Below are 134,251 nucleotides of genomic sequence, written 5' to 3'. Positions count from 1 at the left end.
GTCTGACAGACTTCTTAATTCTGTCCAAATCATCCAAATATCCTGTCATTTGAGTCTCCATTGTTTGAACATGAAACTTATCAGCACCAAGTAGGATTTATAGAAAGAATTTCTTCTCACGCCTCCATCAGGCAAGTGTTTTAAATGAAGCAATTGACAAAATCAATTTTTCTTTCATGGTCTGGTTGGTATGGACTGCAAATTACTCAACTGTATTTTGTCACCCAGGACAGAAGAATCTGGCTATATTAGTTCCTGAAAACCATAGATCTAGTAATACAATTATCACTACAGGGCACTGGTGGTGATGTGCTGAGTAGGATACTTAAGAGAGACCTCATTGGGCCTGCTCCTAGGTAAGGAATGGTAGATTGCTAAGATATGGTTTGTGAGGTCAGCTGGATCCAGCAATAATTTCCTGAGTACCACAGAGACTGTTTTGTTTTCCAGATTATCATAATTTCTAATGGTTGAGGATGTATGGTTTTAAGCATTACTAGTGTTCTTTTCTTCATCACTCAGATGTACTGATGGCATCAGATATACAATTAAAGGAGTCATGGGGAAGAACCTGGCAATTCTCTTAAGATCTCCGGAGGAAAGATAGGAAGTAGAAAGCCTGTTAATTGGGACTAAATTTGGTTTGTTTCTACTGTTGTCAAAAATAGTTTTGTTGAGGAGGATTTATATAAAGCTAGACTTATAATGCCAACTCATGAGAACATTACTGTGTGATTGGTAGGGGGAACACTTGTTGCAAGGACCATCCTATCGTAAATCATCATTGAGGTGGGAGCTCAAGCTGTGACAAGCATCTTTTGAGACTAATTCTTTTGCCACTAGAAATTCATAAGAAAGCCAAGAATATTGACAGATACCCACACATTTCCACTGAATCACTGGAGAGAGAGTTCATCTGTTTTGTCCCTCAAAATGTGCTTCACTGTACTTTAATCAGAAAAAACTGAGAGTTAATCCAATAAGAAGCCAGCCAACTAAGGAAAGCAAAGAAAACCCTGGGAACTGATGAAATCAGACATCCTACAGTTCTGTGTCTTTCACACCAAATGGAAGGCGTAGTGTTATTAAGGTATTTACAAGGTCTCTGATTCTCTCTTCCATAGTTTCTTTGTGTCTTAACTATGCAGAAAATGATTCACTTTGTTTTAAGCAGAAGCGTGTGATAGCACTCATTGCCTCTGCACTCAGATGACTGTTCCCATGAAGCTCATGGGATCTGAATTATTTTGAAGTCATTCACCTTTCTCTCACATCTTAGTGAAAACTGCCAGTGAGTAAAATACAACAAAAATTCTTTGTGGGAGAGGCACAGGCATCTCACCTTTCCTTATGAAGTCATAAGAGTTATTTCAAGGAAATGAAGAAGATTGAGATATTTGGATAATATATTTGCTATTGATTTTGTACTGCTTTGACTGCATCAGACTTCGCACTTTCATGATATTTCTTCATTACACATTGCAATACTGAAATAATTGTCTAAAATGAACAATTGTCTTTTTTTTTTTTTCCTACCACCTTGGAATGAATTTGAGCTCCATGTTCTGTCTCCCCAGCCTTTTGGCTCATTAAGAAGCACTACACAAAGTTTACTCCTATGTGGTTTTGATCTTTTGTCCTCACTAATGGATAGAATTGATACTACTTCTGAAATTAGCAGCTCAACAACAGCTAGCTCTTTTAAGATGCAAAGTGACTCCTTTAGAGTCAGGCATGGAGTGTATACTGCATCTCCCACTGTGAAGCTGAAGGAGATTTTGGCCTGTAGAGCCTGGGCTGTGAACAAGCCTAGCTCGATAGTTTACTCAGGCTGCACTATAACATTAAAGAGAATATAGGCTTCAGAAGGAGGTGAAGAGTTATAGGGATGAAGAAACAAAATGAGATACTGTGCCATTCAGAAATCGGGATGTCTCCCTCTGTTATATTCCCTACCTGCTTTCATATTCTCCTCCTGACCTCTTCTCTCTGTAACTGATAGTAAGTCATGTGGCAGAGCTCTGCTGTCTGTAGGTTTGACTTCAAGGATTTAGAAAACCTGATCACTGAATTCGCCTTCCTGAACGTTTTGCTGTTGTTCTTCATAGAGAGGCACTGAAGGTAAAGTGAATAGATGCTTCCTCAGAGCTTCTGAAGGAACATTTATTTCCCTGTAATTCCCAGTATTGCCCTTGAATCAGAAAGCATCCCACATTTGGGGAACGCCTAAGACCTTTTCCACACTCAAGTTCTGAATATCCTTTACTCAGAAGTACCTTCCTTCAAACACAGTCTCATAAAAAGAAGCAAATATGGAAATACCAATGCATTTTTTATAAGCATCTCAGAGACAAGAGACAACCATTTGTCAGGAGTTTTCTCCTGCTGCTGTGAAAAGGCTGAAATGCATAATAGAGTGCATGGTATCAGATTAAAGAGAGCTTTTGGAAGGAATGCTACATTCAAGAGATGTCACTTATCTCAAATTCTGTCACTTAGAATATATTGCATTGAAAATTAACACTACTTTCTATCAGCATTTTATTCTTAAAGTATAAAAGCTACCTCAGCCTAATAATGCACATAGGAAATACATGTGTTTGTTCTGCTACATTTTCATCCCACATTGGCTACAAGAGCTCAGTTAACAGTGTGAGTGCATAAAGATGCTAATGGAGCCAGTCAGTGTAAAGAAGCCAAGATTTCCTCCCCCATATGTGTAGGTATCTCTTCTTGCTGTAGTTCAGAGGAAGGTGCCACCTGATATCAGAGGAGACTCTTGCACTTAAGCAAGTGCTCACAGCTCACAAAGATGAGCACCTCTGCAGAAGGTTTGAGTACAACAAAAAAAAGTAATTAAGCATTTCACTACCTGAAGTATAAATGCAGAAGAGGAGCTGTAACCTCAGGAATGCAGTACTCACAGGCCAAAAAACATAGACAAGCAAGAGTTACACCAAGAAAATATTTAGATCTTCAGCAGTCTAATGGATGTAATTCACACTAATTACAACATATAGGGAGTGTAGATAGAGATGTGTACCTGTATATTAAAGGGACATTGCTATCTGAAGTTTGCTCCCATTGAAGGGCATTAAATACAATAAATCACATAAATATTTTAATACCTGTTTTGTAATTCTGATATATATAAAGAAAAAAAAAACAACACTTACTTTTCACTGTTGAAAACATTCTGAATAGCTGAGATTCTAGGCACTGGTTATGTTTGCAGCTTTAATACGACAAAATAGATTGCATTTATCGTAGCCCACTGAAAACACCTTTCCATCAGTATGCCAAAAGTACCTTCCTAGCAATAAATTCATGTGCCAAGTGGGTGGTTTCTCTTTGTATGAGATTTCAGTTCAAAACCACTCACTTGAATGTTCCTAGTTCTGGATAGACAGGCTTTTCAGGAGCCAAATAAAGGCATAAGCTCTTAGGACAAACTCTGTTCACTGTAAGTGAAAATTCTGTGGAGAAAAAAAAAAGTGGAGATGTGGCTAGAAAAATAACTTGTCGTATCTTAACTTGAATTTCCTATTGCTATTTCATTCAAACTACCTGCATTTTAACTGGCGTTAAAGAGGGTGCTAACCTATAGATAAAGAGATTCACTAAGGTCTTTGTCATTTGTATTTCCATGTAAGGTCCAAATGATGATGTATTTCCCCGTCATTTCTTCTCAAAGACAACAAATCCTCTTTCATTCTGCTGCTGACTCATTGGCTGTCATCAGGAAAAAGGCAGTGTGGCCTGCATGCACCTACAGATGCAACTGACCTGGACAAATCACTGCTTGCACCCTGCTGGCCAGTTGTGGGTTGCAATGAGAGTTCATGCACTGCCACAAGTCCATGGGACCAGATGGGATCCACCCAAGGGTGCTGAGGGAGCTGGCAGAGGTGATTGCCGAGCCACTTTCTGCCATCTATCAGCATTCCTGGTTATCTGGAGAGGTCCCACAAGATTGGAGGCTTGCTGATGTGACTCCCATCTACAAGAAAGGCCGTAAGGAAGACCCAGGGAACTACAGGCCTGTCAGCCTGACCTCGGTATCAGGGACAGTTATGGAGCAGATGATCTTGAGGGAAATCACACGACACGTGCATGGCAACCAGGGGATCAGACCCAACCAGCACGGGTTCACAAAAGGTAGGTCATGCTTGTCCAACCTCATCTCCTTCTATGACTGGGTGACCAGACAGGTAGATGAGGGAAAGGCTGTTGATGTAGTCTACCTGGACTTCAGCAAGGCCTTCGACACGGTCTCCCACAGTATTCTCCTGAGGAAACTGGCAGCCCGTGGTGTGGACAGGTTCACTCTTCTCTGGGTGGAGAACTGGCTGGAGGGCCGTGCCCAGAGGGTAGTGGTTAATGGAGTTAAGTCCAGCTGGCGTCCTGTTACGAGTGGTGTCCCCCAAGGGTCAGTTTTGGGGCCCATCTTGTTTAATATCTTTATTGATGACCTAGATGAGGGAATTGAGCGTACAGTCAGTAAGTTTGCAGATGACACCAAGTTGGGAGGATGTGTCAAACTGCCTGAGGGTAGGGAGGCCCTTCAGAGGGATCTGGATAGGCTGAACAGCTGGGCTGAGCTCAATGGGATGAGGTTCAATAAGGCCAAGTGCCGGGTCCTGCACTTTGGCCACAATAACCCCATGCAATGCTATAGGCTTGGGGCAGAATGGCTTGAAGAATGTAGAGAGGAAAAGGAGCTGGGGGTGTTGGTTGATGCTCGGCTTAACATGAGCCAGCAGTGTGCCCAGGTAGCCAAGAAGGCCAACAGCATCCTGGCCTGTATTAGAAATAGTGTAGCCAGCAGGAGCAGGGAGGTGATCATCCCCCTGTACTCAGCTCTGGTGCGGCCGCACCTCGAGTACTGTGTTCAGTTTTGGGCCCCTCACTACAAGAAGGACATTGAGGCCCTGGAGCGTGTTCAGAGAAGGGCAACAAAACTGGTGAGGGGCCTGGAGCACAAGTCTTATGAGGAGCGGCTGAGGGAGCTGGGATTGTTTAGTCTGGAGAAGAGGAGGCTCAGAGGAGACCTTATTGCACTCTACCACTTCCTGAAGGGGGGTTGTGGTGAGGAGGGGGTGGACCTCTTCTCCCTGATAAATAATGACAGGACGAGAGGGAATGGCCACAAGTTGCGCTGGGGAAGATTTAGATTAGACCTGAGGAAGCATTTTTTCTCTGAAAGAGTGGTCAGGCACTGGAATGGCCTGCCTAAGGAGGTGGTTGAGGCACCATCCCTAGTGCTGTTCAAGAAGCGTTTAGATGAGGTGCTAAGGGATTTGATTTAGTAGTTCAGTGGGTAGGGATGGTGACAGGAGGATGGTTGGACTAGATGATCTTGTAGGTCCTTTCCAACCTTATGAACCTATGAACCTATTAACCTATGTTGGTGATAGCAGATGGGTGTTGTCACTCAGGGTCATTCTCCTGGTGTGTAGCACCTCCCCCATCTACTTCTGAGAAATACAGTTGGGTCAAATGGCATGCATTTAAGGAAATAGTGATCAGTGGAGGAAGAAATCAACAACTGCAGAGGAAAGCTGAGGAAATTCAGCATACATGGCTCCAGTTGAGAAGCCACTTATTGCATGACTCACCAAGACAAGCAGGTTCATCATCTAAGCCAACCCCTTTTGTACTGACTAGTGAGGAAGATTTGCTTTCCTTAGTGGCAATCTGAAGAAGCACAGAATTTTGTGCAGAGACTGCTCTTTATCAGCCGATGTAGTCAGTGCTCTCTATCCATTTCCCGTTGCTGCCCTTATTCTGTGACACTCAGCCCAGAGGATGCTGCTTTGGTGGCAAGGTTGCCAGCAGGGATTTTGGCTGGTGAGGAGAACAGCTGCCGTAACGCTTAGCTAAGTATAAATTTGGAACAAGAACACACTGACTCCCTGTTTATTCTGTGTGCTTTGGCTGCACATTGCTCTCCCCTGCATTAGGGGTTTTATTATTGTCTCCTTGACAGCAGGGATGATTGCCTGTAAGTGTCCTCAAACACACCTGCTTCTGGACACAATGATACTGATGTAATTTAAAGAAAATGAGGGCTTTGGCAGCCATGTGGTGCCATTTATTAATCCAGATTAAACTGCTTGTGTGCGCTGAGGTCATGACCTTTTGCTGTGATCCACCTGCCCCTCTTGGTGCTTCTCAGGAGCAGTACCTCTCAGGGACATCAGTGTGCCAAGCACTTCCTGATGCAGTTTGTGGTAGAACTGGTGGTTAGCAGATATCCTTTTTTGCCCCTTGCTGGAGTCAACTTCTTACAAGTCCCATGTCTTGAATTCTGTGACTTCAGCTGCTTCAGCCAAGCTACAGTTGATGCATCATTATGCCAACATGTTTTTTTTTCTACTTCCCTTCTGTAAGCCAGGACTGATGAATTCACCAAGGCAGGTTAAACAGTGAGTGCAAGTAAATTAGTGTCACCTTCCACCTGGTACCCAGACTTTGACACAAATCCACTATGAAATGAATGAGGACACGAATAGAGCAGTACTAATGCCAGTTTTTTCTTTTCCTTTCATGATACCAGGTGATGATTGCAGAGCTAACCCTCACCTCTGTAGTTTAATCTGCTAACTGGTTCCAAGGACAGCTAAAAGTAGTGTGAATTGTGAAGTCAGGTGAGCAAACTGGCCTTGTCTGGAGGACAGCAGTGCCTGCAGTGCACCTGGAGGAGTATTGTGTTGGCATCAATCCGCTACTCTGCTCTTTTCTGTAAGCAAAACTACACTTCTTTGGGTCTGATAGATTACAAAAGCACAGGTGGCCTGAGGTACCAATTAAGCTAAAAAGTCTGAAACTCTGATGTTTAAATAAAACAAACCTTCAACCTGTGAATCTGAGTTGCACTAAAGCTGCTTCATGCCCATTTGTCCAGGGCTGTGGATTTGGTTCTAGGTGAGGGTCCTTTCCACTATCTGAGTCTTAAACAAGACCTAAGTCCCTCATGCTCTGGGCATTGCCTGCCTTTAGTCATGGAGTACCCTTTTATGACAGCCTTTATTTCAGTGTGGGGAGTGGAGATGGCAGAAGTGTGGAGAGCCTAAAGCAGCAACAATGGGGCTGAAGATGGAAGGTTTGGCTCCACTGTGTTTGTTCTTGCCTTTCCCAGGACAACAACCTATCACATTTAAATAGACTTTTTTTTTTCCTTCTTTCTTTTTCTTCTTTTCTCCAGTGAACTAATGAGTTTACTGACACTTCTGATAGAGCTACAAATGCTCAACCATTTAGCAGGTTACCCTGCATGGATACAAGTTTTTCAATACCAAAAATAATTATTCTGAAGAGTCTTGCATGTTGTGAGGTCTGTAACTCAAGCTCATCACAGCTAGTTTTGGCTGGCAGTGTTTCCTTATTACAAAGTCTCATGCTACAATCCCTGAGACAAGAAAATGCAGGCACCAAATTAGTGTGAGTTGTTTATCGCTATAGGAGCAAAATCCACCCTTAAATATGGCATGATATCAGGGCAAGTAGATGGTAAATAATGTCACATGTAGGTAAAGATATTCATAGGGAGTTAGAAAATTCTTGAGCAATTTTCCTTTTCCTGCAGCCTAGTTAATAACCAAGAATATGAAATAAGCATGTGATGTTTGTGTTTATTGCTGTCACCAAACCAATGACCGTACTGTCATTTTGCCATACAATTAAAGCAGTCTGCAGGGAGACAGGAAGGAAGACAGTCTAACAAGAGTAATTCTAGAAATAAATTGTAACTGATAACTTTCTTATCAGTTTTTCTCATACTTCCTCTCCCTGCCCACCCACCCTGTTCTCTGCTCTGTTCCTGGAATGCTGCATCAAACTTCATGTTCAGTGCCTGTTGTTCCTGGCAATACACCTCAGACTGCAAGCCAGGCCTCCTCCAAGGCTTGGACCCAGCTCCACTGCAGGCACTCACTCATTACAGAGGAACAAGCATGTCCCATTCTGTACATCTATCATAGCTGTCTGGGTGAAGCTGTAGTAGAGGTCTTGTATTTGCCCACATTTACATGCATCACTGCCAGTGGACAGGTGAAATGTGGCTGCAGGTACCCCGGAGCTCTAAGGGTAACTCTGGCTCATTCAAAGACAAGTTTCAGTCTATTAATGCTTCACTTAGGGCCGTGTAGCTGGGAGCTTCACTGCTTGTAACCATTAGTGTGCAGGAAGAAGTTGGGTTTGCATTTGAGGCTTCAGAGAGCATTAATGTACATTTAAAGCCTAATCATTGGCACCTAAAGGCCCCCAAAAAACCCTTGCCCACAAAAAGTGAATGTCATACAAAATATTGATATGGAAATCTGCATGAATAGGAGACGGTATGATTCAAACACCCTGTAGAGTGCTAATCTGTACCTCTGTATTCTGTACAGTGTTGGGCACAAATATTTCTCTGAAAGAGATGCTGACAGAAATGGAATTCCCTGTTTTAAAGAGAATCTCTGAAGCCTTCCCAAAGAAGGGATCAAACACACAGTTTCAACAGCACACATCACTTTTCCCCTTGTCAGTGACTCCTCTAAACAGAAGTCCTTTGTCAATGAAACAGCAATAGTGAATGAGCAGAGGTTTGTTTTTACCAGGCGTACTGGATGAGGCAGTGAAGTACTTGCCTGCAGAAGAGGAAACATAAAGTGAAGAAACTTCACATCATTCTCCTGGGGAAGACTGGGGATGTTTTTCTCCCTCCTCTACACCGTCAAAGCCTGCTGTGGTAATGGAGGATTTCAAACCCTCCTCCTCCTTTCAGGAGCAGTGACAGCTGAGGGAGGGATCAGATGCTAGCACTGTTTGAACATACTTCAGCTTTGATTTTTGTAGGATATTTTTCCCTTTTTTTTCTTTTTCTTTTTTTTTTCCCCATTTGGTAGGCATGAATATCTCAGGACACCACTCTCAGCACATAATGTACTTGTAGGTTTCTTGTGTTTTTCCAATATAATTTTGTGAAGTTTTGGTTAAAGATGAATTAAATAACTCTATGAGCCCTGGAACTTTAAGGTTTGCATAATACTTCATTAAAAATGTCTTGATTCATTGTGAAGGAAGACCTCCTGGGCTACCATGGGGCAGCGAGTAATAAGGTCTCTTTGATCAAATAAAATTGCAGTGTCCTGTATAACTTGTGATGTCCTCTTTGCTGGAAAATACACTTGGTTATGGGAAATTTTTAACATCACTCATTTTCTTTTGCTGCTATCTATTGAAGAAGGTTCTTCTGTTTAAAAACATCATTCATAAAGCCTCAGACTGAAAAAAAAAAAAAAAGCCAAATATCCTAGATTGCAAGCAGTAAACAACAAGGTGCAAAACTAAAGAGCTCCCTTTAAGAGAACCTGCAAGTGAATGTGTCAGTGAAGAAATGTAGAGAAACTCAGCCCAGATGAGGCTACAGGACAACAGGTGAGCTTCAGGAAGATGTTGTCTGGTAGATTCACCATGGGTTGTTAGTGAAAAATCCTCATATAACTAAATTTTAAGCTCATTCACACACAAATATTCTGCTTGCTTCGTGTATGCACAGCAGTTAGGACAGTGACATGGCAAGAGGCACTGACTGATGCTTTAACACTTAAATTAAGACTAGCCATGCAGATTCTTGTTCAGCAAGCAGTTAAAAGACTGTTTTCACAGACATGCTGAGAACAAGAAAATTAAGACAGAAAATACTGAGCGAAGTGACAGACTGTCAAGCTTTTTTACTATTATTTATTGTTTTTATTGTTATTCACACTTAGACAACTTAGTTACATAAAGTGATTCAGATGTAGAGCTGTATCAATATCATAAGGTTCACATATTTATGTGGAAAAGTGTACACAACACAGTGAAACATTCTGTAGATACAATGAAGTAGGACCTTTGATAGAAGGGATTATTTCCGAGAGCCTATATACAAGTAAATAGAACTTTCATACTATGTACAAACTTATAGACACAGAGAATACAATGATTCAGAGATAAGAGAATTTCATATAGTGAGTAATGATCCATATACATAAATGCAAGAGAAAAACTGGAATTTTCTGGGGCTTGCTTGGACCAGCTTCCATGATAACAGATTTCTTTAATGTTTGAAATGGTTAAGATGGGGGACACCAGTTTTTTATCACAATGAGTTGAAAATGAGAGACGGAAAAGTATGAGAACTACAAAGTGAAACAATCAAGCTAAAAAATCTGTATTACAAAAATAGCATCTGTTTGTCAGTTATAGCATGCTATGGTTACCTTCACATGACAACACAGAGGCCTGATCTTGCCATCTTTAATGACAGAAATAATTCCCATTCATGGGAATCAATTCCCCAGAGTCAGGACTGCAAAATTAGGACTGTGTAACAGAAATCTTAGTAATGGAAATGAACACAAAACCAAACAAATTCCCTCTGGCATTACCTCATTTTGACAGGGGATTAAAAGAAGTGTTTGATTTGTGCTGGATAGCCTGACCATAAAATACTTACCTTTTTTAACAGAAAAGAATTGACAGGAATACCCTGGATTTTATACACTTCCTTGATTATGAGGGCCTTCCTTTACTGTGGTGGGACAGAGTGTTGGAGTAACAAGAGGATTTAATTGCGTCCTTGGGCCTGACTCTGCGAGCATTGTATTCCTTCTTCTGGGGTGAGCAAGGATGGCAGGACTGAGCTTCTGCTGCAAAGGCAGTGTGCAGCATTGTGTACAGTCTCACAGGGAATCTCAAGAGTATGAGCAAACTCCCTCTGACTTACTCACAGCTCCACTAAGGCAAAACCAGATCCTGCTTTACTGTACATTTGTTTGATGGTATTTTACATCATACCTTAAACAAAGACGTGAAATGGATTCTTCACTTTAAAATTAATTATCCCCTTATTTAGAAACCCAAAGCTAGTTTTCTGGGCTTTTATGGCTTCTCTTTGCATTAAGACAACTATGTGACATAAAATAAAAGTAAAAAAAGTAGTAAAGTGCAAGATATTTAAAAACACATAACAATTTCATTGTTTAGATTGGTTTTGTGTTTGACGAGGGGTGAATTTGCAATTAATCTACATGAATGTAAAGTTCACTTACCATTTTCTACTTACATCACTTCTTACTCAGTCTTGTCCTTTGCCACTTATGGCTCATTTGGGAATGAGTGCCCGGCTGTGCATCTCTTCTACACGTGGTCTATGTGGTTACGTGGCTTCTAGGCGGGGGCTGACTTGCATCTAACTGACCAGGAGCAAGGGCTCAGGTGACTACATGGCTTCTAGAGAAGAGATGGCTTATGTCCAGCCAGGCTGGCTCACAGGCAAGAATAAAGTGAGAGCAGCCTGCACACATCCAGGTGGACAAGTCCTGAGATACCATACACTGACAAACAGCAACACACAGCAGGTCCACATGTCTGGACTATGGGACTGTGATCCACATATGACTTCTGTATCTGATGGTGCAGTAACTTCAGGCTGGAAGTTAATCTACCCAGACTGAAAATAAATGACTAATATCTCAATAATGATATTCCCACGAATAGCAAGAGACCCAAGAAGAAACAATCTTAACATCATCCAGGAGTGAAGCCCACATCTGCTGGATTCTGCTCAATGCCACTTAGTGCAAACTATCCCATTTGCAAATCTGGAAATCACCTTCTGCTGATGTATTTTCAGCTACAATTTGATATAAGAACTGCATCAAACTTTTCAAGAAATTAAGAATCACCTGCTTAAAGGAACTAACCATGCTTCTTCCTTGGTTAGTCGTGTCATTGTTACTTAGAAGAGGTAAAATAGTTTCTATGAATACAGTGGAATGCCTTTTTTCTCCTTGAATACAGCTCCCAAACAACTTAGTTTGTTGCAGGAGTGCATTTATTAAATACAGGATCCTAGGATAAAAACCTGTCTCCTGTCCAATTGGCAGAAATCTTCTGGATTTAATTGGGCTGACTGTTGGAGAAGGGATTATTTCTTTGCTATAAGTTAAATAAACCCATTTGATGCAGACTCAGATTTGATTCAGAACATAAGTTATATGGATTCAAGATGATGAGAATCATTTAAAAAAAAAAAAAACAAACTTGTATTTCTGCTATCTCTCAAAATATATAGAGAAATAAAAGACAACCAGAGAAATAATCCCTTAAAAAACGCCCAAATGGTACAAATATTTCTAAGTGTCTATTTTTTAAAGTACTTAGATTAACCACATATTTAATCTACCTTTTTATGGACCTTCATATCCACACAATGGTACCATGAATGACAGTTACCATAAACTACTTCAGAGTAGCATATATGGAAATTATACGGCAGGTTCATTGCCAGTACAAACATCAAATGACAGTTAGATAAATTTCTTCATCACTCACTGTGCTTCATGTTTCATGAGGATTACCCAGACACCAACATCTATTGAATAAATAGGCCTAGAGGCACAGAGAGCCTGTCTGCACTACACAAAAGCACTACCTCTCGGTAAAATAGACAAATAAAAATGCCCAGGCATTTGCTGAAAGATTTTTCCATGCCTATATGTACCTCTTGAAGAGACCACCTTCAGATCATACTTCTTATTACACTTCTACAGCATCTACCCTGCTGGATCTACAACAGTATGTTCTGCAAATGGAAGCTGGCTTTTTTTTCATTTTTTTAAATTTCTTTTCTTTCTTTCTTTCATTAATTTTGTGTGTGTGTGTGTGTGTGTGTGTGTGTGTGTGTGTGTGTAAAATGACAAATTCTCACAGGTACATCAATGGTATTTTGCATTCTCTTCTTTAATTCCAATGGTCAGAGCTAAAAATGCTCACAACAGGTTATAACCTGATTTACAATCTTACTTGAATGTGACTGGAAATCCCTTGCAAAAATAAAGCCCCACACCAGCTCTCCTCAGGTGTAGTGATGCCATGGAGAGTCAGCTACTCAATCTGAAGCCTTACTGTGTACTCTTACCTTACTGTGCTGCCAACCTGGGCTTGGCCAGAAAGCACTGATCAATAACAAGATTTTCTTTGTAATGTTAATTTTGCTATTAATTATTCTTCTATACCTTGAGAGATTATGCAGACATCAACCGAATAAATAAGCTCAGGCATACAAATGCATGACCATCAGACTTCCATGCAGAGTAACGCAATGCAGGATTCAGGCAGTCTGAGGACCAGTTCCCTAATGAAGTAATTCAGACAATTTTCTGATTGAAAATAGCAATTTGACTTCTAGGTGTACAATGCTGAGAAATGTTCACACATCCAAGAGTGAAATGGTTATGGACAGTGGGAAACACCTGCTGGGAAAAGAGCGATTTCTGAGAGAAAATGGTGAAGTTACACTATGACCCTGGTAAGACCCAGGTATGTCTGCTCTCACTATGAAACAGGGGTGTCCTAGCAACTGGTGTTATCTGGGCATCCAGTAACTGCTGCAGCAGCTCTCAGTTTTCTGTTCAGCTTCCTACTTCACAGCTTTCAAATTCCTCCTGTATGGGAAGAGGGGTCTCCATTCTCCCTCTCTTTACACTACCAGAACAGCTACTGCCTTGTAACCAAAGAGCACACAGTTGTCCTGCAAGTTTGTCCCAGCAATTACACAAGTGGCTTTCAGAGCCAGCCTCTCCTGGAAGCACGGTGGACCTGAAATCCACCCTATCTCTGGAGCTGAGCTGCTGCAGCAGCAGTTATCCTGCTGCTTGAATAGCAGCCCACCCAGCAGATGCAAGGTAGTGGGAGCTGTGAGCTGTCTACTTCCCAAGGGATAAAAAAAAATACTTCTAGTACCTTCCAGATAAATGTGTCAACAGGGGCTAGCAAAGACAGCATCCTCCAGGAAAGAAATGAGTCAGATATTTTAACGGTGCATGAATGCCATTACAGAGCAGCAGCCTTAGCCCTACACACACAGTTATACCTCCAATCATGCCATCTTTGGAATGATATGCTCGCAGTGCACAGGGCTTTCAACCCTTACTCCTTAGTTTCTTCCTGCCCTCAGTGTGGCAACACTTCACTGTTGCTGCCTGAGCTTTGCAGAGCACTCTAATGTGCTCTTACAGCTCCCAGTAGGGGTTTCTCCTTTTTGCTGCAGGGATTACACTGCAATGGCCATGTATGCACAGGAGAAAATAAAGCAAATAAACAACAACAAAACAAACAAATGCACAAACAAAACAAAAAGAAACGAACAACAACAACAAAAAAAACCCCAACAGAGTAATACTCTCAACAGAGATCAACTTGTCATTCCTTGGTTTCTTGGTCTGAAATGTAGACCAGTGAGTCCAAGCATTTTTTGTATGGTAAGTGGCCTTATACACTGCACAGATCCATCTCAATCCTGCTCATGCACTTGTAGGTCACACTGCCTCACTCAGCTCACCTGGGAAAGCATCACTTGGGTCACACCAAAAGCTGCCTTGAGCACTGTCATCAGAAACAGAAAGCATTTGGTGACTCTCCTGGGACAGGCTATACTGCAGAGTCAGCTTTGTTTTTTGGGACACCGGCTCCATTTGAGCTCAGAATTTAGGTCAAGATTTTATTTTGCAGAACTGCTGTTCTTTTCAGCAGAGGGCACTGTAGGTATGTCTGTACCTATCTTCCCCTTGTGTGCACACATAGAAACAAATGTTAAGAGGTCCGTAGCACTACAGTTATTGCAGGTGAGGATTCTGGAACAACAAAGGATCTTAAACACAACTACATTTTTTTTGCTTCCAATGACAGAAGCTTGCACCAAAGTCCGCGAAGGATCAAGAGATGTTGCTAGTGTATGCTTAAGTTCCAGTGCTGATTCTGAATGTAATTCTTTAACTAGGACTTAATATCTTAGAATAAGACATGAGGAGTAGTAACTCCTAGTTTTCTTACTTTTGCTCAGTATTTCACTTTTTCTTCATAATATCTCACAATACCAGTATTTCAGTAGTTTTTAATATGCATTTCTTACTGTTTTCTATACCATTGTTTTCTCTCAAGTTCTTATTCTTTAGCCAGCTACTGTTATATACAAACACACGTAATGGGAATACAGTAATGACAAAAGAATGAGTGAAAAGCAAACAGCAAGGAACACAGGCAGGAAAGCATGATGAAAGCATCAGAATAACAGACGAGACAAAATGTGCTGAGCCTTCTGTTACACAGCCGTGAGCATTACAATGTCATTGTGAACACAATACAAATACAGAACAATGCTGAAACAGGTCACAGATATATACTGAAATTTCATGAACTCTAACTGCAAGGAAAGACTTGAAGAAACAAACACTGATTATCTGAAATAATTTCTTAACACCTGTTCCAGTTCTCCCATTTTTTAATCATCCAGGAAATGTGAACACTGCATTGGTTTCTCTGTCCTTATTGTTATTATATTTTTTGTTCTAGCTTTGGACCTCCCCCTCCACCTCTCAGGATTTCAGTAAAAGCATATTGCATTTTCACTCCTTCCCAGGCTTCTTTGGACATTCACACTTCCAGCAGTAAAGAAGAATTTTCATGCAGGTTTCCTGCAGTTCCACTAAATTTAAACTATATTTTCATACCTAGTAAAAAGATTTATATGAGCAAAATGAACTGCCTCAGCTCTGTACACCAGCTGAGTATTTCTTCCAATAACAACTATCTGTATCTGTGAAAGTCTTTACACTTCAAATAGTGCAGAAAGATAGCTTGTAAAGTATATGTCCACTTCAGCAATTAGGCTGCCATTTTACAACTATCTCTATTTTCTGTACGAAATACTATGCATAAGCAAATTAGCCTTTTACTTCTGGCATCAAAAGGCAAACTCATCATGGTAACAGCATCTGAAAGCCATTGGTACTGTTGGTAGTATTGCTGCGTTAGAAAAAAATGCTGTGTTCACATATCAGTTGTATGATCTCTTTGCATGCTGCACTGGTATTAGAGAAAACAGCAAATCCCCAGACAGAAATCCCCAGACAGGCCTTGCCTGTGAATAGAGTGAAAATCTGCATCATTCACACAATGGCCAGCCGACACAGTCCCTTCAGTGCTGGTGCTGGGGCTTCAGCAGTCTGAAGAGCTTTGCAAGATGTAATAAATCATCACTGACATCCTGCTGATGGCCTTTGTTAGCTCTGTGATGCAGAGGACCAAACCACCTGTAGCTCCCTGGCTCTGCTGAAATCACAACATGTGAGTCCACCTCAACAAAGAGATGTGCATGATCTTCCCTCCCTGTGACTCATGCACTCAGTGAATGTTTTCCACTCAGCAGCATCAGTAGATCATCAGATAAATCTCATACCATGGTGTGTGGGAGGTGGTGCCTCCCCAAAGTCAGTATTAGCATTCCCCTTTAGAAGATTATAGCTTCAATAAATGAGTACTCTGTATGTCTGTGTACTATGACAGAGAAAAAGAAGTCTGTGGGTGTGTACCATAGGCATTGGAGAAAGAGTAGCTTTCACTCCGTGCGTGTGCAGCATCCCCAGTGCTGAGTGGCAAAGTTGCTTTGCAGCCAGAGAAGAACACCTCAGCACAGCTGGCCTCAGCTCCACGTGTGATTACACTGCTCTTTAGTAATCAGTCTTCACTCCAAGTTCCTCTCTTTGTATCATCTTATTTCTTTCTCTCTTTTAAAACTGAAGAGTATGAAATGTATGATTTTTTTCCATAACAGCATTTTTTTTCTTTTTTTCTGTTTTTTTTTTTTTTTTGCCATTTCATTTTGAGATATACATACTGAATAAATAAACATCTATAATTCTTTTTCTCAAGAATAAGCACTTTCCACTAGATGGAGACAGGACACTGGATCACTTTGTCCTCCAGGAGGACACTGACAATCAGGAACACGAAATAAAGCCCAAACATGAGAAAGCCCAGAAATTTGTTCATCCTCCACTTGCAGAAAGCGATGGAAAGGATGACGAAGAGCAGCATGATGAAGAGGAGGACAATTGCGCAGAACAAACCATTGCTGCTGACGGTCACTGGAGAGAAGCTGTTAATCACAGCATACAGGAGCCATGGGAGAGGAAGGCTGTTAAAAGCAAAAAATAATAATAAAAAAAAAATAGAGAAATTGGAAACACAACAGAGATCCAGAAAAGGGAAACAGAAAGTTTCTGGAGGCACTTCAAAGTACAACCAGAAGCTTCATGTATAAAATGAGGCACAAAAATCTTCTAATAAATCTGATTTATCAATGTGCTTGTGGTAGTATGGGATTCAGGCTCCCCACTCCCTTTCCACCATGACATTGGTGGATGGTATTCCCTCCAGCTGGTGTCACTGGATGTCCATCTGTGAGCAAGGAGACTCTTCTGTTTGTTTATGGATTTCACACTACCTGCACAAGAACCTACCTCCAGTGCCTTCCCAAGAGCCCACCAGCAGAAGGCTGGCTCATCTTATGTGTCCTCCCCATAAAGAACCAGCACTCCACAAGGCACTACCCCAAAAGCTCAGCCCTTCAAAGTTATGATCCACATTTGCTACATAAACCTGTGCAGAAATGTGAACTTCAGCTGAACCTTAGCTTAATTTCTATTCCTGTTTACTGTCATTACATTTCTCATCTCTGATGCCACAGAATGAGGCAACATCCCTCAGGAAGATGTCAAGCTGAAATAAATATTTAAGCCCCCAATCGGAGCTTAGTAGGCTTAGAATGCATGAAGAGAGCTGTCAGAAGCTCACAACATTCAAGCTTTGAATAAGCAGCTCAAGAGAGAATAATTCACTATAGTCTCAATACTAAAGCAAACTGCAGCTACAGTGTGCCATTTCAGTTGCTCAGGTGCTAATTCTAGCAGACTGTGCAACTGGACAATGTATCTGCTGTCAGGAAGACTAAAAATATATTACAGAAATAATGTATTGTAAAAGAGAAAAGTTCTGTCATGCATCTTACACACTATACATCGAAAAACTGTGGAATGAATAAGGTTTTCAAAAGTCTTGCAGGTCTGTTGCTAAAAGAATTTACTGCGAGCACTTCATGTTTCTGGATTAATAGAAAAAAGATGGCTCATCTTTTATGCAGTGCTCAAAGGCACTGCATTAGCTAAGAGACAGAGTAAAAAAGGTGTTTACTTAAACTCTGGGATCCCATTTTGTACCAGTGAATCTGCTGGTATATTTTCAGCAGCTCACACTATGACCTGTTCTACAGCTCTGCTGTTCTTCTGCCTGGTCTCTGACTACAAAGAGGCCTGCTCTTCTGCAAGGAACAACCAAAGACAGAAAAACATTTCACAGACATGATTCTCGGTGCCTGTACCTATGCTGAAGATTGGAAGGAATCAAGACAGTTCTGTTTTTACATCTCATGCACAATTTCAAAATGCAACATGGGATAGACCAGGTCTAACTTGACCTCAATGGGTCAAGTAGGAACTTGAATTCCAACTACATGCCTCACATACTTTCCCTAGGCTGGTGTGAAGCAGTAAAGTGTAAACACAGAGCATTTCCACACAACTGTACATTGCTTCACATTGTTACTGCTATACAACAGCAGTTTTATGTTAAAGAGAATTGGTTGGTAATTTGGAATTTGTCAGGTATATAAAAAATCATGTCAACAACAGCTTATGAGATCTACACGAGACACTGACATCTATTTGTTTTTCACAATAAACACACTGAATACTGCAGAGGCAATGAATTATTCATTGATCGGTGGTTATAAAGAAAGCCCTAGTACAAGTTCAGTGGATAGTATTTCAAGAGAATGACCTGACAAAAGCATAAAAAGCTTCAAAAACTCCTTCTTGGAACTAAGCCTTTGGATTTTTTAAAGTGCAATTTACTTGCCTGGGCAGTTCTGCAATGCATGAAAGAGTCAATCAGGCAACAAGTTTGTAATAACTCTATCCTTCAAATGTCCATAAATTTCTGAACACTTAAAGTTGTAACATCCATTGCCTATTTTCATTACTTTCTTTTTAAACGTCAATAGCAGAAAACTGCTGTAGGTAATGCCTTCACAAATCTATGGCAATGATGCTAAGAACTAAAATAAAAATTTTAAATGCAGTTTTCTTGCTATAGGACTTACCCCACTGTGATGTCAAATATGTTGCTTCCAACAGAACTGGATACAGCCATGTCCCCCAGACCCTTGCGTGCTACAATAACACTGGTAATAAGGTCAGGAATGGATGTGCCAGCAGCTAAAATAGTCAATCCCATGATTTCTTCACTAATACCAATGGTTTCTCCAACCTAAAAAGGTTTGAGCAAAATCAGAAAAAAATGTGAGTTGCAGTCCTGTGATGGATAAATGCTTTCTGCTGTAAAGTTTCTTAATAGGGAATACTATCCTGGAGCTTCCTGACTATCTTGGAGAATGCAGTCAGGACTAGAGAATTACTGTTTTCAAAGAAAATCAGTAGGCATTGACAAGCAGCTGCTGAAGGCTCAGATGTTACAAGAGTGATCAAATCCTGTGGTCAGAACAACCACAGTTCTCTCAACTACTTTCCATTTACTGAGTAGTGATTTACTCTGTCCACTGCCGCAGCTTCTGAAATAGAGGGGTACCCAGCATGAGACACATGATGGACTCTGATTCTAAGCGGTTTCTCACAGTGCAGAACACAATGTAGGGCTTGTATTTTGTACCTGCATCACCCTCTTACCTGATGTGCCCACCAGACCATCAAGTAAGAAAAAAATGCAATCCAACTGATTGAGCCAAAAAACGTGATAGGAAAAAATTTTCTTGACCTCTGAAAAAAAAAAGGAAACAACAAAGACAAACAGTGAACACCTATGTTGAAGGCTGCTTTGCTGAATTCTTATTTATTCTCTAAGTGACCTCTGATTTTTTCTGGTGACCTGTTCTGACTATATATTCTGATCATCATCAGATCATCAAGATAAAAAACAAGAATGTTAGGAAACTCATTTTCTTCGCTGTGTGTAAACGTTTACCTGTGCCTCATTCTCGTATTGGCTTCTGTTGTAAAGTAGTCTATGACAAGATTCACCTCCAAACAACAGCTTTCATAACGAATGGTAAGTTTTCTGTTGTCTATCTCCATCACATGCTGTTACACTACAGTTTGCTAGTGTTGAGTTGAACGGAGGTTTAGGATCTAAATTTATTGGTGACTTCATCCCTACTGAAAAAGAATGTTTTCAAATTTGTAAGTAGGTTTATGTTTCATTCACACATTAATAACTTTCTGCAATATCACTCACAGTCACTATAACAAATGTTGTCATATGGTAGAGTTAGAAAAGTACATATCCAAAATTTATTAGGGTATTAAGATTTCTTGGAAAGACAAACCACTTTTTAAATTAGAGCAGAAGATACATTAAGGATACATTTGAAGCCCTTTCTCTGTAGAGAATTTTGTTGTAAAAATTTATAAAATGCTCCCCTTGAAGTCCCTCACTGAATTCCAAAATTTGTATCACACCAGAGAAACCTTATTTTCATTTTCCGTGTTTCCTTTACTAATATCAAGCTTTGAATAAATTGTATAAATGCAGCCAATTAATAGGTTATATTCAGATGAATCATTTATTTTATTTTTTGTTCTTTCAAGTCTTTTGCATCTTCCACTTTCCACTGGCTTGCTAGATCTATGTAACAAAATGTGGTAACTACTAAAAGAAGGAATCATGGCTGCAGTTAAGCAGCAGATTATCATTGTCTGAATCTAATTACTGTTTAAAATGAAATCTATACTCTGAACAAATGCTACCAATCTCAAATGAAACCAGTTCTTAATGGGCATTCACCAGCTGAAGAAAGATGTTCACTGCAGAAGACTTCTGATGTGCCATTAGCAGAATCCTACACATTTTTCTCAATAACTAGTGGGACTGCCAGATGAGGTCAGTTATATCAACCTGAGTACCTGCTTGAGCTGCTTCTAGAACCTATGCTACCTCTTCTTGTTAAGACCTTGTTCCACTTCTTGCTGCGCATATAGGTCTCCATGGAAGTACACCTTGTGTGCAATCCCTCTGCATTACATCCATGGATGTGCCCCTGAGGCACCACCAGACTCTGCTGGGTTCTCTGGGCTCCTCTTGGGTATTTCTGGAACAGACAGGACTAAATAACTTTCCATCAACACAACTTATAGGGGGGAAACGCTTTGTGAATCTTTGGCTCAACTCACTCAAACTGTGACAAAGCAAAGGAAATAATACACACCCACCTACAGGAAGCAATAACTAAGATATCTGCATCAGCTTAGCAGCAGGTATACGTATCGTTTGCACTGTAGAACACTTCCACACTCCCTGTAGTACTGCTCAAAAAGCTAAAAGTCCTCCTGAGAAGTGGTTTGCAAACATTGACTGGGATGTCCAACACAATCCCATAACTGAATAACTGGATTTCTAATCCAAACAGATTTGGTTGATCAGTAATCTTAATTCTTTATGGAGAAAACAGTGATTTTTTTTTTGAAACAGAATTCTGAACTTTATTAATTTAGAAAATCCAGCAATGAATTAACTTCCAGTGTTTAAACTTATTCAGAAATCATATTCACCTTTGATTTTAAAATTAAAATTTTAAATGTACTGGCAGGAAAAGGACATTAGCCTGAGAAAGAACACATACTTAAAAGAACAAGAGGATGGCTGATAAGCAGTAATCTGACACAAGAGAGAGCAGAAGCAAGTCCAGAAGAAATAAATGAATCTAAACAGCACTCTCCTTTTTCAAACATAAGGACTAGCAGTTCATTTTCAGCACTGATAGCAGTCAAGTCTTTCAACATACGACCTTTTTTTTATCTTCCATGTAAGAAATGGGGATTTTTTGCAGTATATGTGGTGAATGTATTGGTAACCTTCTTGCAGCTGGTCACAAAATCTGAACAAGAGCATGTCATAGCAGGGGAAATTCAATGATCAATATACAGCACTCCAGAAATAGGCACACATTGGCTTACGCAAATCCAATACCGTAATAGCTGTACTGGCCAGTAATAGCTGTCGGCCTAATGAGAATATGGGATTATACATACCAAGCTCTTGCAAAATAACAGGGCACTGCATGAATCACATAACTGCATACCGTGGAAAACTGGATGGCTGAAGATTATCAGCCACTAATTTTGCAGCTTCCCCCAGTAAAACTAACTGACAGTCGGCGTTTCAAGATTACGAATATTTTGATAGATTTAACAGTTTCATTACCCACTTTAAGGAGGGACATTTAAACTCAAAAAGGGCAAAATCTGAAACTTGTACATAGTGTAAGTAATGAAATCAAGAATGAATTCCATAAATGCTGCTACATAATTTGCATATAGATGAAATTTTTAAAAAGAAGCAATAAGAGTGCTAGTTGTTTTTTTAATGATGGATTTTTCTTCCAGAGTGAAGTAACAGTCACGCCTGTTTTATAACTAGTGACAGTATTCTTTTGAGATATACCTCTTTGTAGCTCCCTACCTCTTGGTAATATACAGAACTTCTAATTCCAAGTATTTTCCTAAAAGAATTAGTCAAAGGAAACAGAGAGGAACACCTCTCCACTTTTTTTCTGTCAGTTGCTGTGATGGTTGCATTACAAAGAGAGAGTCCTGTTTATTACCAGTTGGTTTTATAGTGGTCATGGTAACAGACAAAGGAGAAAAGCCATGGTTGATTCAGTTTGTATGCTGTATTCTTTTAACAAAAGAGAAAGAACTTCATAGCTTTGCTGTAAATTCATTGGTCTTGTACTTTTTCTGTCTATTAGTAACCCAAAGGACATTTTTTCTTGTTACATTTCTGTACTGAATCCACTAGTCTGAAGAACAGGTCCTGAAGACAAGTAGCAAGAATGATGAAAGTATGCTAAAAAATGAAGATTTTTCTTCTAAGAGTTCAATCCTGAAAGACAGTGAGTCCCTGGTAACTTGCAAAGTATCTGTCTTAGTTTTAGACAGCATTATTAGCAATATCTTTACTTTAACCTGAACGAACGATGTGTTTGTCTAATCCATAAATGTATCTGCATTGCAAGCTTTGATTTTCCTTCCATACTTGAGAGTGCTTAAATCTGATTACTCAGAACCTGTTTCTGTAACTGGATCTGTGAAGGAACATCTTGTTCTTGTCCCCTTGGTAACAGTACATGGCAACAAGAGTTCATGTAAGTTCTTGGCTGGTGATGGGAATTTGCAGAGATACAACGAACCATACGGGTCAAGTGACAAGTCAGCTAGACTACTGATAGCCATATTTCTGACCTCTAACAGAATCATAGAATGGCTTGGGTTGGAAGGGGCCCCAAGAATCATAAAGTTCCAACTTTATCATAAAGTCACATTCCACAAGCAAGGTCACCAACCTCCAGATCTCCAGTAGGATCCCCTACTAAATAAGGGGGGGTGTTCTGGCAACGGGGGATAGTGTAATAGTAATAGGGGTAAGCGAAGAGGGTCTGGGAAATGAAAGGCTCCCCTCTGGTGAGGGAGGAGATGGTCCAAGAGCATCTAGGCAACATCAGTGTAAATCCATGGGCCCCAATGGGATGCATCCACATGTGCTGAGGGAATTGGCAGAGGTGACTGCTGAACTTCTCTCTATCATTTTTGAGAGGTCCTGGAGAATGGGAGAGGCGCCTGAAGACTGGGGGATAGTCAATGTCAATCCAGTCTTCAAAAAGGGCAAGAAGGAGGATCTGGGTAACTACAGGCCAGTCAGCCTCACCTCCATCCCTAGAAAGGTGATAGAACAGTTTGCTCTGGATGCCATCTCCAGGCAGTTGAAAGAAAAGAGAGTTATCATGAGTAGTCAGCATGGGTTAACCAGGGAGAGGTCATGCTCGACCAACCTACCAATCTGATGGCCTACTATGATGTCATTACTGGCTGGATGGATGAGGGGAGAGCAGTGGATGTAGTCTACCTTGATTTCAGCAATGTATTTGACACTGTCTCCCACAGGATCCTTATAACAAAGCTGAGGAAGTGTGGAATAGATGTGTAGACGGTAATGTGGGTTAAGAACTGGCTGACTGGCAAAGTTCAGAGGGTGGTGATCGGTGGTGCAGAGTCCAGCTGTAGGCCTGTACTTAGCGGTGTTCCTCAGGGGTTGGTGTTGGGTCTGGTCCTGTTCAACATCTTCACCAATCTAAACCTTCCTTCATTGAACTTAAAACTATTCCCCCTTGTCCTATCACTAAATACTCAAGTAAGAAGTTGATTCCCCTCCTTTTTATTATCTCCTTTTAAATACTGAAAGGCCGCAATGAGGTTCCCTCGCATTCTTCTCCAAGGTGAACAAGCCCAGCTCTCTCAGCCTGTAATCTGCACATCTGCATGACAGAGCGCTAACAAGGCAGCGAGGGTTTTGCAGACTTCGTAACCAGAGTTATTGTAGACGAAACAATTCTGCTAGAGCTTCTGGTCTCAAGGGAAAAGTACAGCTTGGTCTAATACTAGTAAATGCAATCAACCCTTCACCTCTGAGTGGGGATTAACATATTTTAGAAAAGAACTCTAGGAGGAAAGAACTTATTTTTGAAAAGTGGACACCCACAGAGGATGTCAAAGGCTCCATATGGCCTCTCAAAGCAGCGTTTAGCAGACTAGTGCTCATTTTGTACAACCACATGCTAATCTGAGCATCCTGATGCAGAATTTGGATTTCTGACTAAAATTACCTCTCTTGCAAATTGAGCCCCTGACAGTAGGCCTACCTACTAAATCTATTTAAATACTGTTTTATAGTGTTTTAACTTTTGCCTCACAGGTTTCACGGTAACTTGTTTTCTGATGCTCATGCTGAGCTGTGAAATTGTGGTTTTTTGTTTGTTGGGAAGGGAAGAAAGGGGATGGCACACAAGCATATGTGAGAATATTTTAGAGACAAACACTCTAATGAAATGTCTTTCAAAAGTTAGACAGCTGGGCAGAGAGTTTATGCAACCATCTGGTTAATTCTTTGACAGTAATGTTCAAAGAAAGCTTGTCTTACTGATATGGCTTGTTACCTCTTTTGCTATTGTAACATGTAATTATAAGCTGCATTTGTCTTGCTTCTGTGTAAAAGCCTGCACCTTTCACTGAATTAATCTTTAAAATATTTTTGCTCATTGACATGGCTGACATATAAACTGTACTTAGTTTTTATGTTACAGGAAGTTATTTTTGTTGCAGAATGCCATCTTGTCCACTCTGTTGTGAGCAGTATGAGTGTAAATGTTGACATACATTACACACAAGTTGTACACAAGCTTGTAAGAGATTCATTTTCCAAAGCCATTATTGTAGTAACTATTCTCATTCGTACTGTATAGAATAATGGATAGTCTTCATGTCCAAAGGAAATAAACAAAATTCATATAAAAGTTGGACATAAGTAAAGACACAAAAAATCTAGAAATTCACAAAGCATGTTTTTCTGTGTTACCAAACAAAAAGACTTTACCAGAGTTGTTTGAAAACTCGAAGAAAACAAAGGTGGAAGATTGAAAGGGAAAATGTCAGTTTGCATTCTTTAAGAAACCTTTATCTAGAAACCAATCAGAGGTTCTCTTTTAGCTTTTTTCCTCTACTGAAGTCTTCGAATGTGTGGAATGGGAAATATGATAAGTAAAGATTTCAATTAAAAAAAAACAAACACCTCACAACAGGCTCTTTCTGGAGACATCCAGTCATTTATCTAGAGAACCTCCAGCTGTGCAGAAGACCCCAACCTGTTATGGCAGGTACTCACAGGATTTCTGACATCCGGGAGGGAAACCCACAAAGGGAAAACAATAGGCAGCACAAGAAGGTAGGTGAGCTGCTTGCGTGGGGTGTCAGGCCAGGCCAGGCTGAGTGGCTGGTCCTCGTCCTCTTCATTCTGTAAAAAAAAAAAAAAGAAAAAAATTCAGAGTGCAGAGTACGGAAGTGGGTAAATGAGGCTAGGGATTGTTTAAATTGAGTCCTTAGGACTGCACTGTATTTCACTGAGAACTCATGAGGGCTGAAAACATAAAATGAACACTACATTTAACATTAGGTAGGACACAGTAAAATGTTTTTGGTCAGACAATGTGGTACCATCCTGAATAAGCTGCCAATGGATGATGGACTGTGGCTGTGCTGACAGTGATGCAGACCCCTTAGGATGCATGGAGCAGTATTGCACCTTCTCTCTGGAAGGGAATTTCACACTTTCTTTGCTTCTGAAACACCTCTGTGTTCCCAAAGGATCCCCCATGAGATGTGGGCTTGTCTACTCAGAGATTAAAACTGGTCTGCAGTGCCCCAAGCCTGGCTACATACATTAATATACATATAAATACATGTGTGATGGCATACAAACATAGATATAAAAGTTTATGCAAAGATATATGCATGCAAACTAACTATATATATGTGCATATATGTATGTATGCATATATGTAGCTTTTAAGCTCTTGTGAGCTCTCTTTCCCTAGAGTGCTTCTGCCAACAGAGTGGATTCCTTTAGACAGCCACAGAAATAAAACAATGAAAGAATGATTAATCTTTTTGGGTTTATGCATAAAAATAATCTTTCATCTTTTATCTCAGGTTGGCAACATCTAAAGAACTGCATATGGATCTATATTATACTGCAGAACAAGGAAAGGAGAATGAAATGGCCTAAATGGTTATTTCAGACAGCTGTGTGTAACACAGATCCTATTAAGGCTGTGGAAAGATTTTCTGAGAGTGTTCCATGAAGGATGACGAAGTCTGAAAATCAATAGCTTGAGGAATGACCAAGAAGTTGGAGCCATAGTGGGATGGCTTCCATGACTGGATTGTTGTAAATTATTCAACTATTAATTGTTGAATACTTTTCAACTCCTCAGTTGATCTTCTGTCATGGAGCGGTATGAATCTGCGACAGACTTGACACCAACAGAGTGAGGTAAGCTCCTGCTTTTCTCTTGACACATCAACAGTCTGCAGCTACTCTGCAGACAACATGTTGAAGTCAACAGAAGATTGTTTTATTAACCCCTCCATTTTGTGAAACTCGTCTAATGTGATTGTAAAATGACAGTAAAAAGACTAGGTCACAACTGTTCTTGTCATTAAAAGATTTTAAAAAACATATGCAGACAAGATTTGTAACACTCCACACAACACTTCAGAGGCTAGTGAGCAACTCAAGAGGCTACAGCCTAGTCTTCTGCTTTTAGCTTTCTGCCAAACCTCACAGGTGACTTTTACCTCACAGCCATAATCTGTTGAATTCTGACCTTTGGGGGAATGTATTAGTGAAAGTGTTTATGAAATTATGTCTCCATAAATTAATCCATTCCTTTTCCATTACAGTAGATGTGGTTGAAGTAGGAAAATCACAGAGCTAGATGCTCAGCTAAGAAGTTTGACTACTGAGGTAAAATTTCAGCAGAGAAGGACCAAAAAGGGTTGCTTAGGTAACTTCTCCCAAGTGGCATGTATACAGTTAAATGAGCTGACTCAGCAGGAATAAAACTCCATAACCAATTGCTTCATAAGTAGTACTGAATGACAAAGAACTTTCTGAATTGTTTTATTTAGAAATTACCCATGATTAATAACCACATTTAATCATAGCAATATCCTTACATTAGACTGAGTTTGCACACAAATCTGCACCGTGTTCATGCAATGGTACTTCAGCACTGGTCCTCATTCTGGTCTCACACCTGTGTGCACTGGGGTAGCATGAGCACAATGGTAATATGAATGACAATAGCAAAGCAGCACAAATAATTATGTCTGGAGGTCTACCAGATGTGTCTTGGGAAACTGGCAAACCTTGCTCCACCTGTTTAAGACCTTCCACTTTCAGGTTATCCTGCCTCATCCACCCAGGACAACAACACTCAAAATCTAAGTCCAAATTCAAACTCAGAGTGAATTAGGGCAAAACCATTTTCCCTCCTACTGTAATTCCAAGATACATTACAGGTGCTAGAGACTGCATCTCTACTTTATATTTCATAAATCAGAATCAACATTTTGTTTTCAAATGCTGACTTCCCAAAATCAGTGGAAGTAAGCATGTTAAACATAGTCATAAATATTGCTTGTGTGGACTTCAAAACAGTGCTGGGCCATCCACTGGGGCTGAAGAAATGAAAGAGAAATAATTTTCACAGCTATGAAGCTGTGCAAATGTGAATGTTATGCTGTGGACTATGCAGTGATACAAAATGACTTAGCATGGATTTATGGTGGAGATCGCTTGCACTATCTGTGGTTTCAGCCTATCTGCAATATACATACTGAATATGCATAGTCACAATTTGTAGGATCTAATGCTGAAGTGACATTTTTATTACTTTTAGATGGTATGAGAAAAACTCAGCGCTTAGAATATCATGTATAATTCACTTATTCAATGCTAAGAAGACAAACATAATGATAATATGATGTTCGTGGTGGAATTCAGCTATCTACAAATGGATATGCTGCTATCATTTTGGATGCCTCCTAGCATTCCACTTGATCTCCACATGTTCAATCAGAAGCTTAGAATATTCTTCTGATTTACAACATGCCCGCTACCAGTTTGCAATAATCTCTGTTTCTCCAGGCCAGCTCAGGTGGTGGTAGCCATTTCTATATAGGCAAATAAACACTACCCTAAAACTCACTCACTTCGTATTAACACTGCAGCTAAATAGGTTTAAAGATACTGCAGTGACTAAATGGGAAAGGTGCATTAGTTGACATTATGAACTCTGCAATTACTTATCTAGGTACACAAAGTTTCATTTGAATCTAAATTTAACTGCTGTGACAAAAAAAAAAAAAAAAGAAAAAAGAAAAAAACCCACAGATCATATTATAGACAAGTAAAACCTGAAGATGTATGAACAATTATGGCTCTCCTACAGTACATTTTAATTTTCATTTTTACAGTACTCCAAGTTCCTCTTATCTGTAAGGCTGGTCTGGAGCATGCAAATGAACATGCAGTTTTACCCTTACATTGAATACATAAGTTTATTTATATCACAAATTGCAGGAAATTTAAGTGTTCTAGATAGTCATTGAACACAATAATTCTTGCAGAAACAACTGGCAATAGTTCAATTTCCTCTTAACCAGTATGATCACTTCAACAGCTTTTCCCAAGCCGCATTTAAAGGTTGATCTCTGGTAGACAGTAAGTGCTTTTGAGGAAGCAGGAGAAGATAAAATATTGCAAAATTGCTGTTTTTTGATGATACAGTAATAACGACTGCGCTAGGAGGATAGAAATAGCCAAGGTCCTGTTGTGGCAGTACTTTGCTTCTGGTAATTGCCACAAATGGGCACTCAAGGAAGAAGTACTGGATGGTGTGGTATGTTTTCATCTTCCACAGATTAAAAGCCTAGCCAAAAGCTGCATCTGATCTTCATTTATAATAGTTATTAGTGCACTTCCATTAAACTCTCATTAGCTGTCATAATTCTTTCCAGTCTTTGTTTACTGTATCCTAATTTTTTCCTGCTTGTGCTTGGGACTTATTGTTATGTACACACTTCAGTGCTTAATATTATATGCATACTCATGCCTAGATGGGATGGATACAGTACCCTAGTAAAAATTAATCAATAACTGCCAAATTTATTCTCTAATGGGTCAACACTCCCCTTGCATATCCTACTATGATTAGTAGAACACATCTGTAAATAACAAAAAAAATAGCTCTGATTCCCCATTTTGAAGAAATGAAGCAAGAAGTGTCATTCAGTTATATGTTGTCTACCTATAACAAATATTCTTTCAACATTTGTTTCTAAATGAACAGAGACATATTCTTAATCTTATTCTTGCTACTTCAGTTTTTTCTTCTGACTCACAATAAATAGTGAAAAGGGTACCAAATCTCCTAAGCTTCCATGCTTTTTTTCAACTAAGAACATAATCTAAAACTTGTCAGTAATCTCACATATGAAATCTCTTACTGGTTTGCTCAGGATTGATCTGCCCTCTTCTGCCAATTCCCCAAAAAAATCTTTCCATAGACAGGAAGATACAATGTGTTTCATTTCATACAAACAACACAAACATATGGAGGAGACCTTTCACCAATAGCTATTTGCTTGTAAACACCTTTTAGCAAACTCCATCTACTCCATCGTCTCAGTGTAAGACACTGCTTCTTGCAAACATCAGGAAGATTTTTCCTTGGATGCTCACACTCAAAATTTACCATACCTCTAAAAACAGTTGTCAAACTGCACTTCCATATATATTTTCAGCTGGTTGTAGTAAAACACGGAATGTAAGTAAAACGAGCCGCCTCAAACTTATCTGAAATCCAGAATCTACCGCTACATACCAACTAGTCCATATCTTACAAAAGGCAGAGCACTTGAATTATTAATATTATATTCTAGGGATTAGTTTGTTAAACCAACTCAGCTGATGAGCTTAGCTCTAAATTTTCTTGATCATACATTTACTGCACAATTTGACTTCTGATATCATTAATCAGTGAACAATTAGCAACAGGACTTCAACAGAAAGGAAAAAGACAGAGACTATTTACAACTCCAATTTCCTCATTCAAGTATAGATACTGTACCACCTGAAGAAATGCAATTTATTTCTTTGCCTGATAGCGATGTAAAGGACTGCTGAACCATATTCCTTCTTGAGAGTGGGGAGTTCTGTATGAACTCCTCACAATGTGCGAATCAATAAAAACTATGTAGTCTCAAAATGTTATCTGTCTCAGATGCAGTAATGATTTTCAGTACTGAAGCGGATTTTTTTTTCTTCTCTATTATAAAAATTCTCACATTCATTTATTTCACCAGAAAGGCAGAGGACAAAGGCTACCAGAGCCCTACTGTGAATTCTGCAACAATCTCAAGTCTCTGCTTCAAGCTTTCTGTGTTTTATTAGGATTGAGCATTTATTTTCTGTTACATCTTGTCTGGAAAAACATGTGAAGGAAAGTGAGATACTAAGTTAGTATGGCAACATGCAATTTCTAATGAGTAGGTAAGTCAAAAAACAATGGCTTTCTTCTCACATTCTTGAGGAAAATTCAAGAAGGGAGTAAAATCATATCCCTGAGCTTTTAAAATATATTCAGTATATATGGACTGACATCTTAGTGCTGTCAGTTTTTACTAATCATCTCTAAATTTGAACTCACTGAAAATAACTACACTTCAAGTGAAGCCTGTGGGAATGAGCAAGGCACAAGTATGTATTTGCTCCAGATTCTGTATTGCAGCCTTTGCCCTCAGAGGCTCTGGTGGAGATAGCTTAAAGCACAGTTCCCAGAGCTTCTATGCAGTTTTCTATGCCCATGTGACTACTGCACCTCTTTAGGAAGGTGGAAAAGAAACTGTTAGACTGTAACAGACAAAAGCCAGTCCACTAGCTGAACTAACAGCTACAGCTACAGTGCTATAGAGATGCAGTTGAAGAATAAACCTTTGTGTCACTACGTTTTCCTCTGCTCTAGTTTACAGGTAAGTCAAAATGGCATACAGCAGAGAAAGAACGTGGAATATGCATCTAAGAAGCCTTAGCAAATTAAAAAACAATCCATTTTGATGTCAGTGTGATGCAGTGCTACAGAGAGTTCTAGTGGCAAACAAGACATTGGCATTTATTTTAGGCTAAATGTGGCAACTGAAAAGGGTTTTTTACATTAGAAAAACATATCTTTAATGATGATACAAATGCCAGGCATGCTAGAATATATCGCTGTCTTCCAACAAAGGCTGCTCCCATCTTCTCTATCATCTCTCAACTAAATGAAAATGCTTTATATAGTCCAAGAATTATAGCACATGACAGAGAAGGCAACACCACTTGGATTCAAATCATCTTAATTTGATGCAAAGCAAATAAGGACTACATGGTAGGAGAGAGCTGCCTCCCTCAGACACTTTATCCTGAAATGCACTACACTGTGCTGCTACTCCTTGATGGGGAAAGCAAAATACACCTTACCACCCAGTATCTCAGGTGAGTGTCATGGTTGACACGTAAACATTTTCCAGTGGAGTTACCATGGAAACAGGTAAAAATGTGTGCATGTGTGTGCATATGTGTGTGTGTGTATGTGCGTGGATGGGAGTAAGAGGTGTTATCTTCAGCCTGAGAGCTATTTTTAGGAAAGCCACTGGCTAAAACAACTATGATTGAGCACACTTAATCAAATGCTTGTTAAGAAGGTGACAATGGGTAGAGGGAAGGCAACTGGACTTTTCAAAAGGATCATTTCTCTCAAGGGCACCCAGTAAAACATTTAATGAGATACTGCCAGTGGCCTTTTAGTCATCTTTCATTTCGTCACACACACTCAGTATTCCAAGCTCTATGAAGTCTCATATAACAGTTTTCTCTTTTGTAGCAACCTGTTAAAAGGTTAAAAGAAAGAATGCAGCAAATAGAACAAAATCCCCAAGGAAGATGGAATATCTAGAAGGAGGGAAGGCAATTTCTGTCAGCAAATGAAGCAGGAATGTCTTGCAGACTGTATGATGGAAGGATGTTATGCTCTCTTACAGGCTGGGAAAGAGACCACAGATGTCTGTCCTCCTTTTCCCAGAGGATGATCCTGGTTTTATTAAAGGATAGGAGTTCGGCTGCTGCTTTCAATGGGAGTGGTATTTTATGAGTATTGCTGTCTGGGACAAATGACTGAATTTCTGGGGACATTTTCTGAAAAGCCATTCTAAATTCCTGAAAGCAGCAGAAAATAGAGTTCACCTTGTTAAGCAAAAGCTTGGGCCAGCAAGAGGAGAAATGAGGTTTCTGAATATCAGTGGATATCAGTGGGGCTGTCCTTGTTTACAAGAGAGAAAAGGATGACCACAACAGAGATTGACAGTGGGGGATAAATTATTAGATCCCTATATACATCTTATGGATCCACAGGGCAAACATGTTTTAGGAATACTTGATAACATGCTGTGTGGAAACACCCATATCCTAGCCCACAGTTTTCAGGACAATATTTTTTCCACAAATGCATATTTGCGACAGCATATCTAATCTCTTTAGTTCTATATGAACATCTCTGGGACATGGAGTTACTAATGTTCTCAGTGATTTAGAAGACTGTCTAAACAAACTTATGAACCATGTATTTGAACATACATAAATGGCAGATTGCAGAGAAGTAGATTTTATTTTTCACTTCCAAATTCTGAAACCACATCTTTTGCTTCAAAAAATTCACTCAATTGGAATTAATTCTACTCCCAAACCAGAAGAACATTACATTCTCAGGGTAAAATGATGAATGCTTGTACTCAAAACAATTAAAATTCAAGAATATTTGTTAGTCAGGACTGAGTTGTCACTAGCTAGATCCTGTGGAAGAACAGGAAGAAACTATTGTCAGGGTCTAGCTGGCATATTATCTGGTGCCTTCAGCATTACTTCCCTGATCAAAGCTCCTCTTAGCACTGACTCCATTGTCTTTGAAGATTGCCATTTCCTAGGGTTACATAATGTCTGCATAAAGCTTGGAAAAAGTAGAAAAAAGTCCAAGCACAGCAATGACCCATTTCCCCTCCTCTAATTCTAACCTTCATCAAATAACAAGGTCTTGTGAATGCTGTTTTGTGTAATTCTGTTGTTGTCTACAGCTCTATAACCAGTAGTAATCCTGTTGATTTCTATTAGGTCAATACACTAAACAGAAAGAAAGGGAAGAGTATTGAGTTTGTCCCTCTCTTTTTTTCTCCTTCCTGCTTCCTGAGGAGATGAACAGCTATAAAGCAGCAAGAGGATCAAATGTATTAGGATCATGCACACTTCACCTTTCACCAAGCTTTGGTTGAATGTTTTCTCTCTACAGGAAGCAGCACACTTTCCTCAGATGTCAGTGGGAGTAGATGAAGATCTTGTTTTTCTTTGCTTTTGTGTCTCTTGACCTTTACTCTTCTTATTGTCTGAAACCTTTTTTTTTTTTTTTTTCTCTCTTGTTTTCTGCTCTTAAAACTGCTTGCTTAAGATCCCCTGTATTTTGTTAACTTAAGTAACTCAGCAAGGCCAGGGTTAGCTTCAGGGTGATGCCGCAGCCTGGGAAGCTGTACCAGGAAGCTATGCATAAAAGCTAGGCAATGAATTGGGGAAAGCTCCCAGAAAAGGAAGGAAGAGGCAGGGAGCCTCATAGAGAAGTAGGGTCCTAAGTATCACATAGATAGACCTATTTGTTTATTTCATACATAGCATGAATGAGTAGACTATTTTTATTATGAATTTTTCAAAATCCCAATATATATTTTTGTACTAGAAAATAAGTTCCAACATATCAATTACTGAAGCAGATAGAAGCAACTGTCAGGTTATCACTGGAAGAAGACAGAATTGGAAAGGCCACTGGGGAGGGAGCCAATATGAGCCATCTCAGAATGTTATCAGGAGACTGCTATTTTCTTCTATGACAGCAGACACTTAAAATCATTTCTTTCAGATTGATGGAGCTAAAAATGCAGAATCACTTCTCCATCAGTTACAAGCTTCGCCACTTGATTCATTTTGTCATTTTGACAATGATAAACAATGTAGCCCACCTCTGGTAAAGCACAGTACATTTTCAGAGCAACCTAATACTTGCTGAAATTAACAACAAAAAAAAAAATTCCAAAGCCTCCCTCATCCGAAGTTTACATTATCTAAATGGAGATGGGAGAAAAAGGAAGAAAGCACTGCTGAGTAATGCACTCCAACAATAATTTTCCCTCCTTATCCTGAAGTTGTTTGAGACTGAAAAATTTGTGTTGAAGGATGAGCCTGCTTGACCTTGATGATTTCTGAACAACCTCAGAAACAACTTCATTACAATGCAAAATGATAGCATATGGACATTGCTGTGATATATGATTGCTCAAGATTACTCTTCCTTCTTTGCTTTCACTGAGCAGTTTCAGAACAAAAAAATGTGGCAGAGCAGATCAATTTCCTTGTTAAGCTACTGAGTGCTCTTAGAGTCTATTAAAGTTATCATACATCCCACAGACTACTTTACCAAACTGGTTACAGGCTATGCTATCCTTTTCTGAACTTTGGAAACAGAAGTTGGAAAACCACACTGCTTTGGACTTTATTACTTATTTTACTGAAGTTAAAGGACCTAGATTACTCTAAAATGATGAGTATATGTGGAATGTAAGTGGAGTGCTGAGATTCTTTATGCTGTGGATTTTACTCAACTCTTTTACTTAAGAATAATGTTCTGTCAGGATAATAAGGATCTTTGAAGTGGTATGTCAATCTAACAGCTTTTATCAACAACAAAAAAAAGTAATTTAATGTTCTACTAAGCTCTCCTATCCATGGCAGACTCATTATCATTACTCGATTACTCAGGGGATCCAAAACTACCTATCTCTATGAACAGATCTTGATCCTCCATTTCTCTTTTCAAAAAACAAAATTATCTTCAAACAGTGAATAATTAAAAAGCCTTCTCCCCTCATGCAGTGCATTAACCCTTCTTGTTGGCCATAACCACCATGAAACACTCTACCTATACCTCTGTAAAGAAAACACTTTTCCCAAAGATTCATTCTAGGTTTTTTTTCTCAGTCTTGCAGACAGAGGCATAAAATTGGATAACATAACCCAGATGCATTTATGTTGCAGTTAAATTATACTGTTTGTAAAGGATAACACTGTTTAGAAAGCAGAAAACAAACAATGTTACTTGTACATAATGTTTCTTTTCCGCTTTTCCTCTTTTCTTTTCTTTTTTCTTTTTTTTCTTTTTTCTTTTCTTTTCTTTTTTCTTTTTTTTCTTTTTTCTTTTCTTTTCTTTTCTTTTCTTTTCTTTTCTTTTCTTTTCTTTTCTTTTCTTTTCTTTTCTTTTCTTTTCTTTTCTTTCTTCTCTTCTCTTCTCTTCTCTTCTCTTCTCTTCTCTTCTCTTCTCTTCTCTTCTCTTCTCTTCTCTTCTCTTCTCTTCTCTTCTCTTCTTTTTTCTTCCCTTTTCTTCCCTTTTCTTCCCTTTTCTTCCCTTTTCTTCCCTTTTCTTCCCTTTTCTTCCCTTTTCTTCCCTTTTCTTCCCTTTTCTTTTCTTCCCTTCCCTTCCCTTCCCTTCCCTTCCCTTCCCTTCCCTTCCCTTCCCTTCCCTTCCCTTCCCTTCCCTTCCCTTCCCTTCCCTTCCCTTCCCTTCCCTTCCCTTCCCTTCCCTTCCCTTCCCTTCCCTTCCCTTCCCTTCCCTTCCCTTCCCTTCCCTTCCCTTCCCTTCCCTTCCCTTCCCTTCCCTTCCCTTCCCTTCCCTCCCCTCCCCTCCCCTCCCCTCCCCTCCCCTCCCCTCCCCTCCCCTCCCCTCCCCTCCCCTCCCCTCCCCTCCCCTCCCCTCCCCTCCCCTCCCCTCCCCTTCCCTCCTTCCTTCCTTCCTTCCTTTCCTTTCCTTCCCTTTGTTTTATAATTTTATCTAGTGATATTCCAGCCATGAACAAGGCAAGATGATCTCTAACATGGACTACAAATTTTTTTAAACAAAAAGCAAGTGAAATTAGCTAAAATATTGAAACCTAAGCTTTGTACAATTCAAAACAGAATGCAGGCATTGCATTTTTTTTTTTTTTGCATGATTTTTCTATATGTAAAGTCAAGACAGTTTATGTCATTTTTAGTATGGGGAAGCTCATATTATGTTTCTTTTCAGCCACCTCTAGAAGCAACTTTCTTGTGTCAGTAAATACAAACAAAATCATTATAAAAAATTCCATGTCATGGACTATTTTTAACAGGACTTTCTTCCTCTGTGTAGGTTTTGCTGCTTCAGCCTAAAAGCAGTGCACAAGTTTAGCAAAATCAATTCATCACTTTTTTCCACTCGTTTGTCTACTTGGATTGTAGGTCAGATTAATAATATTTTTAAAAATTAAGTCATTGTAAAAGAGCATGGGAATGCCTAATCTGTCAGTCAGCTGCGCCTGAAAATTACAGCTCGCTTCAGAGAGAAACTAGCTAATTAATACAGCTATTTCATTCCTGGTGTGAGTTACACAAAGTTACAACGTTACTGGAAAATTTACAAGATACAATAATTCAATTTAAGTGCTTCAATTCTCCTTTTGTAGACTTTAACCATATACAAGGAGAGTCATAGTAACACTACTATACTATATTAAAACTTATTTTTTTATGCCTCAAGATAACAGAAGGCAGAGTGGAAAAGTTTGCACACAGCTCCTCCTTTGTACCTTCTTTTAACTATTCCACGAAGCACAGCATGACAAGCTGCTTTCTTGAGAGAACAGTTTTGGTGCAATACCACAATAATCAGACAAGCAGTTTCCACTAGCTGTACTCAGAGATGTGAACACACTGATGAGCAAAAATGTATTTCCTAAAAGAATACATTCTAGACTACTATCTTATCTCGCATTGAAGGCTATTGGGAACAAGAGGTATATGTGCAAATAGAACTGAGTTTTTAAATACAGCAAACCATATTATAATATACGGTGTTCAGCAATAAACAAATATTATATTTATTGTAGACTTTATATTCCCAACTTTTTGCTTTTAGGAAGCATACTTCTAGTGAAAAGTAGAATCAAGCATGCAATATATTTAGTCACGTAAAAATAAAAATCAGAATTAAAAAAAAACACTAACCTCTTCATCAACATTATGGGCAATTCCATTTTGCACCGGCCCTGAATCACTTGGTGGTGTTACTGCAACTTCCACTTTTGCACCTTTCTCTGTGGTATTATCCATAAATAAAAGCAAGAAAACAACATGGTATTAAAAGCAAATCTATTAGTGAAACTTTAGTCATGTATTCAGTCTGTTTAAATCATCAAATACCGATGGTGAACAAACCTTAAAAAGAGAAAGATCAAAATTCTGGCTTTCATTTGACCACATTTTGAATAAAATTCTTACGAGTGGCAAACTTGTGTTTGAAGAAACTGTTGTACTGGCAGTCACTGGCAGTCACAAAAAAGTACATCCTTTGCAATACTGCATCCCCCCTAAGCTAAACTGAGCATTTCAGTCATATATATCAATAATCAATTCAATCATCATATACAATGTTCTACACAGATACTGAAGGATGCAAGTGAGGGGTTACTTTGAAGAAGAAATAATTTCTGTAGCACACTAACTTCTGCAATTTGTAAAATTACTCTCAAACTGTAATAATGTTCCTTCTTATGCAAAAATATGGCAAAAGAATAAACAGACAATCTTTAAAGCAGAATCCTATTGCCCTTTTGCAAAATTATTGAAGGGATTAAAAGAATAAAATTGGGCCTTCAGTTTCAGACACTACAATTATTCAAATCTATTCTTACTTTGTCTATCTTGGAATTCTCTAAACAGCAATCACCTCTTTCAGTATGTACTAGATGAAAATGTCAATGGCCAAAAATCCCTTGGACAGTTTGAAGTTATGGGGAATAGCAATGAGAAATGTCTTACAAAAGTTCAGCATGCATTATGGTATGCTCTTGTGAATGTAAGTAAATACAGCTGTCAAGTTACATTACTGTCATCCTGAGATTCTTCTAAATTAAAAATCTGAGATCACAGCTAAAGCTGAGTGCCAGACCGTCTTTAATTATTCACTGCATGTGTATTGTCTCTTAACCTCACACAGCATTATGGTTCATTAACAGTGTCCCATTCAATTGCTTGACTGGGGAAGTGAATTTTGTCTAAACATAGAACAAGGTCAGAAAACGTATCATCTGAGAAAACCATTCAGCTTGTATCAGACACAGCTGAAAGTATTTTTTAATGCAGAGAACATGGTAGACAAAGGATAATATGGATTTATTTTTGGTATAGGAACTTTTGAACTAAAGACAAACTCTTGCCCAACATCTAGTAGATTCACAAATCAAATCTTCAGTATGAAGGCTGTTTCATTCTGTGGCAAGAGTTGTACTATGCAGAACACATATAATCCTAGAGCAGTGGTTCTTGATTTAGAGACTACATCCATCCCCCATAACATAGAAGCTACTTGCGTGAAATTTCTGAGGGGTTTCACTTACCCTCTAGGAAAGTCATAGGGCTCCATGAAATGAGAACTGGTGAATACTGTTTCCTTTGGATAAGTAAAACATGCATGTATCTTTGGGTTCAGTACATAGAAGGGCAAAACACTACCAGGAAACAAGTTGGTAATGGTATAAATCAGCTGAGACTACCTCAGCTATCCATTTGGATTGTGGGGATGGTGTTTACTTTGAAGAACTGATTAACAAAACATTTCCATTAACAACACTGCACTGGGGCTAAGCTAACTGCAGTTGTGTTGCTGTGCTCTACTTGTACAAGTAGTTCAGTAACACAGACATGGAGAAAACACAGATCTTAGTCATACTGGTCAGTGCTCTCTTTAAACCTATGGGTTGAACAGGTAGATCACGGGGAAGAACGACTGCAGTCTGCCCCTGCATCAACCTTTGGCAACTCAACAAACTCACTGAATTTTGATAGGGAAGCTGCAAGTTTTGTGTCTTTATTTTATCTGGTTCCTCACCTTTCCAAAATCAGCACGACATTTATCTCTTGAGCCCTCCCAGGCAGTTTTCTAGCCCCTAATCTGACCTCCTCATCTTACATTTAACTCCTGTCCTGACTTTGGATTTCATCTCCTTTTCTAAACGGAATCAGAATATGTTTAGCAAGACTAAAAATGAAGCAGAAGGAGAAATTCACCTCTAAGGATTTACAAGCAAAATTAAACACTGAAAGAGAGCTTCAAGAATATCCAATAGGTCTGTACATCTGCACTCACCATGATTAGCAGTTCCATTCTGTCTTTCACTGTCTTCTACCTGGCACTTCTTTTTGGCGATCTTATGCAGAATTGAGGCTCTCTCCTTGAATTTTCCTAAAAAGAAGCATTATTATTATTCAGATGCAATTATTTTGAGAGGCAAAGTTTCTTTGCCATAGCTTGGGATCCAAAACTCATTGCTAATAATACATTTTCATCCCTTTCCAAACAGCAAACATTATTAAACACTACCTGATGTTCTTACTAATGCTTTTTAATTTTTTTTTTCTGTTTTGTGAACTCTGCAAGAAGTAGAACAAGATATATAAACCAACTTTTCTTCCGAAGCAGTCAGTAAAGTTCCACCTAAAAAAGTACTGGTGTAGTATCTGAGACTAAAGAGAATGAATACAGATATTACAACCAAATGCACGCAGTTTAAGATCTCAATTAGTAGCACAGTAACACAGAATTTAAGATGAACCCATATATCGCATCATGGTGGGTGTGGTCAACCTTGTCACTTTGTACCCAGCTGTGTCCCCATAAATCCTACTAATAATTCATATGGGAAAGAAGAAATCTTCAGAACTAATGATTTCCATGCCAGCTTCCCAAAAGAAAATTTCCTTCTCACCATGCCAAGTGGCTTTTTTCTCCCTTGAGGTTAACTATACAGCTCGTCATGTAGACTGCTTTCAGGACAACTCATCTCCTGAGAGAAAGCCACAAGTCCTGTCACTCTTCCTTGATCACTGTTTCCAAATGACACATACAAACTAGCAATCTCTAAGTTGGCAAACTTAAGCAAAACAAATACACTCCTTGCTCTACTTTAGTTGATCTCTCCATGTAAGAGCTCTTTGGATAGCTTATGATAGTATATGTGTTGTACATGGATGCTGTATATGCCCTTCAATATTGCGTCCTCACTGATTTTGCTTTTTAGCATTTTTTTCCCCTTTTTCAAAGTATAAGTTGTTGTCTACATTATATACCATTATTAGACAGTGTTCTTGCATGTTTTAGCTATTCATCTCCAGTTTAAAATTCTACTGAAATCAGTTTAAACAACGAAGATCAACACTGAAATAAAAAAGAGAGCAGGCTTAAGGTCAAAATATATTTCAGTGGAATCACATAATTGACTAGTAGTGGAAAATACTGGACCACAAAGTCACTGTTTCCAGGCTAAAATAACAGATATACAAGAAACGAATGTTGATTAAGAATGAAATACTCCCTTCCCTTCTCACAAATAGAAGATTATCAGAAACTACACCATCACAAGAAATTGGTTCAAATCCATATATTAAAACTTTTGTATGTGCAGAAACATATGCACAGTACATAAGGACTAGCAGTTACCATTCACTTGGACTTGGAATTCACATGTCAACAGTAACGAAAATATCACAAAGATTTAATAGGTATTACAGTCCTTTCAGCAGTCCCAGTCATCTCACTAGCACACTGCGCTCAGTGTAGGTAACCAGACAGCAGGAGGAAATGATTAGAAGATGTAAAATCAACTAACAAAAGCATGAGACTGAAGTTTCATTGCTGGAAAACAGTAACACTAATCTATCTGAAGACAGTGAGAAGTAAAAGAATGCAGACCTATGACTCCTCTTTCCCTTTGCCTTCCTTTTTTGTCTCTCACTTTCAAACAAACCAAATCAGAACTTGTTCAGCAAAGGGGAAGGACAGACACATGCAGAAAAAAGAACCACTCCAGGAAATTTCAGAAAGCCCCAAAGATTTCAGATTAGGCACAGACCTCGCATGCCTTTTTCCTCTCAAGTTTTGGTGGCATTACTAAAATAACCCACAGGAATTCTATGTTACATATTTTTGTTTCTAGGAGAAGCTAGAAGTGTGCATCCTATGTGCTGTGAGGTTGTCTACCCAAGTACAGCTTTTACAGCAACTACTGCCAAAAGAGTTTATATCGATGAAAATATTTGACTCCTCAGACCCAAAATAGGATATCTGTTCCAGAAAATAATTAATCTAGATTTGCTGAACTCTGGCAGATGCTTCAGTTCATTTTAGTTTAAAAAGATCAGAAGGAACAAGAGATCAAGGCCAGATGATTAGCGAAGAAGGTAGCTTAAAACTAAATTGGTTATATTTGAATATATGAGAACAAATCAGTATTGTATAGTACATACAGCTTGATCTGCAAGAGTAACTTCAGCAGGCATCAGCAGGAAGAGTGATCATGAATATGCAAAAAAAAAATGCAATCCTTTTACTACAATCTAAATTATAGACTATAGATTCCTCAGGTCAGAAGCATCAGATTTTACAGAAAAGTAATTTACCCTCAGCAATTTAGTTGTTTAAAAAATTTAGGACTTTACAATTTGTCTACTTGCCAGCCTCAGATCAAACACAATTTACTGTATCATCAGCAGTAGCACTACAGCCAAGCTTTCATGTGTCAGAAGACATCGGATCTGTGGCTGCTGAGCCATCAGAACTGTGTATTCCAGTCCTGCTGGTGCCCAGTTGTGGAACACAGCTGGGGGTGGCAACTGATTGATTGTGGAAATTCACCTCATGTGATTTACATTAAAATAAATGTCACAGTATAGACTGTTGGTTGAGGTTCTTTGACAGCACAGGACTACTGCAAGGATTTTTTTTTCCCATCTGGTATGGTCTATGCCTTCTTTGAGTTGGCGACTGATTAATCAGCAATTAATATAAAGTCAGTTTCTGACCAAACAGAAGCAAATAAAGCAAAGATCAGTTTCAATGATACAGAGACCATAGGGCCTCTGGCTGTATCTACTATTGTTACCTGTCACTCTTGTCTCTGCTTATGTTGATGCATAAGCAAAAATGGATGTGCCTGTGCTTCTCAACCAGAAAACAAAAGTTCCGCTGCCTATCTCCACTCAGGGCTTGAAGGCCTGGGGGTAAGGTTGAACAATGTTAGAAAAACCTAGAGATCTTTAACTGTTTTTACAAGTTTCTGTGGCTAACTAACTGCAGAGATGTATTAAAAATCCAATTCAAGGAAAAAAGATTATGGAAAATATTTATTTTCATAACAACTTCCACTCTTTTCTTATTTTCTTTTTTTTTCTTTATTTTCTTTGTGATAGGGATTATACTTCTGAATATTCAAATACAGAGTTGAAAATAAAGTGCACTTTGACCTAACTAGAGCTTCTGAGGTATTCTGTTCATTATCTCTTTATGAAAGATGTGAAAATGATGATGACAGTTGTATTTAAGAAGCTGAATTGTATCATAGGCCCTTGTCAGTGTTAATACTACTTCAGACAAAGAGCTTCCTTCCTTCTTTCTGTTATAGGAAGAATTTTGCTACTGGATTTTAGATACTGCAACAGTGTGGTCTTTGATTGTTTATTCATGAGGAGGGCTTTCTGAGGTGACATTGAATATTAATAGCATTATTTCAGTGTAGGCACAGAAATAATAAGTACACATATTATACATAGCGTACTTGCAAGGATATTTTTCCACAAGTAGCTATATTTAACTACCATAATAGGATTTATAAAATTCTGAAGACTACTTATGCAGAAATTGTTTTTGAGATGGTAGATTTAATACTATAGAAGAAAAAAAAAGAACTTTAACACATCCAACTCAGAGGCTAGAACAAGAAATGACATTCACAGCAGTATTTGAAAGAACACTGAGACGAGACATACTGCAAAAGCTTTATTTCTGGTAGCGTTATCTTAATTGCTTCAGTTGACTACTACTTTCAGGTGATCCAGGTCCTTCAGAAGTGTATTTAAACAACACAGAGACAGGTTTGCCCTGTGAATCAGACAGTGAATCTGTGCAATTAAGGGTGGTGCTCCTGGGCTGACCTAAAAATTGATAGTCATGCTTGTTTCAGAAAAAACCTGCATCTGCTGGTGCTGGAAGGAACCATCTTCTGTAGATGGCCCCAGAATAGTATGGGTTTGTTTAAGTAACAACAGCACATAAAGAAAATGAGAAACAGTCAAAAGTTACCAGTCTTGGCCAAGAGTAAGTCATGTAATGAAGGTTTTCTTTAAGCCTTTTTAACATCAAGATCAGATGTTAAAACAGAAAACAGAAAGTAATCTAAACTTGAATATGACTGTTTATAAATACAGAGAAAATCACTTCTTTACTTCTACTTTCTATTGAAAATAAGTAGGAATAGGTTGTTAACCTTTCAACAGGACTCAACCTCATCTCTCTCCTCACACAGGCCACTAGCTACCTAGCTGAGCACTGAGAACCACTGCTCTGTGACAGAACACCACTCTGTCTGGCGTCATAGGTTCACAGGTTCATAGGTTCATAAGGTTGGAAAGGACCTACAAGATCATCTAGTCCAACCATCCTCCTATCACTATCCCTACCCAACTACTAAATCAAATCCCTTAGCACCTCATCTAAATGCTTCTTGAACAGCGCTAGGGATGGTGCCTCAACCACCTCCCTAGGCAGGCCATTCCAGTGCCTGACCACTCTTTCAGAGAAAAAATGTTTCCTCAGGTCTAATCTAAATCTTCCCCGGTGCAACTTGTGGCCATTCCCTCTCGTCCTGTCATTATTTATCAGGGAGAAGAGACAAAGAGCATTTGTCATAGACAAAGAGCTGGCCACTGGCCTTGATCTTATACTCTCAGGTCTGGAAATTTCTGAAAAAGAGAAATGTGGATGCACTCAGACTGAAAGTATGGGGGAAACTAAGGAACTACACTCCTGAATCAATATAGTAAACTACAGTGCTTATTAATTAGCAGAAAAATTCCCCAGTATTTCAATGAGCCCTGATTTAGGCCCTGATTACTTCCTTCTTGTACTACTAGAATCAGGATTTTAAGTAGAATACTTTTTGCATTGCAATTAAGCATACAATTAATTTTCCATAAATAGTCACGCATAGCTTTAGATTTCATTCATTACTTCTGAATAATACAGTAAACTGGTCACAATTTTTCTCAAGCTAAGAAATTTAGCCAAGTGATTTCAACATCCATAAATTAACTTCTTGAATGCATTATAAAATACAACAAAATGAGCATTTACAATTCATACTGTACTGCACTATGTAACATCAGTGTGTTTCCGCATGTACATTCTTCTTTAACTGTATTTCCTTATCTGAAAGTAGCAAAACTGAAATGTTGACAAAAAAAAAAAAAAAAACATGAAAAAAAGAACCATAGTTGATCGCACTGTCAACGAGGTCATGCAAAAAAGAGTCACGTGAAAATGGAGAAATTGAAAACAGGACAAAGAAAAAATGAAAGAAAAAGTAAACACAGAAAAGGCTTTGCAAAAAGCTGATACAAACAATTCTAAAGTATTTCTTACCTTCTTCAGTCATTGTGTCATAATATTTTAGGTTTCCATATGATCCAAGCTCTACAACATCACAGTAAAAGACACAAAGATAAGGAACCAGCAGACATTCAAGAAATGTACATGTTTTTGCACGTGCTTCATAAACTTCAACAGTGATTAATGTGAAAAATTCTGCAGGACAGTGACACATAGATTACAGAAATGGAATTGCTTTTTCATCCCCCCTGAAATTTCACAAGTCACTGATTTAAGAGGGTAACTTGCTAAAGTGTGTGGTAGGAGAAGCACAGAAATCTAGAATTCAACCTTGTCAAGGTGATAAGCAATTTGGTGTCCCCATATTTGGGAATACATAATAAACCTTGAACAGGAATTATCAGCAGGACCTTTGGAAACTGAACTAGTTAACAAGTCTGAGGTGATGCATCCAAATACTTACATGCCCAAAACACAAAAAACATAATGTCAGGAATTGTATGTAATACTATCTCAAATACACTGCCCTGACTTGATGACTTGTTGTAGAGGGGTCACTTAACTTGACCACTCCTGTCATTTGTGAACTCAGACAGAATGTATTTACTCACTTTACTGGAGGTTATGAAATCCACCATTAACTGAATCTTAATATAATGAATGATTATAGTTTATCAGGGCAGAGAAAAGAACACAGTGCAGAGATCTCCAGATCTTTAGGCTATGTTCATTTTTCTGTGTGATATAATTTTACTCTAGATTTTGCTTTACACCTCATTTCTGTTTGAAAATGTTATTTTTTCTTAAAGTTTTGCATACATACAAATTCAATAGTTAGACTGGTCTCAACATTCAGCAAAGATGACAGGAAAAATAAGCACAATGAAGAATTTTTAAGCAATCTTTTGAAGAATTTGTGGATGATCTCAGCTGCTAATTTCATGTAAAATTTTACAATTGAGATTCTGAACATCCAACCTTTTGATATAGTGTAATCATACAAAATGGATACCAAACAGCTTGATAGTGATGTTTTTCTTTGGAAATACACTTTCTTCATGTTTATGAGACTGCTTAAGAAATTAACTACGAAATGCTGGCCAATTATTTTGCTTTTAGCTGATGCATCTCATGATCTTCCAGTATTTTTCCACATAAGTGAATTCAGTAGAGGTCTGGCCATTAGTTCTTATTTGTAAAATACCATGGTGATACACTAGGCTGATGCTTTGAAAGACTCTAATTCCTAACCTATCCTTGGATATCTAAATTTTCCAAAAGAATATTTAATTCAATGAAAAGACAAAAGCTGTGTAACTGGATAATACAGTGTTACATTTTTAAATGAATTATGATTGATTGTAAAGATTGCTTCATGGACATACTTTAATAAAACCAATTACAAATACTGGCATAGTCCTGCTTGTACAATGCTGTCTGTTATCAGCACTGAAGTATTATCACTGAATTTAATTTAAGTCTCCATTAAGGCAAAAAAAAACAACCCAGGCATTAAATAAATAATTTAAGCATTTTTATAATGTTTTATAATACATATATTGTTTTGTGGGACCATTCTTAATCCTGAAACATAATCTTTGTAACTATATTTACATAAAGGAATCAACTCTCCACTAATCCTGATTTTAGCCCTAACGATTTGAGTTCCTTACCCTGGGAGAGCTCTCGTCTTCAACACTCACCTCCCCGCATGGAGCATTTTGGGACCATGTGTGCTGTTTAATTGAGGCTCTGTGTCCCCGGAGGACGACAGAGAAAGCACTTTTATTTAAACTTGTTCTCACTGATCTCTTCCCTGTCATGTCTGTGGTCAGGCTTGATAGGACGTGGGGCAAGGTGTCCATCCACTGGGGGAGAATGAGAGTGGAAGAAAACTGCCAAAGGGAGCCCAAGAGTAATCAGAGAAATGTGAGTACATGCAGGAGACAACACTACAAGGAGAGGGACTGCAGAAAATCATGGAGAAATGAAGAGTAAGAATGCAGGTGAGGAAAGACAAAGTCGAGGAGAAGGTTGTACCATGGCAACAAACTGAATAATGAACAGAATTAGAGTGTGAAGCTTCTGATTTCATGGCTGAAGCAGAAGAGGTTTCAGAGGATGGTGGCAATAATCATGAATTATGCTACACTTTCAGAAGGAACAAAAGTAGCAGCACTAGGGCAGGGCACCTGACATACTGGCAATCTGGTTTAGATCTGTTTGCTTCCCAACTGAAGGGAGAAATACAAGACAAATAGGAAGGTAAAACAGAGACTCTGATGTTACAAAAATGGAGAAAAGAAACAGAGAGGCATAAGTGCATGATGTTGACTATAATCACATTCCAGGCAACACTCAACACAACAAAAGATTGAACTGTGCTAATTCTTGCAGTTAAGAAAACTGGCTCCTGGAAAAATTGATTAATCTTGATGGTGAGACTCTTTGGAGCTTTTTAGAACTATGGCCAGAGAAGAACATTTTATAGGATCAACAGCCCACTGGTTGCAGAGCACACAGTAATGATGCTCCAAACTGTCAGCTGCATATTTGCATGAATTATTTTGTGGATTTCAAGATTACTTGGGTCAGTGCTGCTCAACAACACCAGACATCCACCTTTACAAGTCAGCCTCTCACATACCAGCTTCTGCTATAAAACAAATTTTGCTGCTATAATAAGATTCTGTTCAATATGTCTGTAAGTAAGCTCAAACTCAATTGAAGTACTTTAAAAACCAAACAAAAAAACCCAAACATGTTGAATTTGGGAGAGTTCTCTGCTTTTAAAGTAAATGTTCTCGAAAATCTGGAATACTGGGATAAAAAGTGCTTGAAATGTTATATAAAAAAATCCAACATTATTAAAACTGGAGAAGTCTAGGCTCATGAACAAGCTATGTGGTTCCCACAGGGAGGACACAGCAGACAGACTGGCTGCCAGCCAGTATCAGCATCCCCGCTGGCTGCATAAAACAAAAAGGATGCAGGGATGCAGATTAACAGCTGATCCTTGACAGCAACAGAGTCAATGAATTAATTTGTTCCTTTCTGCATATTTTTACACTGGGAGAGAACAGAGAGTTCCTGGTAATCCTGTCTGACATTCCTGAAGAATTATGACAACACTTGCCTTATTACCTACTGTTGCCTACTGCATACAGTACAACTACTGCAGTGGTTCCACTGTAGTTGTCACACAATATCAAAGAAAATAGAAGAATATGGTTACTGAATGGTACCACACTGATAGCAGCTCATGCAATATACCTAATTATGTTATTTTCAATGCTCATAAGGACCATCTGTGGTGAAATACTTATTTCTGCTGTCATAGTGCAGTGCTGCAGGCTCCCATGGAAGGAAAGCCAGTATATCCAAAGCTCTTTGATCTCCTGCCACAGAGATCTCAAATGCTGCAGGTGTCTCTGGTTACGTCCGAAATTAATCCAGCCTAGAGATTCTCAGAATAGTCAGAAGACACACAGCTACTCTAAACATAGCAACCTAGAGGTGTGTAACCCTTCGTGAAAAACATGAATTCAGATTCTCGGAACAAAGTGATGCATTATGAGCTTCTTAACCAAGCATAAGACTTTCACTTCCCATAAAAATACACATTTGCATAAAAATCCATTTCACGCTTCTTCAAGGTAATTACAGTGATTCAAAACTGACATTTCTTTTATTCTGAACAGAAGTGCTAAAGAGAAAGCACTGATGGTAATCCCTTCAATGTTTAGTGCAGGTTTATTATTGTGTCCGACTTTCAAATCATAAAGGTATCAAGGCATAATACTTATTCAACATCAGTGGCAACTTGGTTTAAAAGGAATTGTTAGGCTTCTGGAACAAACACATGAGAAGCACAGATTTTTCCAGCAGTTTCAAATGCAAACTCACAAATTTAATAGGCTGAATACAGTAGACAGAGGGAGAAGTGAAATGAGAGAGTAAGGGCTCAAAGCTGATAATGATATCAAGAATGAACTTGTGGTCAAGGACTGCAACTTAAAAGCAAGAAAATGATCATTAAAAATGTGAACATGAAGCCTATCCAAGTACTGGAGACAGAAGTAAATTTTTGTGCAAGAATGCATATTTGGTTCTGAAGGTGAGTCAGAAAGTTCCTGAGAGTCCATTTGAGGATTCAGCAAGAATTTTAGTTTGGTCATCCATTCTCTTTCTTCTGTGTTCCACTGTGTATAAGTAGGCACATGGAAAGGCAAATAATATATGAAATCAATATGCCACTAGTTGGAACAGGCCAGATTTTTTTCTTACATACTCAATATCTCATTAGGATAAAAAAGTTATGCCTGCTCAAAATAATAAATAAATAAAAATAAAAAACAAATCAATTTTTGCTCATCTAGGCCACTGAGACTTAAACCTCACATGGGATTGTCTTCCCTTTCTAACAGACAGGATGAACAAGGAAGAAAACCACAGAACTGGGGTCCCAGTAAAAAAGACCACAGAGGATCCACGACTAGTGATTAATGCTCTATACATGCTTCAGCAGAACCGCGTGTTCTGAACACTCCTGACCAATGGGCTTCATGGACTACATGAAGATGGTTTTTATTTTAATTTCATGTTTATAAGCAATTTTAAGGATTTTTTTTTTTTTTCACTATTGCTTTTATTAAGACTTTGGCATTTATCATAATGATTTTTTTCCTTAGTTACATTCTGGTGAACAACCATCTCAGGAACTTCCTTTTGAAAGCATATTTTTCTCCTTTAGACTCCTCTGATAAAGCTTCCGATTTGTGCTTACTATTGTCACATTTTACAGCATCTTCTTCTTTTATACACTTTTTTTTTTTTAAGAAAGCTGAGGAGTTAGGCCAGAGGACTTAGAGAAATTCATGCATGATGTCACAAAGAATGCTGTCTTTTCCTGACCTTTTCTGTTGCTTCTTCTAGCTGTCATTGTCTTGCAAATCAGCCTAGAAAATTCAGTGAGATAACAAGAGAGCCAGTCTTAAAAATAAAAAAGTGACTTCTAAGATCTTGCTAAACAAATTGCAGTGGCTATGCAAACTAAATTTAAATCAACGTTTAATTTTTTTCATCAGTGATGCTGGACTAGTGTATGGGAACTGCTGAATCACAGCCTGAACCACTAATTGTTCACCTGAGATGAGCACCAAGTCAGCCATGGGGGCACAGGTGAAGGTGATATACCTGTGTGAGTGGAAGGGGTGGAGCCTGGCTCCACCTCTCCCAAACCCCATTTAAGGGCTGACCACCACCAGGGAAGGATCTCTTCTTGGAGATCCTTCCCATGTGGAGTCCCCCTGTGAGCCTTGACATCCTGAAGGTGAGCCATCTTCTCTTTTGTATTATTTGTATCCTATCTATATAGAACTACTCAAAATATACTATCATCTATACTATTTCTTTGTTAAGTACCATCCTTGGGAGTTATTTACCCCACAACCAGGAACAAAGAACTCGTGATACTAGAACCATGTGAAGGATCTATTGAGATTAATGTTACAGGTGTATAAGGACAGTCTTTTATACACAGACAATTTGAGGTAAAATACAAAAATCCCACTAATTATGTGATATCACACATTGTGATTTTTTTAAAAGCATGATTTCCTTAAAAGTACTTTCACTGAATCTGAATTTAAATTTGACTCCCATCTTCTTTGTATTACATAAGCCTCTTAACTTTCTTAAAGACTACTCACATCCTATGTAGGACAGACTGGAACTGCTGTAGGAGTTAGAATATACTGTCACTGCAGTATGCAGAATAGAGAAAGCAGATGTTATAAAAGGTAAAAATCTTTTTTTAATACTACCTCCAGATGATCTAAACTATGTCATCTATAATTCAGTGTTGTAGCCTACATCTTTACTTGTGGACTTTCAAGCTGGAAGGTCCTGTAAAAATGGAGGCCTTGTGATTGAGATGGTGTAGTGTTAAATACAAGTAGATCTGTTCTGGATTTGAGTAATACAGAAAATAATAATAATTGCACACACTTCAGAATTATATCTATTGGTTGCTTTATTAACACTCCTAAGCAAATAAATATTATAAATGAAAATTATAAGGCAAGACCTTATGCTGATACTTCTAACTGATGTTCAGTTTCTTAAGCTGTAGGCAGCACATTGGGTAATAACTAAATTATGCAATACTGGCTCCGGGCTCCATAAAGAAATGCGATCAACTTTCATTTTGTCTGTTGATTACGAGCCTCTATTCCAGTTTTTTCTCCTTCCATGTCCTCACCTTGTTTTTTTATTTTAGGTGCTATTACCCTGAAAATTATCTTATTAAAGATGTCTGTTTTTATTACAATTAGTTTACCACAACTGATGTAATTGCAGTGTGAAAATGTAAAATAGTAAATGTAAAAAGTAGACATGAAGACCTGATCCTAGTGATGATGTTGGGAGCTTTACCACTAATTCTGAAGGTGCTAGGGTTTTAACTCTTGCCTTTGAGACCTGGCATTGTGGCACATCTGACTCCAGCTGCAATTGTTTGTCTGGTTTTCAGAATTTCTGAGGAGAATAATGAAAGGGCAGTGCATGCTCCTCCCTCATTAAAAAATCCAGGGTTTTTTTTGTTTGGTGGTTGTTGTTTGTTTGAGGATGCAGTAATCTGCTGTAAGCAAACTGTACTAAAGGAAAACCTCCACCCTCCCCCTCAAGAGAAACTCCTTTTTAGCTACTACTATCCTGATCTATGTAGGCTTATAAATTATCTATGTTCTTTGTTGTTAATATTTTCAGCAAGGAAAATCAGAGTTAGGAAGAAACTAAAAATGAAGCTAATGCTATCAAGCATGGAATTGCATAGACAGGACAGCTGTACCCTGCACTGGGATAATGCCTGCACTTAAATATTCATTCCTTCTTTTCACGCTCTGTAGGGACATCCATGAAGAATATGCTTTTTGAAGAAGAGAGCCTCACTGGAAAATACCATGTGATGTGAGACAAGAATTTTGCCTGCAGCAAACAGCTTGAGTAGATTCTATTTAAAAGAATAAAACATGACATACAGAAATAAATTGTTGAGAAAACAAACATTTGCTACAAATACAAAGAATACATTTCAAATTTTCAAAAATAAATTATAAAAAGGCACCAGAGAACTTCCATTATTCAGAATTTGCTACCTACACAGAAGGATATGGATTTTATATGTGACCTATGCTACTTATTTCAGAAATTCTCAATGTTTATATGATTAGAGCCCTTATCAGGGTGGAAATAGTGACAGTAAAACTAGGGAAATCAGAGCTATCAGAAAGGATGTGTTCATCTAATGTAAAATCTTGCTGTTTCCCAAAGGAAATCACTACTTCTCTCTCAATATTCTGACAATTAACAAGGTGTTAACTAGGCTATCTAAAATACTATATATAACATCTCTGTTTATTCACATCAATCTTCCCTTAGTTATCCATAATTCATGACTGCATCTTTACCTGTGTGGTTACTTGCACTGTCAGCGTAGGGCATTCTGCCCACAACTTATGAAATCAGTTTGATGTTGGAAATACCTGTAAAAATATTAATCTCATCTACAATTACCATGTAACTTCATCACATTAGGAACATAATTTCTGTGGTCCCTGTCACAGCTGAAAAATAGAGAAAGTGGAAAGAAGGCCTCACTAGAGAGAGCTGTTTCTCACCTCTAATGACCATGCTGAGAACTATACCATGGAAAGCTGAGCAAGCAATATGTGCTTGCAGCAAAGAAGACTTATTATGGGCTGTATTGGTACAAGCACCACAGCGGGCTGAGGGATGTAACCTTCCTCCTCTACTCAGCACTGGTGAGGCACATCTGCATGCTGGGTTCCAACCTGGGCTCCCCAGTGCAGGAGGGTCACTAGAGCAAGTTGAGCACTTGTCTACAAAGGTGATGAAGTACTCTGCTGCTTAGCCTGGAGAGACAAGGCTCAGAGATCTTATCTACATACCTAAGTACCAGGTGTGAGGGAAAGAAAGGAGAAGGAATCAGAATCTTCTTGGAAGAACCTACTGATAGGGAAAGAGACAAGTGGCATAAATCAAAAATGAGAAAATTCCATTTGAACACAAGATTTGATGCTGGTCAAACACTGCTGTGCAAAACCCAGATGAATGTAGCATATTGATTTGTCAAAACAGACCTGGACTGGAGTCAGTCCTGGGCAACCTGCTCTGGCCAATCGTATCTGTGCAGAGTTCTGGTCCAGGTGAATTCAAGAGCTTCCCCCCAATCAAAATGAAATAAAAAGATTTTGTGAAAGGTAGCTGCGTGAGTATCTGCCTTTGTAAGACATAAAACTCTGCTGTGAAGGTAAGCCTCATTGCCCTATATATTGTTTTCCTTTTTTCAAATCAGTCTGAGGTTCCACAAGATGGAGATAAACTAGATTATAACTAAGAGCTATTAATTCATATGTGAGCCTGGCTGGGAGCCCCCATCTTCTTTGGCAGAAATCCCTTGCAATTTCTTCAGCCTTCAATAGAAGAGAAAGCCAGAAAGTTTGTGTTTTCCTGCTCAGAGGGCTGTTCTTCTACAGCATGCCAGAATAGAATGCAAGAACTTTTCCTAGGCTGGGTGAAAACAAGCATGCAAGAAAGATACTGAGCTCCTTTTGAAGCCCACAGCTATGAATACAGGACACTCAAGAATGATAAAGGATCTAAAGCAGAGAGTCATACACAGTAATTTTTGTTAATTTTCTCCATATATATAATGTTAGATAAAATACTGTTCTGGTTAGAAGCCACAAGAAATTTAATCGTTTCATTGGCACAGTGCTAAGAAGCACACTGCAGTCCTGTCCAGTCACAGGAAGTGAGGAGACTAGAAGAACACTTCAAGAAGAGCCCCCAAGCAGGTGGAAGATGTGCTGCCTGGCCTTTTTCTTCTGAAGACATAACAAACAAACAGCTTTAGCTATAAAAAACTGGTACCCAGTTGGGTAGTTGGGTACCTAGACCAATGGAAGAACTATAGCACCCGTTTTTTGCAAAAGGAAGACAAAACTGGAATTCTGCTAGGTGACTAGTCAAATGATAAGCTACCCAATCTTTGACAGTTGTCTTTGGGGTAATCTGACATTTCTCATCATGTCTCAGAAAAAAAACAAGGGTAACAGCAGCAAATTAAGCAAATAGCTTGAGGTGAATGAAAATGCTGAGAAATTATTAAGATTACTTTTGAGGAACACAACAGGATATAGAAAGTAACTAGTAATAATTCACTACTGCATCAAAAATTTTAAGAATAATTCTCTTTATTTTCAAGTATGAATGCTGCTTTTTCTTTGTCACAGTAGACAGTGACAGTAGTGTTTTTCTGCATTCATTGAAGGAAGTGACAAGAAATGTCAGATTTACCTAACAGAAGGTTACTTCTCTCACAAGTATCATGCATCATGCTTTTGTTTTAAAAAAGTAAAGTATATAAGATAAACAAGAAATTTCTGCAGGAGTATATCCTGTAGTTTTCCATTTTGGAACTATGGCTAGAGAAGGGAATAGGAGAGAATTGCCAAAGATATATATCTATGACTGGGGACTGAGCTGTGACAGAGATTTATATCATAGTCATTTTCATGCAGAGAATGCCATTTGTATATAAGTTATATCCTTGTCATACAATAGCAAGGGAGTCAACATCCAGCTAAATCCTCCCTTGCCAAGGACGACATTTTGTTGGCCTGTGGCAGTCCTTCAGAAGACAGAAAAGTGGATTGGTAAGCTTGTTGCTTGCTAAAGCTGTGCAAGAAAAGCATCATAGCCTCAAGTTGCACTAGTGCTCTGAATCCCCGCTTCACCATCTATATCTTCCATTTTTAACAGACCAGCTATAGCGGTTTCCATGATCCTGAAGGTACAGGTCTTCAAAGTAACAGCAACAAGAACCAGCAGTTCCACAAACGCAGACAGATCCCAGTATCCCCCAGATCTCTCTGTGCTGAGCAAGCTCTGTAAGCTACAGGCTGTAGGGAGATGTAGGTAGATGGTAGGTTTTCTATTAATAGTAGAATAACGTGGCAGACACTTTCGTAGAAAAATCATAGATAGAATCATAGAATAGTTTGGGTTGGAAGGTACCATAAAGACCTTCCAGTCTCAATCCCACTGCTGTGGGCAGGACTGCCACCCATCAGATCAGGCTGCCCATGGACCCATCCAAATTCTCCTTGAACATCACCAGGGATGAGACACCTACAACTTCTCTGTGAGGCTGTGTCAGTGCCTCACCACTCTCTGAATAACAAAGATTCTATCCTACTATCCAACCTAAATCTCCCCTCTTTTAGTTTAATCTGCAAGAACCCCCAAGTCTTTCTCCATAGGGCTGCTTTCAGTGAGTTCTTCACTGACTGCACACGTCCAAGATTTCCCTGTCTAAGTGCAGCATCTTGCATTTGACCCTGTTGAACCTCATTAGGTTCATGTGGGTCCACAACTCGAGTTCGTCCAGGCTCCTTTAGGTAGCATCCCTTTCTCCTGTCATTCCAATCACACTACTTAGCTTGGTATCATCTGCAAACTTGCTGAATATGCACTCAATCTCACTATCCAAGTCACTGATAAAGACATTGAGGATCACTAGCCCCAGGATGGATCTCTTGAGTCACTGCTTTGCACCTTGACATAGAGTCATCAACCACAAAATACTTCCCAGGATTTTTCTTCATGAAAAACAAAAGCCCTCTTCTACTAAAAAAAAAAAAAACACACACACACAAAAAAAATTAGGGACAGACATTGTAGTAAATCCTACCTGTTCATAACCCAAGAACATTCATTTCAATACCAAGACTCAGATAGAGGTACCTCAGGTGAAGGACTCAGAAGAAAATATCCACAAATGATAAAAGACTGTTGTGGTTTATGTCTGAGTTGCTTGGATTTTGGATTGGGGTCTGACCAACACAGCAGGTCTGATGATGCAGTCCTTACACATGTGTGTAATGCTGTTACGAACAGTACAGGTTGATACTGGATGAAAAAAGGACTGCCAGACCAGTACTTAAGTAGAAGCAAATTTGGCACAGGATTTCCTGGGGATTATTGACTGACTGGGAGTAGATGACAGCCTGATGCAGAGGCAATCATTAATCTTAATCTCCAGGAAATGATCTCTACCAAGGTCATTATATCTGTAACAAGACAAAAGCAAACAAAAATGAGTGTCATATGGATATTTATATTTGTAATGAACAATGAGGTTTCAACTGTAACGTTCATATACAACCAATGAATAACCTACCATTCGCCTGTTAAAGCAGTTGTCTTCTTAGAAGCTTTAAACTTTTGTCTTCTTAGAAGCTTTAAACTGAGACCAAAATTTCAAGAGAAGCCTTTCTTGTCTCAGACTGATAAATCTGCAGCAAGTCTGCACATCTGCCTGAATGTAGTGTTCCAAAGATCCAGTGACTCCCACTGATCTCAGATCTTAATCACCTGTTATAGGTGGGCTGAACAATTTGAAACATGCTGCTCTCCAAGTTTTAATATGCTGTCTTCAACAAGATATGCACAAGTCATAGTAAAAGCACACTTGATGGGAACAGAGTGAAGAACAAGTTCACAAGTGTGGAATTTTATATCTTGATTACTGTTCAACTGTATCTTCAAGAAAGCGAAAACTTCTTAAAGTCATTTCTATATCGTATCATATCATACCATATTCACCAACTTATAATCTAATTCATTTTCCAGAGGTTCTCAGTTAAAGCAGAGGTTGGTTGTGAAAACACAAATGAATTATTCAGGAGTAAATAACATGAATTGGTTTTCTATAACACATTGCATGCTAATGTAAAAATAACATTGTTATTTTTATAATGTGTAGGCCAAGCTGACGTTAAATAATCATGTCATCTGTTTATACATCCTGTAACACTTATGCTACTACTAAGAGGGCTAAGGTGGTACTTCTGCTGCTCCAGCCTCACAAACCCATATAAATCAAAATGACAAAGTATTATGTAAAAATTATGAAAAACAGTAGTTAACTTTATTAATGGCTGAAAGAAAAGCTGGGTATTCCAGCAGCATGGTGACAACAAGTTTTAGCTTTGATGACAACACTTGACTTGGAAGTTGTGAAGGGTCAAGCACATTGGTGACGGACTTCATGAGAGCTCTTCTGGAGATTAAACATCTGGTTTACTTGGCTGGACCTGCTGATGGGCTGCTGGTGTCCACTTATGAAGTGCTTTGAAGGAAACAGCAGGAAAGAAGGAATGCAATTGCTGCAAAAAATTGATGCAAAAGCCATCCTAATGGAAGAGGGTGAAAGGAAGCAGGTGCAGATGAGAGAAAACAGTATGAGGAAAAAAAGGTGGAAAAAACAAAGGAAGCAAATGGTAACAAAATGGAGAAAGAGAAAGCAAGGAAGAAGAAGGGAGTAATAGTGAATGACAGAGGAAATAAGAGAGGAAGGATGATAGGAGAATGCCCAAATCCAGTAAATGCTGGTGTGCTTACACATCTGTTCTTTGATTTACAACTTTCATATTTTCTTCCTCTGAAAATGGCACTTCAAAATGTTTTCATATACTGCTCTTTTGCTGCAAATATGACTTTTTGACCCATTAATTGAAGTCATCATCTAGCAGAAATATTGTGGGGATCTATGTCGATTAAGCATGGCAGAAAAATGCTCAGAATCTCTTCCTGAAAGTACTTGTGAAGTGGAGAGAGTAAAACAAGCCAATGAAGACACCAGAAAACCCTTTACACTTCTATATCCCCTGAAATTATGGGATTGTGCAACAAAAGTTTGTATTTCTCAGGTGGTTCTGGTAAGTATTATCCTTTCTTTTAATTTGTAATAATGAAATGCTATCAACTTTAAATATTACTTAGATAGCATGTCAGAGAGCTATTAAAGTAAAGATGGTCTGAGTTTGATGTTTTTTATACACAGGAAGATTGGAAGAGAAGAACATTGTGATGTTTTGGTATAATACTCACATAGAGCCAAAATTAATTATTAAATTTCCAAGCCCCTTGCCATGGGCAAGGAAGCCTACCACTCAACATTTCAGCCAAACTGAACTCGAACATTTCCAGCGATGGGGCATACACAGCCTCTTCGGACATGTACCAGTATCTGATCCTGCTGATATCAAATAATTTCTTCCTTCTATACAATCTATCTTTTCCTATTTTAAAACTGTTACCTTTTGTATTATCATTACACAACCAGACAAAAAAGTCCCTCCCCTACTTTCTTGTAAACTCCTTTTCAGAAATGAAAGACTGCTATATAGACCCCCAGAACTTTAAAATCTTTTCTCCAGACTGAACAAGCTCAGATCTCTCAGCCTTTCTTCACAGGAGAGGTGCTCCAGCACTCTGATCATCCTTGTGGACCTCCTCTAGACTCACTCCAACACATCCATGTCTTTCCTGTGCCAGGTGCCCCAGAACTAAATGTAGTACTCAAGGTGGGGTGCCAAGAGAGTAGAGTAGAGGAGAATCTCCTCACTCGACTTGTTGGCCACACTTTTTTTTGTATGCAGGATACCACCAGCTTTCTAGGTTGCAAGCACAAATGTCTTGCTCATAACAAGTATTTCATCCACCAATATAGCCAAGCCCTTGTACAGTGGGCCCTCTGAATCTGTTTATCATCCAGTCAGTACCACAGTTCAGGAATGGCCAGAGCCAGGTACAGAACTTTTCACTTGATTTTTTGAACTTCATGAAGTTTGCATAAAAACGCCTATCAAGACTGTCAAGGTCCCTCTGTATGACATCCCTTCCTTCTACAGCACCAGTCAGTTTGATGTCATCTGCAAACTTGCTGAGTGCTCACTCAACCTCTCTGTCCATGTCACCAATGACAATATTAGACATCACCAGTCCCAAGATGGATCCTTGACGGACACCACTTGTCACCTAGATACTGAACCACTGAAAGCAATTCATCAGATGCAGCCATCCAGCCTATTCCTTATCCAATGAACTGTCCATCCATCAAAACTATGTCTCTCCAATTAAGAGATAAGAATGTTGTGTGCAACCATATGAACGGCTTCGGTTGAGTCAAAGTAGATAACATCAGCTACTTTTCACCATGAATACTGACACTGTTATAGAGTGCCACCCAGTTAGTCAGGCATGATTTGCACTGCATGAAGGCCTGTTGGTTGTCCATAATTACCTCTCTGTTTTCTATACATTTTGACACAGTTTCTAGAAGGATCTCTTCCATGATCTTAATGGCCATAGAGGTGAGCTGACGTGACTGTATGCCTTCCAAACCACCAGCAGTTCTAAAAATCTTGAAAGCCAAGCCTCCCCACAAAAGTAGTGTCTCAGAAAGGGCTAATGACTATAAAGTGTGGCAGAATACAATGGTTAATATATCTGGACATATTAATAAAAATAAAACTGAAGCTGCAAATGCAGAAGTATTTACTGTATTGCACGTTCTGCTTTCATTACTTAAAATTTTAATATTGTGTAGTTGGTGGATATTTGAAATGTTAGCTCCTTTGATGTCAATACCAAATTCAATGTCTGCAAACCAATTTCCATTTTCCATATTACTTGGACATATCTTGACAATAATTGTACATAACAACACAGTATTTAAGGCAAATGCTGATTTGGTTTATTTTTTTTGCTTTTGTAAATTCAAACTCAGCATGTCAGTTTTAGTGAAACATACAGGTTTCATATCAGTGCCTTATACTCATATAAGGACCACAAGAACTTTAGATTCTTATTTTTGAGCATATGAGCTTCAGGACAGATATAAGAGTTTGGACACAGGTTAAAAAAATTTAAAAAGCAATCTGTAAGGTATTATGAGCAAGCAGACCAGGAAGATAGTTTTTTCTGTGAATAAGATTTATCCTTTGCAATTGTTCCTAACAATCCATATTGATCTCAAGAGTTTTACTCACATAATTATATATGATGTTTGATATATTTAATTACAATAACTGATCTTAAAAAATGCTAGACTTCTATGTTTCCCAGGACAGATTTCACATTTTGAAAACCTTTTTTCCCAGGCTGAAGTCCAAACTGAACTCCAGTAAGCATTTCTAGTTTTCAACCTAGAAATGCCTCTGCTAAAGGATTCTTCCCAACCCACTTCTGTTCTATCTTTCAAATGATTTGATGATCTCTATTATCATTTCACTTAGCACTTAGTGCTATTTGACATATACGGCATATCTTCAGCCTAGGAGCACTGCTTTCAGGAAAAAGAGGAATGAGAGAGATTGTCAGATTTTTGTTCTTCTGCAAGCTCTTACTAAAAGCCTGTTCTTTTCCTATCAGAGGAAAAAGCTTGACTAACAAGTGGGTGAAAACGAGGCTTGAAAGGAAAGTTTGCAGCAGTAAGAAAACCAACTCACCTGCTACAGTGATTGAATTTGAATGGCTATCTCCAGTAAATTACATAGTCCTTTTTCAGCATTTATGAGAATAGACAGAGCACAGTCTGTTGATGGCTCCACTCTAGCAGGCAACAGGCTTTGGCAGCGAATAATGCATCACTAACCAAAGCAAAATGCATACTCCATTTTCTTGTGACAGTGGATCATTATCAGAGTAGAAATAATGGTGTGGATAATGCAAGAGCTAAAATTGCCCTTGTGTTGACAATAGGAACATCAGCTTCATCTTATGAAGAAGGAAATGGAAAAGTTTTGCCTTGTCTAGGACACGAAGAGCAACTTAAAAAGCTGTGTGCAATGTTGCAATAAGAAACATAAATGGAACTTAAATGAAAGAACGTACTTCATGATTGGCAATATTTGGAATTTATCACTGTCAGTAATGTGTCTCTTCAGTCCCTCACATATTTTTGCAATTGTGATTTTTCCAGACAATTATTACTCCAGCGAGAACTATTACGGATGCATATACACCTAATGTATGTCTGGCCTTGAATTTTTTTGCAAGTGTACCAAAAGTTGAGATTATCCTGAAATTGCAAAATAATTATGGTTTTCCTGACACCTTTTCAGACCAAAGCATCCCTCATGTTACACTGAGGAATATTGCTTTTTTCTAATCTCAGTGCTAAGCCACTCTAAGTCAAACCAGGAGAGGCTCATCCTTTTCTATAATTCCATGACAAATCTCTCACTGGTTTGGCTTTATTTTATCTTATTATTATTTCTTTTTATTTTAACCCTGATGTAATAAAATCAAGACTAGGAAAACCAAAAACAAAAAAAAAACTCTACAGAAGTACAAGATGATTGATGTTTTGTAACTTCTAAGTTGCTGCTGAAAAGAGAGGTGAAGGAAAACAGTGATTATGATACATACCAATCAAGAGATCAGTTTTCAGTTATCGCTACAATGAACAAATTTCCTAAGTTGTAAGTCACTTGGTGGGAGTAAGCATATCATGTCATTTGAATGCAAAACTCTCAAGAAAATTTATACACATTCAGAAACTATGGGTGAAAAGCAAAAGAAATGTAGAGAATAGTTTAATGAGGAGAAAAAAAATAGAAAATTAATAGGCATACCTTCTGCAAGTGGATCAAGTGTGTGAATCATGAGCTGGAAGATGCTGTTCCTCATCAGACTGTTGTGGAGAGATGCAGAACTTCCTCCCCGCTGGAGCCGCGGCTTGGTCTAAGTGAGAAATAAAGGACAGAATTTAGGTTTTATTTGTTCTTTGTATAGAAGCAGGCCTGAAACACTATGAATTAATCTCACACATTCTCATACAGTGAAACACTTTCAAACATAGCATATCTATATATGATATATATAGCATAACTATAGCATATTTACCACATACTCAATTAAACACTGTCAAGAATATAGTCAATCTCCTTGGAGGAGATAGTTCATCCAGTTAATTATTAGTCTTACAAGACATAGGAATAGAACAGTTAAAAATAATCCTTCTCTGTGAAAACTCTTAAAATATTAAGAAAATTACAGCCTTACAATGTCATCAAGAGTAATTTATAATCTACTTCTACGCAGAACCTTGCGGTCAAATCTCAAAAATAAGTCTTAATCTTAAATGCCTCTAGTGCAATGCAAATATGCAGAGTCTTGATAACATTTTTTTAAGAGTAAAATCCTAAAATTCAATCAAAAGTATGCCTCTTTGGTTCAATTCAGTAAATAACAATTAAAAAAACAGACTGAAAGACTGGTAAAGCAGTGAAGGCACCACACAACCTGTGTTCAAGAATCTTTCACATAATTTATGGAACTTTTAAACATGTCCTGAGGTTCTTTTCTCCAAGCCATTGTCTCATATTTATGGTATTTAGCATACCATTTATGGTATTTAGCATACCATGTTGACTAAGACCACTTTGTGGAGAGCAGTTTTCTCACTCGGATAAAGACAATAACCAGAACTCATGGACAGCTGGACAACAAAGTCTGGAAGTCCCATTATAAGAAGAAAAAAACCCAAACTTGACTCAAAAAATGCATTGTTTGTCTTGTAATAAAAACAGAATATATATATAAATCTCTGGTGTCATACAAATATTAAATGCAAAACGATAAAAACTGGACAAGGGAATCAATTCACAGTTTCATCATTGGAAATTAAATATTTAAATTCAACAGTGGCATAAGATGGAGAGAGAAAGCCCAGTGATACAAACGCTGATGTGTGCTAAACCTTGTTTGCCTTACCACTCCTTTGAGAAATAAATGCTCAGAAAACTACTAGTTGCTGCATACCGTCAGTGTCTGGTCATCCTTGTCGCCAGTGGTTGGTGACTACATGAATGGGAGAAAAAACAAAAAGAAACGTCAGATGGAGCACGCATAAAGTGGAAAGGCAGTAAAACACCACAGATGTATGATTATCTGAACTCTGTTGTGGTGGTAGGTATTTGAACCACTTCAATTAAAGCATCCTAACAATCAGGAAAATCGCAGTCTACTCATAATGAAGCACTGCAGGAGATTTTCATTCTTGCCATCTGCTTGGCAAGAAGCTGTGCTACCTATCATGCTGAAATACACAGAGGGGCAAAATCCCATGTACAAACCACTATGTGGGAGCGAGGAATAAAAAACTAAATGTGGTAAGAAACTCAGAGCTGACCAAGGAAATGTTCAATAAAATCTAAAAATTACATTGGTATTTGGCAGGAAAGGACTACATGAGGAAATGAAGGCTGATTTCCCTGCAAATGGCCATGTATCCTAAGCAGGCAGCAACAGCTAAGGAGAGACAAGATGGCACAGAGTGCTCTGCCATGAAAGCAAAGGAAACAGTGGCTAAATTTGAAGGCAGCAAATGCTGCCAGGTAAGTGCTGTATCCCGAAGATGATTTGTGACTCCTACATCTTATCCCTATAATAACAGCAAAGCACTGACATATTTCCATTGAAAACCAGTATAACTGATTTGTAGGCCTGAGTCTTGGTTGTATCTTTAATGAAGTTAACAACTGAATGTATTGAATGGGGGCCCAGAACTCTTTCCATGAAGTTATGTTTCAACAACATACTGTGATAAAGCAATGTCATTTTTCTAGTCATTCTGATTAGCCCTGATGAAAAGCCAACACCCAGGCACATGGATTAAGAAATTCCAGTTGTTAAATACTAATTATAAAAGGAAATAATGCCAACTACAGCTATTTTACATTCATCCTTTTCTGATCATAGCCCCTTCCCCACAAGCTGACATATAAGTCATTTCCTCTGTACCAAGATTCAGGGTTGGTGCATCATATAGAAAATGAATTATGTGGCAGTAGTTCTGTGTTACTCTTCCCTGTACAGTGAAACTCTCTTTTTGACACACATGAACTCAATCTGACAGAACATACCTTCTGAGTCAGTGAATTAACCCTGAAGGTTAGTGGAAGACAAGCAATTAGGTGCAGACTCTGATAACAGAACAGGTCTCTTCTGCTCCATAATGAGGAAAAGAATAACCTGAACCGAACTGTTTGTGTCAAAAATGTTCCACCAGCTGTCAATATTAACTTGTACAGGATGAAACAGAGAAAAGGGATCTGTGTTCTGATAAAGGAACTACCTGTCACATCTGAAATTAGACTGCCTTTTTGTGAGAAACAGTGAGGAAAAAAATATGTCTTATGCAACTGCTGATGACAATTGTCAGGGAAAAAAAACTTTTAATGGAGTGGAAAGAAAAAGAAAGAAGGAGAAAGTGCAAATCTGTGCTCTAAAATGACAACAAAAGAGCAAAAGAACTGTAGAAATTTTATATAATTATATTAAACTTACATTTACTAGTAAATACAATTGTATATAATGCATATATATATATAATACAAATACACAGACTCATTAAGAAACAAATTGATACATGTTTTGTTTGGTTATACTTTGAGGAACCTTCCTGTGAGGGAAATGTTATCTTGCAATAAAATTCACAGGAATGCAAAAAGAACTGCTCAGGACGAGTTTCTGTTGTCTCTAAAGGAGAGATTTTGGCCTCATAGTTCTAAAGATCAGTGGTTATACACAAATCGAGTTTGTGATAACGTGGACAACTGTCAAGAACTGGAACTATCGTAATACTATAAAAAATATTATTTGGACAAAGGAAAATTTGGAGTGGATGGTGAGACACTGCCACAGGCTGCCAGAGAACCTGTGGATGTCCCATCCCTGGAGGTGCTCAAGGCCAGGTTGCATGGGATCCTGGGCAGCCTGAGCCTGGTGGGTGGCAGCCCTGCCCACTGCAAGGGGACAGGACTGAGTGTGATCTTTAAGGTGCCTTCCAATCCAAACCATTCTGCGGTTCTATGGAATCTGTTTCTTAATTTTAATCGTGAAAGATGTGAGAATACACTCCTCATATATTTTAGGTTACACCTGAAAAAAAGCTGAAGAGTGTAATTTTCTTTAAGGCCAAGAGACACCTGAGAATGTTCACCATTCTTCAGAAATGTTGAGTACACTGGGTTTGAGATGAAGGCATTCCTGAATAAGAACTGAAGTTACAAGGAACTCTGTCACTTACTTGAAAGGGACCTGGCTAAAGTGGAATGAGCCTATAAAAACTAAATGATAATTTGTAACATACAATTTAATCTGTATAAGATGATTATGGTAAAAAGAGAGAGAATAATGAATTATATTTTGCATATTTATTAAGGAAATAAACAAAAAGGGAAAAACACAACTGAAATAATTAAATTTGCTCTCACAGTACATAACGGGTTATAATACAGTGAAACAGATCTTTCCAATTGTTTTTTTCCACATGATTAGTAATGTAATTGTATCTGAGCTTAACTTGCAAGTCAAGTTACATCCTAGAATAAGTGTTCAAGACTAAAACATAAACAGAGTTTTAAGGGAGAAATTTCTCCACAATTCCTAAAAATAGGGATGTAAATAATGGTTGACATTTCAGTGATAGTAAAACTTATAATGCCTGGATTGCTTCCTAGATTAGCAACAACACCTTAAAATATTGTTAACTATTCCATTAAACAGTGAAAAATTAATATGCAGTGTGTTTACATGAGATATCTGATGACAATTTTCACTACTAGGAGGGAGCAAATCAAGCTGTTTTCACATTGATAATAGTGAATTTTGCATTTACAAATCTAGTGCTATGTAATTTAGATATCACACACTGCATGCCTAAATATTTTAAAGTATAATTTTTCTTTTGTAGAGAAAATCTATCAGACATTTTATTCAACTTTTTCATTTAAGCTCACACCAAAAAACTAGTCCACCGTTAAAAAGGTTATACTTTCTTTAGTAAGAATAAAAAATGTATTTTTTAATATATTGGATCACGTCTCTTTTACGACATATCTTCAGTGAAGGTAAGTTTGCTCCTAAATCTTGACAGCTACAGCAATTAGGATCAAGAAGAAATGGAAATTGAATGTCATGTCCATTATGTGTATTCCTGATTAGATTTGTAGCAGAAAAAATAAAAAATCATGTTATAATTTCTGCAAAATCATTCACTTGTTGTAGCTATGCAAAATGGAAGCAATGCATTCTAGTACGCTTTTTTGTAAAAGTATCTGAGGCACAACTCTGTGTTACGGTTTTATGAAAAATACAGGAAAATTAATCATGAGAGTTTGCTATTTTCTTTGAGAATTTACCAAAACATTTGTGGGTTCTCCTATATGCCATGGAACACTTATGAGTTTGCCTATCCTCCTACCTACATCAGTGATGATGCCTTCCTCACTTCATCTGCGCTAAAAGCCTTAAAAGATTTTACTTCAGAGAAAATATAAAAGTTCCACTTGCAAAGAAAAAATCACCTTCAGCTCCTTTTCACACACTTCTTCTCACTGTCATAAGTATAATAACGCTAAACCTGACAACTTCCTTGCCAATGCTATCTTCTGACCCCTAAAAAGCCAAATACTATTGCTCAGAAGTGCTACAATTATCTTTTATGCACTACAATGCTCAACAGTATTTGATATGACAATACGCAGTAAAGATACCACAGCTGATCACTTTTGAGAACTTCTAAATTGTTGAAAGGAGTATACCCCATCACACAATGGTTGCACCAAAGAAATTCATTCAACTTTAATAAATAATAAGTAATATTTCTGCAGAAATGTAAGACAATTTCCCACAGCCAAACAGAATGTAACTGTAAGTAATATCATATATCAGCATCAAAATCCATGCAACTCTTCACAGTCCTTAGTGGTTCTTTTCATTTCATTCCCATGAGTTGTATAATGACCTCCAATTTACGAAAGAAATAGCTTGTGTTACACCTGAACTAGATACTTATTTCTCCCTGAAAATTTTCACGGCCAAATTTAAAAGAAAATGCTAAACAACACCTTCATCTCTTGTCAATCAAATGCAACTGTAGAAAAATTATCAAAGAGATAAGAGAATGATTATATTACCAGGACCTATCAGACGGTTCTGTCTGGTCTTGGAAAGTGTTTCATGTTTGGCAGTGGTTTGGGAATTCATATTCTTGAAAAACAGGTTCCTAATTCACCCAAGAGATGATGCCCCATTATTTGGCAGGTGTCCTCCCACTTTCCTTTAAAATACAGAGGACCTGATCCAGGTTTATAAATATCTGAGGTGTGGGGGACAAAGTGGTGAGGCCAGACTCTCTTCAGCAGTGTGTGCAGACAGGACAAGGGGGAACGGACAGAAGCTGCAGCACAGGAGGTTCTGCACGAATGTGCGCAGGAACTTCTTTACGGTGAGGGTGACGGAGCAATGGCACAGCTGCACAGGGGGGTTGTGGAGTCTCCTTCTCTGGAGATATTCAAGACCCGCCTGGACGCCTACCTGTGCGACCTGGTGTAGGGAACCTGCTTTGGTAGGGGGTTGGACTTGATGATCTCTTGAGGTCCCTTCCAATCCCTACGATTCTGTGATTCAAAGGGCTAAATAATATTCTTGCTGATAAAAGATGGCTACTGACTTTAACTATATATTAGATTGTATGACCTGATACTGCAAAATCTGGGAAATGACTACCTGTAGGTATAAGGGTTTCTGCTCTCCTTATGCAGTGACCGTTTCACAGGTCCAGCAGTCTGAGGCAACTAGCAAAGCCTCTGCCTAATTTGGGAAAGTAGGCGTTTGACTTCAGCTCCACCAGCATCAGAAGACAGTGTCAAACAACAGCAGGTAAACATATAAACAGGCTTCAGCATGCAACCTACAGGGTGGGTTGGCATCTCTTTCATGTTTGTTAAATATTTTCCCATTATAATAATTAAAAAGCTAATTTTATTTATCTATTAATTTTAACCAGCTTTATGGGAATAACAAAAGTTCATGATCTTCAGTAGCTGGCGGAGCATGGTGCCAAATGCAATATGGTTTTGTTGTTATTGTAGAATATGGGCCCAAATAGGATTTTGTTAAAATGACTCAGCCTTGCATTACTGTGAAGGACATCTGCCAATCTCTCTTACACACACTTTCGAAAGCAGTACCTGGACTCTGCAATTTTGTACATATCAGTGAGGTATTGCTTGACAGTCCTAAAGTAAATTACAGGTAGTAGTTTTCTTTGTGTACACAGGGCTCTCTAATCTTTGCAAGACACTTCTAAGGCTGAAGGTCTAAGGATGTCTCCATTTGTTGTTGGGCTGAACTGCAAAGAAATGAAACGCATTTCAAAGGGAGTCAGTTGACTTAATGGGGCCTGGATCCTTTTTAAAAATCACTATTTTCAGAGTGTTACTAATGTACCTGAAACAGAGATGTTATGCACTTATTGGAAAATATTTGGTAAGACAGGTTAATGCATTAAGTAAAATCCAAATAAATACAGTTGGATAGATTAAACCTAATGAGCTTTTTGAAAGAAAGCAAAATAATGCATAAAGTTATTATTTTATCTAGTTCTCGTCCTAAGCAAATCTTTGAGTTTTGCCAAATTAGAATCCCTTAATCCTCCCTCTTATGAATATCCCAACACAATTTTATGTTATAAACTTTGTCTTGGAACAGACTGCCCAGAGAGATGGTGGATGCCCCATTCTTGGAGACATTCAAGACACTACGTAGAAAGGTTGTGAGCGGTTAAAAGAGCATATTTACATATTTTATAATCGTGAACCGATGACAGGGATTTTAGCTTACATATTATTATTTATTAGATCACAACCTGAATGCACCCTGTGACCTAAACTGTATAAATAACCTCAGATTTTATCTAAATGAAGCACACTGTGGAAAAATAAAATTTTATTTCACTTAGCCTGACATCTCCCTTTTACCATACTATTTCCAAAAAGTAAAATAATTGCATATTCATGAATAAGTATGATTCACAAGACTCATATAAAAAATTAAACTGAGGTTGTAAGCTTATTGTTTTTCTTTTAATTAAAGTGACACATTTATTAACTTAAGCTTGAACTTTAACAGAAATTGAGCTGGAATATCAAACTGAAATACTTGGACACTTTTACAACTGCTTGTTTACAAACATGTAGTGTGAAATATATAACTCTTAGGAAAGCAGGACAGCTGCCTTCTTTCTGTTGCCTTCTTTCTGTTCATATAATTGCACAATATGTCTTCCTTTCATGAATCCTCATACAAGTTCAGAAGAGTTGCATCTTAGATGATTTCACACAGTGACAAATGGTGGTTTAAGCAATCAGCTGTAAAATTACATGCTAATGCTAGGTCAGCTGAGTTAAGTCCAGATTTTTATGTGTACTATTATATGAACATCTAACTCTTATGGTCAGCCAGTAGGACCAATCACACATTATGTGCAAAAAAGTCACAGTCTACCCTATGTCTCTTACCTTCTCTGAACTTACTTAAAAGCAGGTATCTCTGGCTTAGGATGGCAATGTAATAGCTCAAGCTTAAAGACTTGATGAGTTTTTAATCATCTTAGTGTCAGAAGTAATCATGCAGTTTTAAGTTGTCCTCTTATCCTCGTTTCAAGATTTGGCAATGAACTCACTTTTTCCTAATTTTTTTTATAGATTATATAAATTAATACAATAGTTACATATTTCTAAGCAACCTTCAGGGGAGACATAAGAACCTTTGGAAAAAAAAATAAAACTAACATAAGTTAACTACAGCAGTCATTAGGCACTTACGCATGTAAAACATTTGCTCACAAGTGACAGTTTAAGTACATCAACAGGGTTTTATGTAGCTAGATTTAAAATACCTGGACTTACAATCTTTAATATGCTACAACTTCATCAATAATATTACATGGGAGCATTAGTAAATATTCCAAGATTAAATTCTCAAAATTTAGAGAATGCCTGAATTAAAATCGCAAAACAAACCTCAGGTTTTGGGCATGGGGATGGGAAAGTTTTTGGCCAAACTCCAACCATGCTACAAATGTTACCAACTGCTCTTCATACAATTCATTCAACCTGCATGGTTCAGAAAGAAGAGAGCAGAAAATCATTTCCTAGGGCTCCTGCTTACCTAAATATACAAAGGATATGCTACTGACTGTGGGTGTTTTAGAATTTTTCCAATAAATAGACACAATAATGCTCAGAAAGGAAAAGGTCTGATAGACCTTAGTGCATGTTGCTGCTATGATAATTTGCAGCAATCAGATAAATCTCATAGCTGTGAGTGGGCAATGCAGAGGGCTCACCACAGACATGGCAGAACTTCAGCTTCACTGCCCTCCTACCAACGCCCTCGAGCCTCTTACAGGAAGGAGAACCTAGACCACAGAACCCAGAAGGGAAATGCTGAATCAGTGCATCCTCAGCTGCCCTGGTCGTGTCCAGCTTTGCTCACTTCTCCGTTTTATTTCACAGACACCATGTCCCCTCAGGGGACTTCTTTCCAGTAGGATCTCTGCTGAATTCATCACCAGCTGGCAGGAGTGCAAGCCAGATCCAGCTCTCAGAGCAATGACTGCAGGAGTAAAGTAACCAAATGAGAGACAGGCAAATATAAGGACGAGGGATACTGAGTAAGCCAGCTGAGCTGTTTGCTGTACTGCTTGGAAAGGATACAGCACAGAAGGCAAAGCGCTGGCACTTCAGAAGAGAAAAAGGAAAAGCTTATGCTGTTTTCTGTGGCACTGCCTGTTCCATGAAACATTAATTACATTTTCAAGTGTCATAACTCACAGGTTTTAAAAAAGAGAGAGCAAGGAGGAAGAAAAGCATTATCAGTACAGTTCAGAAGATTGTTAGGATATTAACATTTCAAATGAAAGAGCTTCCAAAAGTCAAATCCTCATTCAGTGGGAGCACATCACCAGCTCTGATCTGCAGGTCCTGGGGTATCAGTTTTGCATGAGACTAATATTCAGAATCTAACAGATGGCTTTGCTTCTGCTCCTTCATTTCCCTATCTGTAAACTAAGGGCAGTGACACTATCTGTAAAGAACTTTGTTCTGTTCTGCTTTAGGGGCAGCTTGCTGGTAAGTCTGCTCTCTCTTCATCAATTTGCTGTGCATTTCATCTCTGTCTTTCGGTTTTGCATCTTAAGCTGAGCACAAGAAACATTTGATAGAATATGCCACAAAGCATCTCTTTTCTGACATCAGCCTTCTCCAATAGCTGTATGTAAAACATCAAAACATACCTCTTCCAAATGCTTTATTATCTAACAAATACAAAATAACTTTTATTTTTGGACAACTGGTTCAAAAGATTGGAGTTTATGGCTTTAAGGGGGTATAAGACAATCAATGTGATCAAAGCATATAAAACATTTGTACTTTTTACATCCAAAAGAATGTTAGAATGATTCTTCAATACTGTAAAAGGATAGCAGATGAAATAAAGTTATTTTTTAATTAATTCACTCACTCACTGGATTTTATTACACTTTCTCAGCTTTTAAATAGGAAAATATAAGTTAAATTTGAGACGTAATGAAGGATTGCTGAAAGAAAATCTTTAATTTTGAACCTTTGACTCAACAGTATCTCAGGCTCTCTGTCTTTGTAATTTGAATGCATTTTGCCTCCAAATTTGTCCTTCTGAAAATCATTTTCATGTATTTTCACCACTGCCTCCTAATTATTTTCTATATTCATTTGGAATGTGCTAATGCCATCTAAGCCAAGGGTTTCTCTTGCACTTGGGGAAGGTCTAAGAAATGGTAAGGAGAAAAATATTGAAAAGAAATAGAATTTTTATCAAACAATTTGCAGGTAACACATCAGCACTGTGCCATCAAGTCTGACAAAAGTGTGGACAGAAATGCAAATCCAAAATTCCCAATATGATCTACAGATATAAAGTCGAACAAGTTAATGCTTTCTTCACACTAAGTGTAGAAAAATGGAAGACATCAGTTTCTGTCTTACTTGGATTCCTTCTGCCTTCTAACTACTTTTTCTACAGTGCTCTGCTTTGCATTAAAATGAAATCAGAAATATCTGTGTAAACTTGACTTATGGAGACCACCAGGGACATGCTATGGAGAATGAGCAGCATGCACAGGCTAAATTACTTCCAACTTAGGAAGTGAAACTGAGGCAGAAAATAACTGAATAGCACTGCTTCTAAATTCAGAGCTACAACACGAAAAAGCCCATTTTGTCTCCTAGTGCTGTGAATACCTCAGTTGGGAAATTATGTCTAGTGTGATACAGCAAAGAACTGAAAGCAAATCTCTTTGTGCTCTTCTTCCCTCATCAATCTACTACGCCACACTGCTTGTTACACTATTGATTTGTCTCTGCAACTATGAACCAGATGCCTGCACGCAACCCACTAACACAAAGCCAAGTAGCAGAAGCTCTGTTGGTCTCCTCTGCTAGCTGAGATTTTTGGTTCTCCCAAACCAACTTTCTAAAAATTAAGGTAGCCCTGCAGCTCCAAGCACAACTCCTGTTGGGAATATAGAATACCATAAATCATTAGGGAAGTAGGGAAGACTGAATCATGTTAGGGAACAGGAGAACACCGGTATAAGAAGGCACAAGGAAATCTGTGGTGAAGTAGTGAGAGTGGTAGCCAAGGCAGGTAGCAGTCCCAACTCAGGCTAAGACCTGTCTTCCACCTTTCTTTCCCACTCAGACTCAAGGCGAAAGTATTTCTTTACCTCCAAGCTGCCAGGTGAGTTTCATTGCAAATCATGCAATTTCTCAGAGACTTTTGCTGAGCAATGTTGTTTTGGACACCAGCCAAACTCACAGTCTACAAGGTCTTTCAATTAGAGAAACTCCAGGCAACCCTATCCACCTTTTACGTAATCCCGTCCTATCACAAACAACCTTAGAATCTGTTTTCTCTAGGCACTGCAAGAATCATAATCAGGAGACAGTGTGCTTCCTCACAGCTGTAAGCCTCTGTTCAGCTAGCAGTTGCTCCACAAATGCTCAAGACTCTTTTCTCTCTCTCTCTTTTTTTTTTTTTTTTACCTTTCGAAACCTGTCCTTTGTCATCTCTTGGAATTTCTTGCCATCCTCCTCTCTCTTCAAGAGGTGTAACACCCAACACCCATGTAAATTTGGCCCACCATACACACCTTTTTTCCTGGCAAACCCTTTTATCTGAGATAGACTTTCCTACTCTTTCAGCAGTCTGCCTCCATAAAGATGTTTATCTGAATTTACCAAGGAGAAGGTAAATCTTCTCCTTACATACCATCTGTTTCCATCCTGTGCAACTCCTCACAGGTTGTTTTCAGAATAAGAAATGGAAGGATCAGTAGAAACCTTAAACACAAAAAATGTCCCTGCATTAAGTGTAGATACCATGATGAATAGGAATTGGACTTTCTGGGAGTAAATGGCATTAAAATAAAAATGAATACTTTTAGATCCTCAGTATAAGTATGCAAACTATTTGGCAATTTTTAAATACCTGATCCCAGATCCTGTCATTAGGTTCCAGGTTGGCATGTCCTTGGCTTTAATGACATCCCAGTGTAAATCTGTGTTTCTAAGTCATGCTGTTCCCGATACAAAATAATCTTGGTTGATCTAAGATGACAGGATACATCTCTAATACAAGTAAATTAACTATATTAAGGAAACCGCAAGTAGTAAGTAAGTAGTAAGATATTATGTTCTGTGTAGCTGTAATCAGTCTGGAAATAATCCATAAGATGATTTTTGACCTTAAAGGAAATTCCCATTGCCACAAATTCACGTTTATGTTTCTACGTGACCATAATCATTCTGCCAGCATGTAAAAACTCAACAGACAATGAACCCACATTCAATTGAACATATTTACTTGAACTTTTGGAATTGCAGTTTTGGCAAAAAACACGACATCCTTGTGTTGGAGGTTGTGAGGCTCCAATCAAGATTTGATGAAATACAGACACCTTTTTACAATATGGTATTTCTATACATGATGCTTTATGCTAACTGACTTTTGTGCTTAGAACACTGATCAAAGGAGTCAGAGGGAACAAACTGATTCTTGGAATAATATTGCCTTTCCATTGTAAAAGAGCACAGAATGACCAGAATGAGAGGAAAAAATTCAAAATTTCAAATTTTCAAAATGGCCAGAATGAGAGGAAACACAGATTAAATCTCCTTTAGTTTGTGTCATTTTTGTTTTACGATCAGTTTTACTGGAAATATCTCTGTGTATGTATGACTTTAAAATGCTTCATACAGAGAATACTTGCAGTCTGACTGTGAATGTCTATGGCAATATGTGAAGGGTGTCGTTTATACCAATTCTTTTAATCCAAAACTGTGCTTATTGAATGGAAAAGAATCACTTAGGACTGTTGTTGAGAAATTCCTGTAACTTTTGCGCCATTTCCTGACTGATCTCCCATACACAAATACAGAAACTTCCTCTTGAACCATTGTCATTTTTCAATAATCTGGTTAGATGTAAATTATCAAAATCTTTTCTTTCTGATTCATAGACATTTATCAACTACCTGGGGAAAAAAAAAAAGAAAGAAAGGTAAGATCAAAATCTTAAGACAAATGAAGATATAACACATACAGGGACATTGTTATGGAAAACCTCCAACAACAAATCTGTTTCCAAGTCTGATTTCATACATCACAGAATTAATTAAAGGGGATTAGCATTAAAATTAAGAAATTAAGAAGAGGATCCAGTTGAATCTGCAGGAGAAGAGGTGTTATTTATTCCATAGCACTTTGAAGCAAGGTGTCAGTCAGAACTAGTTACGTACAAACAAAATATAGTGAAAAAATGTGCTTTGCAAGACAAACATTTCCCACTCTCTGGGGTCTATCAACAGATCATCCTGCATTTGCATCTGGAAAACCTGCTAAAGCACTAGCAATCACATGCTACTAAATAAAAGGTCTCTCTTTCTGGATGTTACTGACTGCTAATTAAGCTATGGTTTTGTTTACATTCATCTTTACAAGGTGCTCCTATTTCACATCTTCTCTTCCCTTTGCAAGGGCTTTGTCAGTCACACGGGCAGGCTCGCTCCACCCTGCTGGCTGTCAGGACTTTGCTGGCTCATCCTGGAGCCTGACCCAGCAGGTAACAGATGGAAGAACTTTGAGACCTTGACATAATTTAAAGTCACATTTGCCATCTGTGCAGTACTGCAACAACCAGAGCTGAAAAAACTGAAGGCTCTAGATCTAGCTGCTTCCTCTGATGAGCCAGATCAGACTGGGCTGCGGGTCAGAAGTCAACTGCACTAGCAAGTTCACTGCTAGAATATTTTTTGAAAAAAATGATAGCCAACATTAACAGCAATAACAAATAAATAAATAAATAAATAAACACACAATTTAAGTGGCTTTCTTAATGGTATGGCAGCCTATGGTGAGCTGTGTCTCTGATTCTCCCAGCAAAGTGATGCCCAGCCTCATCAGCAAACTCAGAAGGGCCACACATAATGCTCCGCAGATGCACTGGGGCCCAGCCACCCCATGCACCCCTGACTGCTTTCACTTCTGGCCTCTGCTGCTGTCATCACAGACAAGTAGGAACAACGCTATAAACCAAACCAAGTTAATTAACGGATGGTAAAGCAGGAACTATAACAGGATGCAAACCCTTCATGTCTCACTTCTGGCTGGAATCTTGTTCGGGTTGGTGATAAACATGTGCTGCTCCAGTCTGCTGGATTAATAGTGCCATCTGTGAAACAAGGACTGTAGAATCGATCTGGGTGACAGCAGACTCCAGTGCATTAACGAAATTTATTGTAACATCAACGCCTAGCAACCTTCTGGGCTCAGACAGAGAAAAGCAACATACAGATTTGTGAGGAGTCAAGTGTCAGAGGTATTGCAGAGCCTTTGGAAAAAATGCTCTCCAGAATCTACCTGTCCTGTAGGAGAGTCCAATATATGCAATTCTCTGATGGAAAAAGGTAAGATAGCATGAGTGTCCAAGTCTTCTTTACAATTGTGTTAATATGTAAAAGGCCCGTCCTCTGCTTTAGACCACTGAGAATGACTCTGGATGCTGACTGAAAACAAGTCAAGAGATAAAAAACTAAAATAAAAACCAATGATCTGCAGATAACACAGAACGTACACATTTCTGCAAGCATGAGGAAAGCAAGTCTTCTATCCATATAAGCACAGGTACATTTTTTATATATCCTGTTATTAAATAAGAACATGCTCTGCTGACAGCCATAAAATTCTACCTTAAAAAGTTTTTATATTCTGCTCAAGAATAATTTGTTAACACAGCTGTACAGTGAATTCTAACCATTACTTTTTTTGGGGGGAGAAATCAACTAACTTGTATTTTATACTTCTTAGAAACATGGGACGGAAAACTTCCAGAAAAAATGTTGACATGTTGGCTGAATCTTTCCAACTGTGACTCAGCAGGGAGAATTGACCCTGGCATTTGAGACTACATATTTCTGTATGAAAATCCTAGTGATTCGTGGAGCAAGCCAACTATGCCTTCCTCAATCATGAAAAAATACGCAAGAAATGGACCTTCATAGCTCTCTATTAAGAAAATTCTGTGAAAAAGTTAATAAACAGAAAGACACTGGATCCTCTGTATCTAAAGTCAGCATATATGAAGTCAGCCTACCTGTGCAACCTGGTGTAGGGAACCTGCTTTGGCAGGGGGGTTGGAGTCGATGATCTCTAGAGGTCCCTTACAACCCTAATGATTCTATTCTTCTATGATTCTATATTAAATCAATACCAGAAAGAGCCATAAGCAGGAATGTCCCAAACAAAGCCCACTCACTTGTACTGCAAGAAGAAACCTACCATTCTGCCAAAAGCAGCTGGGTTACACACAGAGCTGTGAAAGATTCTGATGCGGCAGTTTGGATTCCGCTTACATAAAATTTATTTAGACAGAAAAATTCTTCTACTATCAACACTACCCTATGATTTTCCTACAATAACACCCAGCTTGCTATTGAATTGAAATAGAGTATTTTAAAGCCTTACCAACATCTTTTCATTATCAATTTTCATTTAATTCATCTAGCTAGAAATTGCTGTACAGCTTTGTTTAATTATTTCAGGCATTTTATCTCAGTTACCTAAACAGAAAGAAGGAATTAGCATTGTGTCTGCACTTTATTTTCTGCCATCTAGAAACTCAGAGTTCATAGTGATGTGTGACCACCTTCTTTAGAAAAACACTTTTTTTCTTAAATCATTTGCATCCTTGAGTTGGAAGGGACCTTTAAAGCTCATCTAGTTCAACTCAATGAACAGGAACACTCACACCTAGATCAGGTTGCCCAGGGCTGGATCCATCCTCGCCTTGAAAGACTCCAGGGATGAGACATCGACCACATCTCCAGGCAACCTGTTCCAGTCTTCATGATATCTTTATACATTATACAGCTTATTCTCATACATCATATCTCATGTGTTCTGTATTGTCTCTTGAAACAAAATTCTCCCCTAATATCTTCCACCTCATATCAGCAACAATTTTCAGGATCAGGTGTTCCTTAAAAAAAACACAAAGGCAGTGGGTATCAGATCCTTTATAGATGCTGCTGCTTACATTCTTCTCTTTGAAACTTTTAAGAAGCAGATGACTCACTCTTGTAAGGAATTTTGAACAACAACAGAGAACTTTTCCTATGCCTTTTAAAAGTCTTTTTGAGTTAATTACAATTTCAGAATCTTAAACAGAAATGATCCTACTCCACACACTTAATGACTGAAGTTTCACAGTCTTCTGGAGAAAATGTTTGATGCAGGATTCTTAGCCTGCTTTCAGTCTTCTCAAAAGAAGAACCGTTTGATTTTTTTTTTTCCTCAGTATTATCTGAATTTGAATTTCAGTTTTGGTTTAGTTTGGCTGTTTGCCTTCTTAATGTCTACTAGCATATTCACATTTTGTCTTGACCTTTTCTTCAGAACTGCCCATTAGAACTATAAGGACTGTCAGGGACTTCAGGAAGAGAAGTTACATACAACCTTTGCAATGGTGAGAAACACCTGACAGGACTTTTGATCTTAAATGCAAAATGCAGTGCAAATTTCACATCTTCTGAGAAACTGATTGAACTTTAAAAAAAAAATGCACCCTTGATAGTAATTAATTCATTTGCTACAGATTAAACAGATTCATTTTTGATTAAATGTCACGGAGAGATGCAATTATGATTCCTGTATGTTCTTTCCAAATGTACACATTTATTCTACTCAAGCCAGAAAAGTCTGAAGTAATATTCAGTAATATTCCTTTCACTGGATTACACAACTGAAGGCAAGAAGCATCAGGAGGAAAAGCCTGTGGAAATATACATATAACAGATATTTCTCAGTGTTAAAACAAACAAACAAAAAATTCAACACAGCTTTTCAACCGGAGAGTTCTAGACCCGAAGGAATCATCAAGTTGCGTATTGTTTTCCTAAGTAACTGTTTTCACATCTTTTCAAATAAGTTCACAGATGGTTTCCAGGGCTAATGCTATAGTAGTTCCAGCCAGAAATATAGTTAAAAGACAAATCTCCCATCAGCATTAATTTTCAACATTGGATGAGGAAGTATAAAGACATATAATGATCAGCTCAAGGAGCTCAGCTCCTCAGGTCAAGGAGACTTAGTCTAACATGGTAAAGGTCATCACAACAGGGCATAACAAAAAGCTAGGCTAGAAGACACTGTGATACCCAAAGGCATATGCATCCAGCATTTCAAAGGAGAAAGGCAGTCCAGTTTCATCTCTTGGAAAGCCATAACAAACTAAGAAGGGTTTGCCTCATCATGGATTCGTGTCCAATCTTGAGGGACTGTTTTTATCACTTCAAATTTAGCTGAACAGGCCTTGGACCCCAACTCATGGGAACTAACTCTTGAACTGTACCTTCTGTAGGTACAAGGACTACTTTTTTATCTTCAATACTACCCATACTCAAGTATTTTAAATATAGAGATTTGAATAACATCTAGCACGTACAATCCATCTGCATTTTGATTAACTGTAGCACAAATGCAGGTAGGACAAATATCCTTGGGAACAGACTGAGTTGAGTGGGACATTATAGTTTTAGAGATTATTTGGCTCCCTTGGGAATTTCTTGCACTTTCCAGTCCACTGTAGTGTTCTTGCAAGAACAAGATGGTGATCACGCAGACCCTTAATGTTCAATGGCATTAAATCAGGCAATTCACTGAGGGGCTCATGGAAGTAAGAGTTTTTGGGACTGAGCTCATAATTTCTAAAAGCAAATACATTAGGATTTTGTAAGCTCAAAAAGGCTTGTGAAACTAATAATCCTTAAAGCCTATTAAGCTATTAAGGTAACCAAATAAAGCATCTGCATTTTGATCTGTCTCCAATCTAAATGCTTAGCACGCAGCTTTCTTGGTGATACAAAGGAGGAAGAAATTGTACTACATAAGGCAATTTTCTATATTTCATTTTCTGTTAGGAAAGAATATAAATCCCATGAACTTCTTCCACTTTTACAATATCTTATATCAGTACTACGCTTTTAATATTTTAAAAGTTTTCTACATCTTCTCTGTTGAACTGATTTCTCATTCCTTAAGACAAATTATAGAATACAGTAGTTCCTCTAACCTATGTATATTTTTATGTATTTGCTTATTTCTTAGGTTGTCACATTACTCCCAAGGTCAGTACAGCTTCATTTACTACTTGTTATTATTGTGTAATAGTTACTATTGGGTAGGTGTTCTCCACAAACACCTGTTCCTTTTTCAGTTTATCACTTTTATTTGGATTCTGCTGCACTAATAACAGGCAAGTTTGTGATCTAAAAAATATAGTAATAATTGTAATGAAACGTGAGCAAAAAAAGTTAATGGATCACACAGTCACAACAGCCACAGAAAGGTTGCCGTGGGAAGGAAGCTCTGGCCCCATCTGGTCCAATCCCAATGCTCAAGCAAGACACCCAGAGCAGTCTGCCCAGGACCATGTTCAGGCAACTTTTGGACATCCCTGAGGAGGAGACTCCACAGCCTCTCTGAGCAGCCTGTGCCAGTACTCCATCACTTGCACAGCACAGAAGTGCTTCCTGGTGATCAGACAGAACTTCCTGCCTACCAGTTTGTGCCCAGTTTATTCACTACACACCACTGAAAATAGCATGGCTCCATCTACTTTGCACCTTCCCTTCAGGTGTTTATACACACTGATAAGATCTCTCCTGAGTCTCCTCCAAGCAGAGCAGCCCCAGCTCTCTAACACTCTCCTGAGAAGAGAGGTACTCCAGTCCCTTGATCATCTTAGTAGCCCTTCACTGTACTCTTTCCAGTAGTCCAGGTGTCTTGTAATAGGGGGTCCAGAACTGGACGCAGCATTCCAGGTGTAGCCGCACCAGTGCTGAGTAGAACGAAGCTATCACCTCTCTTAACCTTCTGCTCACACTTGGTCTAATGCAGCCGAGAATACTGTTAGCTTCCTTAGCAGCAAGGGCATACTGCTGATTTATGGCCTACACAGTGTCCACCGGGTGCTGTTCTGCAAGGCTGCTTTCTAGCTAAGTGGCCCTCAGCATGTCCTGGTGCTTGGGGTTGCTCCTCCTCAAGGGTAGGCCTCTGTACTTCCAGTTAATCTATGAGGCAACGGCATTTACCACTTCAGCTAATGTCAACTGGAGAGATACATTTCACATTTCTCACATCCAAAAATTTACTATTTCAGAGTTACAGAGATGTTATTTTCATGTCTTTCTAGTAAATGTAGTCAAGTTTAAGCCATTCAGTCACAAGATAATGTACTATTTCTTCCATAACTGCAAAGATAGACACCAGCACTGCAGCAGTGAAGACAGCCTGAAAAGAAGATATGCCTGAGGCCAATACCAGGACACAGTTGATCTACAATTACGCCAATTTTATTATTTTTCACATTTCCTTTTTTTTTTCACGTATTACTACACACTGCATCAAGTAAATATATGTGCAAGGACATACTGTATGGTAAAACTGTGAAAAGTTTATTTGGAGGATGATTTGAGAAGACAGAAAAATCTTGCCCTCTTTATGGCCTGTTTATCATTTTTACTCTTGCAGGACAGTGCTTACCACAATAGATACTGTTCAAAATGACTGAGCATGGCAACTTTGGATTTCTAAGAATATATTACAATTACTTGTTTGGGATATCTTTAGATGGTTTTCATGACTTTTCCCCACTTCATTCAGATATAGATTCTCCAAATTAATTCCCAACAACACAAAATCACTTATAAGATTTTTACAGTGTAAGCTAAAAAGTGTATCCTTATCCCAGCGTCAAGCCCTAGACTTGTTCATTCAGATGGCTTGCTGAAGGAAGGACTATAACTTTGAAATTTAAGTCATTTCATTTACTCTAAGTTTCATGCTAGTAACTATGACTGTGTGACTACTTTACAAAGGGTTTTTCAAAAAGTTAAAGTAGATTGAAAATTAGTAGGCCTGCTGCTTGTGCTTAAAACAAATTTCTACTGACTTCAATGCCTGTAATTCTCTCTGTCCGTTAAAGAAAATCAGTTTACCATTGAAATATCTCTGGCTGAAAGGCAGCTACAATTCACTACAAAACCACACAATAATTTGAGATATGGAGAGGACAAGTTAAAACTTGGGAAAACTGGCTGATAGAGGACATGTGGTCTGTATTAAATATTTATTGAACTATATATTGTTTTTATTCATTTACTTTAGTACTGTTGCTGCACACTTTCTGAACTGGACAGGTCAAGTGCATCTTGTCATATTTATTTCACATCACTCTTCATCCAGAATCTTTTCTGAATAATATGTAAAAGCAGCTGCTGCTTCAAATATTTTATTATGACTTTGTGTATAAATCCCAGGTCAACTAAGTCATATCTCAAGTTCAGACCAATGCTTCCCCACTGTGATTAGTGAGGTTTCTTTCCTTGCTCTACACTACTTCCCCACAGCTTTACCATCCCAACATATGTCCAAAGGCAGAAGTCCCATCTTTCCTGGGGGCTTCTTATTGTTTTCTCTTATCCACACATCTTTGCACAATGAAAGATTATATAAGACAGCAGATTAGACTTATATATAAGAAATTTTATCTAGGCACTTGTACTGCAGATGACTATAAGCCACTGAAGTGGCCACAGGGGCTGTACTTCAAACAGTACAAAATTAGTTGCAGACATAAGCTGTATTAAATGGAAAATCATGAGGCTACCCAAATCACCCTTACCAGAATTGCTTTACAGGCTGCTTAGAGCAGCTGTGCTGTCCCTGTGCAAATGGAAAATATAAGCAGCATCTAGTATTTGATCAGACTAATTTCTGACATCTCAATCTTCCCTATGAGCTGTTGAAATACAGCCGGGACAACTTTCCCTGGGTGGAAATAGGGAACAAGACCTTGATATTATTTCTTCTACAAGTACAAGCAATTGATTCATCCCTGGACACTTCCTGCTTGCACTATTGTACCTTTCTGGGCATGCTGCCAATTTTCTCTTAAAAGCCTCAGAAATCTTCTACATATTCTTTTGAAAAGTTTTTCCCACACTATATGTATGACTATCTGTTACAGACTCACGGATCTAGATTTCTGCCATGATGGAATATAATGAGTCTAATCCTAGCTCCACAGTAAGAAATGTTCCCTCAATAAACCCACGTATCAGTTTATTTGCTTGTTTCCTAGGTTTATTTGCATGTCATAAAATTGGGCACCCAGAGGAATTTCACCTCAGAAACGCAGCTCCAGATTTCCTATGTGATTGTCAGAAATGCAATTTGACTCAGTACTCTACATCTTATTAAAAATTTATTTAACAAGGGTTTACTTACTCACCACTGTATATATTTTCTTCAAAGCTGTTTCTGGGTGAAGGGCAGACTTCCATATTTATAACGTAGCGGTACCAAAGCAAAGCTCTAGGGAGGCTGCAAGGTGTACAGCAAGTAAGAGTTCCTACCATTGCTCATACAAATAGCTCTACAGGACAAGATATAATCTTTGACTTTGATTCTCAGCGCCTGCTTTCTTTTGGTTAGCTAGATGGTCTGAGTGATGAGCTAGAAGGAGGAGCTAAAAATAACACAAGACCAAAGAAAGAAGAAGATAAATTCCTGAGTTAGATTAAGTCAAATTTTCCCTTTTCCTAATAGAAAATAGAACTGTGTGCTTTATAGTAATGATGAATTGTTGGTTTAAACACCAGTATAGTCCGCACTATACCACCTATATACACATCTTGCCACCTCTCAACCTCGATCGTCAAAGAGGTTGTTAGAAACTTCTCTTGCAAGGTTGAGGATAGGAAATGGTCTTGTAAGCTACTGAAATCTCCCATCTTGAGATGTGAAAGTAGTTGAGCAGACACTTATGTGGAATTTGCAGGTTAGTGTATTTAATTATTTAAAAATAAATTTAAAAATTATTAAAAATACAACAATGAATATTACGGTGTGTGGTAATGCTTACATCCCTATATAATGATTTCATCAATAGGAGCTGATCTAAATCCTTCTTCATTTCCCAGTAAGGCAGGTTAAAAGTTGTTTTGAAGGTTCTAGTCCTTACACGGATAACAGTGACTTAAAGTAGGGGAATCTTGTCTTTATTGGGAGCTTTACTGTTTATCAAGACAGATAAGCCCCAGATGACCTTGGCAGTCCTAGCAGAGATTGCGAGGAAAGAGTACAGATGCTTGCCAGCACTTCTGAAATATCTAGCAAAAGACAGGAAGGTCGAGGAAATACTGCTAATGTGGGTTGAAGCTAAGAGCCACTCCACTTTCTGCAGGTTCTGCTTTTTCTTTTTCTGCCTGTGTTTGCTTTTCTCTAGATGCTGAAAACTGCAGGGTCTATCTGAAATTGAAAATCTCATTAAGTGTATCTTTGATCCCAGTAAAATGTGCATGCTTAAGAATTTTCGTGAAGCAGGTTCTTGGTAAGTCCTGTGCATTTTGATTAGCTACACAAAATACGAAAGGGCAAGAGTAACATGCTAGGACTTAAATTTATATTTTCTATGATCTTTTTCTTTCTAAGAGAGGGCTGCACCATTGCTGTACATTTACAACAAGCTATAGAGTTTTAAAATCCTACAAATAAGCATTACTTCCTCAAACAAAGAAGTCAAAAGATTAAGATATACTCCTGGTTCCCTCTATGATGTACTTAATCTCTGTTCATTTCTCCAGCTGCAAAAGTAAGATAATCATACAGACTTTCTGTAAAGTGCTTTGACAGTCACACATGAAAAATTAAATGAAAGAACTAAATAGTTGGTTCAATCAGGCAGTACCTTCAGTATTCCCTTGTCAACTGATATTTTTATTTCCATCTATTTCTAGTTAAATCCCATGCATCTTGGGCAATATTTTTGGTCAGAGATGAAAACAAAACACTTAAAGAGCTATTCTTTTCTGCTGATGCTCAGAATGCTTTTTATTGCAGAAATGCATATATGAACTGAAAGACAAATTCCAAAGTACATCTTAGTCTGACCCTAAATCCCACAAAATAGAAATATCTGCATTTGATTCTACGAAATTTATAAAAACAAACCAACGTTTCAATAGTATACTGAAACTATGCCTACTAATAAACATGTACCGACAGTCATTATCTGCAGGACATAATAGGTGTAGCCAGAACTGTTAGCAGAGTAAGGAAAGAGATGTGCAAAGCCTTCCTTTCATATACACTAAGGTTCTACTGCTGTGTCTGATAAACACTGTGAAGGACTCCTTAATGAATACCTGTTCCATAAAGAAATGTGAAAACAACCTTCCAGTAAAAATGAAAATGTGAAGTTGCTTTCCCTAGGAAATATGCAATAAAACATCAATTGCAGCAGGAGCCCACACCTAGAGTTGATGTTGCACTGTAACCTTTTCAGAGTCGTGTGGAAAAGCATAAGCCTGTTCTTTGGCTGCACACTTGCTAGTGCTGTCTCAGAGATCTTGTAATGAAACAAAAATAAATTCCAAATTAAATCTTACCAACAAACTATAACAATGACTTCTGAATATTAACAGCTTAGGAGGAAGTGATTATCATTTTTGAAGTTCGTACATCTCAGATTTAGTACAAGTCTCACACCAATTTCTTTAAAATTCTTAGGCTTAGTTGCTTATGCTAGTAGTAATTATCAGAGAAATTACACCAGATTGAATATCCTGGCTTAACTCAGCTATCACGATCACTGAAACTGGCATAATCTGATTTCAAAAATGCACTTATTTAAAGTACCTCAAGTTATTTCAGTAGCATAATCAGCACCAAAGCAGTTGTTTTATGGACTCATCTTTTTTCAGAGCCTGAGATATGCAACAGGAATGTGAATGCTGCACTGACCTTGGCACAGACTGCATAAATATTCTTAGTTGTAAATTTATGGGCCAACCATTACGAGAGCAGGTTTTACTGATTCCAGTCAAAGATCAGTCCTGCTATTTCTTTAGTTAAATATTTCTCCTAGATCTGACACTGCTCTAACAGTTTTTTTAATGTTTATTATTAAACAATTAAAATGTATGTAGATTGCACAGATACTTTTTGCTCTGCAAAAAATGGGAATACGGACAGGTACGTTTGTAGTGCATCTTCTAATTATGGGTTTTAGATTTACTTATTTCACTCAAGGAGGCTCAAAAGCAACAGGAAAAAATGAAACCTTAATATAGGCACTCCTCAGATTTTCTTGTTCCTATCAAATCAGCAGGGAAGGATTTGTTCAAATAAGTCATTTTCTTGACATTTTTATGTAGCCACCCACTGTTTTTTTCCTTGTTTTCAGTCCAACTTGGTGGAATTTTAATTGATCCAATGGTTTTCATATTTAAATGAGAAATAATGGGGAATAAGAGTTGTTGTTTTTTTTTTTTTTTTGTTATTTAATTTGTGTATACACTTTCTACTTTCTGTTCAAATAGTATAAGGCAGGGTGGTTTCCAGTTTTTTCACGTCTCCTGTTTAGTGATTTGCTGGATATAATGAAGAATGTTGAGGCTTAAATACTACAGTTAGCAATAGCGATCATTTAACTGAGGAGTTCTTCGTACAAATGAGGCACTGGAAATCAGCCCACATCCTTCTCTGTGTGTGTCATAGTATGGCTCTTACTGTGCAGATAAGGCAGCCAGTCTGACAACACTGACTGCAGTCTGTTCTTGTTTGATGAAAACAGTGCAGATGTTCCCCACTGGACATGAAAAGGTCAAAGAAACAGAATTTCATCTTAGAAAAGATATACTAAATTATTTGTAGTTTTTACTTTAATTATTCTGTGACATAAAGAAAAAGGGAATGAATGAATTAACAGATGCATTTAGCTTTTTTTTCCCTCTCATTTTTAAAGCTTCTGAAGTGTTCTACAGGGTCTAATTTACAACCTCACATAAAGTGCCTATGAATTAATATATAAGAAATATATATTACAACCGCAGAAGACAGTGGAAAAAAATATGCCATTCTGTGCACGCCATCTGCCTTTATTCACCTACTGGGAGAGAAATCTGTAAATCAAAGCATATTGTCTCTTTCTCACTTCCTAAGCATTTTTACTTCCTTCCCTTCAGTACTGATCAAGATAAATGTGATGCTTGTTCAAATCTGTGATTTCAGTACTGTTTTGCTAAAACGTGATTCAAATTTACAAAGAAGATAGTGGAATTCCTTATCATGATATCTAGTGAGTCTCTGGTCAATGGATGAACTACCTTGGTTTTACCAGCTTGTTCTTGAAACAAAGACATCCATCAATTTTCCGAGCTTGCCTTCCATACAGTAACAGAAAAAATCAACAAAACTCCGTAGTTCTATAGATAATACAGCATGTGTATTTTGAATGGTTATCTACAAATCATGTCAGTATACAGAAAAGCATTTTATATAGACATTCTATTATCTCTATGACATTAGAATTTGTCAGAACCTAGAGAATCACATTTCAGTAAGCAACAATTTTCCACAGTTTCTTCTATCATTAAACGGCTTATCAGTAAGAAACGCTGGAAAAAGAGAAAGGTCATATTCTGTCACAGGAGACGGATGAGTCATCTACATGTTTTCATTATGGAAAGCTAAATGCTAGGATATAAAAAGTTTTTCCAATAGAGATTGGCACCTACTTGAAAAGGTACTGAAGAAAGCTCACCTATGAGAACAGTTCTAATTATATGCCAAAAGGAAATATGGGTTCTGGCTTTCACTTAGTTGGGAAGGACACACAGATGAAGGGGAAACAAGAGGAGACTGTAGAGCTTGATTCCTCTGTATGTGAGTGCTTGCAGCCCAGAAGGCTAACAATATTCTGGGCTGCAGGTAAAAAGAGGTGTACAGGGAGAGGGTTGTCCCCCGTCTGCTCTTCCATTGGGACCATCAGAATAAGAAAGACATGGAAGTGATGGAATAGGTCCAGAGGAGGGCCATGAAGGTGATCAAAGAGCGGGAGCACATCTCCTACATAGAAAGACTGAGGCTTGTCCAGCCTGGAGAAGAGAGACTTCACTGTGGCCTTCCAGTACTAAGGGAGCTTATAAACAGGAAGGAAACTGAATTTTTACACAGTTAATAGTGATAGTACAAGGGGAACTTGTTTAAAACTAAAAGAGGGGAAATTCAGAGTAGAGGTTAGGAAGAAATTCTTAGAGATTATATAAAAGGAACCAAATTCTCGTTTATTATAGAATGGAACATTCAAAGCACTCCAATGAAAACACTTCATAATGAAGGAGAATTTGTTTTTATTTACTTAGTCATTTTATTTTAATAAGCAAAATGTACTATTTTTTTCTGTCTTGGCTTCTAGTCAGCAGAATTCACTGGTGATTCATCACTTCAGCAGTTGTTGATAGACTTCTATGGAGTCATGGCAGGACAGGTTCTCATCCGCTCTGTTCTCACCTTAGAATGTGGGAGTGTATTTATGACAGAGAAGATTAAATATCTGTACTGAATGGCTCCCCTGGAAAGAACTCTGAGCAGGAAGGATGCTCTTAAGTTTTTCATACTCGTCTACAAACGTAAACCTGAATTAAAGAAAGTGAAAATTTTTTTTTACTTCAATGATATGCATGTGTCACTATGGGATATCTGTTTATTTTCAGGATAGAATAGCTAGAAGATTCCTACTGTTTTGTTCTCTTTGTACACTAAATGCAAATTCTGAAACAAGTACTTCTGCCTGATGTAGGCTTTGACCACAGTCAGAACTATTACAAGTGAACTAGAATAGCACATGGATTGACAATCACAGAGAATTCAAGTTATAACCTATTTCATCACCGTACAAAACTCTTGTATGTTCATTCTTCCAGTTACTAGATGAGATATTTTATGCATAAGCCCCTGAAGACAGCAGCTACTTTGTAGGACTCATCAGGGAAACTATTTTTAAACCACTGCCTTTGAAACACTCCCATCCTAGCAATTGTGAAAGGCCATCTTTATTTTGCTATAATTGAACTTAAAATTGAGGACAATATATATGTTCCTAGTACAAAAGCATTAATTCCCTTGGAAATCATGTGGCCAGTTAAGTCCAGGATGTAAATGTAATACTATATTTAACTTATCAGAACCTACAACCATTGAAGTAATTAGCCATATTAATATAATATTAAAGACTCTCATGAAGAATTAAAGGAGAAATCTGCTTTACTTTAAAATGATACTTTGATGACATAGTACTGAATTATCATACTCTTATAAGAAACTTTTTTAAAATAAACTGATGTGTAAGAACTAAAATTTACATGACAGGAAATAAGAATAAATGTTACTCTAATGCTTGCAGCTTAAAGCTGAGCTATTCAATTTGAATTTTATAACAGAATTTACATTCTGTAATACTAATTTGGATGCAAAATGACTATACTGATGTAGAGTAACACCTTCAAATGCAAATCAACACCAAAATACATGATCAAAATTATGGAAGACACTGCCTTGAAAATGCATTTGTATGAGAACATTTTTGTAATAGTTGAAAGAGCTGGATGTAGTACTCCCATCTCTCACACAGTTTAACACATGCACGCACATGAGCACACACACATACCATGTCTGCACATGTCTGCTGACCCATTACTGTAAAAAGAAACAAAAAAATTATGTTTCCTCAGATTTTATGATGGACCCTTAAGAAACAGTAACTTTTAAGTATGTAAGAGCCTCATTATGCTTAAATGCAAGGTGCTAAGATTTGACTCAGTGAGATTGAAATCGTTAAAACAGTACTGAAAAATAGAGCTTCCGTACTTCCCTTGATTCTGGCTTTATTAAAACAAGCAACCTTCCTACCTGGATTTCCTGTTTCAAAGCAAACACTGAATACACCATTGTGAGTCATGTCACAGGAGTCTGACAAGCATCAAGCTCTGGAAAACAGATGACTTTTTAAACTTCAGAGTTTGGGTTCTTCTAGGAGCCTGGGTGACTAGAAGCAGCTTAAATATCCACTGCCATTTTGCCATGGTCCATAGACATTTCAGACTCCTCTGCAGCCACTTACATAGTTTAATCCAGGAGGGTACATGACCTGAGGCCTAGACAGGCCAGGAGAATGATTTAGAAAACCTCCTATCTCCCCCCAGATGTATTCAATTTCCACTGAAACTTCTGATAAGGGAGGAGCTTAAACCATTGGAAATGGCATTATGAAAGTTAAAGTAGATGCATTTTTGTGTAGAACTGAATATGTAATACTAAATCACAAAAGAGAATATTCCCTTAATCACTGGCCAAATGTTCTTCTGTTTTCCCCACTCTTCTTCTGCAGTAGCTGTTCTCTTAGGTCTCATCTCTCAGAGAAATAAAATTAGGAGTGAAATTTTATCAGGAAAACCTTTAAAACTTCCTTTTTTTTTTCTTTCTTTTTTTCCTCTCCTTCTTCTCTTCTTTTCAGAAGGGAGGAAAAGTTCAACCCCTGCAGCTCAGAGATTATGTGATGTAAGGCTTCACTCTATAGTACTGTCTGCCTCCAGTTTTTGTGGTTGCTTTTCAAATGAAGGGAGCTACTTGTTAGCTAGCGAAATTGCTTTTTGTAATGCTGGAATCTATTCATTTGTTCATCGCATTCCAAAGGAGTTATTCCAGTGTATTATTAATTTATTTTATTCTTTGTTTGAAAATTACTTTAAGCAAGAATAGGAGCAAAATCTTTCAGAATTTGCAGACTTAGGAGAGAAGCATAGTGAATCTACTTTTTACACTATCTTTGCCTTGAAATCCTGATTTCATATTTTTTGAGTGCAGGTACAGCTACACTCAGATATTGTATAATGGCAGCTTTCTGATCATGTTTGCCCTGCTGTTTACCGTGGACCCTTCACGGGACCAGGCAAAGAGCCATTCTGCTGACTCAATCCCATCTGTAACGACCTCCTAATACGGTTACTCTGCAGAAACCACAAGAACGTTTCATCACTGGAACAAATTGATCATTAGTGTTACTTCACAAAAACGATATAACATGCACTAATGAAATCTCTTGCATACTGATGAATCTGAATGTAGGAAAGCATGAACTAACTTAAAATGTCATCATTTTGAAGAACTACCTGCACAGAGTCAGCTTAATCAGATGGGAAATCATTTCCTCTCCTATGGCATGAAGACTTTTCTGTAAAGCTCAAGGTTTCAAATAATCCTGAGTGCTAAAAAGACACATAACGTGATCAGAAAGTGGACAGACCCTTTCATGTGGATCTTCAAAAATTATTTAATCTTGTTGGCAATAAAAAAAAAAAAAAGCAAATCAGTGCATCAGGAGAGCTGCCAACTGTGCACTCTGCAGTGAATGGCAGCTCACTGTATCTATTGGGTGCACAGTCGTCACACAGAGAGCTCCATCACAAGGGGAAGCACCCTGTCAGGCAGTCCTGTCCCTGTGGAATGCTTTCTCTGCCAAATGGACCTGTGCAGCTACAAAGAATTACTGGTTAGTAGATACTCAGTAACTTAAAAGTAAGGGAATAAATAATTTCAAAATGTACTCTGGTCACTTGACAATTGCAGCATAGTGTTAATTATTTATGGCTATATCTCAGGAAGCATTAACTGTATGTAGGAGACATTATAAACAATAATGGCTTAGGAACCCTGGGTACAAAAATCTTCTGTGAACAAGAGTTTTCTCCTGGAAAAGGGGAGAATCACCCAACATTTTGTGTAGATTTGCAATGTGTGGATTATTGTTGGTCTGCTTTATTCTCATTTTGAAATCACATTATCAATTTTAATTCTTCTTAAACTAATTCCCCTGATAAACACTTAATTTAGAAAACAAAAAAAAGGTCATAAATTCATTTCCGAAAATTAAATAGCTTTCCCAATATGAGCAGCTGACTCATTTAGAATCAATTTTCTGTTATGACATTAAAAAGCTTCATTAAGAACACAGTTTATAGAAGAAGTCAAACCCTAATCAGCTGTATTGTTGCAGCCTATTGTCTAGTATAATAGACTGTAATATTATTAATAGAAGAATATTTTATGGAAAGTGTTTAAATAGCAGGACCAAACTCATTACTTGAAAAAATCTACCAGAGACAGTAAAAGTAAATTGGAAGATTGTATGAGCATTCTCTGTGACTTATGGCAAAGTGATTTTACCTTGAATAAATTGTTCTACGTAACATCTAGAATATTCTGTTGATAAAAAATATGTACCCGCAAAATACTGTTAGATAACTGAAAACTTTCAATTTACAGAGTTCAGAAAAGACAGATGGCAATTTAAAGACCAAGAATGTAAAATATGAAAATCATAAAAAAATATAAATGTTAATAATAAATGCCATGCAAGACCAGCTTTTTTCCTGTCCTACAATGAATTCTGCTTATACTTTGTCCATACAGAAATTACTCACAAATACATATATTGCCAATTCTTTTCATAGTTTGGAAAATCTTCAGTTAAAAGAGTACTCCACTGGTGATACAAGAGTTACTGAAGTTAAGAACATCAGCCTGTTCTTTTCTTAGTTACAGGAATATTAATCTAAACTATCCTGTGCTGAACTAATTTGCTAGCAGCTGTGTAGCAGAAAATACCATTGTGAGCTACTTGAGGCATAATTCAACCAATTTATTGCATTTAATGAGGAATTAATTAAAAAAAAATTTGGTTCATTTGTCTCCTCTTTTGCCTGTTTATTAGCTACAGAAAATACCATCACAAAACTAACGTCTGTTTTTACATCTTCCATGCAGTTACATCAATAGTTGTTAGCAAGACAGCATTTGCATAGCAAGGGAGCTGTATTCTAACATATGCTGAGCACAAACATAGCAGAGACTGAATACACTTGGGAATAGCTCCAAGAAAAGGACACAGAATTAATGTTAGATACCTGAACCTGGAGCAAAATTTCTAAGTGAGCCCAAAGTCTTCCCATTCAGTGCATCGGTGTCTCAAAGAGGGGTCCTGCTCATTCCAGGATCTCGAAAGTTTGAGCCTACAGGCTGATGGTTCCCATGCTCTCCTGGGAGCCAAGTGAAACAACTTTGATCTGTCTGCCTGAACTGAAATTATATCTCCAATTTACTTGTTGAGGACATAGAGTTGTATTACTGTTATAGAACGATTCAAGCTGGAGGGGATCTAGGAAGGCCTCTAGATCAAGCCATGCTTAGTTATGGTCATAAGCCCATGGTGCTCAGGCAATGTCCAGCTGGATCTTGAAAACTTCCGAGCTATTTTATTTTGTGAGTTCTCTTGTGTGTTTGCGCATTGTCTAACTGATAAAACATTGCCATGAGAACATGCTTCAGGCCCTGCCTCACAGGGTGGCTGAATGTGGCATTGTCTCCAGGCACATGTGCTAACAGCTCAGCCATCAGCAATATCAACAGACCTGTTACAAACTTGTGCAGAACCACAGTTCAATAACACTGTTGCTAGGTACTTCCAAGATTAATAAACGTTTTAAAAACTTAAGCACCTAAACTTAATGACTGCATTCAGTGAAATGCAGTCATTTCCACCTAATTAACTCTCTTAACAGACTCTATCATTTAAAAAATCATTCTTGTCTAGGGCTACTTACTAAATATGAACAGAAAGATCACCGTATAATAAAAGAACACCGAATCATCGTGTTCTTGTTGATTTACAACTCGAGTATCTGATGGTTAAAACCACTGTGGGATCCAAATGAGATTCTAATAATTTCAACTGTAATGGAGTAATGTGATAATTAAGAACTTCACTGTTTCCACTGAGATGCTCAATAGCAATTCAACGTTTGATTGATTTTGTCAAAAAGTCATCCTTGTCCAACACAGACTTTCATTTAAAACAAAGGAACACTTTTTCTTGGGGCGACAATTCCATTCCAAGTTATAATGATACAATGCTGCCATTGTGAGCATTAAGACACCTGGAAATACGGCTGCAAGTTATGTAACCCATCTCCACTCACACTGCATTACACAGTTTACATAAGGGCACTGCTGAATGTTAAGTCTGTGTAAGAACAACAATCATTGCCTAAAGTAGAAGAAAAAAATACACTAGACCAAGTATTTATGTTTCGTTCTGGATGGCTGAAAGAAGCGGTGTTTCTACAGGAAGATGTGCACTCTCTCAAGGACATGTTAGACCTGAATCACCAAGACCTAGTGATCTGCTCAGAACTGAGCACTTACCCTCCCTTCACAGTGCTGAACTGTTTTCTTAACCAACAGGTATTTGATAGATATGTAGATACTTGCTGGTTAATAAAACAGCACATCTCCAAATTTCTAGCTGGCATGCAGACACTTCAAGCAATGACTAGGCTTTCTACACTTTTAATATGACAGAAGCATTAACACTGCTGGCTACTTTCCTTATTTATCCACTATGCATCATAATTTCTTTTTTTTTTTCTTCAATAGATTAAGATAATATTACATCTGAGAACTAAATAAAATATCAGTGGCTGGGCTGAATCCCCAGCCTGTGAGCAAGCCCATTGTGGAAGAACTACCCTTCACTCATAAAAACTTCAAAGATAAGTATCTTTAAATTAGAAATAGGTTCATTCCACTTCTTTGCTTCAAAGGGTTCACAGAAGACAACAACAACATCCAGTGCTATTCTTGAGTTCAGAGGTTCCAGTTCCCTTGTCTAGCCTCTTTCCCCCCCCCAAAAAAAAACGCACACGGCCCTAGTGATGTACTTCGCAGAACATCTGTAAAAGCTAACCCTCTAAATTCCCACACAATAACTGCATTCTGAGAAATCTTTTAATAAGTAAGGGAAGCCTAGCTTCATTATGTTTACTACAGAATATGACTCAGAGGAAGTTCATGTTCTCCTAGCCCTGGCTATTTATTCACTCTTCATTTCAGGATTCAAATACATTCTCTTTGGAATTTTTTTTTAATTAATTTATTTATTTTTTTTTTAAATAAGGGAGGTGGATTCTCTATGAATGTTGAAAAATAAAGTTGGCTTTGTTGTTACATGTTTCTTCACACTGAGCCTTAGATGTCACATACAAGTCTTAATAGCTTAGTATAAGAACCCAAAAAGATCAAAGTTTAGGAGGGACTGTAAGTGACAGGGTCATAAATTAAAGGTTTTGTAGTATTGCTCTGAATGTCTCTGTTTTTTTATCACCTCTCTGTATGCAGCATGAAAGATCACTCTCTACACATGAGGATGGAAGAATTATCTGCCACTTGAAAACCATCAAATAGCCAGTGGTATTTGTAAGAGCCTTCACAGATTTTTTGAATGCTTTCATGAAAGAAGTAAACTCCTAACACAGCAATATTTAATTCCTGTCCAAGAATGAATTATTTCTAAATATTTTCAGTCAGATATCACTTAGACATAGCTCACTGAAGAAGCGTTCTTCTACAGCTGAAATGACTCAGATTAATAATCCTATGCTACCTGTCAGAGTGAAGCAACCTGCCTCTGGCTGTGGAATCCAGTGAAGTAGAAAGGATTGGTTTTACATACCTCAAGCCTATTTGTAAAGTGCTCTTTCTCCACGGTCCATAATATGATCATGTGTGGTAGAAAAGCTGTTCCTCTGCTGTTGTTGAATAACAACCCCACACAGCCCTACCTAGTCCCACTGTACTTTAATCAGAGCGCCTATTAAATTGCAGTTCAGTGAGGATTCCCACACAGATCAATCTCCTCAGAAGAAAAAATAAATCTCAGCACATTTAAACCAGCCCACTGCTTTAAAACTTCCCCTTGATTACTGACTGTAAACAATACATCAGTGCCAGAGCAGCTTCAGCAGTAGCTCCACTACAGCACACTGTATGTTGTTGCAACAGAACTACAGCTTTCACCTCCCCCTGCGCCATGTCCTAAATGTGAGAGAGCATGCTGTGATTCCTGAGGAAGTTCTAGTGTCAGTGTATCTTTAGAGGATTTATCATAAATACTTCAATGTTTAGCACATAAAGTAATGGGCATAAAGCAATGAGTAGAAAAAACTGAAACGAGTAAACTGTTGTGTGTATATTTCAGTCAAGCCCACAGTAGCCACTGTCTGCTCCTGTCTACAACCCACTGAAAACTGTTATCAACTCTTGGCAATAGCAATTCGTCTTGTTTAACTCTTCGACAAACTATTCCTATTTTTTTAAAAGATTTAGGATATTTTCTATCATCTGTTCATTGTAGATAGAAAACTGCAGTACCACATTGTCTACCAACTCTTTCCTAGTTCCTCTCCCTCTTCTTTTGATCATTTACAGTATGTTTGGCAGTCACTTATTACAGTTCAGTTGTTTTAATCTCTTCTACTGCTCCTGATGTGGTGATGTCCTTTTTGTTGGAAAACAGAGGGAGTAGCAATTGAAGTGTTTGTAACTCTGAAAGTTGGACGCTGAAGATACTCACCACTTCCTTGAAATAACTGAAATTCTTCTGGCTCCAAGGCTTCATACCAATGTCCGCCTCATATTTGTCATATATAAGGTAGAAAACTACATTTCACCTGTCCTACATATTTGCTAGCTAAAGGCTTACAGGCAAATTCAACCTCATATTAGCAAACTCGATCACTGCTGTATGTGATACGTCCTAACTGGAATAGTGAACAAACCAAAAAGGTGGGCCGCTGCTCAGGGAAGAATTGCCATCCTTGGAGGTATGTATATTTAGAGATGTGGACATCATGAACAGACATGGTTTAGTGGTAGAGTCAAGAGGCCAGGTTGGTTGTTGGACCTGATAATAATCAAGAAGGTATTTTCCAACCCCAGTTGGAACTCTAAAAGCTATGTAATGTTCATAAATTTAGTCATACATAACTGAATAATCGAAAGGAAAGCATTTGATGCTGAGGCTGCTTAATCGATTACTTTGCTTTAGCCAATTCTTGGTGAATGTACTCTGAAATTAGCAGAAACTGACTGAGATCTCATTCTTTACAGGAAGTAACTCATTTTAAAAAAATGGATCATTTCAGAGATGGGCTGCATTTCTCCAGATATAGCAGTTTGCCTCTGATCTAGTTCAGTAGTTTTCTCCTGCACATAACGTAGGTTAAAAAAAGCATTGCCAGGGTTCAAAGCCTTTATGATCTTAGGTATTCACAGTAAATTTACCTACTTCTCACCTTGGACTATAGAGAGAATCTGATAACAATACTTATAGTGTAGGAGTCTTAGTTCAGACAAATCTCACCTCATTCTAAGTGCAAGCATGCTGATGTGAACTTTCAAGAAGAAAAAAATTAAAAATCTGTGAGCCACACAAGATATGTTGAAGAAGAAACAGTTGGTAAAGGTGATAATCAACATCCTTTAATTTCAGGAAAAAAAAAGATAAAAAATCTTATACACAGGCTCTTCTACTAGTAATTCCACAGGATTATAAAAAAAAAAAAAAAAAAAAAAAAGAGAAGAAAACCGAATGAATTTTAATGCTGCTAAGAGTTCTTTGAAAAACCAAGCTATCAATGAGCTGTCACTCCTGAGGTAAACATACCTATTTGTATATTCCTACTTAATATTTCAGAGATTGCTCACAGAAAAGGCTTTTGATTTCTGTGTCAACAAGTTAATGTCATCAGCTCATCATGGCAATGTAAAGCAAAAAAAAAAAAAAAAATTTGATTTTCTTTATGTTGTGCCTGAACAGAAGCTCAGCAGACATTGATATGTTTCTCGGTTGGAATTCAGAGCAGGAAGAACAATTGGAAGAAATAATTCCTGGAATCTTAACACATCATTCTTTTATCTATTCTCTCCTACAGCTGACCAGGTAATATGGTACATTTCTATGAGCAAGACATTACTGTTTGTATTCTCACACAGTTTTTAAGTTTTTCTCATAAAATATTTATTTTCTCATGTTTCATTGAAAGAATTAATTTACTCTATGCATATGTGTAAATAAAAATGTTATGCAATTTGCTTTTTACCTTGTAAACAAGAAGCTTCATATAAATCAAGCCATAGCAAAAAATAATATGCCAAATCTACATATGCCCACTGCAAAAATCAAATTCTTGACAGACAACAGGTGACTGAGTAAAGCTGTCTGCTTCTGCTGGCAGATTAAAAGCTTTTATTGCAATATACCTGTCCTGCTAACTAGCAGATACCAAAACTCCTCAAAAGACTTTCCACTTCTGTCAGGAGCCTTTAAAAAAAGGCTATAATTAAGAAAGCAAAATGTCAGAAATGTTGCTGGGTTTTTGACACAATTATACATAAAATAAAAGAAGCTTTTGTCCTCATTAACCTTGTCTCTTTTTAATCCCAAGGACACTCAGTATCAGGTTCATGCACTGAAAGAAATCAGAGATTAAAGGATTTCTACAATGTATGCCACCTCTCCAGAACTGGGCATTAGTGCTGCTTAAGAACACCTTGCTTACTGCTATCTTGGACAAAATCTTTCCTGTCAGCTCTGCACTACTGATAGCTTTTTGAGCAAGAGGAAGCCACAAGCTCTCCTAAAGGGTCTAGTCTGTTTTATCAAAAAGTGATATACTTTAAGTATTTTCAACAATCTTCATCTGGTTTGTGGCCCATTAAGGAAATTGCCCTATTCCATGCTCACTCTAATTTATGTGCACCAGAAGGAGATTTTGTTCTCCTCTGGTTTATATCATGTGCCTCATGGAAATCACTAAATTAGATCTTTTATCTCCACTCCATATGGCCTTTCTATGTGTTTTCTCTAAAGTATCATAAATAGGCAGCTGGTACTCCAGAAGTTCAACGTAAAAGCAACTCTACATGTAATTCTCTTAAACCTAGTGCTGTATAAAGAAAGCTTTTTCCTTCTGAACAGTTATTTAAGCTGAAATGCATCAGAAGGAATTTAATCTGCAAAATCTAAAACATTCTTCTAGGACAAGAACATTGATAACATGTAATATACAGAAAAAAAAAAGTACTAATTGCTCATTCTTACTGAAAATAATAGGATCATAGAATTACTTGGTTGGAAGGGACCTTACAGATCATTCAGATCCAACCTCATGCAATGGGCAGGGCTTTCACCCAGCAGCTCAGGCTGCCCAGAGCCCCATCCAACCTTGAGCACCTCCAGGGATGGGGCAGCCACAGCTTCTCTGGGCAGCCTGTGCCAGTACCTCGCTGCCCTCTAACTAAATTTCATCCTAACATTTAAGCCAAATCAACTCTCTTTTGGTTTGAAGCCATTCTCACTTGTCCAATCGCTATCTACCAATATAAAAAAATTGACATCTCTCTGTCTATAACTCCCCCCTGAAGTGCTGAAAGGAAAAGAAGAAAGAAGTAAGAGCAGCTAAAAACTATATTCTGAGGTTATCAACATGAAATTTGCTACTGTAACTGAGGAACTCTGTGTGCAAGTCTGCTTGATTTTATTTTCTGCTTCCTTTTCATTTGATGAGTGAAAAAAGTGGCAGTTTTTTAACTAGTCCCACTCAACAGGCACAGGACAGAGATGTATAAAATTAAATGGGCTCTGAGCCCACAGAAAATTCATAATGTGCTATGCCAAAGTCTCCAATAATAACTAAATATAAAGGGCATTATCAGTCTTGGGAAAGAGGCTTAATGCCTGATTTTGTTAACAGAAAAAAGAAAAAGAAAAACAAAAACCAAACAGCAGTAGCAAGGGCACAGATTGAAATACAATAAATTTCTCCTCAGCTTCAGGGACTTTATTTTTTTTAATGTGAGGATGGTCAGACAGTGAAACAGTATGGAGTCCTTCCTTTGGGGATATTCAAACCCTGCCAGACATGGTTCTGTGCATCCTATTGTAGATGATTTCGACTGAAGCAGACACTCAAGAGGTGCTATCAGATTCAGACGTAGCTTGACCTTAGATGAACAGCCTCCTTAGTGCTATTTCAATTAAAGCTCTTTATTTCAATAAGATTCGTTCTGTTGTCTGGGCTCAGAGGGGCAGTATACATGAAGACCCTTAAGATACAATAGAAAACTAAATGCTGAAACTACAACACTCTTGTCTCTAAAACTCCTAGGATGTTGCTGACATGCTTGGCTTCTATAATTTAAGTCTTAAAGTTATAAAAATTTTATAGGTTTATGCCTGTACTATTTGTTTTTACTACTGTTGAAACTAAAATCATAATATTTATGATTACAGTCTGCCTATAAAATTACTGATTTATTCCTTTATGTGTCTTTGTACGTGCAAATCTGCTAACTTACTGAGAATCATCTCACTTCCTTGTGGACCTTTGCATCAACTTAACCATTGCACATGATGTACAAGAAAACTGATCTCTGTTGGCATTTATTACCTTCTAGCCTAAAGCCTGAATAACTATTAATCTACATGGTCAGGTGAAGTAATCACATTCCCTTCTTTGAAGTGGATATAATTTCCAGGAAGGAAATGCAATATAATTTTTTGCTGTAACTACAGTGTTTGGCAAAACAACCATAATTCCCTTTCACCATCTTTAAAAATTAGAAGGTGGAAAAAGTGGGAAACCTACCTGGAGAAAATGTTTTAAGATCTTTCTTTATCCTATCTCCTGCTGACAGATACATTATCAGGTTTCTCTTCTATCCTGTCACTGGGCACAACCAGGACATCAAGACACCAGATTCTTCTTGTGCAAGGCTAGCAACCTAGTTTGCATCTGATTGCTATTTTAAGCAAAGAATCTGAACAGGACCTTAAGCCCCACTAACTAAGGACCAGGCAAGTGACTGCACGCTGTGGCTTATAGTAGTCTTCTGCTTCCAAGGAGATCAGGCACTACCACAAGTCGCATGACAAGACAGTTCTCATCAACAGAAGCAAGGCTGGACTGCTACAGCATGTGTCAGCCCACTGCCTGAAGATAAGGTTTTAATAACACAAATCTAATTTCATTAGATTTGAATTGTCTGGGTACTGCTGCTCTCAGCTGAAGCAAAAATCTGCATTTGCCTATCATGAGGTGTAAAAATTGCTCTATTTTTTTGCCAGCGTACCACCAGGAAACCAAATACTCTCCAGCATTTTACATTCGCACTGGAAGAGCACACCCTCTGCCATCACAAATGGGTTTAAACCGTCATTATTTCTTAATAGATCTAAACATTGAGGGAACTTATAACTAACTAACTAACTACATAAATAAATAAATGATAGGGTTACAGGTTTTTTGTGCTTCTAAGCAAAATGTCTCTTGAATCACATATTTTTATTCCATGTTCTGAAAGAAGGTCACCAGATGGCACTATTACACATTGTCTTTCTGATTTCAGTATTTTAATATACACAGAAAGTTTTTAATCATGGGAGAACTGGCAGTACTGTTACTGATGTAGGATTATAATTATTGGAGGCAAGCATTATAAGTAGCATCTCTGTTGTAGTCTTCCTAACCCTATTAAATTTTTCTAGAGTATCTAGCCTCTGAGAACCTCTTCCGTAGATTCAAATACATGTTACAAATAAAGGGAAGGGACTGTTCTGTTATTTATAGCTCTCTCTGCTCAAGAGCTAGTATGTACCTGTAATTGGAACACATCACAGCAGGAACATACACAGATTTGGCTATGTTGATTTCTCCTCTTTGATAAGTGGAAACCCTCTGCTGTCATTACGCAGAGGAATACTATAAATATGTACTTTTCTCAATTATACTGACAGAGATCTTGTATATCCAAGCTGCATCTCTGGTCCAATTTAAATGCATCTGCAAATGACTGCAAGTGACAGTGATAGTTGGTATCTGAACCTTTCTCTTGACTGTTCTCACCTCTTCTTTTAATGACATGAGCAGAAATACAAAGCTCATGTCTACTAGCAGCCATGGCACTTAGAAATGGGATCTTGATACCTGTACTTCATGTATTTTATAAGATCAGACTACTTCTGATTTCTCATCTGTGATCCACCACTAAATCAAAAAAAATTGTGATAAATGAGTCATCATTAATAACAAAAGCTTTTAGAAGAGTAATTTATAGCTGTAACTTAGACTTTCTAATCCTTTAAGCTTGCAGTGTTATTTTTTTTCTGCTCTGTTTAAATATAATATCACTGTGAACTATACACCAGCACACTCAGAAACTGTGAACAGTAATGAAAAATCAAGCCATGAATTTATAAGAACACAGAAGGAGTAGTTCATTACCACAAGAAGTCCACAGTTGATTGGAACTGCCTCCAGCGAATCACAGACACTGCTCTTACATCACCACTGGCATTTACATGATAGCAGCGTTATCATAAGTTTACTTTATTTCAAATGCATCATCAGCATACACATTGCTGGAGATGCTAGCAATCTTCTTAAAGAAAGAGACTGGAAAAGACCAGAAAGATGCCTGTTTTTTTTTTTTTTTTTTTTTTTTTTTATAAGGAAGCTAACTTCTCAGTACTGTATCTAATCTTACTTTTCAACCTCAATTAAACCTTTTAGCCACAACTACAGTTTGGAGACATCATGCTGCTCTGGATATATAATGCCCAGGTGGCACTAATCAGAGCCATGAGAGCAACACTGTTAGCACACAGTGCAATCATATTTTTTCCTACATTTATTATATTTTTCTGTACTTCACAAGCAACAAAATCACCCTCTGGACATACACCTCTGTCTATATTAGCACCATATTTTAGATGCACAATGAATAAGCAGAATTTCTCTAAAAGAAGCAGTGCTACTTTTTACTGAAGATAAAATTCATAAACTTATATTCTGCATATTTTTCTGTTCACATCAGTGAGGAATTCTATTCAACACAGAGGTGGACAGGTCACTCTGTAGCTTCACAGTTAACTAAGTTTCTTATAGCAAGAGCATAATCCACATCCTACAGCAGTATTTTTGTTTTCAGGGATAGAATAAAAAATATTCCCATCAGAATTATCTCTGCTAGGCTGTTGATCTGGGGCAGTACAAGAAAACAACAAGATACAGGACATCATCAAAAGCAGTAAAGTCCTGCTTCTCTTTTCACCATGTTCAGTGCCAAGCAACATCTTAATGATCACCGTTTTCTACAGAGAATTCTGTGACTAGATGAAGTAGTATTTGCACTCTGAATCTATCCAACACTCATCAACAGCAGTGATGCACAGCTATTGCAAAAAAAGCCAGCCCATGCAGTTGGTCAGCTCTGTGCAATATGCAGTCCTTGGCTGATAACTGGACCTGATAGAACAGATTCATCCTTGCTCTTGGTGTCAAGATAGTGATTATCCGCGTGGTTTTTCAGGGGCTGCCAGAAAATGTTTCTTGGATCCCACCTTAGGAAACAGTGGCACAGTTTCAACTGACAACTGAACTACATCAGAACTAAAATATTAAGACACTGGGAAACAGCTCAGTTATGACCTCTAGTACACAGTCTGCTAGTTTGACTTATTCTCTGCTGCCAGGGATTTGGTGACCAAACTACTGCCCAGTGACAGCCCTAAAAGAGAAGGAGAATGCTGAGGCTTATATATTTGCTGATCCACTGCACACCAACTCCCACTCCAATCAGGAAGACGATTTGTGTCTCAGTTGGCTGCCCAGCAGTAAATTTCAGGTTTTCATGGCAAATGGACATGTCGTATGTATGATATAAAATTTGCAGTTATGCATAAGGATAACTATATGCAAAAGAATGAAATATGGCATCACATCCTTTATGTAAAGGGAAGAGTTTTGCCTTCTAAAAATACCTTTTTACTCATTACCTTCTTCCTACCCTTATGCCTTGCGCCTATATCCTAATACTGATACACAATGGCATGGTAATCACCACCTTGACAAGTCAGTGATCATACAAAAAAAAATAAAAGGGCAGGAAGTCAAGACACTACAACATTAACAAAGAGATAATGCACTGATGTCGTAACATAGATGTTTTTAATGGTTATTACTCCAAACAACATTCAGGTGATTAATCCAGAAACAAAGAAGGCAGGTGTGATGCTTTACAAGTCTAAGTAAATCTGAGCCATAGAGAATAAATCAACCTTCATATGCTCAACCAGCAAGTCTGATAGAGTAGTGACTACTGTTTCCATTTCTTAAGGGACTGTTTGCATGTGTGCCTCTTTCTGGGGCTCTAATCCCTCACTATATTGTAACATGTTTGAAAACAACAATAATCAATTAATTGTGAAGAACACACTTCCAAAAGCAACAAAAAGCCGGAGTAAGAACAATGTAATCAAAATTTTCATAATTAATACTCTTTTTTCACTGTGGAGGCAGGAGTTGCAGAATCCTGGTAACAAGGGGTTCCTTTTTATTTTAGGAACTGTATACAGTTTAATTCATTCACTGTAAATGTTCAGTCACCTGTGTTAAAGACTAATGCAAAGCAAAAAAAAGTGAATTCAACCAATACTGTAAATACTGTAAACCAATCCAAAAGCTAAAGTTATATCACATCTTATTGAGAAGATGATCCAGAAAAATCTGCTATGAATCATACATGTTAACAGTCTCTATGGCTGCAATGCCAGTGACTTTTCTATAAATAACAGTAAGACTCACTTAATAGCTTATTTGCCACATGCACCTCCTTGGGACCACATGTGACACCTACATAGAGGCCAGTGTCTAAGGGAGCAAATGAAACATTCACAGAATTAATTAACACCTGTTCAAGCATTTTATTGTGCTTAGTGGCAGAGAAAAACAGTAACTTTGCATAACTCCTATCTTAAAGGTGACCCTGTGCAAAATGACATCAGGCTGCCCCAGAAACAGGTGCAACTTCAGGTGTTAAAAAAGGGGACACTGTGGTATGTAGTCAGGCCCTTGCTGTAAAATCACAGGAGATGGCTTTTCAGACTCTACTGACTTACTGCAATAGTCAGTAGGCAATGCTGCAGATTCATTTACTTTATCTCAGGTCAACAGAGGATTAATCCTTGTAATTAAGATCCAAGTCACACTTGTAAAATGTCCAATTCTCAGCACTGATGACAGAAGTAACCTGAGAAAATTATATTTGCAGATCAGGAAGGAAGAACAAGAAGGATGAATCTGAGGCCAAAAGCTGGACCCCACCTGTGTCTATTGTCTTGAAATTCTTACTGGCAGTTTTGAATGTAGATAAATAAACATAAAAATTAGTCTGCATTTTTGTTTTTCACATACTATTTCTCCATAGTTTAGAGTTTCCTTACACTGTGCAATTCACAAAAAAATGTGCATTATGTGTTACAATTAACTAACGGTAAAGCAGAATGTTTCCTTTCATTTCAAAAAGTAATTCACTGACTTCATAGGTTCATTAGGTTGGAAAGGACCTACAAGGTCATCTAGTCCAACCATCCTCCTATCACCATCCCTACCCACTAAACTACTTTATGTACAGCCAGTCTTCTCACTGAACAAATGACTCCTAAAACTGATGACGGCAACAGTGGTTTCTAAACCTGAGGTGATTGAGTTTGCAAGTAGACATATCTGAGCTGTTGTGAAAACTTCAGATGCAGAGTCTTGCAAGCCCCAGATTTGTCAGCCACTTCATGTTCAGATTCTTGTGTAAAAGTAATGCTAAGCTTTCTCTAATAATATGGATTTATTAAGAAATCAAAGCACTTGAGGATTTGCAACTATAGTTAGGAGATTTCTTTTTGATTTTAGACCTACTACTAGACAGGCATTCTCATAAAAGCGCTATTAAAAAATGGAGGTATTTGAAGCTAAATATGAATAGCAATTAACTCGAGAGTACCGAGTCATACAAATCAAAATAAACTTTTGTTCAGTATTTTATACCTTTATCATCACCATAGCAATTTAAAATGTTAGGCAGAAAGACTACAAGAAGCCTATCCCTTGTCCTACATCCAGAAATATAAAGTTATTTTTCATTCCATTTTTCTAGAAAACAACTTAAGTATATAACTTCTTCTGACAGTGTAATGAAATAATAACAGTACACAGAAAACATGCACATTCACTTTAAATTGATGCATAATTGAAAGCGATGACAAATTTTTAGGAAGCAATAATTATTCAAAACAGCACTGGTGATGAAACGGTATTCTCATCTTCCAGAATACCATTCCTGTAAGCTAATAAGCATTTAAAAATTGGCTTTTCTGAGTTGCGTTTCTGGCCCACTTCAAAACAAAGGAAAAATGAGATGAAGAAAACAGCTCCAGATCTAAAGGTATTGCCATTTAACAATTAGATTATCATGGCCCAACAGCAATACAATAATTGCTTTGAAGTCTATCAATAATCCAAGAAGTAACCATTTGATGGGACAGATCAAACTGTGGAATGCTGAATACCCTTTTCCAGTGTAAGTCCAGGGACACAGAAAGCTGATACAGCTTGTTTTGCTTGTTCTGTGTCCAAAAGGCATTATTTGATAGGGGTGATTTAATATTGAAGAAAGCAGCTCAGAGGCTTAGAATTATGCAGTGGCATACAGGGTTCAGAGAAGCAGCAAGATCATAATTCCCCAACATCCTGACTTTTGGACTTAATTTTACATCTATCAAAATCAACAGCAGAACTCGCCATCGACTTCAAAAGTATTTTGTATTCAGCATGGCCCTTTGCTTTCCACAAAGGAACAAAGATCCCTCACATCTAGTAATCGTAAAGATCTACATTGACAGGTTTGTTCCAGAGCAATTTCACTTTTTGCCATAATATTTCTTCTAACATTTTGGAAGGGAGACGGCAATGAGAATTCTCAAGTAAGCAATCAATTATATTTAAGTTTTTTGAAAAAGAAGGCTTCTACTAATTTAATCAATTCTTCATACATAGTACACCATTAAGAAGAGCCTTATATAAGGTTATCTAGTTTGTTTGCTAGCTCCCAAATTTTCCCAGATGCTAGATATTACCTGGAGTAGGGAACCTACTTCGGTAGGGGGGTTGTACTCGATAATCTCTTGAGGTCCCTTCCAACCCCCATGAGTCTATGATTCTGTATTCCAACTTGCTCGAAGACCATTTTGTACGCTGACCACTGTTTTTCCTGTGCACCAAGTGAGACACATATATGATCCTTACACTTCTCTACTTTCATATCATCTTTGTTTTATGGCTTCCTTCAATACAAACATATCTTGTATTACACAGTAAAAAATTCAAGTTAGTTATAACCTTATTCTATTTTTACAGCAGCAAAATGCATTAGTCCTTGGAAAAAGAAAGGACTCTAAAAGGGGCTGTTCCTGTATCTTTAAAGTTCAGAGAGGAATATTAACTGGTGATAAAAATACAACAAAATCCCAGAAACTCACCAGAACAAAAGCACTTCATTGAACTTCATTTTTTGGCATCTGGCCTCAGCCATGTACTGCTGGATGCCTTGGGAGTATCACCACTGAGAAAGGACAAAGCCACTGTAAAGTCACTGGTGTTCAGAATTGTATTCTATGCCTGCCACCTCATTCCTGCTAACTATCTCTGCCCCTCAGACACTTTCCACCACACTCACTTCACACAAGACAAACACCTACATACTCTCTGAATACATGGTGCTTAATATTGCCTTCTCACAGAATCAGAAGGTTGGGAAAGACATTGAACCTCATCACATCCAAACATCAACCTGACCTATCAAGTCCCATCACAAAGCCATGCTTTTTGGATGTGTCAGAGACACATCTACAGGTCTCTAGAGATGCCCAGTGATGGGAACTTCACCGTTTTCCTGTCCAGGCCATTTCAATGTTTGCATCTGGGTAAGTCAGACTGAAAATTAGGAACAGATCCTTTACTGAGAATGTATTTGGGTACTAGAATAAGCTTCTCAAGGGCAGCGATCACAGCACTGAGCCTGCTGGAGATCAAGAAGTGTTTGGGTAGTCTTCTCAGAAATATGATTTCATTTCGAGGCAGTCGTGTGCGGAGTCGCAAGCTGGACTCAGTGATCCTGTGCACTCATTTCAACTTATGATAATCACAACCACAGCTTGCATAGTCTGCAAGAAACACTAGGTTTATAGCTTGAAATCTTAGCCTGATAGATACATTTGGAGAATCAATTCGGGGAATGTAAGTAGAGGAACATGGGTTAGATAAGAAAGAAGTACCTCACACCTTTTCCCATATGCTTGATATTCCAGCTTGCCTCAAGACCATTTTGTATGCTGACCACTGTTTTTCCTGTGCACAGCAATCCAATCTAGCAAGCAGAGTTTCTGCAGCTCACTGCGAAATGTTCTACAAGGCTTGAAAGCCACAGGTTTCTAAGAAGATTAAGTGAAAGAGAGATCCACATCTCCACTCTTGAAGCCAAGAGAAAAGCATGTGTTTGCAATTCATGACTCTTACTGAGTCCTTTGCTAGGAGTGACTTGCTGCTTGGAGGGAGTCCAAATCTAACAAGTAAATACAGACCTGTCTCTGGACATCTAATCCAAGAAAGAAAAATGAGAAATGTGTTTCTCAGAAATTCTAAATATCTGAGTTACGTATTATGGAAGTGGGATACAGGCAGAGAACTAGTGAAGTGAGGTAAGAAGCATGCAAAGTACCACCCTGTACATTTGCACTGTATGTCCTTGACCTTTGATGTGGTCTACACGGCATCTCTCAGACAAACCATTATGTGATTTGGAAATCACTGGAAAGAAACTGTGCCTGTTTCAAAGCTGCGTAAATGTCAAAAGTTCATCCTGAAGGGGAGTACTTAATATCATGGTAATCAATACAGAGAGGAAATAACTTCTTTCTAATCCAAACTTTTCAGAGTACTTTCCTAACTATTTACATCATTGTGGCATTCAAACATCCAGCCAAGGAGAAACATTCCAACAAGGCATGCTTCTTTACAGAAATGTTCTAAATTTAAAAAGAAGTATAACAGATAAGTAAAACAAATATTAAGAATAAAGCAGCACCAAATGAATACTAAACTAGCAATAAAATCATACAAGCATTAGCTTTTTTATAGCATGCTTTCAAATTACTTCAGGTGTCTGGTTTAAAAATAGCAACAATGACATGGATTATTTCTAACTTTTTTTAGTCTACCCATAGACATAGCAGTTTCTAGAGTTTCAGTCTTCTAACCAAGTAATAGCTTGGTGATTGTGCTGGAATCAGCTTCATAGAAAGAAAAAGGATTTGGAAATTTGATAGAAGCTTGCATCACAAATTAATTAAACAACAAAATAAATACTCTATTAATCCCAAAAGAGGTGCTCATCCTCTATCCTTACAAACCACCCCGACTTCATCCTCCTCCCTCAGGCAAAAGCCTATATAAGTGGACAGGTCTCAAACTGCGCCCTACAGGTCACGAAGCAAAGGCTGTGACAGAGATCACACAACCCCCTTAGCACTCTGTATCTGCTGGAGCAGTTTTACTGCAATGTGAGAGGGTGAAAAGTTAATGCTGGCTGGTTATGCAATGAATGTCACTGATAATACCACTGACTTTAGACTAGACTCCCAGCAGTAAGCAGTTAAGAGGTGATAAAGCAGAATTAATCGCTGAGCAAAATTTATGATTGTCAGCAGAGGATGCAGTATGACTTTCCTGCTATCTTTATTCTTCCTTGAAAAAGAAATTATTTTGCAGCAATCTGTCTTTCCTTTCTGTAGCACGTTGTAGGGGAGTTAATGCCATCACGCATACACCTATAAGCCTGTTCTAACATGCTTACCCTAAAAAAAGTCACGCAAGGTCACTGCTATTTATGGCTATTCATGTAAATGAATACAACTCCACTGACACGGAGAATAATGAAATAGTAATGGAATACTGCAAAAAAACAATCACTGAGTAGAAACTACTTTTTAAGCTGCCCTGGTAAAATTGCCTGTACAGTTAAAATTGACCAAAATTAGGCACTGCTCACAGAGGCAGAGGAGGAGTTAGACAAGTAAAGCTGCTTTGGACACAGAGTGAGCTCTGAACCTTCACTTGCTGATGAAAAAAATACGTGATCGTACATTAAAACTCTCATTGTCCTCCCAAGATGTGGATCTGAACTATACTGCCAGTCAGACAATAACTGTTTTTCCAAGATTGCATTTTTTCATTTTCTCTGTTTGGATAGGAACACAAATAAACCAACAAAGTACCATCAGTGACAGTGAATAGTAACTATTTCCTCAAAGTAATGGAGGCAGCATAGAAAATAATGAAATATGTGGTCATGGATTGTATTTTTTTTTCTGTGAAATGTAATCTTTTCCCAAAACTATCCCATAAGACTGCTCTAATTTAGGATTTTCAGTTTCAGTGACCTGTGCTTAACAATAAAAATGTTTAATGCACAAGTTCAGTACAAAAATAAGTTTAACCCAAACTGCCAGTTTTCCCAAAAATGAAAACAGAACATGAAGCCCACAGTGTTGACTTGGGTCCTAATATACAAAAGATGCTGCCTTTAATCACATGCAAGTCTGACTGATATTTGCTAAGATATATTTCTAGGTCTTATAGAATGATAAATTATTTCATCAAATTGTCCCTTGGACAGGTATATGGAATAAATAGTCAGCAACTCAGTGACAGTTTTGATGATGGGAAAAGGACTGTCAGTGTGCTAATTATATAGAAGGATAAGCATATATCAGTGTACATAAAATTATGTACATGATGAATCATGCCCTTCTTCTGAGGCACTCTGAATGGCATTTATCTTTTTCCACCACCAGCTACTGAGGAAAGAAACCGTGATTTCATATAGCAACTCAGTGAGACAAAGGACTGATTATCATCTCAGCACTTTGATAAATTCTATAGCAGTTGAACATTTTGTGTTTCACACAGAATTGTTTGACAATACAGTCAAAGCATTCTACAAGGAGATTTCTCTGATAAGTATGCTGAACTTTGTACTGACAAAGGGAAAATTCTGAAGGAAAGAATGAGAGGTTTAAGATTGATATCACACACATCTTTTTTCTAGACCTGCTCTCACCTTGTGACATAGAACAGATGATCCATGCTTAATCAGTTCATGACAATTAACTGATTTTGCTCTGCCTTATCATTATCGCATCACAAAACCCACCAGTTCCGAGGAAGAGTTAGAATCTCATATTTGTGTCCATAGTACACTTAGTTCTGAATAGTTTAATGAACCCAGATGTTAACTTAAGCCATATATAAATAAGAACTGGCTAAAATGCAACAGAATATGGCTAATCTAGGCTAAGGCAATATCACTCTTGATTCTACAGAAATCTTAGCCTGATAGATACATTTGGAGAATCAATTCGGGGAATGTAAGTAGAGGAACATGGGTTAGATAAGAAAGAAGTACCAATAGCTCCATCTGGGTCTAGGATTTCTGAGCAAGCCTGGAAGCAAAACTACAGACTCTGAAGATCATCACTGCTGAAAAAAAGAAGCTCCTTCAGACTTTAAGTATCCTCCAGCAGAAAGACATTCTGAGGATCAGTATTCTGGTATTACAGCTGAAGTTCTACATACAGTCTCCTGTAGTTCTGGCATCCTCTTGCTCCCCTGGAGCAAAGTAACCAGGACTGAGATGGCAAAAGGAAAAGCATTTACAAACTTTTCAGAGTTTTAGACTGCAAATTCTTGTCTCTTTGTTCATCTTTCTAGGACAGCAGATTTAGTCACATCTGGAGATCTTCAAAAAAACTCCATGGTGAAAGTTTGCCAACACAGCTGCTTTTATGTAGCCTCTAAGAAGTATTGTTTGACTTCTTTTTAATTACTTATGCTATTTTATTTTAAACTATAATGGTACATTTTCCCCTTACAGTTAAAGGTGGCAGGTTTTACTCTTCCCTGTATAAACAAGAAGTGTTGTTCAATCAATCTTATCGGATAGTCATAATTTAAAATCATTTAACCTGTGCTGCATTTCCACACTGTCATTTTCTGCTCTTTACCAGGACACATACAAAAACAAGAGATGCAAGTGGTGAAAATCACCATCATAATTGCTTTGTCTTCAATAACTCAATGAGAAGTGGTAAGATAAAAATGAAAATAGTACCAGTTTCACTGTACTAAAGGTAGCATATATAGCATATCAAGCTTTGGGTATGTCAGTAATAACACTAAATTGCTTCAACTACTGAATGCTCAAGGCTAGTTCAGTAACAGCCACTGTTAGCAAACTAATGCTAAAACCACAGAAGTAACTTCAGTTTTTTAAGATAACAGATAGTAAATAAAACGTAGCACTCAACTACACCTCCGTTAGAATAAAAGAGGTAAACAAACTCTGACAGTGTTTCATGTACATTAAACAATTCAACTTTTTTTCATGTATTAGTACACAAGACGCAGATGCTTGTAGCTCCATAGTCATGTTCATGCTTGTAGATCAGTAGACCAACTGAGAACTGCCTTTAGAATAAAATTCCAATCTCCCTATGAAATATCACTTTAAGAAGTAGTTTGTTGGTGGTCAGAGAAGAAAGGCTATTCTATTGATAGAGTCTGAGAATTCAACAAGAATTCTTGGAAAAACAAACAAACAAAAAAAATCACCAACCCTTCTCTTCAGGTGTTTACATTAACTACAGTGAACTTGGATTTTTACAGACTCCAGGTTTTCTTGCATGCATGCATGCATGGCAGGCACTAATACAGACATCAAGTATAGAATTACCTAAAAATAGATCCAACAGACTTTCCTTTAGAATGCAAACACTGCCATTAAATACAATGCAGCAACACTTGGGATCAACATGGATTCTGAAGTGTCACAGGTAAGTTATTCAGGTTTCTTAAAAACAACAAAAATAGCAATAAAAATAATTTAAAATCAAACTTTGTCTTGCTGGTAAAAATACCATTTTATATAAATGTAAATGAAAAAAAAAAGTCCATAATGGCTTCTATATACCATATATTACTTATATAAATGGTACACATAGAGGAACAGATATCATTGCACAATCTCTCTGTTCCACCAACATTTTGTTCTCCTGGTTGACAAACAGAACTGTTTTGAGTTATTTACTGAGTGATCAGATTGAAGTATTTCTGCAACCATCTCCATTCTACATAAGAGAAAAACAACAAACAAACAAAAACCAGTGCTTGAAAAACAAAATGGAATTTCACATGGTGTTCTATTGTGACTTAATTTGCTCAACATGCCTTTGCTAGTAGAGACGACCAAAGCAGACCAAAACCTTTAACAAAGGGTCAAAATTATCACCAAAGCTTACTTGCGAGTCCACAAAATCATATGTTCTTGTGCAGAACAACTACATGTAACCCTAAATCTGCACCATAATGTAACTTAGGTTGGAAGGGACTTATGAGGTGTCTGGTGGCGGGACTGTATATCCAATTATCGGGCAAATTTGGCCCTAGCATTCAGTGACACTTTTCACCAGTGCACTGTACACACCATTCCACACTGTAGAACCTAAGTGTCTGATTTTTATCCTGCCCTTTCATGGTGTCTTGTTTCTGAATCTTTCCTCCTTCCTTCTCCCAGCCTCATCACAGTGATCTCTAGAGCTGATTACAGACTGCTGTTAGATTTCCTCACTGGGATGTGGCAGGAAACTAACCACAGTTCAGACAAAACCTTGCAAACTGTACCCTGCACAGAAAGACCAAAACAACACTAAATTCAAACAAACAAACAAACACACATAAAAAATAAAAATTAAAAAAAAAAATCTGTTCTCATCTGTGTCATCATTCACCAGAAATCGAGTTACAAGATTTCTCTAGACCTGAAAACTTTTAAGCACACAAACTGTATTTGGTGAAAAGTTTGTGCAGGAAAATAGAGAACACAATGAAATTCATATGATCTGTCTGCATTCACATTCATGAGGAACTGACATACAAATCAGAAGAACATTAGGGAAAGTAGCTAAGCTTGAATACTCACAGAATTCAGTAAAACAAACAAAAGAAAAAAACAAAAAACACAAAAAAAACCCATAAGAACTTTAATTTTGAAAGATAAGAAAGAGGAATCTAAAACACATCTAAGAGATACGTATGCACTCTGCAACCCAGAGAATACAGATATAAGAAGTGATGGCTAAGCAGAAAAACCCAATGTCCTTTTCTCACATTAAGTACTGTCCTTGTTAAAAACACGAAACTTTCTTCAATCTCTCAAGGAAAGTGGCAATAAAACTACCAATTAGCATTCCAAAGATTTTTCATCTCATCAGATTTTTACTCTTCAGTACTTGTTTGCTATTAAGCCACCTAACCCTTCAACTTTCCAGCTTTATGTTGCCTTATTTAGAACTCTTGACTTCGCTGAGCTGCTTTCAGATTACAACATAAAGACTTAGATATAAATAAAGCAAGCACGTTTTTTAGCAGACCACTTGCCAGTTTAGCAACAGCAGAATCAATAACAGATAGGGAGAAGGAGTATAGTTCTCCAATTTTTGATTTCTGCCTAATTTCTCTGCATCTGTAATATGAATCCGCTTTAAGAAAAAACATTGAGTACATCAAACCATGAGAGTGCTTCAGAAGTGAGTGGTTTTTTTTTTTGTTTTTTTTTTTTAAGTCAGAGTACTTAAAGCATTTATTCAAGTGTTCAGTATGGATCTGTTTGTCCATCCAGTTGAAAATAACTGAGCACTTACCAACACTATCCTATGTAGCTATTTCACTCAACTCTGTAGCTGAGAGTCCAACACAATTAATTTGCATGCTGACCATAGTTTCAGACCAATTAAACATACACATGTCCTGCAAAGCTATTTTCTGGACAGATGATGGTTCTTTAATTGTTTATAGTTGCTTCATACTCCATGATTTCTTCCTATTATTGCTCACACCTAGCACCGACTGTGGAAGCACTTAGAACACACTGTGAAAGAGTACATTTTTCTGGAACCCAACTACTGCAGTTAAAGAAGCACTTCATTCATTAGGGCAAACTGTTGGTGTTCACTCTTCATCTTCTTTTAAAATTCCAATTATGCATTTTGAGAAAGATAAAGATGAGTGTGCTGATTTTCAAAAAGAATTGGAACAAAGAGGAAAATACAAAATTATGAGAAAGTGTACGTGTTAAATTTGGTCAGAATATACATACATATAACTTTTTCTTAAGGAGAGAAAGTCATGTTTTTATTTTGGTCAACTTTTCTGTGCTTTCAGTCCTAAAACTAAAAGCATCTGTTTGTACTGCTCAGATATCAATATCTCTCTTCAAAGTTTGGCATATATGCAGAATCATCAGTATTCGGTAAGTCACAGGCAGGTAGCCTCATTATAGGGACTCAGTCTCTGTCATTCTGTTTGTATGCCTGTACACTTTCATGGGGTTGTGGATCTTCTGAAGCACTAATATGCCACTGTGAAAAGAAAGAAATGACTGAAGTGTGCCTTGATACTCTGAGTAATTACTGGATAATAAAAACTTATCTGATGAATAATTGTTGTCAAAAAAATCAAAACAAAAACTAGACAGTTTGATTTCATTGTCAACTATTCAGCTAAGATTGTGTCCACACATGTAAGTACACATGGGTTCTACTTCAAGAGTCCTTTAAAGATAGTCTGCTTCAAGAAGAGATGTTTTTATGAGACGACAATAATTCCTGAACCTTCACTGATCACTAAGCACAAACTTTTTTTTTTTTTTTTTTTTATCTCATGGCAAAGTCTGAAGACAAGAATTAGCTTGCTTTGTTGAAACACTGTGAAAGGAAAAACATCCCAATTAAACAGAGAACCTCTGGGTTTTGCCATTGTGATCACTGCTTTTCCAGAGAAAATTTTTTCATACAATGTCACTAATTACAACAGGATGATGTTTTTCATTTACTGATGTTCATATGATATGCCATCTACAGAAAACATCTATAAAAATAACATCATATATTGCTCCAAGTGCAATTGCTTTTTTTTGTTTGTTTGTTAGTTTTTGAAGATGGAAGTGCATTAACAACCTTTAAAAAGCCAAATTTTGTCACAAGATTCCCCACAGCCATTGTTACTGCTGAACTAAAAAGCTTAGGAAAAACAAAAAACTATTGTATCTCAGACCTCATCAATGTTGCAAAATGCTGAACAAAGGTTTATGTCATTCCTCTGGCATTTTGTATTGCTCTCTGTGCAATTTGGATCATTCCAGAGCTAAAAGCTATTGATTTACTAGAAAGCAGCTTCATGTTTTGTATTTTCAATCCTACTGGCCTGATTAAAAAGACCTTTCAGCAAAACACAGAACCTTATATATTACTTACTGCACTGTACTCAAGTCCTTTACAATAAAGGAGGAATCGGCACTGATAACAGCAGTACTACATTTATGCTCATTAAAAATTGACCAACCTTTCCTTCAGCGTCTCCTCCTGCAGCCTTCTCAACCTTGTTCCTGTTTAAAATTTTTTTCACCCATTCTTCTACTTGAACATTGAACTTCATGAAAGTCACATAGCAGAAGTATGCTGTGAGGAGTGTTAAGCTTTCCCACCACATGATTAAGTTATCCAGAAAAAAGATGATTAGCAAGATCAAGTCAACGATGTAAAAGGACACATCTCGGAAGAGTGGCCACCAAGTAAGATTCAAGATTTCTCTTGAAAATAAAGCACACATTCCAATCACGAACAGGATATTAAACACAGCAGATCCCACTATTGTCCCAATGCCGACATTGCTGTGGGATATAAACACTCCTATTAAAGAAGTGAAGAGTTCTGGGGCTGAGCCACCAGCAGCCATGAAGGTTGCCCCTGCCACATCATCAGATATGCTAAGCTTTTCAGTTATGACAGTCAAAGAAGGAACGAAGAATTCATCACAGACTATGGCTAAGGCTATGAACATGTAAATCATTCCAATTACATGGAGTATCACTGCACCCTTTCTTCTTTCTTCAAGAGAGAAAAGGTCCTCTGGGTACTCTCCCTTGGCATGATCTCCTGTTGCACTGTCATTTTCAGCTTCACGTTTCATAGAAGTAGGTGAATCTGGAGTGCTGTCTTCATTCTGTTCCACGAAATCCAACAGAGTTCTTTGGTACCCATGCACCAGCTTTTGGCTATCTAGGCTGCTGGCCAACACCTTGCTATGTGTTTCCATCTTGAAAAAGGCACTAATAGAAAGAGAGAAAGTACTAATGGCCACTACACTGACAAGAAGCCCTATTATCCTTATCAGTCTCAGTTTTTTCCTAACATTCTGGTGCCGTTTGCAACCAAACAGTGGTTCCTTCAAACACCACTCTTCCAAGACACTACCAACAGTTTTTTTGCAAAGAGACATTGTGAGTCCTGTATGAGACACTGAGGGAGTCAGATAGATCGTTTCTTCATACTTTTCTCCAGTTTTGAAGGTAAAGGTGCTTTAAGGGTTCTTCCACCATGTACTTTTATTCTTCATAGGAAGTATTTTCTTCATTCATACTAAAAAGGGCAAAAAGGTATTATTAACATTAGTAAAAGAATACATTAATAAAAGCCTTTATAGACTTGTTGAAATTTAGAATTTAAAGCAGAATGTTACTGACTGCAGTGTAGTACCCTGCCTTATCAGGCACAGCAACAGCGTGTTTGTTTCAGCATTAACCCTGCGGATAAAAGTCTATCAGTACTCAGATCACTTTATGCTGCTGCTCAGCTTTAGGACTCAGCTGATGATAAAAAAAAAGACTGACTGGAAAGGAAAATTGTCCCCAGATGTGCAAAAAATGAAGAAAATACTAATTTAATTGCTACACCAAAGGTTGTCATCTTCTGTAATTACTTTCTTCCACGATCACATAATGCCCAATTCCCCAGTTCAGAGGCAGTAATGTATGAAAAAGCAATCAAAGTGTAACAAGCATCTCAGCAGGCTTCTATGCAGCCCAGGTAGTATTAACTGAAACATTACACACACACAGAGCAAGTAATTAATATGTAGGTAACACTGAATTGTTGGAATAGGATCAAAATGAAGAACTGAGTAACATATAGCTTCTTTAACTCCTCTGCAAAATCAACTCAAGCTTACAGAAAGAATGTAGCTTGCTCCTGACCAGACATAGGACATTACTTTAGACTAGATAACACAAGAGTTTCATTCACCTCTGGTTTAGTTTTATCTCACACATTCAGCTGTAAAAGTAGGAAGCTGAACACTTTCTGTCGTGCGTTTTTACAAAGCGCCCATCTTACAGACTCTATAAACAGTTTAAGTTTATGCTTTACACTTAAAGGCATAAACTTCAGCGTCAAGTTAGTGCTGAAATTTTGGGAACATGAGAAGGTCTATTCATGTATGCCACAGCAGAGTAGTGGAAGGACAATACTTTTGATATAGGAAAGAAAAAATGAGTAGTTATTACATGAGAGGTATTGCCATTACCTAATTTGAAGAATGTAATGTAAAAATTAGATGCACATCGTGCATAGCAAATTGCATTTTCTACAGTACAAAATGTAAGACTGACTACCAGTAACTTCCGATTACAGCGCAAAACCACTAAGATACACCACATACCGAAAGAGTTCGCAGTGAAAGCGGAATCTGGACGAATATATAAAACGCCGATTTTGCACTCCCGAAGAGAGAATTACAAACTACAACAGTCACCTACACAAAAGTTCCTAAGTCACGTGCAGCTTTTCCTGATTTTACAAACGGCAGCAATGCTAAGATGTCATAGAAACACGTTCCGCCTGCAAAATACCACGGCGGAGATATTCTATCTTCCACCTGAGAGTTACGTTCACCAGCCTGCCACGCAACCATCGAACAGGGAAGGCAGAGGAACGGCATCACGGCTTCGTGCACCGCCTGCGCCGGAGGAGCCGACCCCAAGACCCAGCTCCCCCCAGCCGGGCTGGCCCTAGCCCGCGTCCCGCTCCATCCCACGCCCCGCGGAGATGCCGCACCGCCGCGCCGAACTCAGCCCAAGTTCATCCCGTACCGCACCGCTCCGCAAACTTTTCTCCTCTCCCTTCGACGAGCCGGCCCAGCCGCGCTCCCCGCACCGCAGCCGCCGAGGCACTGACCTGCCCGTCTGCGCGCGGCTGCCTGAGGCACGGGGCGCCCCGCAGCAGCCGGGTACCACCCACGGAGGCGGGCAGCCCCGCCCGGGGAAGGCAGCCCCGCTCCGCCGCAGCCCAAGCCCCGCCCGCCCGAGCCTGGCGTTGCCCGCTGAGGCTCGGGTACCCGCGGCTGCCGCGACGGTCCCTCGCCGCGCTGATTGCGGCGGCTGCGGGTCCGCACCGCCCCGCACAGGCGGGGCAGGAGGCGGCCCGCTCCCGCCCAGGGCCGCCAGGGGGTCTGGGAGCCCCACCGCCGGTACGGGAGTGCGGGTAGTGGGAAGGGAGCGGCGGCTGGGGCTGCGTGTTTCCTTACGGCTTGGGTTGCCGGTTAACGGAGGTAAGTTACATTCGCTGTCTCCGTAAGCGATGATGAGCTTCGAGGAGAGGGGTAGTTTTAAAAAGGAAATGTCTTCTCATCAGCACGTCCTTTATTCCATATGTTTTCTGAAGAGAAGCCTGGAAACGAAAGAACATTGCATTTTGCTTCTGACTTTAAAGAAGGAGATGTGTCTACTGATAGTTATTAACCATCAGTAACTGACTTATAAACACATATGTCTTTAAACCGCTCTTCAAAGTTGGCACAGAAAACGCTGAACTGAGCCCCCTAGAAAACAGTGGAAGTTCAGATCCAGAACTTTCCCTTCCTTTGTCCTTCAGTACAGGTATATATCCCCAATAAACTGTGGTTTGGCAAGCAGTAATTTCAAGATTGAAATACACTGAAACTGCTGCAGTGCCTCAGCATCGCAGCTATGTCTGTGTGCTAAGTGCTGCAGATCCACTAGGGCATACAGGCTGAAATACCACTTGTGGTCCTCCTTGATGTTACAGAAAGCCATATAGTGATCTGTGGTGCGATGAGGTAACATAACTTAGGCAGGCCAGCCCCACAGGAAGATGAGTGAGGGGAGCTGGGAAAGGTTTTCATGCGCAAATAACTGAGAAGTGCAGAGATCAGGTGAGAACATGCAGGTGCAGCCTGCTTGAATTGGGGTGGGCAGTACAGCCTTGCAGTTGAGATCTAGGAAATGCTTGGTTGCTGCTCACTAACGTGCTGTTTTCAGTAATATCCTTCTGAAGAAGTCTGCTGCAAGCAGTGAGCAGATAGTATTCTTGGACACTTCAGGCTATGGGATAACTTTGATTTTGCTAGCCTCTACTGCCTTCATTTCTGAACGTTGCTTTCACCAGGTGGCAAACAACTGTATCTGTGAGGAATACAAAGATTAACACAAAGTGTTTTGATTAAATGGAGGGAGAAAGAAAAAAAAAACAACAACACAAAACAGTAGATACTTTGAGTATCCTCACTATGCTATTATTGGGATCTCATAGGAAAGATACTGGTTGTTCAAGTAAGTCTGAAGCATGTCATCTATTTCCACCTCCATACCTGCAGTTTTCAATGCCTAGGCCTTTTAGATTGCCTCAGCAATTACACTGAGCCCATAAGTTCTAGAGAATTGTAAGATGGCAAAAACTTTTGCACAAAGAACAGTAGGTATCTAAGGGACAACATGGATATGCTAGAGATGCAAAACTTTCACAAAGTATTTCCAGAATTTCAAAAGTTTCCAGCAAGGGCAATGTCTTTTAGAAGATAGAGTTGGCACAGGTGATATAGTTGCATTTCACAGGTTCCAGCGATAGTGGCTGACAGCTAATGGAGGATGCCTGTTGATTACCCACACTTGCATTATCCTGCACCTGAAAAATACAGAAGTGTGTGGAAACTGCTTTGACTATCCATCTAAGTCCACAACGTATGCAAGAATTAATTTAAGTGCAGGTTTGTGGTCCTTATCCAAGTACACAAAGCTCAGGTGGAAGAGCTGTATCTCAAATATCCAACTGTGCTGCTACTCAGCAATGCCAGGGGCTAGAAGTAAGTGTGCTTATGTGAGTTCCTATGGTTGGTGCATTGTGGGTATGCAGTCTGTGAAAGATGGACATCTTGAAAGATGTCCAGATGTTCTTGTGGCTTTGCAGATGGCCAGGTATGTGGCTGGGATATGTGCGTAGTGTCCCAGTATTTGTCAGCTTCTGAAATACAAGTGAAAGCATCTGAGTTTTGCAAATGGCCACAAGTGAGAGAAGATCCACGATGATAATATTACATATATTATAATTAAAAGGCTTGCATTGCCACATTTCTATGTTTTTCAGTACTTGTGGCACTTTTGCTCCCAATAACATACATGTGCTGCAGGCCAAGGAAAATAAAAACCATAATAACAAAAATGATACGGTACCAAGATAGGTATCTCTGCCTTGACCTGACCTGTCCTTGCCTACTCGTTTTGTATAATGATGACAGAAACGAAAAAGCATTGTTAAATTACTGTTAGGAAGATAAACAACAATAAAATAGATTCTATATTATTCTCTCAAACGTAAATGTTGGGGCATACATATCCTAGCTAAATGCAGAAAAATTTGATTAGTTGGTTAACCTATCTTTGGCCAACATCTGGCTCTATGTTTCTCTTGAGTAAGTAGATGTTTTTCTCCATCTTACTTGCTAAATGCATTCTACACCTATGCATTTGTGCATATGACTAGGCGTTCATTTTTGTAAAAGTAGGACACACAAACCGTCTTTAATTTACTATGTGGGATGCAGTCTCTGAAACAGTGAAGTGTTTTTCTTTATCCTTTTGCAGTATTTTTCTTGCTGTTTTACATCCTGACTTGGTATGAACAAGCACAGATGTGTCTTTTGTGCGGGAGAGGGAAGGAAGAGAGAGCCAAATGAAAAATCCTGGATGACAACATCTCTAAGTATCACAGCAGCACCTTCTAAAGCTGGAAGATAAAGCTGATGAGGTGGTTACCATGGCTACAGAGGCGGCATATTTGAATGAAAATTGATTTTAAGCTTTTAAATGCTAATTGCATCTGTGAACAGGTGACATTTGAAATATCTTTTTCTCTCCCCCTGCCCATCCTCTCCATGTTTTGCAGTGTATAATGAGTGAGAGAGTGACCAAAAGTGACAGTGTAGAGTTACATTAAAACACTGATACAGTCTTCGTCACTAAATTATGTCACACCATTTACTTGTGTAGTAATAATAGTAATAAGTAAACACATATATAGATCACAGTTCCTGAGGGGCAGAAACTGTGTCTATAACCCACGTAATGTATTTTTGATGACTGTATTGTGAAGAATTAAACAGCCTTATTTAAATTAATCACCACAACAATTGTTTCCAGTAGCTCACAATAAAGAGGCTATTAAAACTTACTGTTCAGAAATTACTCTAAGTTCTCAGTGATTAGGAAATTTCACAAATGTCTAAAATTAGAAGCATTTATTATTTTTACTCCATACATCAGGAAAGAAAGTGGAACTTCTACACAGTGGTAGATTCACACTAGTGAACAAAGGTGATGTGTAGACCTGTGTCACTGTGTAACTGCTGCAAATTGCCATCACACCACTGTCTGACCACACTTGGGCTGTTAGATGTTGAAAACATAGAAGGTGTAATTTACCTAACTGTAAGCATGGTTTTAATATGATCTCACAGCTTTTTAACTTGCCGTGGCTTAAATTCCATTTGTTAGCACTTGTTGTAATGCAAATTTATATTTTGTTACCAAAACAAAAGTCAAAAATCTTTGAAGGGTTTTAGATTACTTTAGTATTTTTGTTGTTCTTGTTTATTTTTGTTAATACACAGTATGAGAAATCTAGTGGTTTTGTTTGTGTTCTACTTCGTCACAATTAGCATTGTAATGACCTTTAGTAAGAAGGCTAATTTTTTTTTTCCTCCATATTTACAGAACACTAAATAGTTTTTCTTATGTAACATTCAAAATAACGACTAGGTAATGATAAATGAGTATAGTGGTCTCCCTAAAGGGCAGCCTTTGTAGAATCACAGAATGTCCTGAGTTGAAAGGGATCTGTAAGGGTCAGGTCCAACTCGTAGGCCTGAGACATCTTTATCAAAGCAGAGCCACCACAGCATAACACCTAGTGACATGACAGAAAATATACTGCATCTTTCTTGAAATCTGCTTATCTAAATATATAATATCCACGTGATGGTTTTTACCTAAATGTTAGTAGAAATTTCTGGTGAGCTGGGAATGAGGAAACACGATTTTCTCCTTCAGATGCCTTTCTCTTTCAGACATCCTAATTTGCTCCTGTGATCTGTGTACCATACTGATGTTATTTAACCTCAGCAAGGAGCCATGAAGTCAAAGGAAATGCTAATTTCATTATAACCTGTGGTCTACTGGGCTCATTTATGAGAAAAGACTCCTGAGAGCTGGCAGTTCAAGCAGCCTTAGGATTGCTTGCTGTTTTGGCGGGTGAGCTCCAGTATCACTGCCAACTTCCCTGCGGTTTCATGTATCTTGCTAACTAGAGCCTCTACTTGAAATCTCCTGCTCCCAGGGTTTTGAAACACAAAGGAGTGCCTTAGTGCCTTACTCCCTTTTCCCAGTTGGATGGGGGAGAAAACTGGGAGAAAAACTAAGTAGAGATCATGAGTTGAGATGAAAACTATTTAGTAAGACAAAAAAGGAATGGAAAAATAAGAGTAATTATGGTACGTTTTTATGAAACCCACTGACCTATGCCTGAGCAGCACCTTCATACCAGGTGAACTCCCTCCAGTTTTACTGTTCAGAATGATGAGATATGGTATGGAATATTTGTTTGGTCAGTTGGGTCAGCTGTCCTGGTTCTGTCTTTTCCTAGCTCCTTGTGCCTTCTCAATCCAAGAAGCTGAAAAACTGAGACACTCTTTGGCTCTGTTCAGCACTGCTCAGCAACAGCTGTAACATCAGTGTGTTATCAACGTTGTTATTCTCCTAAAGCCACATGCTATGAAGAGAATCAACTCTGTCCCAGAAACAAGGTCAAGCTTGATACAAACTACAACTCTGATTACTTATACAATCTATTCTTGCTTAGACCATACTCAAGGCAGAGCTTGAGGCAAATGCAGGGAGGCAAATGTTTCCCACTGGCCATACAGTTCTCACAAATTAAACTATCTTCTCTGCTATGTCATTATGTTGCAATTACCCTTTTCTTTCTTTTCTTCCGTCCATATGTTCAACCTTCTCATATTTTTTGCACTTGATGAGTTACAAGCTATTTATCTGCGTCTCTGCAGTAATCTGGTTTTCAAGTAAACTCTAACCTTGTGGAATGTTTCAGGGAAATAAGGTAAAAAATGTTTTTGAATAATGAGATGTGAAATAGTGAGCATTTATGAAATAATCTAATGACTAACCCACTATGTGTATACCTGGTGTGCACAAAAGAAATAAAAATAAAATGAAATGACAACAACAGCACCTTAGGACTGAAGTTGTGTTAACCCCCAGATCCTTCTGAGGAGGAGGGAAAGGGAAGAGAAGGGAAAGGAAAGATGTCAGTTCCCTTGTACGCTGTTAGGTCCTAGTGTGCGTAGTACCAATTAGCGCTGCTTGGTTAGTAGTCCTGCATGCATGATCTTAAAGCTGGAAGTCTGTATACAAGACCCCACCTGTCAGTGGAGTTTCAGTTCTTGACAGATGCAATAGAAACAAAAATATTTCAAAGAACAGACAATGTATTAGACTTTACATTTGGTAGTGGTCACAGCATTGACTCATGCACTATTGAATTTTGAGTCAGATCAAGAGAGTGGTTTAAAGCAGTACTACAAAATTAGTCCCATCAACTAAGAAAAAAAAATAATAAAAAAACCAAACCTTTCAAACTAACGAGGAAATCTGGAATCAAAACATAAAAGGAACACTGCATCTGAAGTAAATGGACACTCTGAGAAGCTGTCTGAAGAGAAGCTAGTAGTTTGTTTGTTTTTTTTTAAGTGGAAGGATCCTAGACTTAGTAACTCAACTAAGAACAATTTTTCTGCATTAATTACAGCCCTTTTGTGGATACCTGTCCCAAAACCTAGCCAAATTTTCCAAGTTTACCAACGTGTGTTCCTTAGAGTAATTCTGAACTTTTTGGTGCACTGCAGCAGTTTTTAAAAAATCAGACAAATGAAGCATTTCAACAGCACAGTTTGAGGGAAACAGCAAATAATTACTTCCACAATTGAAATTCAAGAGAAAATACAATAATGGGATCTAGAATTAACAATGTTTTTGTTTTAAAATCCATCTTGAGTATAATGCAGTTTAATGTGTATGCTAAGATGGGAATGAACAAATGATAGATAATTTGGAATATGGCTTAAATATTCAAAAAGCTCAAATGTGTTGCCAGTTAGATATTCTGAAGGTGACTGTAATGTGTTCATTACATTAAGAACAGTTTAAGAAGATGGAACACGATTACGTGATCTGAGGCTAGTCCAGACATGTGATCCTTAATGATGAGATTCTCTGCTCTGTGTCAGATCTGAAAGGGTTTGGGCCTGGCCTTTGTTTTGCAAAGGCTGTATCTTACTCAGGTATGACACTTTGTATGGGAGTGATAGACGTGGGAAGTATGTTTGTGCTGGACAAGTAGAGAGTTGAAAAGTCACTTAGATCCTTGTAGGTGTTTAGGCTGTAAATCAAGAATTTCATTTTCAAGTGCCTGCTGGAGGGAGACATCTGCACTAATGTGGCCTGTATGGGCTCACAAAGCATAAAAGCTAAAAGGCAAAATTATTCCCTTTGTGAATGATTTCTGTTACCTCCTAGACAAGAGTCCAAATTGGATGAATTAGTTAGGAAAATTACCTCAATTTGCTGAAGTTTTTTATGGTGACCAAAACCCTGCCAATCTAGTTCTAGTGCCACTTTATCCTAGCTTTATATTTTATTTTGTGGGGGTGGGAGGATGAAGATGTCTACCTTTTGAGTTACTTTCAAAACAGAGGACATTCTAGGTAATAGAAAATGGAAGTGTTGCTATTCATTGTTTTTATTTTTAGATGAGACCGGTTCTATCACTATTTGTCTTAAACTGCTAATGAATATATTTAAAAAAATCAAAATTAAATATGTGAAAATGTTATATTCACATATGTATGCTACACCCATCTCTAAAGTTTATTACCTGAAACTTTACAGAAGGTAATGATTTCCCATAATAAGCCTTTTTGGTTTCAGATGATTTTCATAATAGTGTGATATAATGCTATATTTTGGCTTCAGGAAGGTAAACGATATTGATAACATGCTGATGTTTTAGTTGTTGCTGAGCAGTGCTGTACAGAGACCTAAACTGGCCAAAGGAATATTCCATACTACATGTCATTGTGTGCAAAAACTATAACACTGAGGGGAGTTGGTGTAAAAGACTGATTAAAATGTCCCTCCACTTATAGGAAACCAAAACATAACATCATACCAAACATTATGAAGAAAATCCACTCTGTCCCAGCTGAAATCAACACAATTTAATGCCAAACAGCCTCTCTTCTTTCCAGCAAATGTATTAGCAGACCACAGACACCATAAGTCTCAAATGGGAGTAGAATCAGCAGATGTACTAGTGAGCTTCTGAACTATCCTGTGCAGCGAGTCTCGGAGCAGCCTTGTCAGACAGAGCTCCTGGATGAAGCTGGGAGGAACCAAGGGAGAACAAATGGCCATGCCCTGTGGAGGGGAGGCATGAGACAAGAGATGAGCCCTGCTCCCAAGTGCTACTTGTGGGCACAGAGAAGCTAAATGGCCTGTGTATGCTACCCAGGACTTTGGAGGCCACCATATGGGATGGGATGTGGTTCTCCCCATTCTGTTCAACCTGCTGAAGTCCTGGAGGAAGCTGTATTTTTTTCAAAGGCGAGTGAATACACATTGTTGCAAGTCTCAAAACTACGGATGAATGTGTTTTCCATGCAGTAATTCTACTGCTGTAGCGAGCCTGCTTAGGATTTCCTGAGTTTTTTACAGCTCCAGCTAAAGATATCGTACTGGGGGCTGTTAGCTGCCAGCCAGCTGAACATGAGCTAGCGGTGTATTCAAGTGGACAAGAAGGCCAAGGACATCCTGGCTTGCATCAGAAACAGTGCAGTCAGCAGAAGCAGGGAGGTGATCATCCCCCTATACTCAGCTCCAGTGAAGCCAGAATTTGAGTGCCGTGTTCAGTTTTGAACTCACTGCAGGAAAGATGTTGAGGTGCTGGAGCATGTCCAGAGAAAGGAAACAAGGCTGGTGGAGGGTCTGGAGCAGAAGTCTAATGAGGGAACTGGGATTTTGTGTGGAAGAGGAGGCTCAGAGGAGAACACATCACTCTCTGCAACTCACTGAAGGGAAGTTGTAGCAAGGTGGCCTGTGTTCCCGGATGACTACTGATAGGATGAGAAGTAATGACCTTAAGTTGTATAAAGAGAGGTTCAGTTCACTGAATGTGTGGTTAGGCATAAGAACAGCCTGTCCAGGTAAGTGGTTGAGTCTCTGGAGGTGTTCAAGAAACACAGAGATGTGGCTCTGAGTGACATGTCTTAGTGAGTGTGGCAGTGATGTGCTGGCAGTTGAACTTACGATCTGAGGGGTCTTTTCCAACTTTAATGATTCTATGAGTCTACGATTCTAAATTTGCAAGCATATTACATCTCCTGGAACTGCAAACAGGTGGTTTTCTGGTGTTTCTTTTTTTTTTTTTCTGCTTTCTGACACAGCTTTGCACATTTTTGCATAATTGTACCAACTGATAGATTTTACCTCCTAGTTAAAAACACACTCACACTCTCATTTTCGAGTTTTTGTCACTATAAACCTCTGTAGTGACAAGCCACAATTCATTTATGATTTTTTTTATCCTTTAACAATGCCAACTATTATTAAAATCTGACATAAAATACCATTTTTAGTTGTCTGCTTAATTATTTCATATTATTTTCCACTAACCTGCTGAATTGATTTAATTAAGATATGTCAATTACAAAATCTACCCTCTGTGCCATTTCCTCAACTTATTCCTATTATGCAACATCCCAATGTTATGCATTATCAGTTGTATAGTATCAGGCAAGAAAGATTGATGTAATATCATATAGCACACTGTGTTCTGTTTTCTAGCAAAACAAACTCTGAGGTGTTAGAAGATCAATTCCTAGTCAACAACACTGAAGTTCTTTGAAGAGCAAGATTTTTTTCTGGGATTCAATTTAAGCATTTTTGGCATTGGTTTTGCACATTTTTCTGATGCACAAGATACATTTCAGTCTATTTATTAGAAGCAGAGAGGCAGTGGATGAGACCTTTTACTTAGAAATGGTTATACTGCATCAACTGTGTGTCAACTCAGAAAAAAAAAAAAAAAAAAAAACAGGTTCATATTTGCCAACTAAGAAAGGCAGGAATTTTATTTTAATCTCCTGAACAACAAAACTGTATTGCTCTATGCAGAATATAGGAATGAGTGAAAAAATGAAAACAACACTTAGGGAATAATTTCAGAGAATATATTCAACACAGAACACATCTTCAACTCCTGATCATAAGGCTGATGGTTGATTTGGCCCCTTTATAAAGTGTTTTCCCTACAAACATGATCCAATGGTCATGTGTTCTCCCAGTCTGGAATTTAGGAAATCAAACATCTTCTTTCCGTGAGGAGCATGGGCAACAAGAAAATGAGCTTGGATTTTCACTGAATCTCAGAATCACAGAACCGTAGTGGTTGGAAGGAAACTCCAGAGATCATCTAGTCCACCCCCCTGCCAAAGCAGCTCCCTAGCCCAGGTTGCACAGGTAGGCGTCCAGGCGGGTCTGAAATGTCTCCAGAGATGGAGACTCCACCACCTCTCTGTGCAGCTGTGCCACTGCTCCGTCACTGCACTGGGAAGAAATTCACATGCACATTTGTGTGGAACTTCCTATGCTTCAGTTTGTGGCCATTTCCCCTTGTCCTATCACCACACACTGCTGAGAAGAGTCCAGCCACATCCCTTTGCCTCCCACTCCTTAGATATTTATAGATGTGGATCAGATCCCCTCGGAGTCTTCTTTTTTCAAGGCTGATCAGGCTCAACTGTCTGAGCATTTCCTCATAAGAGAGGTGTTCCAGGTGCTTTATAATCTTTGTGGCCCTCTGCTGGACTCCTTCCAGGAGAACCCTGTCTTTTTTGTACCAGGTAGCCCAGAAATGGACACAATACTCCAGATAAGGCCTCACCAGGGCAGAGTAGAGGGGGAGGATCACTACCTTTGGCCTGCTGGCCATGCTCTTCTTAGTGTATCCCAGTTTCCCTGGCCTTCTTGGCCACCAGGGCACACTGCTGGCTCATGGTCATCCTGTTGTCCACCAGGTCATTAAGGTCCCTCTCCTCAGAGCTCCTCTCCAACAGGTCATCCCCCAACATGTTCCAGTGCATGTGGTTATTCCTAGGTGCAGGACTCTACACTTGCTCTTCTTAAACCTCATCCGGTTCTTCTCTGCCCAACTCTCCTCTCTTTTCTTGTCATACATGATAACATGTGAATTTAAAGGGAAAAAATACAAAGAAACAATATTTGTCAAGAATACCACAAGAACTGTGACATGAATTGGAAAATATGAAAGTTTAGGAACAAAATTACTTTAACAATTTACAATTCCATTTGCAGCCATTAAGATTATTTGAGAGCCAATCATTCTACTAAGCACTTTAGGTCCAAAGGTAATGTATTATTATGTGGAATTACAGTCAGGCAGAAATTGGAGCATGTTAGCTATGTAGCCTGCAAATTATGTTTTACAAAATGATTGTAGTTGGGCACCATGACCTAAAATGTTGTTTGCTACTCAGTAACCAGATTTTCCCTTATTACACTAACCATAGTAGATGAGTGGTTCCAACCTGATGGAATAAATGAATGTATCTGAGTTGTGGTAATTCTTTTCTATGATGACATGGTGAACAAAGAAACTTTGCAGGTTCTTGTGACCTTTCAAAATCAGTGAAAAACAGATTTCCATGTTATTGACTATAATAAAATATCAGATTAGTTACAAGAGACACTACCAAACCTTCAAAGAAAAACTTACAAGCACTATAGCCGCAAAAAAAGAATGTAGTTATGCTGTTATTTAAGGAGGGAGTGCTAGGTAACTTCTCAGAGAATGATGGCAAATTATTGTAACATCTTCATAACAGCAATAACTGCTTTTTTTTTCATCTCCATGTATTCACACAGTATTATACTCTGTAAAGACAACTGATGATCTTGTAAATAAAAGATTCTGTATTTTAAGAACTGATATGATATTCTCACACGTTCTCATTTCGTGTGATGGTTGAAATTTTCAATGGACATGTCTTCACAAGTAAAAGTATGTGGTAGCTCATCTCATATGATTAAGAAAAATCTAAATGTCCCTGTTACTAAAAGCACCTTCTGCAGCTTCCTCTGAAAACTTTAATAACTCAGTCCTCTACCTGACACACTGATCTTTCAAGAGGGCTGGCCTTTGCTTCAGCATCCAAAGAGAGCCAGAGATAAACTCCAATTACTAAAGTTTTGGGCCTCTCACTACTAGAAAGACACTGAGGTGCTGGAGCATATACAAAGAAGGGAAACAAATCTGGGAAAAAGTATGGAGCACAAATCTTATAGGAAGCAGATAAGGAACTGGGATTGTTTAGCCTGGAGAATAGGGTCCTAGGGTAGACCTTATTGCTCTCTGCAAGAGTCTGAAAGGAGGCTGTGGCAAGGTGGTGTCTCCCAGGTAGCAGTGACAGGATGAGAAGTAATGGAATTAAGCTGAGTGTGGGAAGGTTCAGTTTGAATATTAGGAAAAACATATTCTTAGAGTGGTGAGGTATTGGAATAGGCTGCCCAGGATAGTGGTGGAAGGTTTTCAAGAAACATGTAGATGTGGCACTGAGTGACATGGTTTAGTGGTCATGGTGGTTGGTGGTGGTTAGGCAGTTGGACAAGGTCACATAGAGGTCTTTTTCCAACCTTAATGATTCTATGAAAGATTAGGATCTTACTATGATTGCTGAATGATTCCAACTCTGCTAATAACTGGTAATAATATCACCTGAAAAAAAAACCCTACATGACAGGGGTGAAATGGTGAAGGGTCACTCCAAATCAAGGAAATGCTGAAATCGTTTTGCAGCACAGTCTGGTACTGACAGTGCTACAACCTGGGATAAAATATCTTTTTTTCTTCTCAGTCATTCTTGTTCTGAATGTCAGTGCTATTACTTCAGTTTTATACTGAGCTGGCAGGATTGACCTTGTTAATTACTTTAGCTACAGCCACAGCATGACCTCATCTAGAGCAGGCTGAAATCCAGGACAGCAGCCAAGCAGTCTGTCTGTGCAAAAATAGCACTTTCAGAACTCTCTCCATATTGAGCTTTTTAGTGCACTTTACTGGTGATATTTTACATCATCCTCATCATTGACAGTTGTATTATTTTTGGATTTCATACCATCTAGATAATGAGAATACATTGATAAAATATCTTTGTTCATTTTACTTCCACTGCTAGTATCACATTAAAGTCTTAAACTTCAATGTAAAAATAATGTGTTGAGATGGAACGTGCTGCAGAAGAATACCCATACTCAAAACACGGGAAAAAAAAACCCTGTAGCAGATTACCATTATCTTAGTTCAGGGTTTTTTGTTTGGTTTTTTGTTTGTTTGTATGTTTGTTTGGTTTTTGTTTTGTTTCTGTTTTTGGCACTCCTTCTGCCTGTCTTTATCACAAATTAAGTTTGAGGCATATCATTTTGAACACATAGACCTGTTTGTTCTGGAATATCTATAACTTAGATTTAGAATCAAGATAAATTAAAAGCACCTCCATTCAGCATAGTCAGTACTAACATGTAAAAAAAAGATAAAGTAGTTTTTGAATAAAGCTGAGTAATAGAACATAAGAATTTTTAAACACCTTATTAAATGTACAGTCTGGCAACTTCCAGTTATTTAAGTTCACTTAAGTTTTACTGCTGTAGTAAATTTAAGATACGTACAGATGAATGAGGAAAAAAACACCAGGTCTAATATCACTGTCAGTGTACTCTGTATGTAGGGTATAAATTTGGATCTAGTTGTTGGAAATAATATACTTCATTTTCAAAACTTTTCATGGGAGCCAAAAAGTCAACAAGTGCTGTGTATATGTTAATGTATAGGGTCCAGGGTCACTGCAAGACACCATTTCCACCTAGTGGTGTTTGCGAAAGAACAGTGTAAGAGTTCATCTGAAGATGGTGCTCTCCCCATCAGATAAACTCTAATCTCATTTTAATCTCAGAGGGCTATATTAAACAAAAGCAGAAGGTCTGGATTTTAGAAGAGATTAGCCTTGACCTCATAGAGATCAGACTAAGTAATTAGGTATACTTAAATTGCCACCAACCAGTTCTTCTAATGATGCATTCTGAGTAGCAAATACACGAAGAAAGTAAAAATTCTGTGCACTACAAAGGAAGAGAGAAAAGTACATCAGTCACTGCATGGCTAGGTTGTGGGGAAGTTCATGTCATTTACAGTAAGGCTTCCTCTCCATATGAAATATTTTACTGATTTATAAGACAGGCAATTCAGTTTCTGCATGTATTAGGATAGGATGAGAAAAAATACTCTAAGTGGGAGCTACACAGCATGAAGCATCTAGTTTGAAAAGACTTTTCAACACAATTAGTAAAGCACAAATATGTTTCATTGGGGATAATACTTCTTAAAACCTCATTGAACTGAACATGATATTCAGTACAAACATTCCCAATCTACCACACATCAATCTTGTTTTCATTCATATCCTTATTGCTGCAAAACCTGCAACCTGTGACTGAATCTCCAGAGTTATGCGTCCCAATTGTTGGCTATACAATCTGCTTTTGCACTGTATTACATTCACAAAGTGTCTGCTCCAAGGATTTCTACCAGTTCTTCTTTGTCTTAAAAACAGAAAACTTGAGGTACTCTTAAACAAAGATGATGCATTTTTATTACATTTACAGCTTGTACAATTTGTTTGTGATTTGTTCCATTTGCCTCCATATTTTAACTACTCTCTTCTTCAGAGTTTGCTCTGAAAACTTACATGATATTAAATTAAACTTATTTTACAGAACCAGTCATGGTATAGTAAATTCAGTTTCAGAGGATCAAATACTGTTTTAAACAACTCCATATAATGCAAAGCACTGGATTGATATTTAATTTCTTTCATTCTTCAAGGTTGTTTTTTGTTTGTTTGTTTGTTTGTTTTGTTTTTTTGTTTTTTTGCAAGTATGGAGCTTGACAGATTTTATTCTAATGTTATTTATTCAAGAAATATCTGTCTTCCTGCAGCCGCTGGAAACCTGACACTATATCATATGCTGTCAAATTTGACAGATATGTGAATCATGCAGTCCCACTGTTCCAGTTCAGCTTTCCATTGCCAGATGATCTGTTACTGTGCAAGTATGACCTTAATCGTCATGTAACTGCAGCGAAGTGCACTGACTTTTTGCTTTGCTACAAACACTGTTCACACCATTTTCTAGGCACACAGTATCAACTTCAAAAGTTTATTCTATCTTCTGCTACTTGAACTGTGATTTCCCCTTCCACACTGTCATTCTCATTAGCCATTTCTCTTTATTCTTCTCTTTATCCTTGTTTAATGTCATTATCTTTATCACACACACATCCAGTTAAAATGCTCATTTTATTTTTGTACATATATAATTCAGTTTAATACGTCAGTCTCTCACAGAATATTTATTTTTCTGCAGGTAGCACTGTTAAATCTGAATTTAATTTGATTCAGAACTTTGATCTTATCTTGAATTTTGGCAATTCTAATTTTATCCCTAAAAGCAGAGGCATAGCTTCATTGACTGGCTCATTCCTTTTCCTTTCTTTGCATGTTCTCTGTTACACTCAAAGACTTTTCTGTGTTAGGTGAGTCACAAGCCCTTTCCTAGAGGCTTAGGTTTAAAAAATTATTGGACTTTCTCTATGTTTAAGTCCTTCAGTTTAAGGACTTCGCTAACCAAACCCTTTCACTTATTGTCTCTGCACGTGGACATACAAATGTATTAACTAGCATTTACAGTGACTGTAGCTTTAAGAACCATATTACTTCCTACAAAGCAAGAGAGACAGAGAACAATGGCCTAAAGCTGGCCTGAAACAAAGGTTACTTTCATACCGGTGAATATAATATTGTTTTCCAATTTGTTCATCACACAGTACATTAAAATAACGGTTTTCTCTTCCTCCTACTTCTGAAGATGCTCACCCAAGGCAGGTACTGTTTAACCTCCTCACTGACCTGTCTGCTCACATACTTGTCTGACCTCTTACTCAACAGACTGAAGTAACTGCTTTGTGGTTTTACAAAGTGATCTTCTCCTGGATTGCTAGCAACTATCCCAGTCTCAGCATGCTTGCTATGAATGGTGGGCTAAGAGCTATAACTGTAGTAAGAATCCAAACTTTCTAGTTCTCTGAACCTTGTGGAAGCTCAGAACTCTACTTGCTTTACTTATCATTCCAGGAACCCTTTTCAGAATGATATTTCTTCTTCATGCACAGTTGCATTTTTCCATGGTGGCAGTGCCCTGGGTACTCTGTCCCATGCCTGCCATGGGAGTAGGTGGGGTCCCTCTCTCAAGGATGTGAAACACAAGCCTGGTGGCCTGCACTCATGAACTCATTGCTATTAGACGTGGCTCTGCTGACTGTATGTCTACCAGCAGTGCAATAGGCAGAGAGATTTTAGCAGGTTGGGATTATCTGGGCCAATGACTGTAGGGAAATGATGGGAAGGAAAAGAATTACAGTATTTTTTCTTGTACTTCCAGAATGTCTTAAAAATATGAGGAACAAGCAGTGAAGCTCTTACCTGTGGCCTCCTACCAGATTCTTATTTCTTCTAGTAGACTTCCTCTGAAGTTAAGATCTTATTGATGTTATTATAGTAGTTGTGTTAGTGAGGTAAGTATCAAAAAGCAATGAAGATACTACGACAGAAACAAGGCCTAGGGCCAGAGGTCATTCTTCACTGTATTTTTTTGAATCAGACAATTTGATCTCAAATATGATATTTCTGTTGTTGTTCTTGCACGGTTGTCTCTCTCTAACACAAAAAGTTGTAAAAAGAAAATTGTGTCTTCCCAGGTATGAAATACAAACAGACTACTCTACAACCCAAATGAGCAACACCATCAGATTCTGGTCACTTGCTCAAGTTCCTCTGCAACAAGACATGGGCAGTGGAAATATCTCCAGTGAATTATTTAAATTGCAGTGGAAATAAACAACAAAACTTTCTTTCTTGCCAGCTTTATTTAGAAAATAGCAGAA

General features: G+C 38.2%; 1 protein-coding gene across 2 annotated transcripts; it reads right to left on the bottom strand.

The window, feature by feature from the left end:
• Positions 1–14,889: 14,889 nt before the first annotated feature.
• On the bottom strand, positions 14,890–116,267 carry SLC24A2 (solute carrier family 24 member 2). 2 transcript variants are annotated; one of them, XM_065740618.1, is made up of 10 exons: positions 115,320–116,267; positions 62,615–62,653; positions 61,426–61,534; positions 44,951–45,001; positions 39,626–39,721; positions 37,486–37,574; positions 25,657–25,785; positions 19,614–19,703; positions 19,031–19,197; positions 14,890–17,008 (listed from the first exon to the last, which is right to left on the bottom strand). In XM_065740618.1, the coding sequence occupies exons 1-10, from the start codon at positions 116,253–116,255 to the stop codon at positions 16,759–16,761; spliced, it is 1,956 nt and encodes a 651-aa protein (XP_065596690.1). In that variant the 5' UTR covers positions 116,256–116,267; the 3' UTR covers positions 14,890–16,758. The 2 variants fall into 2 exon arrangements, with proteins under 2 accessions (XP_065596690.1, XP_065596689.1); XM_065740617.1 differs by lacking the exon at positions 44,951–45,001.
• Between the last annotated feature and the right edge of the window lie 17,984 nt (positions 116,268–134,251).

This window comes from Cyrtonyx montezumae, unplaced genomic scaffold (genome assembly GCF_038088225.1).
Source record: "Cyrtonyx montezumae isolate F1298 unplaced genomic scaffold, pur_monq_1.0 scaffold_29, whole genome shotgun sequence".
Lineage (NCBI taxonomy): Eukaryota > Metazoa > Chordata > Aves > Galliformes > Odontophoridae > Cyrtonyx > Cyrtonyx montezumae.
The sequence above is the reverse complement of the archived record's forward strand: the minus strand, read 5'-3'. Positions and strand labels throughout refer to the sequence as shown.

Excerpts from the sequence above, each read along its gene's own strand:
- SLC24A2 (XM_065740618.1), bottom strand. The coding sequence starts at position 116,255 with ATGTCTCTTTGCAAAAAAACTGTTGGTAGTGTCTTGGAAGAGTGGTGT. Across the intron at positions 39,722-44,950 it reads TGACACAATGACTGAAGAAG|GAAAATTCAAGGAGAGAGCC; the intron begins GTAAGAAATACT and ends GCTTCTTTTTAG. Across the intron at positions 37,575-39,625 it reads GAATGGAACTGCTAATCATG|AGAAAGGTGCAAAAGTGGAA; the intron begins GTGAGTGCAGAT and ends ATAATACCACAG.